This window comes from Salmo trutta, chromosome 25 (assembly GCF_901001165.1).
Source record: "Salmo trutta chromosome 25, fSalTru1.1, whole genome shotgun sequence".
Taxonomy (NCBI): Eukaryota; Metazoa; Chordata; class Actinopteri; order Salmoniformes; family Salmonidae; genus Salmo; species Salmo trutta.
Genome location: NC_042981.1, coordinates 9,957,744 through 10,077,127, shown reverse-complemented (window position 1 = coordinate 10,077,127; position 119,384 = coordinate 9,957,744). Strand labels below are relative to the sequence as shown.

Here is a 119,384-nt window from a genome sequence, read left to right as displayed (position 1 = left end):
GAAAGGGAAATATTCCTCGTTATTAAAATAGATACGACGAGCTGCTAATAACAATAAAAACGCAGGGATGTCGATACACGTGGCCAGTAATTAATTTTAGCTACAGCGCCAGCGGTACTATGGATAAGTGCGCTTTATGTTTTGTAATAGTGTCGAATAAAAACTTAATAATGAACTCACTCATAAAAGCAGCAGCGCATTGCTTTATTATTTGACAGTCTCACTCGGATCATGTTTTTTAATTTAATTTTAAATTATGACATTTCGTGTAGGCTACACTTCGCTTGAAGCTGTATGTCCTGGGATTTGGGATATTGGCCAGCGCAGTAGACGCCATAGATCCCCCGGTCCACCCGGTAGGCGGAGTTTTTTCTCTCCAGACAAATTAAAAAGTAAAAAACTTGAACCTTTATTTAACTAGGCATGTCAGTTAATAACAAATTCGTAATTACAATGACGGCCTACCCCGGGCACACCCTAACCCAGACAACGCTGGGCAAATTGTGCGTCGCCCTATAGGACTCCCAATCACGGCCGGTTTTAATACAGCCTGGAATCGAACCAGGGTCTGTAGTAACGCCTCTAGCACTGAGATGCAGTGCCTTGAACATGGTGCATTAGACCGCTGCGCCACTCGGGAGCCCGCCCGGTGCGCACGGCTTCTGGATTAAGTGCAAATACCGGCAACAGCTCAACACGAATTTTAAAAAAGGAGCGCAAGCCTTAATCGTTAGCTTTTCTACAGAAATGTTTGGTGATCGATTAGGAAAGGCGTGAAGATCGAACACTTGGTGACCACTGGCCTAGGGGTCTAGGCCCCTTATTTTATAACTCGTTCTCCAACCAATATGCATCAATTGAGGAGCATGAATTGAAGTGAATAGGAAATTGAGTTACTCTTGCGAGGACAGTGGAAGTTGATAAAATGTATTTTTTATAAACCCAGAGCAATGGCCTTCATCTGGATTTTACACACACACACCCACCCACACAAAAACAGGCTTTCTATGGGTTTAGGAACCAATCACAATTGAAAAGCAAAACAAAATCCGGATAAAGGCCAACACGCTGTCTTACCATTAACAATAAAGAAGCTCTGTTATCAACTTCCACTGTCCAAGACTTGCTGAATTTCCTCTTCATTGAAATAACACAATGAATGATACAGATCGGGGTTTTATTATTCACTAGATGCTTGGCCGTTATTTAGGACGACTTGTTTAACTGATCAATGGGGGTGCAATGATTCTCACAATGTGCCAAATATGTACTGAAACCCTGCATCATATTTAACCAATATTCTGGCAAATCGGTTAAATAAGTCTGTGAGAGGAGTACTGTGACTACTGGGCCTCCTGTGAATCTCTGGGTTCGAATCACGTGTTCGTTCACTCGTCAGAACGTTGCCGAGCAACTTGATACAGCAACTGCCAGTGCTTCCAAGCCAAGTCCACGGATCTCTTGTTCCACTTTGTTGATGAACAATAAGATAGCTAGCTAACCACTTGAACAGTTCATACAGAAAATGCTGCGAATTATTTGAGAATATCAACTTCTGACATTTTGATGTTGAGCCTGGCAGTTGATAATGGAGGTAAGTAAGCTAGCAAGAGCTGTCAGTTAGCTGCTTATGATGTTTTCATCCATGATGAATTACACATTTAGCTAGCAACTGCGTTACCCTTATACTTTCAGGGTTGGGTAGGTTACTTTGTAAATGTAATCCGTTACAATTACTAGTTACATGTGCAAAATTGTAATCAGTAACGTAACGTTTGGCATAGTGAAGACATCAAAACTATGAAATAACACATATGGAATCATGTAGTAAACCAAAAAGTGTTAAATCAAAATATATTTTATATTTGAGATTCTTCAAATAGCCACCCTTTACCTTGATGACAGCTTTGCACACTCTTGGCATTCTCTCAACCAGCTTCATGAGGTAGTCACCTGGAATGCATTTCAATTAACAGGTGTGCCTTGTTAAAAGTTAATTTGTGGAATTCCTTTCCTTCTTAATGCGTTTGAGCCAATAAGTTATGTTGTGACAAGGTAGGGGTAGTATACAGAAGATAGCCCTATTTGGTAAAATACCAAGTCCATATTAAGGCAAGAACAGCTCGAATAAGCAAAGAGAAATGACAGTTCATCATTACTTTAAGACATGAAGGTCAGTCAATCTGGAGTTCAAGAACTTTGAAAGTTTATTCAAGTGCAGTAGCAAAAACCATCGCTATGATGAAACTGGCTCTCATGAGGACCGCCACAGGAAAGGAAGACCCAGAGTTACCTCTGCTGAGGATAAGTTCATTAGAGTTACCAGCATCAGAAATTGCAGCCCAAATGCTTCACAGAGTTCAAGTAACAGACACATCTCAATATCAACCGCCGTGTCTTTGTGAGACGCAGAGTAGGTGAACGGATGATCTCCGCATGTGTGGTTTCCACCGTGAAGCATGGAGGAGGAGGTGTGAGGGTGCATTGCTGGTGACACTGTCAGTGATTTATTTTGAATTCAAGGCACACTTAACCAGCATTGCTACCACAGCATTCTGCAGCGATATTCCATCCCTTCTGGTTTGCGCTTAGTGGGACTATCATTTGTTTATCAACACGACAATGACCCAACACACCTCCAGGCTGTGTAAGGGCTATTTGACCAAGAAGGAGAGTGATGGAGTGCTGCATCAGTTGACCTGGCCTCCACAATCACCGACCTCAAACTATTGAGATGGTTTGGACCGCAGAGTGAAGGAAACGCAGCCAACAAGTGCTCAGCATATGTGGGAACTCCTTCAAGACTGTTGGAAAAGCATTCCAGGTGAAGGAGGTTGAGAGAATGCCAAGAGTGTGCAAAGCTGCCATCAAGGCAAAGGGTGGCTACTTTGAAGAATCTCAAATATAAAATATATTTTTATTTATTTAACACTTTTTTGGTGACACCGTGTGTTATTTCATAGTTTTGATGTCTTCACTATTATTCAACAATGTAGAAAATAGTAAAAATAAAGAAAAACCCTTGAATGAGTAGCTGTGCTAAAACTTTTGACTGGTAGTGTAGGTGTGTCCAAACTTTTGACCGGTACTGTATGTTACCAATTGCAGGATAAATCAATGTTAAAGTTTACATAGCTGGCCATATATAGAAGTTACATTTTACTTTATGGGTTGGTTATGTAGGCTTCTTCTAACCCATCGCTTTCTACTACATATAATTATACTATTAAGTGATATCTTTACATTAAAATCCAAAGTCTATTGGAATTCCAGTCATTCCAATAAATGTTATACCCCTTGATCTTCAAGAATAAGACTTGGAAATATGGAAGCACAGATTGCCCTTTTAAGTCTATCAAAACTGTGCGAGTTTGAGCATGTGTCCATTAGGCCTATGGATTTTTATTTTTATCAGCATGAATAGATTGAGAAATAAAAGCCCCACTTTTATTCCATAGGCTGGGATCCGCAATATGCAGCTGTTGCAAGAGTGCATTTTTCACTGGCTGTCCACAGGTTTCAAAAACAATGATTGATAGGCAGCTTAAACTTCTTGAATTCAACCATTATTGGGTTCAAATATACATTCAGATTTGTGAACAGCCATCCACAACAACCACAATCCGTAAGGCGCAAATAGCTAAATGAGAGAGCAGCAGTGTGATTGACATCAATGCGCTATGTAGATATCAATAGTAAAATGATATACGTATTGCTGTAGACTACACCACTGCTGTCATCCTTACCTCCAAGCGTTTATTCAAGTTGGATAATCTTTGGATGCCGACAGCAGTCTCAGACATAGCTTGGACTGTAGCCTACAAAAGCCCATTCCTGCTCTTTTCCCACGTTCCATCAAACACATTTGGTGTGCCATCATAGTGGTCTCTGACTTGCATCTTTTTTCAATTCTGATTTGCATGTCATTGAGAAAACAGAAGTGTCAAAGATTTTTTTTCCGCAAACATCCTTTCTGAATGTAAAAGTAATCCTCGAAGTAATCATCACATTTTTAAAAAGTATCTATAATCTGATTACAATATTTTTGCTGCTAACGTAAGGGATTACAGTTGCCGTTTTTTGTAATCCCTTACATGTAACGGATTACATGTAATCCATTACTCCCCAACCCTGATACTGTAACATGTATCCCATGGATCTGGCTAACTAATGACATAGTCTTCTAGTTTATGTCATTATAATGCTAGCTAATGTGAGATTTTCAGCATCTGACGGTTTCAAACTTCCAGCAGACTCCAGGCTCTTCTTCAGGAAAAGGATCCAATGAACTTCCACCAAGGATTGATACTTTACTTCACAGGAAGAATGTCAAGGAAAAAGAAGAGAGTTACATTTCTATGTAAGTTTGTCAATTATATAGCAAAGTGGTATTTTGAATTCAATAAGAAACTTAGCTACTTGTTAGTATGGATTTTAAATTTTTTGTCATTTTTACAGGTTACTAAAGAAAAACAAACATGTCAACAGATCATGCATAAAAGTTTGTCAATTATCAGGTGTGGGAGAATCTCCCCCTGAAAATGCACTATCATCAAATGTTTCCAGGTCTCCTTTACATGGAAGGAACATTAAGAAAAGTGAGTCTCATCCTCATTTGTTGTATTTTAATGGATTTTGTAAGCAAAATCATTGTGCGCGCAACATTTCTGTTTCTCTAGGTGGCTGCTTGTTCCAGCCCAGCAAGCAGGAGCCACTGTGTCTGAAAAGAGGGGTCATTGAACCAATTAAACACTTGTGTGAAGCCTCAATGATCCCCGACACATGGAACTACAAAGGAAAGAGAGTGAAAGACGTCCGCTTCGATGCAAAAGGTAGATTACCCCGAAACAGCTACACGGAACTGGTTGATTAAGCTTTTTTGCTGCACTTTTTTTTAATGTAGGCTATTCTGTACATAGCCTACATGTCAGGGTGAGGACATTAGACGTAGCATAATTATTGTACATTGTTGGTTCTCAACAGAGCCTGACAATGACTGTGTTGTGAGCCACATAATCAGATTGAGAGAAAAACTGGGCTGGTCCACTGAGATTCCTGACAGGAGAATAGCAAAAGCATGCCCACAAAATATACAGGTTGGTTTACACCATTTTAGCTACTAGCCTATATGATTAATTGATGTGAACTTTATCATTGAGTCTCTGCAGTCCACATTTTTTTATTTATATATATATATATATATATATATATATATATATATATATATATATATATATATATAAAAATAAAGGGAACACTTAAACAACACATCCTAGATCTGAATGAAAGAAATAATCTTATGAAATACTTTTTTCTTTACATAGTTGAATGTGCTGACAACAAAATCACACAAAAATAATCAATGGAAATCCAATTTATCAACCCATGGAGGTCTGGATTTGGAGTCACACTCAAAATTAAAGTGGAAAACCACACTACAGGCTGATCCAACTTTAATGTAATGTCCTTAAAACAAGTCAAAATGAGGCTCAGTAATGTGTGTGGCCTCCACGTGCCTGTATGACCTCCCTACAACGCCTGGGCATGCTCCTGATGAGGTGGCGGATGGTCTCCTGAGGGATCTCCTCCCAGACCTGGACTAAAGCATCCGCCAACTCCTGGACAGTCTGTGGTGCAACGTGGCGTTGGTGGATGGAGCGAGACATGATGTCCCAGATGTGCTCAATTGGATTCAGGTCTGGGGAACGGGCAGGCCAGTCCATAGCATCAATGCCTTCCTCTTGCAGCAACTGCTGACACACTCCAGCCACATGAGATCTAGCATTGTCTTGCATTAGGAGGAACCCAGGGCCAACCGCACCAGCATATGGTCTCACAAGGGGTCTGAGGATCTCATCTCGGTACCTAATGGCAGTCAGGCTACCTCTGGCGAGCACATGGAGGGCTGTGCGGCCCCCCAAAGAAATGCCACCCCACACCATGACTGACCCACCGCCAAACCGGTCATGCTGGAGGATGTTGCAGGCAGCAGAACGTTCTCCATGGCATCTCCAGACTCTGTCACGTCTGTCACGTGCTCAGTGTGAACCTGCTTGAATCTGTGAAGAGCACAGGGCACCAGTGGCGAATTTGCCAATCTTGGTGTTCTCTGGCAAATGCCAAACGTCCTGCACGGTGTTGGGCTGTAAGCACAACCCCCACCTGTGGACGTCGGGCCCTCATACCACCCTCATGGAGTCTGTTTCTAACCGTTTGAGCAGACACATGCACATTTGTGGCCTGCTGGAAGTCATTTTGCAGGGCTCTGGCAGTGCTTCTCCTGCTCCTCCTCGCACAAAGGCGGAGGTAGCGGTCCTGCTGCTGGGTTGTTGCCCTCCTATGGCCTCCTCCACGTCTCCTGATGTACTGGCCTGTCTCCTGGTAGCGCCTCCATGCTCTGGACACTACGCTGACAGACACAGCAAACCTTCTTGCCACAGCTCGCGTTGATGTGCCATCCTGGATGAGCTGCACTACCTGAGCCACTTGTGTGGGTTGTAGACTCCGTCTCATGCTACCACTCGAGTGAAAGCACCGCCAGCATTCAAAAGTGACCAAAACATCATCCAGGAAGCATTGGAACTGAGAAGTGGTCTGTGGTCCCCACCTGCAGAACCACTCCTTTGTTGGGGCTGTCTTGCTAATTGCCTATAATTTCCACCTGTTGTCTATTCCATTTGCACAACAGCATGTGAAATTTATTGTCAATCAGTGTTGCTTCCTAAGTGGACAGTTTGATTTCACAGAAGTGTGATTGACTTGGAGTTACATTGTGTTGTTTAAGTGTTCCCTTTATTTTTTTGAGCAGTGTATATATATATATATATATATATATATATATTGTATAACAGTTAAATTGTGTTATTTTTTTAAATACACTAGAGATATTTTGTCATCATTGGCATATGTCTTCATAATCAATACATAATATTTTAATCAATGCATATCTAACTTCCTTATGGATGTTGTGCAGGAAATCCCTGAGGAGACTAAAAAGGATCCTGGAGAGTATGTGTACTGTCTGATGAGGAACAGAGGTGACCTCAAGATCCAGCCCAACCCCTATGATCTTCAGGTGGTTTCTGTCCAGACAGCTAAACAGAGCTGTCAGTACTGGACCGTTAGCGCTTCATGCATATTCAAGGTCAGTTCAACTAGTTCACCGTTGAATTATTAAACGTTGGTTGAAAATACATAGGGTGCGTTAGTAAATTCACTCTGGCTATCTACTCTGATTTCAGAGCACTATCGTCTGAGTGTACCAGAGAGCAGAATAACGGATGAATTTACGAACACTCAACACCCGTTGAATATGGCCGGTGTCAGTAAACGTCGGCAAAAAAGTGTAATTAAAATGTTGCCAGCAGAACAGTTCCTGTCACCAACGCTCTGGATAACATGAAAATAGCTTAACCAGCTCTGCTAGGGCGAGTAAAATGGTCAGAGTGAGATTTTTCTCGCATTTGTGTCTGGAAGTAGCTAGCAAGCTAGCCAACGTTAGCCAGTTAGCTTGGGTGCTTGACTGCCGTTGTGAGGACAGAACGTTCGGATCAACCCTACTCCTCGGCCAGAGCTTCCAGTGTGCGCTCTGAACGATCGGAGAGCGAAACGCTCTGAATTTACCAACGGACAATCTGACAACGCTCTGAATTTGCGAAGGGACAATCTAACAAAGCTCTGAATTTACGAACGGACAATCTGACAACGCTCTGAATTTACGAAGGGACAATCTGACAACGCTCTGAATTCATGAACGCACAGAGCACACTCTGGCACTCCAGGTTGAATTAACGAACGCACAGAGCGCACTCTGACACTCCAGATTGAATTAACGAATGCACAGAGCACACTCTGACACTCCAGATTGAGTTAACGAATGCACAGAGCGCACTCTGACACTCCAGATTGAATTAACGAATGCACAGAGCACACTCTGACACTCCAGATTGAATTAACGAACGCACAGAGCGCACTCTGGCACTCCAGATTGAATTAACGAATGCACAGAGCGCACTCTGACACTCCAGATTGAATTAACGAATGCACAGAGCGCACTCTGGCACTCCAGATTTAATTAATGAACGCACAGAGCGCACTCTGGCACTCCAGATTGAATTTACGAACGCACCCATAGATTGCTATTCTCTGTATAGTGCACAACTTTTGACAAGGGACACAAGTAGTGTACTATATATGGCTTTTGTTACTATTTGGGACACACACATAATTTACTCCTATTTTATGGGCAGGTTTCCCAGAACACAAGTAAAGCCTAGTCCTGGGCCTGTATCCACAAAGCATCTCAAAGCAAAAGTGCAGATCTAGGATCTATCCATCTAATCCTATGATTTATAATCTAACCAATGAAAGTGATCCTAGATCAGCTCTCCTACGTTTTTTGGGGATATGAGCCCTGGCATGTTCAATGGAGATTCTTCAACATGTTTTTCATTTTAGTCCAAGACTAGGCTTAATCTGTGTCCAGGAAACCATCCCAAAGAGTCCACCTCACTCGGTTTTATTTTATAGGTGTCTGTTTTGGAGGACAGAAGTGGTGAAATCATGTCTGTGATAGACTGGCTTTCTGAACGAGAACTGTTTTTCAAAATCTTCAAGTTGCCATTGTTTGCAAAATTCAGGTTTGTATGGTTATTCATAAAAGAAGGATGATGAAAAGTGTGTATCTGATATGTGTATGTGGAAAGTATGATATAATACCGTAAAATACTGTAATCCAGTTTTACAATGAACTTTTTGCTCTCTGTAGAATTTGGAAGGCATTTACAATCTGGAAGGTCACAGTATGCCACTCAAAGACCAAAAAAGCTAAGTGAGTGTTAATCAAATATTACGTGTCACATGATATTTCATTTGTCTTATTATAAATCTCCGTACGGCCAGTGTTGCCTGTCTTCTTCTTGTTCTGCTTTTCTTTGTCTTCACACTATTAAATACCTTCCAAATAGAATTTAAGAGCTTTTGAAATACATTTTTTGTAATCTACTTTTTTTTTAGGGAAATATTATCCAAAGGTCTTTTTTTTACTGATGACATCTTCTTGAGATGTCTGGTTGAAATCAAAGGACTTTTTGAGATGGCCAGTGACAAGACAAGATATGGGGATTCTGACGGTGCCATTGTTTTAACAAAGGTAGGACCATGTCTTTTTGGATAACTATCTTGTTTTCAACTCCTTTCTAATAACATGGTTTTGTTTATTCTACCTAGTTGGATAAATCCACCACATACTCCTTGATAGGATTCTGTGAGGCCCAGACCCAACAATGTGCTGTAGCACTGAGACAACTTCACTGCCTTCACCACAAAGTTGCCACTTTGATTCGCGCAGCTTGTCTGAAGGTACACTGTATTAGTCCTTTAGATTGTTACGAGGACATGTCATTTAAGAGTCCTGAAAAAACATCTGTCACTATCCTCTGCTGATCTACCCTGGTTTTGATGTTTGGCATGACAACAACCATAGGTGTTGGCATGACAACACAAACAGATCTGAGCCCTAATTCATAAAGAACCTCAGAGGCGGAGTGCTGATATAGGATCAGATCCATGGAATATTTTATGCAATAAGGCACGAGGGGGTGTGGTATATGGCCAGTACACCACGTTCTAAAGGCTGTTCTTAGGCACAATGCAACGCGGAGTGCCTGGATACAGCCCTTAGCCGTGGTATATTGGCAATATACCGCAAATCCCAAGGTGCCTTATTGCTATTATAAACTGGTTACCAACTTAATTAGAGCAATAAAAATGAATGTTTTGTCATACCCATGGTATACGGTCTGATATACCACGGCTGTCAGCCAATCAGCATTCAGGGCTCGAACCACCCAGTTTATAATAGTCAATATGATCTAAAAGGCTAAACTAATCCCAGATCAGCACTCCTATTCTGAGACATTTTATATTGAATAAGATATATTCAGTATATCATTGTACTGTCTTTTTTCTTGTCAGGCAGCAGAGGTCCAGGGTGCAGAGAGACTGTTCCTTCCTCTGTCCTCTCAGTCGACCAACAGGCCGCTGTATGCTGAGGTGGCTGAGTGGAGGATGCTCCTGTGTCGCTTCAGCCACTTCCTCAACATGATAGACAGAATGTTTGAAGAGATGCTCTGTGTCTTGGTCAGATCTGCAGTTCAACTCCTTCTGTTGTTCCTCCGAGAGTCCTCTAACACTAATGGAGTGAACGAGAGAAGACAAAAGACAAAGTAAGTGGTTTTTAAGGGAAATATAGTAAGGTTATGGCATTTGTCAATGAGTTTAATTAGCATGCTTGCGATGTTGAAATATTTGCTTGTGTATTCGCTAGAAAAATGGCAAGGATGGATGCAAGTGGACCTTATATAAATATTATCAAAGAGCCAACAGTTCGTAATGCGGCGCATAAACTTTATTCACACAGCCAAGGCCAACCACAGCTTGTTAACAAGGTAGATCAGCTTTTATCTATTGTGCCAATGTGGTCAGAAACATGTAAACATGACTAAACAATGCTTCACTTGTAATACTAAATTGACTTGAAGTATCACATTTTCTAGTAATCTCTCATGGACAGACTTTAGTTCTGGGTTAACTAAGATTACATTTCTAGATGCTACCAGATTTTAAAAAGGAGGAGCCTAAAGAAGAGATCCAGGCTGTATTTGAAGTGAACGTCCTGCTTACAGTCACACCTGTGAACCAGCCAATGACAGATGATGTCTCAGCCAAAGGGACAGCCACAACAGAGCTCCACTCTGAAGGTGAATCCCATTTATAGTAAAAAAAACAGCTAAAATAGATATTAACTCTTTGAGCTAAGGTGTTCAACTTAAATGTCTGCTGAAGCTTAGTGTTTTCTCAACCTAGATACGGAGAAGGATAAAGAGGTTTCCCGTGAGGAGACTCCACGGCGGTATGACTTCACTTATATATTACAATAAACTGTATCGCTCCATGTTCCTCTATTAGAAAAATGTATGAATTTCACAAATATCAGCTAGTGTTTTTCTGCTAATCTGTCAGTCAGCTGTCAGTGAAGTGATTATATTACACAGATGTTGTTGTTTTCCTTGTCCTAGTTCGCCCAGCAGACGAGTGAAGCTAACCATCGATCCCTGCCTTGATGACTTCACACTGCACATTCAACAGGTGCTACAGGGATTTCAACAAGTCATTGGTAAGACATTCTCTAAAGATTTCAATTCACAGCCTTGTTGTCTTGTAAATACTGTAGGTTCATAAGTATTATGCTGTTTTAAAGTGCAGAGCTTTGCCAGACGGTAATGGACTGTGTCCCAGATGGCACACTATTCCCTACATGCAGCATACAGTGCCTTCGGAAAGTATTTAGACCCCTTGACTTTTTCCACATTTTGTTACGTTACAGTCTTATTCTAAAATGCTTTTTTTTACTCATCAATCTACACACAATACCCCATAATGACATCACAATACCCCATAAGGACAAAGCGAAAACAGTTTTTTAGAAATTTCTGCAAAGTTATAAAAAACTGAAATACCTTATTTACATACAGTACCAGTCAAAGTTTGGACACACCTACTCATTCCAGGGTTTTTCTTAATTTGTACTATTTTCTACATTGTAGAATAATAGTGAAGACATCAAAACTATGAAAAGTGTAGTAACCAAAAAAGTGTTAAACACATCAAAATATATTTTATATTTCACATTCTTCAAAGTAGCCACCCTTTGCCTTGACAGTTTTGCACACTCTTGGCATTCTCTCAACCAGCTTCACGAGGTAGTTACCAGGAATGCATTTCAATGAACAGTTAATGCCTTGTTAAACATTAATTTGTGGAATTTCTTTCCTTCTTAATGCGTTTGAGCCAATCAGTTGTGTTGTGACAAGGTACAGGAGGGGTGGTATACAGAAGATAGCCCTATTTGGTAAAAGACCAAGTCCATATTATGGCAAGAACAGCTCAAATAAGCAAAGAGAAATGACAGTCCATCATTACTTTAAGACATGAAGGTCAGTCAATCTGGAAAATTTCAAGAACTTTGAAAGTTCCTTCAAGTGCAGTCGCAAAAACCATCAAGCGCTATAATGCAACTGGCTCTCATGAGGGCCGCCACAGGAAAGGAAGACCCAGAGTTACCTCTGCTGCAGAGGATAAGCTCATTAGAGTTACCAGCCTCAGAAATTTCACCCCAAATAAATCCTTCACAGAGCTCAAGTAACACACACATCTCAACATCAACTGTTCCGAGGAGAATGCGTGAATCAGACCTTCGTGGTCGAATTGCTGCAAAGAAACCACTACTAAAGTATACCAATAAGAAGAAGAGACTTGCTTGGGCCAAGAAACACGAACAATGGACATTAGACCGGTGGAAATCTGTCCTTTGGCCTGATGAGTCCAAAGTTGCACATTTTTTGTTTCAACCACCGTGTCTTTGTGAAACACAGAGTAGGTGAACGGATGATCTCGGAATGTGTGGTTCCCACCGTGAAGCATGGAGGGGGAGGTGTGATGTGTGGGGGTGCTTTGCTGGTGACACTGTCAGTGATTTATTTATAATTCAAGGCACACTTAACCAGCATGGCTACCACAGCATTCTGCAGCGATACGCCATCCCATTTGGTTTGCGCTTAGTGGGACTATCATTTGTTTTTCAACAGGACAACGACCCAACACACCTCCAGGCTGTGTAAGGGCTATTTGACCAAGAAGGAGAGTGATGGAGTGATGCATCAGATGACCTGTCCTCCACAATTGAGATGTTTTGGGATGAGTTGTACCGCAGAGTGAAGGAAAAGGAGCCAACAAGTGCTCAGCATATTTGGGAACTCCTTCAAGACTGTTAGAAAAGCATTCCAGGTGAAGCTGGTTGAGAGAATGCCAAGAGTGTGCAAAGCTGTCATCAAGGCAAAGGGTGGCTACTTTGAAGAATCTCAAATATAAAATATAATTTGATTTGTTTAACACTGTATTTGGTGACACCATGATTCCATATGTGTTATTTCATAGTTTTGATGGCTTCACTATTGTTCTACAATGTAGAAAATAGTAAAAATAAAGAAAACCCTTGAATGAGTAGGTGTGTCCAAACTTTTGACTGGCACTGTATAGGGAATAAGGTGCCATTTGTGACACATCCATGAATAATTAGTAATCTACAGAAATGAAATAAGCACTGGATTGTAACAATTATCCCTCACTGTTTTACAGTTACACATTTGCCCTATATATTAATTACATTGATTTCACTCAGCCAAACAGACATCCTTCAACCAAGACCCTAACCTCCTGGATTTGCACTCGCCTCCTGTGTTTGATCTGAAACTGTCTGTTGACGAGGAGCTGGAGAAGGAAAGAGACCAACACCTCCGACCATGGCCTGAGCTGGAGCTGTTACTGGGGACAGATCCCGCTTTCCAATCTGATGTACGTAACTATACAGCACTCACAGTGACACGTATACACATCTCACACGTACACATCACCTGTATGGCATGTCACACTATCACACCAGCATCATCTAATCATGTGTTATACGCGTCGGAGGCGGAGCTGTTCTCAGTTACATGCTCTTAGCAGATGGTCTTATCCAGAGAGACTTACACAGTTAGTGTATTTAAGTAGGGTGACCATACGTCCTCTTTTTCCCGGACATGTCCTCTTTTTGGACCTGAAAAAATGCGTCCGGCCGGGATTTCTAAATCGCCCAAAATGTCCGGGATTCGGCTTTTGCTTTCTATAGTCGCCATTCATTGTGTGCGTTTTTGGGGTTTTGCATTGCTTTGACCTTTCTCTTTAGGTCCCGCCTTCTCACACGCCACCATTGGTGGGTCATGTAGGGCCTACGCAAACATTGGTCAAACTGCATCTCAATCATTACCCTCACCATGGCAACAGCCAAGAGACAGAGCAACAGCTTGCTTGTCAACAGTGGCACATGGCTCCAGAACAGCGTAAAAATGGCCAAACGCAAATGTAAATTCACAGACGATTTACAGAGATAATTCCCGTGTTTTCGTCTTGGTCGGGGTTCGTGTGAAGGAGAATGCATGACCTGCAAAGCTGGCACGTACGTGTCAGTGTCAAAAAAAGGTGCTAGCGACCTAGAAGCCCACATAAGCTCCGTAAAACACAAAATTGCAGCTAAAGGAGAGAGTTCGTCAGGTAAATTTAACTGACTATTTTGTGAGAGCAGGTAAAACAGAAGTTGCATTCCACAACACTAGGGTGACCATACGTCCTCTTTTTCCCGGACATGTCCTCTTTTTTGAAAACTAAAATATGGTCACCCTAATTTAAGGTAGCTAGGTACGACAACCACATATCACAGTTAGGTTTCCATCCAATTGGCAACAGATTTTCATTCCAAAAGAAATCATCTGCATAAAAACAATATGCACATTTTCCCACCAGAGATGTGTTTCCATCAAATTGACTTGTTGCGGATAAAAAGCTGTGCGTGATTACATAATATACATAAAAATAACACTTGCTGTTAAATTCCCATGTACCGAATAAAAAATACAAGTTAAATGGGTTTCCATCGCCTTTTCAACTTTACTGATGGTTTTGTCACAAAAACTGTTGCGTTATATAGCAAAAGTGCCCACTCTGGTCTTGGAACGTGCGCTCTATTTGTCAAACGGCAGCCAAGCATCGATCAGAATAAGACCCTCTATATTTATTGGAAAGCAGCATTAAGCTCATCAACTTTCACCACCCTGTGATGTTCATCGTAACTTATTTCATCTGTAGCCTAATAAACTGCATGTTTTCCCCAGTTGTAGTGGGAGGACCACAACATATGAAATCAAAATGTATTTGTCACATATTTTATAAATAACAGGTGTAGACTAACAGTGAAATGCATACTTACAGTGCCTTCAGAAAGTATTCACACCCCTTGACTTTTTCTAAATTTTGTTGAGTTACACCCTGAATTTAAAATGGATAATATTTAGACTTTGTGTAACCAGCCTACACACAATATCCCATCATGTCAAATTTGTGGCTGCAGGTAGCCTAGTGGTTAGAGCGTTGGACTAGTAACCGAGAGGTTGCAAGATCGAATCCCCGAGCTGATGCAAAATCTGACAAGGTGAAAATGTGATAGCCTGTTCCTAGGCCGTCATTGAAAATAAGAATTTGTTCTTAACTGACTTGCCTAGTTAAAAGGTACATTTTTTTTATTATAATAATAAAAAAAAGTAGAATTATATTTTTACAAATTAATTAAAAAAGAAAAGCTGAAAAGCTGAGTCAGTAAGTATTCAAACCATTAGTTATGGAACGCTTAAATAAATTCAGGATTAAAATGTGCTTAACAAGACACATAATAAATTGCATGGACTTGTGTGCAATAATACTACCTCATCTCTGTACCCCCACACATACAATTATCTGTAAGGTCCATCAGTCGAGCAGTGAATTTCAAACACAGATTCAACCACAAAGACCAGGGAGGTTTTCTAATGCCTCGCAAATAAGGGCATCGATTGGTAGATGGGTAAAAAAAAAGCAGACATTAAATGTCCCTATGAGCATGGGGAAGTTATTAATTACACATTGGATGGTGTATCAATACACCCGGTCACTACTAAGATACAGGCGTCCTTCCTAACTCAGTTGTCGGAGAGGAAAGAAACCGCTCAGGCCAATGACTTTAAAATAGTTAGAGTTTAATGGCTGTGATAGGAGAAAACTGAGGATGGATCAACAACATTGTAGTTACTCCATAATACTAACCTAATTGACAGAGTGAAGAGAAGGAAACCTCTACAGAATACAAAAAAAAAATCCAAAACATGCATCCTGTGTGCAATATGACCAAGAACCCGATGGTCACCCACAGAGCTCCAGAGTTCCTCTGTGGAGATGGGAGAACCTTCCAGAAGGACAACCATCTCTGCAGCACTCCACCAATCAGGCCTTTGTTAGAGTGGCCTGACGGAAGCCACTCCTCAGTAAAAGGCACATGACAGCCTGTTTGGAATTTGCCAAAAGGCACCTAAAGGACTCTCAGACCATGAAAAACAACATTCTCTGGTCTGATAAAATCAAAGATTAAACTCTTCGGCCTGAATGCCAAGTGTCACGTCTGGAGAAAAACTGGCACCATCCCTATGGTGAAGCATGGTGGTGGCAGCATCATGCTGTGGGGATGTTTTTCAGCGTCAGGGACTGGGAGACTAGTCAGTATCGAGGGAAAAATGAACGATGAAGTACAGAAAGATTCTTGAGGAAAACCTGCTCCAGAGCCCTCAGGACCTCAGACTGGAGCAAAGGTTCACCTTCCAGCAGGACAATGACCCTAAGCACACAGCCAAGACAACGCAGAAGTGGCTTCGGGACAAGTCTCTGAATGTCCTTGAGTGGCCCAGCCAGAGCCCGGACTTGAACCCGATTGAACATCTCCGGAGAGACCTGAAAATAGCTGTTCAGCGACACTCCCCATCCAACCTGACAGAGCTTGAGAGGATCTTCAGAGAAGAATGGGAGAAACTCCCCAAATACAGGTGTGCCAAGCTTGTAGCGTCATACCCAAGAAGACTCGAGGCTGTAATTGCTGCCAAAGGTGCTTCAACAATGTACTGAGTAAAGGGTCTAAACACTTGGAGTATGTAAATGTCATATTTCAGTTTTTTATTTGCAATAAATTTGCAAAAATGTATTATAAAAACCTGTTTTTGCTTTGTCATTATGTTGTATTGTGTGTAGATTGATTAAAAAAAAAATTTCCCCTCATCAATTTTAGAATAAGGCTGTAACGTAAGAAAATGTGTAAAAAGTCAAGGGGTCTGAATACTTTCCAAATGCACTGCATACTGTAGGTAGGTAGGGATAAAGTGGCTAGGCAACAGGATAGATAATAGATTGATCTGTAGCAGCAGCAGCGTATGTGGAGCAGTAACAGCAGTGTATATGGTGAGTGTGTGAGTGTCATCAGTAAGCATGTGTGCGCATGTTATGTGTGTGTGGATATATGTACAGTAGTGTGTATGTGTGTGTTGGGATGTCAGCGTGTAAGTATGTGCGAGTGTTTGGGTAGAGACCAGTGTGTGTGTGTGCATAGAGTCAGTGCAAGAGAGTTTGTTCAAAAAAGTGTCAATGCAGGTAGTCCCGGTAGCCATTTGATGAACTATTTAGCAGCCTGGTTTAGAAGTCTTATGGCTTGGGGGTGGAAGCTGTTCAGGGTCCTGTTGGTTCCCGACTTGGTGCACTGGTACAGTTTGGCTTGAGTGACTGGAGTCTTTGACAATTTGTTGGGCTCCTGAGTGGCGCAGTGGTCTAAGGCACTGCATCTCAGTGCTAGAGGCGTCATTACAGACCCTGGTTCGATTCCAAGCTGTATCACAACCGGCCGTGATAGGGCGGCACACTATTGGCCCAGCATCGTCCGGGTTTGGCCGTGGTAGGCCGGCTGTTGTAAATAACAATTTGTTCTTAACTGACTTGCCTAGTTAAATAAAGGTTCAATAAAATAAAATTCCTCTGACGCAGAGGTCCTGGATGGCAGGGAGCTCTGCCCCAGTGATGTACTGGGCCGTACTCACCATTCTCTGGAGAGCCTTACAGTCAGGTGCCTTGCGGCTGCTGTACCAAGCGGTGATGCAGCCAGTCAAAATGCTCTCAATGGTGCAGCTGTAGAACTTTTTGAGGATTTGACGGCCCATGCCAAATCTTTTTAGCCACCTGGAGGGGAAAGAGACACTGTCGTGTCCTCTTCACAACACCAAAAGTATTGGGATAAATTCACTTATGTTTATAAAAGTAGTAAAAAGTGAAGTATTTGGCCCCATATTCCTACGCAATGGCTTCGTTAAGCTTGTGACTGTACAACTTCTTGGATGCATTTGCTGTTTGTTTTTGGTTGCGTTTCAGATTATTTTGTGCCCGATAGAAATGAATGATACTATTTTATTGTGTAATTTTGGAGTAATTTTGGAGTTAACATTTCTACATTAATGTGGATGCTACCATGATTATGGATAGTCCTGAATGAATCGTGAATAATGATAAGAAAGTTACAGGCCAAATATCATAGCCCCAAGACATGCTAACCTCTCACCATTACAATAAAAGGGGAGGTTAGCATTTATGGGGGGTATGATCTTTGACCCTTTGTAATTTTCTCACAAGTCTTTGACTTTTACTTCATAGTTATTGTATAATTTAAAATAAAAAGTGCTGGGGGAGGGAGGGTCACTGTGGGGGTCACTGTGGGATTAATTGAGATTATTTTTGAAGAGGTATTTTCCATAGAAGTGTAGTTGTTTGTCACTTACCTATTACTAGTTTGACATGTTTTTCTATATTCTAAATATGGTTTGTTGACATATGACATAGACCTTGATACAGATGATACACATCTGATGTGTTTGTTGATTTCTAGCTGTCGGACATCCTCAGTACCGTCCAGCGAGGGATGCAGGAAGTGGAGAAGCACTGTCAGAGGCTAGACAAGTTCTGTGATATGGTGGAGACAGCCATGTTGACTGACATGGATGGGTTCTTGGCCGGGGAGAAATGGTCTCCCCAGGATATCAAGGCCATCTTGGCGGTGCACACAGAGAGCATCAGGCTGATGAAAAGGATAGAGACTGAGACCCGTGTCAACATGATCCTGGTCAGATGTCACCAGTACCAGTCAAACTGCCTGCTCTACCCAGAGGCTCTCATCTTTACCATTCACTCCATGCTCCCCTCCATTGTAAAGAAGAAGAACCTGGAACTGATGGAGGTTTGTTAAATAGTACATTAGTATACCATAGTTTTTGTTAGTGTTGATGTTTAAGCGCGTCTAAATACCAGATACTCTACCTACAGTCATGAAGTAAACTTTAGACTTCATGCATAATTCATGTTCAGGCTATTCATATTTTGAAGTTATTGTAAATGCGTTGAGGAGCGCTTTGACCGGTACTACTTTTCGGTTATACTTTCCTCTCCATCTGTTCAATCAGGTGATCAGAGGAGCGCTTAAAAAGCTGGATAAAGACATTTTTACAGTGGAAGAGTTTGTTGAGCATCTGACCTTCCTGAGTCGGATATCTGTGCAGATTCCAACTCTGGAAAGACAGTATCAGTTCCTCATCCAGCTCTATAGTATGGCTAAAGAGTACCAGATCACTATCTCTCCTGAGGAGCTGGCTTTGTACCAGCACCTCGTCCCCAGCTTCCAGCATCTCAAATCCGCTGTCATGATCTGTGAAACCAAGAGGGATGACAACATCTTCAAGTTCAGCGTTGATCTGGGCAAACACTTAAATCAACTCAGATTTGAGCTTGTTCTGGTTAAAATGAAGGTACGGTTGATCTTTTAGCGGTTGTTGTGCTTTTCTCCCTCCTTAATACTCAATAAGAGTCATTATTCTTGATTGTGTTTTAACATGTGTGTATCTATGATTTCCTCTTCCTGACAAAGCTGCCTAGCCTGGTCTCACACCTGTTCGTACTGCCAATGGCCGGACAACAGATGTAGGACCAGGCTTAAAGATGTCACAAATTTCTTATTTCTCAGGTGAACAATCCCATCCTGCTTTGCTCCTATACGTCTCCCAAAGTGGCCAATGAGATCCTCCAGGCTCTCTCAGAGGAGGTGGCCATCTACTCCAATAAGGCATACAGCTACACTTGCTATGGAGAGCTCCTGAGAAACTCTTTTTCAATGAAGAAGATCTCTACTGTGGTCCGCATGAAGCAGGGCCGTGGTTCTAACGCTGCCGAAGTGGAGGCAGAGCTGTCTGAGGTGGACTGTGCCCTGACGCTGAGGAAGATGCTCTGGGGGATGCAGAAGGAATGGGATAAACAGTACAGCCGTTGGAGAGCCACCACCTTCGAGCTGCTCAATGTGGATGATCTGCAAAATGATGTCAGCCGCTTTACACAGACCATCTACATGTTAGAGAAAGGTCTCAGAGTGATATTTTAGGATCATTATTGTTGGGATTCACCACCATGTCAGATGGTTCTCTGTTATCACAAGTGTTGGTGTGTTAAATGATGGTGTGAATGTAAAGGAATTAATTTATGTGAAACAACTGATAAACGTTGTTTTCTTTGTCATTCAGGTTTACCTGAAAACAACATAGTTCCCATTCTGAAGCAGAAGGTGATGGACTTCAAGCTTTGTCTACCCATCATCGTGGCTCTCAGAAACCCTTATCTCCGTCAGAGACACTGGGAAGACATCCAGAGCTATATCGGACGATTCTTCACCAAAGAGGATAACTTCACCCTTGGAAACCTATTAGACATAAAGGTAGGGCATGGTAGCAATGAAATATCTACCTTGCTTTTCTACGAATTTCTGGAAAAATGTTCAGAAATCACGTTCAGGGCCATTTCTAAGTTCTAACATTGCGATCGTTATATGTTTTTTTTTAACCTACTTTAGTTGAATCCACTATTTGTAAGTGGCTCAGGATAAGAGCATTTACTAAATTACTATAATCTGAACCTAAAATTAAATTCTAGATTTCCCTCTGTGACATGTATGCAGATTCTTCAGCAAAGTGGTTCAATAGGGGACATCTCCACTACTGCCACCAATGAGGCCACTTTAGAGAGCATCCTGTACAAAGTGATTGACCTGTGGAGGAGCACAGATTTCCGTCTGATCACCCACCAGTCTGACACATCCACGGTGAAAATCATCGCCTCGGCAGACGACGTCATGGCACAGCTGGAAGAGAGTCAGACCACTATCATGAGCATCAAGGCATCCCGCTACGCTGAGCCTATCAAGGTCAGGTGTCATTCAGATCTGACCGGAGAGACGTGATGATTCGTTAAAAATAACATGATTTGAATAAATATTGCCCCTTTTCATGTCATAGATTCTAGAAATGCGTCTTTCGCTTCAAACCCCGAATGGACTCCCAAGTGATGCACCGGTCTAAGGCACTGCATCTCAGTGCTAGAGGCTTCACTACAGACCTGGTTCAATTCCAGGCTGTATCACAACCGGCTGTGATTGGGAGTCCCATAGGGCGGCGCACAATTGGCCCAGCGTCGTCCGGGTTAGGGTTTGTCTGGGGTAGGCCGTCATTGTAAATATGAGTTTGTTCTTAACTGACTTGCCTAGTTAAATAAAGGTTAAATAATGGTTAAATAAAGATGAAATCAAAATATATAAATAAAACCCATTTATGCAGAATTTGAGAAATATAATATTTGTACATAATGGAATCACTCTGTTATTTCAAGAAGAGAAATAAGTTAAGTTCTCTGAATCTTGTAGTTTTGTCAGTTGTTGGGGGACAAGGTGGTATTTGTTAGCCTGGTCCCAGAACTGTGTGTTCTGTCTTGCCAACTCCTATGGACATTGTCATACCACACTGCGTAACAATGACCATAGGAGTTGGCAAGACAGAACAAACAGACCTGGGACCAGGCTTAGTATTATTGTGTGTGATGACAATGTGATCTCTCTCTTGTTTAGTATCTGATAGATGAATGGGAGAGGAAGCTGAACCAGTTCTCTCATACTCTGGAGGAGTGGGTCATGTGTCAGAAGAGATGGCTCTACCTGGAGCCTATCTTCTCTGCTGGAGGGATTCAGAGGCAAGGCAGCTATTTTAGTTTTACATTGTGTATGACGCTTATTAACCTGTGTGTGTTGTATTAACGGATGAGGTGTGTGTCATGGCACTTTGGTTTGTATTGTTTATTGTGTTGTCTTGTCTACGTGTTTCATCTGCTGCTGACAATTCATCTATACTGAACAAAAATATAAACACAACATGCAACAATTTCAACGATTTTACTGAGTTACAGTTCATATGAAGAAATCAGTGAAATATAAGTACATAAATTCATTAGGCCCTAATCTATGGATTTCACATGACTGAGCAGGGGCACAGCCATGGTTGGGCCTGGGGGGGCATAGGCCCATCCACTGGCCCAGCCAATCAGAGTTTTTCCCCACAAAAGGGTTTTATTATAGCCAGAAATACTCCTCAGTTTCATCAGCTGTCCTGGTGGTTGGCCTCAGGAGATACTACAGGTGACGAAGCTGGATGTGGAGGTCCTGGTCTGGCGTGATTACACATGGTCTATGGTCTGTGGTTGTGAAGGCGGTTGGACGTACTGCCAAATGATCTAAAACGATGTTGGAGGCGGCTTATGGTAGAGAAATTAACATTAAATTCTCTTGCAACAGCTCTGGTGGACATTCCTGCAGTTAGCATGTCAATTACACGCCCCATAAGAACTTGAGACATTGTGTTGTGTGACAAAACTGCACATCTTATTGGCCTTGTATTGTCCCCAGCACAAGGGGCACCTGTGTAATGATCATGCTGTTTAATCAGCTTGTTGTTATGCCACACCTGTCAGGTGGATGGATTATCTTGGCAAAGGAGAAATGCTCACTAACAGAGATGTAAACACATTTCTGCACAAAATTTGAGATCAATAATTTTTTTGTGCGTATGGAACATTTCACTGATCATTTATTTCAGCTCGTGAAACATGGGACCAACACTTTACATGTTGCATTTATATTTTTGTTCAGTATATTTTTAATTATTACATAGGCTTCTGGTTGATGATTTTGGGAATTGTTCTTTTGACAGCATTTTAAAGACAGACCTTGCACATGTAGTCATATCATCTGGTATAATATGGGGTAGATATCTACCTGGAGTAGGTTTATGGTCCAATGGAGCCGTTTTTATCTCAATATCTAATAATTTCTGGGTAACAATTAGGTACCTTACTGTGATTATTTTTAATTAAAATGGTCAAAAATAAACACAAATAGCTTCTTAGCAAAGGGCAATTTCTGTGAGTGGTCTGAGTGGGGGGTGGGGGGGGCTGGAACTCTTTCTTATTGGTCTATTAACTCATTTACTGCATGGTGATGTCAACAGGCAGGCAAAAACTCCAAGCCAACAAAACAGGCTGAAATTTCAGCCGGTCTTATCAAACAGCTTTTACAGGGCATTATCATTATTTCACAGTATTATTCCAACTTCATAGTGTGGAAATAGTGTATATATAAAACACGGAAAAATCACGTTTTTAAGAAGACTCACAGTACCAAAAAAGTGATTGAATGTAATCCAAAATATGTACTTTTCTGACTTGAAATGAATGAACCTCATCCTATTAGACAGCTCCCAGCGGAGGCCAAGGTGTTCTTGCAGGTGGATCAATCATGGAAGGAGATCATGAGGAGGACAAATGACAGGCCTAATGCCCTGAGAGCAGCTACCGCCCCTGGGGTCCTGGAGATGCTGCAGGCTGGCAACGTCCACATGGAAAAAATACAGAAATGTCTGGAGGTACTGGAGGGATTTAGCGTGCCTGGGTGCCAGACTGCTTCTGCTATCTGGAGGGATTTAGCGTGCCTGGGTGCCAGACTGTTTCTGCTATCTGGAGGGATTTAGGGTGCCTGGGTGCCAGACTGTTTCTGCTATCTGGAGGGATTTAGGGTGCCTGGGTGCCAGACTGTTTCTGCTATCTGGAGGGATTTAGCGTGCCTGGGTGCCAGACTGTTTCTGCTATCTGGAGGGATTTAGCGTGCCTGGGTGCCAGACTGTTTCTGCTATCTGGAGGGATTTAGGGTGCCTGGGTGCCAGACTGCTTCTGCTATCTGGAGGGATTTAGGGTGCCTGGGTGCCAGACTGTTTCTGCTATCTGGAGGGAGTTAGGGTGCCTGGGTGTCAGAATGTTTCTGCTATCTGGAGGGAGTTAGGGTGCCTGGGTGCCAGACTGTTTCTGCTATCTGGAGGGAGTTAGGGTGCCTGTGTGCCAGACTGTTTCTGCTATCTGGAGGGAGTTAGGGTGCCTGGGTGTCAGAATGTTTCTGCTATCTGGAGGGAGTTAGGGTGGCTGGGTGTCAGAATGTTTCTGCTATCTGGAGGGAGTTAGGGTGCCTGGGTGTCAGAATGTTTCTGCTATCTGGAGGGAGTTAGGGTGCCAGACTGTTTCTGCTATCTGGAGGGAGTTAGGGTGCCTGGGTGTCAGAATGTTTCTGCTATCTGGAGGGAGTTAGGGTGCCAGACTGTTTCTACTATCTGGAGGGAGTTAGGGTGCCTGGGTGTCAGAATGTTTCTGCTATCTGGAGGGAGTTAGGGTGCCAGACTGTTTCTGCTATCTGGAGGGAGTTAGGGTGCCTGGGTGTCAGAATGTTTCTGCTATCTGGAGGGAGTTAGGGTGCCTGGGTGTCAGAATGTTTCTGCTATCTGGAGGGAGTTAGGGTGCCTGGGTGTCAGAATGTTTCTGCTATCTGGAGGGAGTTAGGGTGGCTGGGTGTCAGAATGTTTCTGCTATCTGGAGGGAGTTAGGGTGCCTGGGTGTCAGAATGTTTCTGCTATCTGGAGGGAGTTAGGGTGCCTGGGTGTCAGAATGTTTCTGCTATCTGGAGGGAGTTAGGGTGCCTGGGTGTCAGAATGTTTCTGCTATCTGGAGGGAGTTAGGGTGCCAGACTGTTTCTGCTATCTGGAGGGAGTTAGGGTGCCTGGGTGTCAGAATGTTTCTGCTATCTTGTCAACTCCTTGTTATTCATTGTCATCTCAAACATGGCAATTCCATAATGAGTAGAAACAAACTGGAACCCAGGCTAGCATATCACAATATACAGCAGACTGGAACCCAGGCTAGCATACCACATGATACAGCCGACTGGCACCCAGGCTAGCATACCACATGATACAGCAGACTGGAACCCAGGCTAGCATACCCCATGATACAGCAGACTGGAACCCAGGCTAGCATACCCCATGATACAGCAGACTCTCAAAAGGACAATGCACTTAATTTCCTGTCTTTAGGGTCAGCTGGGCTGTAAAACCTTTGACATTTTCATTTGCAACTCTCACACAACATTTATCTTATCCTAGTTACTTTCAGAGTTGCTGTTTATTCAATACTTGACTGTTTGTTTCGTTTTCTGCAGGATTATTTTGAATCCAAAAGAACAGTTTTTGCAAGATTCTACTTCCTCAGCAATGAGGAACTGCTGGATGTTCTGTCACAGAGCAAAAATCCCAACGCCATTCAGGTTCCCATCTCATAGTATAGGCTAACCATCCAAGAAGAAATTACTTTCTTTAAAAAAATAAAAATAACATAAGCAGCTGCCTTGATGACAGCTTTGCACACTCTTTCGCATTCTCTCAACCAGCTTCATGTGGTAGTCACCTGGAATGCATTTCAATTAACAGGTGTGCCTTGTTGAAAGTTAATTTGTGGAATTTCTTTCCTTAATGCGTTTGAGCCAATCAGTTAAGTTGTGACAAGGTAGGGGTGGTATACAGGAGATAGCCCTATTTGGTAAAAGACCAAGTCCATATTATGGCAAGAACAGCATCAATAAGCAAAGAGAAATGACAGTCCATCATTCCTTTAAGACATGAATGTCAGTAAATCCGGACATTTTCAAGAACTTTGAACGTTTCTTCAAGTGCAGTCGCAAAAACCATCAAGCGCTATGATGAAACTGGCTCTCATGAGGACCGCCACAGGAAAGGAAGACCCAGAGTTACCTCTGCTGCAGAGGATATGTTCATTAGAGTTAACTGCACCTCAGATTGTAGTCCAAATAAAAGCTTCACGGAGTTCAAGTAACAGACACATCTCAACATCAACTGTTCAGAGGAGACTGTGTGAATCAGGCCTTCATGGTCGAATTGCTGCAAAGAAACCACAACTAAAGTACACCAATAAGAAGAAGAGACTTGCTTGGGAAAAGAAACATGAACAATGGACATTAGACCAGTGTAAATTGGTCCTTTGATCTGATGAGTCCAAATTTGCGATTTTTGGTTACAACCGCCGTGTCTTTGTGAGACGCAGAGTAGGTGAACAGATGATCTCCGCATGTGTGGTTCCCACCGTGAAGCATAGAGAAGGAGGTGTGATGGTGTGGGGGTTCTTTGCTGGTGACGCTGTCAATGATTTATTTAGAATTCAAGGCACACTTAACCAGCATGGCTACCACAGCATTCTGCAGCAATACTCCATCCCATCTGGTTTGTGCTTAGTGGGACTATCATTTGTTTTTCAACAGCTGGTTGAGAGAATGCCAAGAGTGTGCAAAGCTGTCATCAAGGCAAATCGTGGCGACTTTGAAGAATCTAAAATATATTTTGATTTTGAGCGAGCCGGGTGGTGGACGGATTAGCTGGGCTGTAAAAGCTTGTGAAAAATTCAGACATTTTCATTCACAACTTTCAAACAATATTTATGTTCATTCAATCAATTTAATTCAATCCATTCTCTACAACACTTTTAAGCCTCATCTTGTAAAATGCTTCAGCAACATCCGTCACCTGGACATCCAGGAACATGCTACGATTTACCATGTGGTGGCAAGCATACGTTCAGCCGAGGGTGAAACTGTGACCATGCCAAAGTAAATACTCTAATCATGATAATAAACCAAATGGAAACATTTACATTTAGGCTTAATTCATGTTTTTTTTCTGTTACCGAGAATCCCATCACAACTTTCTTCTCTTTTGATTCTTTAGAAATGTTCAAATACGTGGGCCAGTGGAGCAATGGATGGGAAATGTGGAAACAGCGATGTACAACACAGTGAAAAGGTACAGTAACCATTTTGCATGCAGCTTTTCCTTTCCTGTTCAAAAGGTGTTGATACAGTACAGTGAGAGAAAAAAGTATTTGATCCCCTGCTGATTTTGTACATTTGCCCACTGACAAAGAAATTATCAGTCTATAATTTTAATGGTAGGTTTATTTCAGTGAGAGACAGAATAACAACAAAAAAATCCAGAAAAACGCATGTCAAAAATGTTATAAATTGATTTGCATTTTAATGAGGGAAATAAGTATTTGACCCCTTTGCAAAACATGACTTAGTACTTGGTGGCAAAACCCTTGTTGGCAATCACAGAGGTCAGATGTTTCTTGTAGTTGGCCACCAGGTTTGCACACATCTCAGGAGGGATTTTGTCCCACTCCTCTTTGCAGATCTTCTCCAAGTCATTAAGGTTTCGAGGCTGACGTTTGGCAACTCGAACCTTCAGCTCCCTCCACAGATTTTCTATGGGATTAAGGTCTGGAGACTGGCTAGGCCACTCCAGGACCTTAATGTGCTTCTTCTTGAGCCACTCCTTTGTTGCCTTGGCCGTGTGTTTTGGGTCATTGGCATGCTGGAATACCCATCCACAACCCATTTTCAATACCCTGGCTGAGGGAAGGAGGTTCTCACCCAAGATTTGACGGTACATGGCCCCGTCCATCGTCCCTTTGATGCGGTGAAGTTGTCCTGTCCCCTTAGCAGAAAAACACCCCCAAAGCATAATGTTTCCACCTCCATGTTTGACGGTGGGGATGGTGTTCTTGGAGTCATAGGCAGCATTCCTCCTCCTCCAAACACGGTGAGTTGAGTTGATGCCAAAGAGCTCCATTTTGGTCTCATCTGACCACAACACTTTCACCCAGTTGTCCTCTGAATCATTCAGATGTTCATTGGCAAACTTCAGACGGGCATGTATATGTGCTTTCTTGAGCAGGGGGACCTTGCGGGCGCTGCAGGATTTCAGTCCTTCACACGGCGTAGTGTGTTACCAATTGTTTTCTTGGTGACTATGGTCCCAGCTGCCTTGAGATCATTGACAAGATCCTCCCGTGTAGTTCTGGGCTGATTCCTCTCTTTAAGAGTGTGCTCCTAATCTAAGCTCGTTACCTGTATAAAAGACACCTGTCCACAGAAGCAATCAATCAATCAGGGGTCAAATACTTATTTCCCTCATTAAATTGCAAATCAATTCATAACATTTTTGAGATGCGTTTTTCTGGATTTTTTTGTTGTTATTCTGTCTCTCACTGTTCAAATAAACCTACCATTAAAATGATAGACTGATCATTTCTTTGTCAGTGGGCAAACGTACAGAATCAGCAGGGGATCAAATACTTTTTTCCCCTCACTGTATATCCAAGGGAACTTTTACCCTGATACAATAATCATGTTTCAAATCATTTCAGGCGCTTGAAGTTAGGAGTGTCAGAATGGAATCCTCAGAACTTTAAGAAATGGGTCCTCTCTCACCCCGGACAGGTCGTTCTCACCGTGGTAAGTTACCATTGCGATGTATAGATTTAACAGGAATATGATTGGACTTATTACTATCCACCTACACAATTGGGAAAACCCCACCATGTGTTAAACAGTGTATCGTCTTCCTCTAGTTCCTGTTCACTAGGCTGATGAATGTAGTGACTGTTACCCTGTCAAAATTACATCAACAGCCAAGGAAAACTTAAGACCAAAGTAAATGTGAGACCATCAGACTTTTCACACCGTCTTCTTACATTGTGTCCAACGTGTTCTAAACACATGCCTGGTCTCAGATCTGTTGTCTCCTTCTATAGCCTGGTCCCAGATCTGTTGTCTCCTTCTATAGCCTGGTCCCAGATCTGTTGTCTCCTTCTATAGCCTGGTACCAGATCTGTTGTCTCCTTCTATAGCCTGGTACCAGATCTGTTGTCTCCTTCTTTAGCCTGGTACCAGATCTGTTGTCTCCTTCTTTAGCCTGGTCCCAGATCTGTTTGTGCTCTTGCCAACTCCGTTGCTGTCATTGTCAAACCAAACATTTTGGCATGACATTTCCATAAGGAGTTAGTAAGAGAGCAGAAACAGACTAGTACCCAGGCTACCAAAACCCCTCCGTCACCCTCTGTCCCCTAGACCCAGATCATGTTCACTAAGGACTGCCAGGAAAGCTTCAGCAGTGAGAGGCAGCTGGAGAGCATGGTGGTGGTGAAGCAGCAGGTGATCCACAATGTGGAGGAGCTGGCTGACCTGGTGTCCGAGCCCCTGCCCTGTCACCAGCAGGCCACCCTAGAGGCCCTGCTCACCATCCTGGTCCACTGCAGAGACGTCCTCAGCCATCTCCTCCAGAACCGCATCACCAGTGTGGACGACTTCGAGTGGGGAAGGTCACAGCTTTGATCATAGTTGCTACTGCTAGTATAGATTTTTCTTGAAATACCTGGCCTTATGTAGATTAGTTCCAGATCTTTTTGTGCTGTCTATGATCAGAATAACTCCTATTCTTAGGCCAAATATATCTAGGATCAGGCTAGGACTTCTGAGAATGTTTTGTCATATTCTCTGAGTTTGAGATGATTGTTGATCATTTAGGTAACCTTCAGAGCTGCACAAGACTTACCTACATGAACAACTTAATTTTATAGATTAAGCCAACCAAAACAGATCTCCAGATGCAACATTTGTACTTTTTATATATTTTTTTGTCATTGGTTCTGTTGGTTTCAGGCAGCTCCATTATGTCTGGTATGACAGCACCTCTCTGTGTTACGTGGTCCATGCCCAGGCTTCCTTCATGTATGGCTATGAGTACCTGGGCTGTTCTCCTCGACTGGTCATCACGCCGCTTACTGACCGATGCTGGCTGACCCTCACTGGGGCCTTGAGCCTCCATCTGGGGGGCGCGCCTGCCGGACCCTCTGGAACAGGCAAGACAGAGACGGTCAAGGACCTGGCCAAGGTAAGGACCTGGCCAAGGTAAGGACCTGGCCAAGGTAAGGACCTGTCACTGAAGTTAGGAGGAAAACCTGGGAAGTATTTAGTAAGTTAGTCGGTGTGTGGACCTGAAAATGCCAGTAGTAGAAAAAGAGAATGTCCACACTCTTGGGAAACCACTGTCGCTGGCATCCTTGTAGCTCTGTGTTCAAACTGATACTGTATTTACAGGAAGTAAAACCATGTTGGTGTTGTTTTCCTTTGCAGGCGCTTGGAAAGTTCTGTTTAGTACTGAACTGCTCTGACAGTCTGGACTATAAGGTAGCCATGGACATTTCTATTCTCATTAGAACTTTATAGCTATTGTACTTTTGATGCATTGAAATATGTTTGTTCAAGCTCATTGCATCTGTTGTAGAGACTGAAGAAGTGGAGGAGAAGTATGTATACATTATACTGTGAGTTAGTTGCACAAATGTAGAAATCAATAAAGTAGTCGTGTAATTTATCTCATACAGTTGTCTCTCTCTGTGACATTCCCTTACCAGATGATGGGGAAGCTGTTCTCTGGCATGGTGCAGTCTGGTTCCTGGTGTTGTTTTGATGAGTTTAACCGTATCAACGTAGAGGTGTTGTCAGTCATCGCTGCTCAGCTTCAGTCCATTAAGGCCGCCATGCATAGTCACAGTTTACGGTATGCCTCTGGAACTTACTGTATTCTTTAGACTGATTTGTATTTTTACGGCTTGAAAGTTTTTCATTTTACATTGGTTTAACTGAACAGGTGAATAGTTTAGGTTAATTAGTCAAATGTATTCGATATTTACTGTTTTTACCAAAGGTTTATGTTCGAGGGAAGAGATATCCGACTGAACGCCTCATGTGGATTCTTCATCACCATGAATCCAGGGTAACGTGATCTGTCATGTTTAGTTTAAGATCATACCCTTTTAATAACCTTTAATAAGCGTTAACAACCTGTTATCAAGGCAAAGGGTGACTACTTTGAAGAATCTAAAATCTAAAATATATGTTGATTTGTTTAACACTTTTGGTTACTACATGATTACATATGTGTTATTTCATAGTTTTGATGTCTTTACTATTATTCTACAATGTAGAAAATAGTAAAAATATAGAAAACCCCTGGAATGAGTAGGTGTATCCAAACGTTTGACTGGTACTGTACATACATACACATATAAATACATACAGATTACATATCAATACACACACACACACACATACATACACATATATATATATATATATATATATATATATATATATATATATATATACACACACACATCTTTAAAAAATATATATTTTCTTTATTACCCTCCAACCCTACCACCCCTAACCCAATTGGAGCAAACTAGTGAACAACAATGCTTAGGCCTGTATTTCCAGTTCATACATACTATGTACATTTTATGGACACAATTCTATTTTACAATAGTTCTATTTTGTTTGCTTTTACTCCCGTCTTTCCTCTACCCTCAACCATCTATTTCTTATGTCCATCCGGTTTGATTTTTATTTGCCATGTCTTTGAAGTTGACCTCTCTCTTTCAGTTGCAAAGGTCGAGTGGATCTCCCTGATAACCTAAAGTCCCTGTTCCGGCCCGTCTCTATGATGGTACCTGACTTTGACCTGATTGCTGAGATTATGTTGTTCTCTGAGGGCTTCAAATCAGCCAAATCACTGTCCAGGAAGATTGTCAACCTCTACCAGCTCGCCAGCAAGCAGCTGTCTCAGCAGGTTGGACTTACATACACTGTTAGAAAAAAAGGTGGTATCTTGAACATTAAAGGGTTCTTCGGCTGTCCCCATAGGAGAACACTTTGAATAACTATTTTTGTTTGCAGGTAGAACCCTTTTGGTTCCATGTAGAACCCTTTCTACAGAGGGTCTACCTGGAACCAAAAAACGTTCTCCTACAGGGACAGTCGAAGAACACTTTTGGAACCATTTTTTCTAAGAGCAACATTACAAACATTTCAGTTAAAACAGTTTAACATTTCAGTTAAAACAGTTGAAACAAACAGTTGAACATTTCAGTTAAAACCGTTGAATATTTCAGTTAAAACAGTTGAACATTTCAGTTAAATATCAAATACATACTGTAACTGTTCATGTTAATGTTTATAACTATGTTTATAGCTTTGACATTCTGAAAACTTTTGTTTTGCTTTTTTGTTGATGTCTTAAATTTTGTCTTTGTGTTTTTTTCCCCTTCGTTTCGTGGTTCTACTGTAATCTAGGACCATTATGATTTTGGAATGAGAGCCATAAAGTCAGTGCTAGTTCTCGCTGGTCAGAAGAGAAGATTCGCAGCGCTGTCGTAAGTATTGTGGCAAACCTCTTCAAAGTTAGGAGCGTTTGTCACAAATTAAGTGGGAAACTGTCACCAAAGTCAGCCCAGAATGAAAGTTCTTTCGAACATGACAGTACCTGTGTGTTTGTTTCTCTGTCCTGGTCCACCCAGGCCGCAGGTAAGGTCAAGGATAGCAGGGTTCGGTACACAAATCTGGTTCTCAGTAGGTCCAGGTCTAAACGCCAACAGGTAAGTCCAAAACAGTCCAGCTCGTACACGGTAAATCCAGCCAATGTAGATTGTCTCTTACTCTATGGTTCATAGATCCTTCCAGCCCTCTCTCTCTCTTCCTGGTTTTTCTTGACCCTTTATCTGTGGGTCAGCTCCACCTTCTGAGGGTTCCCCTTGCTTCTGGGAATTGTTTTGGCAGTCGGCCATTTTGCGATCTGTAGTTCTGATCGGGGTGGCCATTTTGGTGATCAGGCAGAGCCCGTTTATTAGTTCTGCCCTCACATATCTGCCATTTATCACTCGACCCCCTTCTTTGCCACAGTCTTAAAGAAACAAGAATCCTCTGCTTTCTTGAGGCCAAAAGGCATTCCCTTGAATTGGTACAACCAAAAGGCTGTGTCACTGGTCACTACCGTCTTCTCTTTGCTTCTCTCATTCATCTCAACTCGCCAGAGTTGTTGTAGTAAAAACATTGTGAGTAAATACTGTGTGATATTCCAGGTGTGGCCTGACACCAGAGGACGAATGCTGCGTTCTGATCTGTGCTTTACAAAACTCTAACTTACCCAAGCTGGTTCCTGAGGACGTTCCTCTGTTTAAAAGCATCATGGAGGATCTCTTCCCTGGCATCGTCAATCCCAAAACTATCCATCCTCAACTAGAGGTAATTCCTCGCCACGTGTACTCACACAGTCCGGTGTAGTCGGTGGTTGTTCTGGTAAAGTAAATAGAACTTGATTAGATCACTTGGCTGCATGTTTTTTTGGTTGTTGTGGTTAAAATGTATGTCATATGTATCTTCTCTAGATCGCCATAGCTAAGGCTACAGAGATGCTTGGATTACAACAATGGCCAAATCAAGCAGAGAAGGTTACACAGCTGTATAGCCAGATTTTGGTCAGTATTTGGTTTCTTAAACATCCCGGGTCCATACTTACGAACCCTTACTTAAACCTCAGATGGAACAAAAATGCTAGGTGTTAGCTTTTCCCATTGGAAAACATGTCAGAATTAGCTGCCTAGCTACCATGAGTTACTTGTATTTCCGGGAACAAAAACAAATCAACCAATGACTTCCGTTAAGGACTCTCATGAAAAAGTGTTAAATCACGTCCAACTATGTCTACTTCTTTAGTTGGTTGAAGAAGTATTTGTTAATGGAAATAATCACGCGGGCCAGCTGGTGGTGTTAGCATAGTGGCTAAGTGTAAAATGTTTTCCGATGGGAAAAGCTAACACCTAGCATTTTTTGTTCCAGAACGTCTACACCTGAGGTTTAAGCAAGCGTTGTCCTGTTGATATTGTGATTAATTCAATTCACAATATCATTCAACTTCAATATTGATGTTGCAGGCTCGAGGAGGGGTGATGTTGATTGGTCCTACCGGAGGAGGGAAGACAACAGCGAGACTCATCCTGCAGCACGCTCTACTCCTGCTGCCCTCTCTGTCTGAAGTCCACAGGAGGACCAGCGTCTTTATGCAGGTACTGCACATCTCTTTAGACACATCAAATCGTTTCCTGAAAACATCTGTCAGTGAATGTTTTTAAGTGTGTTTAAACATGCCGCTGCAGCTAAACTGGTGCAGATTTGATTCCTTTCAGATATGGTAGTGTTAGATATTATGTTTGTGTGTGTTGTTTAACGCTGCAATATGCCACTTTTTGTGGCGACGCGACCAAATTCATATAGAAATGTGAGTTATAGATCTGTCATTCTCATTGAAAGCAAGTCAAAGAAGCCGGGTAGATCTGTTCTATTTGCTCCATTTCTATGCTTCCCGTTCTTAAGTTTTGTTTTTGCGTCTTTTACTTTCGGTTTTGTACATCAGCTTAAAACAGTAGAAAATACAATGCAATGATTATCTATTGTTTGTTTTGTCACATAAACTGAAATTAGGCAAACTATTAGAATGTTAGCAACCAGGAAATGGTGTCGTGATTTCTGCATATAGCAGCCTGGTCCCAAATATGTTTGTGCTGTCTTGCCAACTCCTGTAATTGATTGCTGTGCTTGTTTCATTCTTTCTCTTAACTTCGATTGGGTAGTTGGCACCGAGTTCAGAGGTCCACGTGGAAAGCTTCACCATCAACCCCAAGTGTGTGAGCTTTGGAGAGTTGTACGGCCAGGTAGACCCCAACACTCTGGAGTGGTCAGACGGCCTGTTCGCCTCTGCAGTCAGAACCTACGCTAAAGAACTCTTCGAACAAGACAACAAGACTTCCAAAGACAGCGAGAGCAGGAACACCTCCTCTTCAGTCAGTGCTTATTGCATTTACATTTGAGTACTTCAGCAGATGCTCTTATCTAGACTAAACTACATTTCAGTCATGCATTCAACTGAAGTAGGTAAAACAACAATCACGATCCTTGCAAGTAAAATCTTTCTGAAAATAGCCGCCATCTATAAAATCATTGCTAGGAAGAGTTAAGCACCATTCTTTTTATTGCTATTCATTGTTTATGATCATTCATTCCAAGGATACTGTCATTTACACTGGTAACATTGGCCACACATGGGCTCTGTCTTCCCTTTCAGGATGTTTTGAGTGACTCCACTACACCCTTACCTCCCAGCAGTTATCAACGTATGTCTTAATGAACTCTGCTTGTGGTTATCACACAGTATAGTATCACACAATATTTGACAATGTTATCATTCAGAAATACATATATTTAAATGTGTCTCTTTCTTATTTCTTAGATAACTTCATGGTTGACAACTGGCGTTGGATCATAATGGATGGCCCAGTGGATATCCTGTGGGTCGAGAACCTGAACACCGCGTTGGACGACAACAAGACGCTGTGCCTGGTGAACGGAGAGAGGATCAGCCTGCCAGATGGCATTAGGTTCCTGTTTGAAGTGGATACTCTCAGCCAGGCCACCCCCGCTACCATCAGCCGCTGTGCCATGGTCTACATGGTACTGTGTCAAGATGCATTATGTTCAACCAGACCTACTCTTCAGAACGGTTCCCTGGACTCAGATTAATTCTCATCCTGGAGAATCTCCATTGCAAGTGTCCTCCGGTCCAAGATTAGGCTTAATCTGGGTCCGGGAAACTGGACCCCAATCTGTTATAGATTTTCATCTAATGTATTAAACTACAGTAGTTTGTTATACAAAGTTAGCATATTTGGATTATATATATTTTTTAATCGCCACTCCAGGATCCAGTTGACCTGGGCTGGAAGCCGTACGTGAGGCGCTGGCTGTCCCAGCTGCCCAGACAGCTGAGCAGAGAGGGAAGGAACCACATCCAGCAGCTCTTTGACCACAGCATCACCCAGGGGCTGAACTTTGTCAAGAAGCACCAGAAGCTGCTCAACTTCCAGATCCCGGAGATGTCCACAGTCATGACCGTCTGCAGCATCCTGGGGGCTCTCATTAACTTCATGCAGGGGAATGGTGGCCTGGGTAGGACAATCATCTGTAAAGCTAAGCATCATCTGTATTTCTTCTTCTTCTACTTCTACTACTTGTCTTTCTGTCCGTGTGGATGTTGTATTGTTTCCTATGTGGACTTTCAATAAGTTTGGTCCAAGTTTGATCAAATTTTCATTCCGTGGTGTCACAGGACTAAATCTTGAGACATTGTCAGAGGAAGACATTGGGAAGACCTCTGCAGACAATGAGTCCACAGGAAAAGGGTACGTATAAATGAAATCTATTGCTGTTTGTAGATACTATATTATCTTGGTTCAGCTTTAGTAAAGTTACTGTATATTTCTATTCTGTCACAGGGAGGATAACAAATGGTTTCTACAGAAAAACCCAGAAAAACTCAAGATTCTTCTTGGGAAGCTGTTTGTCTTTTCATACGCCTGGGGAGTGGGAGGAGTTCTAAACCATGTAGATGACTATGATGATTCCCCATCTGCTACTAAAGACAAAAGCTGTCACCTCCTCAATGTTTCACACGCATTCAAAAACCTGATCCACAGGTTGTTTGAAGGCGCACCTTGCGGTATGTGAATAGAATAATTAATCATGTCCAGGGACTGCAGAGGAAAATTAGCAATTTAGCTAAATCTGGTACAATGACATGTTGTACATGGTCTCTGACAAATGAACAAATAAGTAATGCTATAGTGTCCATTATATTTTCTTTTTTGTAGAACTTATCCCTCTTCATCAAACTTTATTTTGTCTCTGAATATTTCAGGTGTGTCTTTACCGGCAGGGAATCGTATGATCTTCAATTACTTTGTGGATCTACAGACAGGTGCCTTTGTTCCCTGGGATGAGTTGGTTCCTAGCACCGAGAGTCTGATACGCAAAGGTTTGCTCACACCTTTACCCTCTCTGGTGTGCAGGAAGCATCCATACATGCACTTTTCAATCGTACCGTTCAAGAGTGCTAAGATGAGTTTCAAATTTATTTTCCTTATGTAATTTCACTGGAAATCATTCTCACCAGAGCTCTCACGTTAAAACAACAGCATTAAAAACAGCAGCATTAAAACATACAGCATTAAAAACAGCAGCATTAAAACATACAGCATTAAAGGTTAGGGACTCACATTATACGTTCATTTCCTCAGGACTGAACACATCCTCAAGTTCTGAATCATTGCAGTTGGGAGGAGTCCTGGGAGAGTCTAACACAACAGATACCACCAGCTTTCTGAGATCAGGCCCCATCTGCAGCAATGATACTGTCCGCTACTCCTTTCTAATGAGCCTGCTGCTGCTCAACAAACAACCAGTACTTCTCACAGGTGATTCAGTCGAGATTTCACTCTGTATTATATAAGACTATAGGATCATTCTTTCCCCCAATTACATGCCTGTTGCTTACTATTCATGTTCTTGACAGAAAAAAATGGTTGTCTTTAACCAACTATTTTATCATTAAAGAGATTTAAGAGGTCTGATAATGAGGTTTGAATTGACTATTAGGGGATTTTGGAGTTAATGAGGTTTGTTTTGACTATTAGGGGATTCTGGAATTAATGAGGTTTGTTTTGACTATTAGGGGATTCTGGAATTAATGAGGTTTGTTTTGACTATTAGGGGATTCTGGAATTAATGAGGTTTGTTTTGACTATTAAGGGATTCTGGAGTTAATTAGGTTTGTTTTGACTATTAGGGGATTCTGGAGTTAATGAGGTTTGTTTTGACTATTAGGGGATTTTGAAGTTAATGATGTTTGTTTTGACTATTAAGGGATTCTGGAGTTAATTAGGTTTGTTTTGACTATTAAGGGATTCTGGAATGAAGGAGGTTTGTTTTGACTATTAGGGGATTCTGGAGTTGGAAAAACCATTCTCATCCAAAGTATTCTAAAGAAACTACAGAAAGACGGAGGAGAAATGGTGAATCAAGGGACTATACTGGGACAAGTCTTTCTACACAACCAAGCCAAGACAGCCAGGTAAAGCTAACGTAAAACACGATTCTCTTTTGTTGATCTTGTAAAAAATACATTATGTTGAGAAAGACAATGAGCTTCAGTATTATTGTGTAAGAAAGGCCCAGAGAGGCTGAGAGACTGATACGAATGAACAACCTAATGTACTGTATCTTTTCTCCAGCCTGTTGGAGGATGTTAACCTGCTGACAGCTGCTGTGTTTGGGGGAGATGCAGATAAGTCTACAGGCGATGATTCATTAAGTAAGGTTTAGTCAGGACTATCTAGTAGTCGTCAGTAGTAGTGAGCTTATCTAGTGAGTAAAGTTAGTAGTCTGACTAAAAGCCACATGTTCTCCTATTACCCTTCTCCTGAGAAAATGCTTTTTTCTTTAATGTGAACAATTTATTGTTGTCATAATAATTAAAACCATAAATATTTACAACTAAAACGTTGGTCTTTTCCAGGTGGCTTGTTAAGCAGCATGCCGTTTGGAGTGTTGCGCAGGATGCGTAGTCCCAGCCATACCTCAGAATCCTCAGGAATCCTGACCTGTACCCTCCAGTGCACTGCTCGTACAACCACTGCCTACATACAGGCACACATGTTACAAAACCTCGTCAAGAAAGGCAAAAATAACCTTGGTGCACCCAAAAATAAGTCGGTGAGTAAAATGTCATTACATAAACATGTCTGATAATAAACATTTTAAGTTTTGGATGCTCAAAGTACTCTAATGGATTTAAAATACACTAAAGATGGATGCATAATCAGCTTTGATGTTCTATGTTTCTCTCCTCAGGTCTTGGTGTTTGTAGATGATTTGAACATGCCAACACTTGATAGTTATGGCGCCCAGCCTTCCATGGAGTTGATTCGCCAGTTCATCGAGCTCCAGGGAGTATTCGATGCCAAGACTCTCACCTGGAAGGTACAGTACAATAACCATGGTGTTATTAGAGTTCGTGTCTACCATTTCCCTGTGATGCGTGATGCAAATCATAGCTATGTAAAACAGAACCCGTTGGAATTCCTGGGAGGCTTATTTTCTTCCTCGTTTGACATCAGATGTGATGAATAGGCCTAGTCTCTATACAGAACCGTGTTCTTGTGCTTTCTATTACTTTTATGCCAGCTCTCTATTTGTTTCTTTTCTTTAATTTAAAAAAATTAATTATTTTGTAATTTGTCCTCCTTTTTCCCCCAATTTTTTGATACCCAATTGCTCCGCAACGGGCTCGGGAGAGGCGAAGGTCGAGCCATGCGTCCTCCGAAACAAGACCCACCAAGCCGCGCTGTTTCTTAACACCTACTCGCTTAACCTGCTAGCCAGCCACACCAATGTATTGGAGGATACACTGACGACTGAAGTCAACTGATGACTGAAGTCAGCCTGCAGGCACCCGGCCCGCCACAAGGAGTCGCTAGAGTGCGATGAGCCAAGAAAAGCCCCCCGGCCAAACCCTCCCCTAACCCGGACGACGCTGGGCCAATTGTGCGCCGCCCTATGGGACTCCCGGTCACGGCCGGCTTTGACACAGCCTGGGATCAAACCCCAGGCTGCAGTGAAGCCTCAACACTGCGATGCAGTGCCTTAGACCGCTGCGCCACTCGAAAGCCCCCAGGTCTCTCTTAATAATGAATATATACTGTAACAATGATGTTTATATATCTGTTTCTACAGAGCATCCAGGATGTGACTCTGTGTGCAGCCTGTGCCCCTCCGGGTGGGGGCCGTCAGAACCTCAGCCCCCGTCTTCTCAGACACTTCTCTGTCCTGCTGCTGCCACACCCCTCTAGCAACACCATGCAACACATCTTCCAGGTCATTGCCACTCAGTCTTTAGTGGATTAGCTGCAGTACATCCTATACTAAGCCTACTGTATGTGTAAGTGGCAGCTGTGTCGCTATGTAATATCAAATTAGGGAAGTACCTGAAACCAATGCTTTCTGGTATATCAACCAGGTCCAACTCGGGAAGTTCTTTGGTATCAGAGATTTCTCCAAGGAGGTGCGTAAATGCAGGGAGGCCTTGGTGTCTGCCTCCATCACTGTCTACAATGAGATGTGTCAACGTATGATGCCCACTCCAGCCAAATACCACTACACATTTAACCTCCGAGACCTGTCCAAGGTAAGACACACACATTCTCATTGGTTTCTCTTCTTCCACTGTCTTTTACTATTGTGTGTGTTTAAGATCGTCTACATTACAGTCAGACTGCACAGAATCACTGATCTACAAGTCACCTTGCACTGCACCTAACTACTCAGTATGTGATCAACATGAGTGATTCTGCACCTCGCCTTACTCAAACTGATCCTCTTAAACACTGTGATTAGCTTAGGTATGGAGAGAGGCGCTTGACTAGCTGATATGCATTGGTAATCTCTCTATAGCTGGTCCAAGGCCTGATGCAGACCAGCGACTCTCAGCTGAACTCATTGGTAATCTCTCTATAGGTGGTCCAGAGCCTGATGCAGACCAGCGACTCTCAGCTGAACTCATTGGTAATCTCTCTATAGGTGGTCCAAGGCCTGATGCAGACCAGCGACTCTCAGCTGAACTCATTGGTAATCTCTCTATAGGTGGTCCAGGGCCTGATGCAGACCAGCGACTCTCAGCTGAACTCATTGGTAATCTCTCTATAGGTGGTCCAAGGCCTGATGCAGACCAGCGACTCTCAGCTGAACTCATTGGTAATCTCTCTATAGGTGGTCCAGGGCCTGATGCAGACCAGCGACTCTCAGCTGAACTCATTGGTAATCTCTCTATAGGTGGTCCAAGGCCTGATGCAGACCAGCGACTCTCAGCTGAACTCATTGGTAATCTCTCTATAGGTGGTCCAGGGCCTGATGCAGACCAGCGACTCTCAGCTGAACTCATTGGTAATCTCTCTATAGGTGGTCCAGGGCCTGATGCAGACCAGCGACTCTCAGCTGAACTCATTGGTAATTTCTCTATAGGTGGTTCAGGGCCTGATGCAGACCAGCGACTCTCAGCTGAACTCATTGGTAATCTCTCTATAGGTGGTCCAGGGCCTGATGCAGACCAGCGACTCTCAGCTGAACTCATTGGTAATCTCTCTATAGGTGGTTTAGGACCTGATGCAGACCAGCGACTCTCAGCTGAACTCATTGGTAATCTCTCTATAGGTGGTCCAGGGCCTGATGCAGACCAGCGACTATCACCTAAACTCATTGGTAATCTCTCTATAGGTGGTCCAGGGCCTGATGCAGGCCAGTGACTCTGAGCTAAACTCAGAGGAGGCTGCAGCCTACCTGTTTTCCCACGAGACCTCCAGAGTGTTCCACGACCGCCTGGTCAACGAGCAGGACAGAGAACTGTTCTTTCAGATACTGTCCAACGAGCTCCACAGTTACTTCAAGGTACTGGTAGCCAACGTGTCAAGAGAGGTCTCACGTGTACACAGTATCTCAACTGCTGAAATGTGTACTGCAGACGCACTTCAGGCCATTCAGAATGAGTTCTCTTTTCTTCTACTGTAATCCATTTATGCCAAGCTTATGCACATTTTGATTCCTGTGTTGCACTTATAAAAGGTTTTATTTGGGGACATTTTGCAGACGCTCTTTCCCAGAGCGACTTAAAGTTAGTGCATTCATCTTCAGATAGCTAGGTGAGACAACCAAATTCCTATGTGTTGAAAGTAGTTAAAAGTGCCTCCCGAATGGCGCAGCAGTCTTAAGGCACTGCATCGCAGTGCTTGAGGCGTCACTATAGACCCGGGTTCGATCCCAGGCTGTGTCGCAGCCGGCCGCGACCTGGAGACCCATGATGCAGCGCACAATTGGCCCAGCGTCGTCCGGGTTAGGGGAGGGTTTAGCCGACCGGGATGTTCATGCCCCTGGAGGCAAAGGGTGGTCCGACCCAATTTCGTGGTATCAAATTGGTAGTTACAGTCTTGTCCCATCGCTGCAACTCCCCTGCGGACTCGGGAAAGACAAAGGTCGGTACAACTGGTGACCGAAACACGGTACAACTGGTGACCGAAGTCAGCGTGCATGCGCCCGGCCTGCCACAAGGAGTCGCTAGAGCGCGATGGGACAAGACTGTAACTACCAATTTGATACCACGAAATTGGGTCGGACCACCCTTTGCCTCCAGGGGCATGGAAACGTTGCTCAGTTGGTATCAAGGGACCTAACGTGTGTCAGGAAAACATTCCCCACACCATTACACCACCGCTACCAGCCTGCTCTGTTATCACCAGGCAGGATGAGTCCATGGTCTCATGCTGCTTAACCCAAATCCTGACTTTGCTATCAGCATGACGCAACAGGAACTGGGATTCGTCAGACCGGGGAATGTTTTTCCACTCCTCAATTGTCCAGTGTTGGTGATGGCGTGCCCACTGGAGCTGCTTCTTCTTGTTTTTAGCTGATAGGAGTGGAACCCAGTCTGGTCGTCTGCTGCAATAGCCCATCGGTAACAAGGACCGACGAATTGTGCGTTCCGAGATTCCGTTCTGCACACCATTGTTGTACTTCGCCGTTATTTGTCTGTTTGTGGCCAGCCTGTTAGCTTGCGCCATTCTTGCCGTTCTCCTTCGACCTCTCATCAACGAGCTGTTTTCACCCACAGGACTGCTGCTGACTGGATGTATTTTGTTTGTCGCACCGTTCTCTGTAAACCCTAGACACTGTCGTGCGTGAAAGCCCAGGATGCCGGCCGTTTCTGAGATACTGGAACTGGCGCGTCTGGCACCAACGATCACACCATGCTCTAAGTCGCTTAGGTCACTAATTTTGCCCATTCTAACGTTCAGTCGAATAGTAACTGAATGCCTGTCTGCCTGCTTTATATAGCAAGCCACAGTCACGTGACTCAATGTCTGTAGGAGCGAACCATGAACTGGGTAGTGTACCTAATAAACTGGCCAGGCTGTCTTTGTCCAAACTGAGTGTATAATGACTTTCCAGTTACTTTTTCTTGTAACTTGTTTGTGCATGACTGTTAAGGTGTCCTGGCCACCAGAGGAGCTGATGAGAGAACCCATAGCATTCGGAGACTTCCTGGATATGAGCATCCCAACTGCTTCTAGGATCTATAAGCACCTGCCAGATTTTAAGAAGATCCAGGCTGTACTGGAGGAGTGTCACACTAGACATGGAAGGAAAGCCTCTCAGGTACAGTTCACCTTAGCCACACTGACTCACCCACAATAACATCTGCTAAACACGTGTATGTTACCAATACAATTTGATTTGATTTGACTACTTCTTTACAGTACAGTAAACTAGCAATGCGCAATCTCGATAAGATTAATATCTGCATGATAATAACAAATGTATTTTGTAAATCTGATGCGTGTGTGTGTGTGTGTGTGTGTGTGTGTGTGTGTGTGTGTAGTTCCCCATGGTGTTTTTCAGGGAGGCAGTGGAACACATCACTAGAGCCGCCCGGGTTTTCAGATTGAAGGGAGCACACATGATGCTGGTACCTGTCCTGGACACACCTTTTAGACCTCTGATGTCACTGAGACACATTCCCTGTATGCTCTCTTTTAGAGTGTGGACGGTAACTGTAACGATAAATTAGAAATAACTGTAAACGGACCGTTTATCGTTCTGCAGTACACCTGTCAGTCAACTGATCAAGACATCCTGTGGCAGCTGTAGGCCTAGTAATAACGTGTGTTCGTTGTCATAGTGACAACACAGACCATTCGGTGATTCAGGGTGTGTTCGTTGTCATAGTGACAACACAGACCATTCGGTGATTCAGGGTGTGTTCGTTGTCATAGTGACAATACAGACCATTCGGTGCTTCAGGGTGTGTTCGTTGTCATAGTGACAACACAGACCATTTGGTGATTCAGGGTGTGTTCGTTGTCATAGTGACAATACAGACCATTCGGTGATTCAGGGTGTGTTCGTTGTCATAGTGACAACACAGACCATTCGGTGATTCAGGGTGTGTTCGTTGTCATAGTGACAATACAGACCATTCGGTGCTTCAGGGTGTGTTCGTTGTCATAGTGACAACACAGACCATTCGGTGATTCAGAGTGTGTTCGTTGTCATAGTGACAACACAGACGATTCACCGCTTCAGGTTTGTTCGTGTGTTCGTTCGTCAGTGTGTGTTCGCAAATAACACTTCAATGTACATGTAATTATTGTGGCCACCAATATGCTCACACATGCCCAGTTATTCAGGCAAGCTTACCTTGCCCTCTGCCGTCTCGTCTCTCCGAGCAGCCTAGCACACCTACAAACAACAACGATTTAATATAACCTGTTTTTGATTGGTTGTCAATTTTTTATCGTCAGAGGGAAAGGGAAAAAAACCTCTCTTGTTCTCCACTCTTTGTGTAGTTATCGTTGTAGCGCTCCTGTTCACTTGAATTAGAACTGTTTTAATTGAACAATACTATACTAACTGAAGGATAAACCCTATAGCTCAATAATATGTTGTTCAGGTTCCCAATGGCTATTGCATCACTATTACACATTCATGGCTCCTTCCTGCTATTTGATTGATTGATTCATTGATTGAATGATTGATTGATTACTGATAATGACTGACCACTTTATTCCCTCTGTGTAGATTGGACTGGATGGCACAGGGAAGGAGGAGTGTGTGACTCTGGCCTGTCATGTGTCTGGAAGCCATCTCTACAGGCTGTCTGTCTGCCGGAACTGCAGCTACTCAGACTTCAGAGATGACTTGAAGAGGGTGTTCAGACAGGCCGGGATCCACCGTAAAAACACTGTGCTGCTCATCACTGACTCAGACATCGTCAAGGTCAGTTTAAAGTGTGAAAGACAGTAGGAAGATTAGCTAGCCTGGTCCATATCTGTTACGTACTATCGTTAGCTAGCCTGGTTCAGATGTTATGTACTATCATTAGCTAGCCTGGTTCAGATGTTATGTACTATCATTAGCTAGCCTGGTTCAGATGTTACGTACTATCATTAGCTAGCCTGGTTCAGATGTTACGTACTATCGTTAGCTAGCCTGGTTCAGATGTTATGTACTATCATTAGCTAGCCTGGTTCAGATGTTACGTACTATCGTTAGCTAGCCTGGTTCAGATGTTATGTACTATCATTAGCTAGCCTGGTTCAGATGTTATGTACTATCATTAGCTAGCCTGGTTCAGATGTTATGTACTATCATTAGCTAGCCTGGTTCAGATGTTATGTACTATCATTAGCTAGCCTGGTTCAGATGTTATGTACTATCATTAGCTAGCCTGGTCCCTAGATCGGTATCGTTCGTAAAAGTAGTCCATTCTATTGATCACCTGTGACATCTTCTCTGTTTTGTTCAAAGGAATCAGTCCTTGAGGATCTGAACTGCATTCTGAAATATGGAGATGTCCCTGGCCTGTTTGACAACGATGAGATTGATTCAATCACTGTGGATCTCAAGTCAACCATGGAGAGCTCTATTGGTGAAAATAGAGAGGAGATGTACTCTTATTTCATAGAGGTACAGTACGGTATAATATTCACTGTAGATTTGTTGATTTATGCCATGGTTTGAGAAGAAGCATTTGACTTCTTCTTCTTCTTTAGCAAGTTCATCAGAGACTACACATCGTCCTGGCCCTGAGCCCTGCTGGGATGCGTCTGAGACAGTACTGTTGGGCCCACCCGGCCCTGCTCTCCTGTTGTAACATAGACTGGTACTGTGAGTGGTCTAAAGACGCTCTGCTGCAGGTAGCCAGCAGCACCTACATCAACTCTGACGACTTTGACTGGCTCGGACAGGTACAGTAGTTCCCCATTCACCAGATAATAATGACAAGTGTTATTTGTATGTGTACTACAATTAAACTTCTATCTGCAAATGTGTACATGAAATAAACCAAAAACAAAACAAGGTTAATTGTACATATTGAATGAGGATTAGGTCCAGAATCTGGAACACCAGTTGTCTACCTTTCAGGTCCTGCAGAACAAGGTAGCCAGAGTGTGTGTGGATATCCACTACAGCTCAACCCAGATGGCTGCTCAGTACCTGCAGGAGATGAGAAGGCCCTACTACATAGTCCCGAGCACTTTCATCGAGTACATAGACACCTTCACCAAGATGTGTCGTTCAGAGGGGTCTAAGCTCCATAATGTCAGGTAAAGGCTGGAGGTTGATTTATTCATTGATTCATTTGTTGGTTGTGACTGTTTTCTTGGAAATGATGTTTGCTGAGCAGAGAGCAATATTAAATGGACTGTATATAATCTGTTTTTCCCACAGAGATCGCTTTAGTAACGGACTCTCTATATTATCTGAGGCAACATCTCTAGTCACTGTCATGCAAGATGAACTGCTAGCTCTGGGCCCACAGATAGAGGAGAAGTCAAAGGTAAATAACAGAGGATTCAATATCAAGATAGGGTGTTCAGATTTTGAGAGAGCGAGAGAGTGTAACTAATTGATTGTGTGTGTGTGACTGACTGATTGTGTGTGTGACTGACTGATTGTGTGTGTGACTGACTGACTAATTGTGTGTGTGTGACTGACTAATTGTGTGTGTGACTGACTGATTGTGTGTGTGTAACTGATTGTGTGTGTGTGACTGACTGACTGATTGTGTGTGTGACTGACTGACTGATTGTGTGTGTGACTGACTGATTGTGTGTGTGTGACTGACTCATTGTGTGTGTGTGTAACTGATTGTGTGTGTGTGCCTGACTGACTGATTGTGTGTGTGACTGACTGATTGTGTGTGACTGACTGACTGATTGTGTGTGTGACTGACTGATTGTGTGTGTGTGACTGACTGATTGTGTGTGTGACTGACTGATTGTGTGTGTGACTGACTGACTAATTGTGTGTGTGTGACTGACTAATTGTGTGTGTGTGACTGACTGATTGTGTGTGTGTAACTGATTGTGTGTGTGTGTGTGACTGACTGACTGATTGTGTGTGTGACTGACTGACTGATTGTGTGTGTGACTGACTGATTGTGTGTGTGTGACTGACTGATTGTGTGTGTGTGTAACTGATTGTGTGTGTGTGACTGACTGACTGATTGTGTGTGTGACTGACTGATTGTGTGTGACTGACTGACTGATTGTGTGTGTGTGTGTGACTGACTGATTGTGTGTATGTGACTGACTGATTGTGTGTGTGTGTGACTGACTGATTGTGTGTGTGTGACTGACTGATTGTGTGTGTGTGTGTGTGACTGACTGATTGTGTGTGTGACTGACTAATTGTGTGTGTGTCTAACTGACTGATTGTGTGTGTGTCTAACTGACTGATTGTGTGTGTGTGTCTAACTGACTGATTGTGTGTGTCTGACTGACTGACTGATTGTGTGTGTGTGACTGACTGATTGTGTGTGTGTGACTGACTGATTGTGTGTGTGTGACTGACTGATTGTGTTTTGGACAGGAAATAGAGATATTGATGGGTAAACTGAAAGAGGATTCTCAAGCTGTGGAACAAGTCCGAGCCATCGTCAAAATGGAAGAAGACATGATGGTGCAAGAAACACGGATCGTTCATGAATATGCAGAGGTGAGGTGAACATCAATATGAATATGCAGAGGTGAGGTGAACATCAATATGAATATGCAGAGGTGAGGTGAATATCAATATGAATATGCAGAGGTGAGGTGAACATCAATATGAATATGGTGAGGTGAACATCAATATGAATATGCAGAGGTGAGGTCGAACCTCAATATGAATATGCAGAGGTGAGGTGAATATCAATATGAATTTGCAGAGGTGAGGTGAACATCAATATGAATATGCAGAGGTGAGGTGAACATCAATATGAATATGCAGAGGTGAGGTGAACATCAATATGAATATGCAGAGGTGAGGTGAACATCAATATGAATATGCAGAGGTGAGGTGAATATCAATATGAATATGCAGAGGTGAGGTGAATATCAAAATGAATATGCAGAGGTGAGGTGAATATCAGTATGAATATGAATATGGTGAGGTGAACATCAATATGAATATGCTGAGGTGAGGTGAACATCAATATGAATATGCAGAGGTGAGGTGAACATCAATATGAATATGCTGAGGTGAGGTGAACATCAATATGAATATGCAGAGGTGAGGTGAATATCAATATGAATATGCAGAGGTGAGGTGAATTTGAATATGCAGAGGTGAGGAGAACATCAATATGTTTTTATGAGAGTGCTACGTACACCCACACTCACCCTTTGATAAATGTGTTCTCTGTTGACTGTGAGTAACATTTTGTTTATGTAAATCATTTGTTCCCATTGTGTGTTGTAAAATTGTAGGATGCTACGGCAGATTTGAATAAAGTTTTGCCTCTGCTGGAGAAAGCAGTTTCAGCTTTAGATGCTCTGGAAAAGAGCGACATTTCAGAAATAAGGCAAGTGCATAAAATCATACTTAATTCTTCACCGAAACATGACTTTTCCTTTCATAAACACTTGGGGTTACAATATTGTTGTCAAATTTACCTGATCAAAAACATTTTTCCAAGTAGAACTAATGTTTTGAGGCAACGAATCAATATGACACACTGTCAATATGTAATACTGAATTCATTCTGAATTGAATGAATTGATCTCCTGTTCATTATTTGGCTCCAGAGTTTACACCAAGCCTCCAGAACTGGTCCTGACAGTGATGCATGCAGTCTGCATCCTGCTACAGCAGAAGCCTGACTGGACTACAGCTAAACAGCTGCTAGGAGACCCTGGCTTCCTCAAGAGACTGGTCAGCCTGGACAAAGACAGCCTGCCAGAGAAGGTACAGTATTTAGGCTCCAATCATACCTTGAGATGTGCTTATCTTCTAGCTTTAGATTCTCTTGTTTATTATGCTTGTGTATAACTGTCTTGTGGTCCTGTGTGGCTCAGTCGGTAGAGCATGGCACTTGCAAGGGTTGTGGGTTCGATTCCTGCTAGGGAAAATGCACGCTTTAGATAAAAGTGTCTGCTAAATGTCATATATTATATTATAATACTGCATGATACTATGTTTGAATTGCTGTAGGTGTTTCTGAAGTTGAGGAGGTATTCTAAGTGTCCTGACTTTAACCCTGCCAAGGTGGGCATGGTGTCTATAGCCTGTCGTTCTATGTGCCTCTGGGTGCTGGCTTTGGAGCACTACCATGATGTCTACAAGGTACACTTTGACTGTTGTATGCCTTTAGTTCTCCAGAAGGAAATATGACCTTATTGTTATTCATGAATGCAGCAGTGTTATATTGATGTCCTATCTTCCCCAGATAATTGAGCCCAAACAGAACAAAGTTAACGTGGCTCAAGCAGCATTGGTGAAATCAGAATCTAATCTGATGAAAAAGCAGAAAAGACTATCGAAGGTAAGATATTTACTGTTTGGCAACGTGTTTGATAATTAATTCACACAAATGACAAGGGCTCATTTCTCCGCTCAATGTATGCTTTATCAATGAATTGATTGATTGATTAATTGGTTGATGATTGATTGTTCTGTGCTGTCTGTTTAGATCGAGGAGCATCAGAAAGCTTTGGAGGACCACTACAATGCCAGTGTGTCTGAGAGACAGGAGCTGGGGACACGTAAAGAGAGGACCACCAACAGAGTGCAGAGAGCTGCTTCACTCATATCAGCCCTGTCTAATGAAAAGGTCCTATAAACAGTTCCTATACAATAGTAAATATTGTTGAATTTCATAAAGCCAGACCGATATGGGACTTATGGATCTGATTTGATACCCGTCTTTGGGAGTCAGAATACACCGATTCCGATATTTCTGCCGATACATATGTTTTTTAGATGACAATGTCACTGTTTTAGGTACAAATTGATCTCCAAAAGAGATGCATCCCTACAATGACACTTTGAATGCTGATTTCTTCCATGCGTGCTTTCTGTTGATTTGACCTGCCTGTTGCCCTGTGTGTGTCTGTGTATATCTCTGTGTATCAGGATCGCTGGGAGAAAGCAGTGTGTGACCTGGACAACAAGCTGCAGCACATAGTGGGTGACGTCATGGTTTCCTCAGCGTTCATCACGTACTGTGGACCTCTGACGGCCGACTTCCGTAAAGCCATGGTGAAGAAGTGGCTGGACTTCTGCCACAACATGGAGATCCCTATCTCTCCTCAGTACACCTTCACCTCAGCTATGACTGAGAAGAACCAGGTGATGTGGTCATTTAGCAGGCGTTTTTATCCTAAGCAACTTACAAAACTGTTAGCATTGACAGACACATAAATGCACTGATCGACGTTCAGTGGTGCAAGTAATCTCTTAACATTAGTCTCATTTAATTCCGAGCTATAGCTCCACACGATAGTGGATTCAAAGCATTCTGGGGCGATATCCGCCTCAAAGGATCATAAAGCTCAATCTCATGTGAATGTTCACAAAATACTTTTAAGAAATTACAAACAACAACACACACATTTTGTTTTGGCATGTATTGCCATAATGCACCAGATTTAGCTATTTTCTCAACATTTTAATGATATCGAAAAATCTTATCTCCCTCAGGTGAGACACTGGCAGAACACAGGCCTGCCACCAGATCAGAACTCCACAGAGAATGCTTTGATTGTGAAGAACGGTCCCCACTGGCCCCTGCTGATCGACCCCCAGGGCCAGGCCACCAGGTGGATAAGCTCTATGGAGGGGGTCAGGCTCAGGAAGATACTGGCCTCAGACCCCAACTATATGAAGACAGTGGAGAGGGCCATTCGCATGGGGGACGCTGTCCTTATTCAGGTACTTGCTTAGGCTACTTAAACCCTTTAGTTCTTTGGGGAGAATAGATTATTTGACAAATTTCCTCCATGTTGATCCCTTATTCAGGTATTGCCATATAAAATATAACATTTGATTGATTTTAATTCTACAATATATACATGTGAATGGAAACAGCTAATTTGTCTGTAAACATTCCAAATGTCGACAAAACAAAATACGCTAGACAAGGTCTGTAAAAATAAGTATGCGAGAAATGGCAGTGGAAACTACTGATCTAATAACCATCAAATCGAAGTAAATGTGGAGTCATGCATACATATGTTGTGGTCCTCCCATACGACTCGGGGAAACATACAGTTTATTAGGCTACAGATGAAGTCAGTTGTGATGAACTTCACAGGGGGGTGAAAGTTCACAGTAATGAGCTTAATGCTGCTTTCCAATAAATATAGAGGGTCTTATTCTGATCGATGGTTCGCTGCCGTTTGACAAATAAAAATGATTGCGCTCTTTTGTCCATAATAATCCCATCAAGTAGGCCCATCAAATTCAACTCTAGACCGCAAAGCAAGTTTCACTGCCTTTTTTCATTGTTCCCCTCTAATCAGGGACTGATTTAGAACTTGGACAACAGGTGGGTGCAATTAATTACAGTGAGGGAAAAAAGTATTTGATCCCCTGCTGATTTTGTACTGTTTGCCCACTGATAAAGAAAGGATCGGTCTATAATTTTAATGGTAGGTTTATTTGAACAGTGAGAGACAGAATAACAACAAAAATATCCAGAAAAACACATGTCAAAAATGTTATAAATTGATTTGCATTTTAATGAGGGAAATAAGTATTTGACCCCCTCTCAATCAGAAAGATTTCTGGCTCCCAGGTGTCTTTTATACAGGTAACGAGCTGAGATTAGGAGCACACTCTCAAAGGGAGTGCTCCTAACCGCAGCTTGTTACCTGTAAAAAAGACACCTTTCTACAGAAGCAATCAATCAATCAGATTCCAAACTCTCCACCATGGCCAAGACCAAAGAGCTCTCCAAGGATGTCAGGGACAAGATTGTAGACCTACACAAGGCTGGAATGGGCTACAAGACCATCACCAAGCAGCTTGGTGAGAAGGTGACAACATTTGGTGCGATTATTCGCAAATGGAAGAAACACAAAAGAACTGTCAATATCCCTCAGCCTGGGGCTCCATGCAAGATCTCACCTCGTGGGGTTGCAATGATCATGAGAACGGTGAGGAATCAGCCCAGAACTACACGGGAGGATCTTGTCAATGATCTCAAGGCAGCTGGGACCATAGTCACCAAGAAAACAATTGGTAACACACTACGCCGTGAAGGACTGAAATCCTGCAGCGCCCGCAAGGTCCCCCTGCTCAAGAATACATATACATGCCCGTCTGAAGTTTGCCAATGAACATCTGGATGATTCAGAGGACAACTGGTGAAAGTGTTGTGGTCAGATGAGACCAAAATGGAGCTCTTTGGCATCAACTCAACGTGTTTGGAGGAGGAGGAGGAATGCTGCCTATGACCCCAAGAACACCATCTCCACCGTCAAACATGGAGGTGGAAACATTATGCTTTGGGGGTGTTTTTCTGCTAAGGGGACAGGACAACTTCACCGCATCAAAGGGACGATGGACGGGGTCATGTACCGTCAAATCTTGGGTGAGAACATCCTTCCTTCAGCCAGGGCATTGAAAATGGGTCGTGGATGGGTATTCCAGCATGACAATGACCCAAAACACACGGCCAAGGCAACAAAGGAGTGGCTCAAGAAGAAGCACATTAAGGTCCTGGAGTGGCCTAGCCAGTCTCCAGACTTTAATCCCATAGAAAATCTGTGGAGGGAGCTGAAGGTTTGAGTTGCCAAACGTCAGCCTCGAAACCTTAAGATCTGCAAAGAGGAGTGGGACAAAATCCCTCCTGAGATGTGTGCAAACCTGGTGGCCAACTACAAGAAACGTCTGACCTCTGTGATTGCCAACAAGGGTTTTGTACTAAGCCATGTTTTGCAGAGGGGTCAAATACTTATTTCCCTCATTAAAATGCAAATCATTTTATAAAATTTGACATGGATTTTTTTGTTGTTATTCTGTCTCTCACTGTTCAAATAAACCTACCATTAAAATTATAGACTGACCATTTCTTTGTAAGTGGGCAAACGTACAAAATCAGCAAGGGATCAAATACTTTTCCCCCCCACTGTATCGGGTAGAACAGAAAACCAGCAGGCTCCGGACCTCGTAAGGTAAGAGTTGAATACCCCTGATGTAGGCTATACCTACACTGTATCTGCCAGCAGTTGGCTAGAGCGCGCATGCCAACACTGGAGTGGGCACATTCGTTATATAACGCAACAGTTTTAGTGACAAAACCATCAGTAGAGTTGAAAATGTGATGGACTGGGTATTTAATAACAAAAGGTATTTTTATGTATTCTACGTCATCACGCACAGCCTTTTATCCACAAGAAGTCAATTTGATGGAAACATCTCTTGTGGGAAAATGTGGATTTTTTTTCATGCAGATTTTACAAATCTGTTCCCAATTGAATGGAAACTTAGCTAGTGGTTTTCTTAAATGAAATTAGATTATTAGTCCTTATCGATCCTTACCTTTGATCATTCTTCTGTTTTCAGGATGTTCTTGAGAACATAGATCCCTGTCTTCAGCCAATCCTGATCAAGAACCTTACAATACGTGAGGGTCAATCATTCATCAATATTGGAGACACTGAAATTGAGTACAATCCCAACTTTAGGTATATTTACTCATTCAATTGAGCCCTTATTTTCATCAAATTACCCTTCATTAAAAAATATAAATGTTCGTATTTGAAGCAATAGGAATAGATCTTATAAGTTGTCACAACTCCTCTCCTCCTCATCTCCTGCCTTCTCCTCCTCCTCCTCTCCCCTCTCCTCTCTTTCTCACCGAAGGCTCTACCTGGCCACCTGTCTGCCCAACCCCCACTTCCTCCCGGCAGTGTGTGTCCTGGTGAAGCTGATCAACTTCTCGGTAGAGTACGAGTGTCTGCAGGAGCAGCTGCTGTCCAGCGCGGTGTCTCTGCATCAGGCGGAGCTGGAGCTGCACCACAACCAGCTCCTCCACACTATTACTGCTGACCTGTTCAGCCTTCACGAGCTGGAGAACAGGTCCCTGCTGCTGCTGCAGGACACCCAGGGTGAGGGAGGGAGGGAGGTGGACAGGTGGATGGATTTTGTGCCGTTTCACCTGTCCCTAAATGTAACGTGAAAATGTTGATCAAGATCGACTGTTGGCTTTGCTTCTAGCACTCTTTCACTATTGTTTTTACTAAGAGGACAGAGAAAGGATAGAGATGAGCACATTGTCTCCCTTCACCTAAAATGTGACATATTAAAACACTAATACTTTGTCTTGCTTTAGGACACATATTGGACGACCAGGACCTCGTTGATAACCTGAAAAAGTCCAAAGTCACCTCCAATGAGATCTCCGTGCGAGTTGAGACAGCTAAGGACAAGGAGAAGGAGATCGACGAGGTCCGCAAGAAGTACCTCCCTATCGCTAACCGTGGTGCAGACCTGTACTTTGTCCTGGCCGACCTCACCCAGATCAACTACATGTACCAGTTCTCCCTGGACTGGTTCAATGACATGTATGTGAAAGCTTTGCAGGTGGCTACGGAAGGCCAGGAGTGGCCCACCCTGGACGTGTCCATGCCTGTGACGGGCACCCTGCGCCCGGCTGGAGCTAAAAGCCTGAGGAGGGCTGTGGTGGTGCCTGGAACATGTGCTCCCAACATGGGGGACTTTAACCTTCGTCTCCTCAAGATGATGAACGCCATCACTGAGAGTATATACAAGGTAACAGTATTGATAATGATGAATGCCATCACTCAGAGTATATACAAGGTAACAGTATTGATAATGATGAATGCCATCACTGAGAGTATATACAAGGTAACAGTATTGATGATGATGAACGCCATCACTGAGAGTATATACAAGGTAACAGTATTGATGATGATGAATGCCATCACTGAGAGTATATACAAGGTAACAGTATTGATGATGATGTATATACTCTCAGTGACGGCATTCATCATCATCAATACTGTTACCTTGTATATGCTCTCAGTGATGGCATTCAAGGTAACAGTATTGATGATGATGAATGCCGTCACTGAGAGTATATACAAGGTAACAGTATTGATGATGATGAATGCCATCCCTCAGAGTATATACAAGGTAACAGTATTGATAATGATGAATGCCATCACTCAGAGTATATACAAGGTGACAGTATTGATGATGATGAATGCCATCACTGAGAGTATATACAAGGTAACAGTATTGATGATGATGAATGCCATCACTGAGAGTATATAGAAGGTGACAGTATTGATAATGATGAATGCCATCACTCAGAGTATATACAAGGTGACAGTATTGATGATGATGAATGCCATCACTGAGAGTATATACAAGGTAACAGTATTGATGATGATGAATGCCATCACTGAGAGTATATAGAAGGTGACAGTATTGATAATGATGAATGCCATCACTCAGAGTATATACAAGGTGACAGTATTGATGATGATGAATGCCATCACTCAGAGTATATACAAGGTGACAGTATTGATGATGATGAATGCCATCACTCAGAGTATATACAAGGTAACAGTATTGATAATGATGAATGCCATCACTCAGAGTATATACAAGGTAACAGTATTGATAATGATGAATGCCATCACTCAGAGTATATACAAGGTAACAGTAATGAGAGTAACAATCATGGACAGGTAACATGCTATTTTCTTCTGGGTTTTATGCATCTTAAGTGGAGCTTGATTGAGTTTTTCTATTTAGTTTTGTGGCAAGCATCCACCCAGCCAGTTAATTAACAGGTTTATAGGACAAGAACACCTACCACTTTTAGAAATATTTGTTGTAAAATCCATTACTGGTGTTTGTTCGTTCTAAAAACAGTGTGAAAATGGAACTTGGAAGTTTTCAAATGCGAGACTAGTGAAATACTCAATATTATCTAGTCTTTCTGCTGTGGATCTCCTCTTCTTAATGTCTCCCCCCCACTCTCTCGCTCTCCCTCTCGCTCTCCCTCTCTCTCTCCCCCCTCTTTTTCTCTTTCTCTCTCTCTCTCCCTCTCCCCCCTCTTTCTCTCTCTCTCTCTCTCCTTACTCTCTCTCTCTCCCCCTTCCCCCTCCAGGAAGTGTCCCTGGCCCTGTTTGTGGACCACCAGGTGGTTTTCTCCTTCCTAATGTGTTGTAACATCATGAAGACCAACAAGAACAACATGATAGTAGGCAGCACTGAGTTCCTGCCTGCTGAAGAGTGGAAGATATTCCTACACTCTGCTGTGCTGGCCAGCATGATGGACTCAAAGAGAGCCGAGCAGGAGGAAGGTCAAAAATACCTGCTGTGTCAGGCATTTGTCAGTAACATGAGGCCGCATATTGAATCAGAGATTGTCTTTTAAAAGGCTCCAAACTATCATTCAACTGGAAAATAAGTAGACCATGAATGAGTGAGCATTTTAGTAATTAAGTGGGGTGGGGGGGTGACCACAGTAAAATGGCTGAGTGCATCTGTGTGTGATTGTCTCACTAGGGGAGCTCCTGGGAGAGCGTCCGGACTACCCGTGGCTGACAGACAGCATGTGGGCACAGTGCCAGTACCTGTGTGCCCACCTGCCCTGCTTCGCCACCCTCTACAAGTCCATCCAGACCAACCGTGTGCAGTGGGAACTGTTCCAGCAGGCTAGAAACCTTTATGAGTTCCTCAGTGAGCCCTACGCTGGACACGCTGCTTCTGATACTGAAGGTCGGTGTTGCTGCGCTGGAACATGAAGCTTCCCTGGTGAACATTGGGTTGCTTGACTTATTCCTTGAAGCTCTTGTGCAGAAAAGAGCCTCGACTATAGCATCTCCAGTGAGCCTTGCTCTGGGAAGTTTTCTGTCCTGTGTTCCCTGATGCACGTTGTGTTTGAATTCACCACAGAGTATAATTTCCTTGACTTCTTTCACAGAACCTCTTCATGGTAATGACAAGCCATACTCGTTCCCCCTCACCAATAGAATCTCATTCTAGCTCGTTCCCCCTCACCAATAGAATCTCATTCTAGCTCGTTCCCCCTCACCAATAGAATCTCATTCTAGCTCGTTCCCCCTCACCAATAGAATCTCATTCTAGCTCGTTCCCCCTCACCGATAGAATCTCACTCTAGCTCGTTCCCCCTCACCAATAGAATCTCATTCTAGCTCGTTCCCCCTCACCAATAGAATCTCATTCTAGCTCGTTCCCCCTCACCAATAGAATCTCACTCTAGCTCGTTCCCCTCACCAATAGAATCTCACTCTAGCTCGTTCCCCCTCACCAATAGAATCTCACTCTAGCTCGTTCCCCCTCACCAATAGAATCTCATTCTAGCTCGTTCCCCCTCACCGATAGAATCTCACTCTAGCTCGTTCCCCTCACCAATAGAATCTCACTCTAGCTCGTTCCCCCTCACCAATAGAATCTCATTCTAGCTCGTTCCCCCTCACCAATAGAATCTCATTCTAGCTCGTTCCCCCTCACCAATAGAATCTCATTCTAGCTCGTTCCCCCTCACCAATAGAATCTCATTCTAGCTCGTTCCCCCTCACCAATAGAATCTCATTCTAGCTCGTTCCCCCTCACCAATAGAATCTCATTCTAGCTCGTTCCCCCACACTGATAGAATCTCATTCTAGCTCGTTCCCCCTCACCGATAGAATCTCATTCTAGCTCGTTCCCCCTCACCAATAGAATCTCATTCTAGCTCGTTCCCCCTCACCAATAGAATCTCATTCTAGCTCGTTCCCCCTCACCAATAGAATCTCACTCTAGCTCGTTCCCCTCACCAATAGAATCTCACTCTAGCTCGTTCCCCCTCACCAATAGAATCTCACTCTAGCTCGTTCCCCCTCACCAATAGAATCTCATTCTAGCTCGTTCCCCCTCACCGATAGAATCTCACTCTAGCTCGTTCCCCTCACCAATAGAATCTCACTCTAGCTCGTTCCCCCTCACCGATAGAATCTCACTCTAGCTCGTTCCCCCTCACCGATAGAATCTCATTCTAGCTCGTTCCCCCTCACCGATAGAATCTCACTCTAGCTCGTTCCCCCTCACCGATAGAATCTCATTCTAGCTCGTTCACCCTCACCAATAGAATCTCACCTTAGCTCACCTCTTGTGTCATGAATGAATGTGTGTGTGACATCATGATGTGGTTTGTCTGTCTATCTGTCCAGGAGAGTCATCCCAGTCAGCAGCAGCCTCGAAGGACAGGCATCTCACCAAGTGTGTCCACATCTTCCCCTGGGAGAGCCTCTCAGGCTTCCAGAAGATCATTCTGGTGTGTGTGTGTGTGTGTGTGTGTGTGCGCGCGTGCATGTGGGTTACAGCTTTGTGAGAACTCAAAATATTCTCCTTGATAAATATGATGAACTCTGTTGAGGCTGTCTTTATCTCCCAGGTGAAGATCCTGAGGCCTGAGTGTCTGAACACAGCAGTGAAAGCTTTTGTCATAGAGAAGATGGGTTCTAAGTACCTGGAGGTTGGAAAGATCTCCCTGAGAGAGGTGTATGAGCGCTGCTCTGCCAACGTGCCTATCGTATTCCTCCTCTCCCCTGGTAAGACTACTGCTACTCTTGTGTACTAGACATCCTCCCTAAACTGGTGTGTAATAACCTTGGTGTTAGGCTGCTCGTTCCACCCTCTTTCTCACCAGTAGGATTTGGGACAAAACACTGGGACACTCAAAGCTTCTTTTACACCTTTGAAATTCCTGGACAATATGGTGTAGTGTACAAGCAGCTTTAGGTCATGTCTGATGTCCTTATTCTTCCCCTGTCTGTTCAGGCATGGACCCAGCCTCCCTCCTGGTGCGTCTGGCCCAGGAGCTGAGGGGTAGCAGCCTGCACCTGGACATGGTGTCTCTGGGTCAGGGCCAGGGCCCCAGCGCAGAGGAGCTCATTTACAAGGCCCAGGTCCTCAAGGGCCGCTGGGTCTTCCTGCAGAACTGCCACCTGGCCGCCTCCTTCATGCCCAGACTGCAGACTGTCGTCAACTCGTGAGTGGATAACAGCACCTATCGGTGCACTGTTTTGAGCTTTTATTTTGCATGTTTTTATGTCTTAATATAGTTTTTATGCTGATGGGTAATGTCGTGTGAGACAATATGATGTAGTAGTACGTTGGTTTGAAACCACGTTGAAACATAGAGGGTCCTGTGAGATGCCTTTAGGTGTGGTCCTGTTAGGGGCTTCTACCCCACAGGACCCAGCTGTAGACAGATGCCTCTCCACAGACCTGAGTATTTTTCATCCCTTCTGCTCAGGTTGAAGTGGAAAGGATCAGACCTGGACCCTCACTTCCGTCTGTGGCTGTCCTCTAAACCAGACCCAGTGTTCCCTGCCTCCATCCTGCAGAGAGCCGTTAAGGTCAGCCAGGCCTTCATTACCACAGCTTCCCATTAGAGGGCCATACACCTATAGAAGTATAATTAGGGAGTTTATTTCTATGGTGCACCCATGAGTGAACCAGTCAAATTGCCATCGTCTGAGGGGCTTTGTCTCTTCTAGACATTCTATTGCACACCCCTCAGATACACAGAACACAACAATGTCTGTTGTTGTTACAAATTCATTGCCAATGATTCTGTTCCTTTAGATAGCGGTAGAGCCTCAGTTACTAATACAGCAATTCAACTTCCTGTCCTGTAGATAGCAGTAGAGCCTCAGTTACTAATACAGCAATTCAATTTCCTGTCCTGTAGATAGCGGTAGAGCCTCAGTTACTAATACAGCAATTCAACTTCCTGTCCTGTAGATAGCGGTAGAGCCTCAGTTACTAATACAGTAATTCAACTTCCTGTCCTGTAGATAGCTGTGGAGCCTCCTCGGGGTCTGAAGGAGAAACTCCTCCACACCTTCAGTCCCAGTGGAGAGGTGACCGAGAGGAGCTTCTGTAAGATGGACTGCAGCCCAGCCTGGAAGACTTTGCTCTTCAGCCTCTGCTTCTTCAACGCCATCGTGCAGGAGAGGAAGAAGTACGGCCCTCTGGGGTGGAACATACCCTATACCTTTACATCTTCTGACCTGGAGGTACATTATGATGTAACACGTGCTGTTTCCAACTCAACAGAGCTCCTCAGCTTACAAGGCAATGACACAGATCCATCTAGATTGAGAGAGAGCGTCGTCATTGTCTCTTGTCTTGTCTCTGTGTCTTAGGTGTCCATGCTGAACCAGGAGAGTCTCCTGCGGGCTGCGGAAGGTTCCGAGCTGCCATGGGCGGCCCTACGCTACCTGACAGGTGAGGTGATCTACGGAGGGCGTGTCACCGACCCCTGGGACCGCCGCTGCCTGCTTACCATTCTCCACCGCTGCTATACCCCATCGGTCCTGCAGGACGGACACAGCTTCTGTCAGGCTCAGGTAGGAGTCAGACACACCCCTCCACTTAACACTGGCATCACAAAGCACAGTCACAGGAACCATGTCAACATACTGATAAAGCAATGAAAAAGGTAATTGTGATGTCATATGGTTGTTTACCTACTTTACAGCCGTCTGCTAGATAACAAAAATGTAATTTAAAAAAAACAAAGTACTCACACAGATTTGAACACAATTTTGTTGTAGAACATTTTAGAAATTAATAAAAAATATAAATCTGAAATGTCTTTAGTCAATAAGTATTCAACCCCTTTGTTATGGCAAGCATAAAATAGTTCAGGAGTAAAAATGTACTTTTAAAAATAAGTTGCATGAACTCATTCCGGGTTAAATAATAGTTGTTAACATGATTTTTGAATAACTACCCCATCTCTGTATCTCACACATACCTCAATGGAGTAGTACATTTCATGCACAGATTCAACCACAAAGACCAGGGAGGTTTTTCAATGCCTCGCAAAGAAGGGCACATTTTTACCCATCTGCCAATCGGTATTGGCAGATGGGTAAAAATGTTAAAAAAGCAGACTTAGTATCCCTTTGAGCATGGTGAAGTTACTAATTAGGCTTTGGACGGTGTATCAATACACCCAGTCGTTACAAAGATACAGGCGTCCTTCCTAACTCAGTTGCCAGAGAGGAAGGAAACTGCTCAGGGGTTTCATCATGAGGCCAATGGTGACTTTAAAACAGTTACAGAGCTTAATGGTTGTGATATGAGAACTGATCAACAACGTTGTAGTTACCCCACAATACTAACCTAAATGACAGAGTGAAAAGAAGGAAGCCTGTACAGAATAAAATATTCTAAAACATGCATCCTGTTTGCAACAAGACACTTAAGTAAAACTGCAAAAAAGGTGGCAAAGAATGAACTTTTGTGCTGAATACAAAGGGGCAAACACAACATCACTGAGTACCACTCCTCATATTTTCAAGCACGGTGGTGGCTGCATCACGTTATGGGTATGCTTGTCATTGTTAAGGACTAGGGAGGTTTTTTTTTTAGGATACAAATAAACGGAATACAGCTATAAGCACAGGCAAAACCCTAGAGGAAAACCTGGTTCATTCTGCTTTCCAACAGACACTGGGAGACAAATTCACCTTTCAGCAGGACAATAATCTGAAACACAATGCCAAATCTACACTGGTTGCTTACCAAGATGACATTGAATGTTATTGAGTGGCCTAGTTACAGTTTTGCCTTAAATCGTATTGAAAATCTATGGCAAGACTTGAAAATAGCTGTCTAGCAATGATCAACAATCAACTTGACAGAGCTTAAAGAATTTTAAAAAGAATAATTGGCAAATATTGAACAATTCAGGTGTGGAAAGTTCTTAGAGACTTACCCAGAAAGACTCACAGCTGTAATCGCTGCCAAATGTGCTTTCATTTTCACTACATTTGCAAAAATTTCTAAAAACATGTTTTCACTTTGTTATTATGGGGTGTATTGTGTGTAGATGGGTGAGTAAAAAACATAGTTAATCCGTTTTGAATTCAGGCTGTAACACAACAAAAAAATTGAATAAGTGAAGGGGTATGAATACTTTCTGAAGGCACTGTATATTACATAATGAAATATAACAGACAATACTTAAGCGTAATCCTAAAGCAAAATTGTATGTTTCTGTTATTCTCTGTCTTCATTGAGAGCATTATATTGTATTTCTCTTGGCAGGGCTACCCTCCCTTCCCTAAAGACGCCAGCTGGCCCCAGTGTAGAGCCTACATAGAGAACATGCCAGACCAGGACCTGGCGGAGGTTTTTGGCATCGACAGCAGTGCAGAGATGGTGATACTGCAGAACCAGACCCAGCAGCTGCTGCACACTATCGTCAACCTGCAGCCCAGGCTCTCTGATAGCAACCTGCTGGTCAGGTGGGTCTCCCAGGGGAAATATAGCCCACCAATAGATGTATTACTTATATCCTTTTGACAATACTGAGCCAAGCGGAGCTGTACAGAGCTGGCATGGTTAAGCATCCACTACAGTGTGCTGGAAAGGACAAGGTGAATATAAAATATCCAAAGCAGCACAATATGGTTCAGTTCCGCGCGTGAATTGGAAAAACGGCTGTGTTATGTAGTGTACATTTTTTTAATGAAATGCTGAATTCTTCTCTTTTGTTTGTGTGGAGCAGAGACAGACAGTGCCAAGATAGTGTAGTTCTGAGGATGGCCATGAAGATCCTGAAGAAACTACCAGAGACAGTGGAGGTTGACCATGTCACAGAGAAAACACTGTTCCTCAGGGACATCATCACCAAAGTCAACTTTGCGGAATCATCATCTTCTGACCAGGGTAACTTCCATACCCAACCCTTTACACTTGTTGGGATTGGCCTATATGGATAGGGCTTACAGAAGAAACATAATGCATACATACACATGGTAACAATGGAAAGGGAACAGTTTGGATATTATGGGGAAATTATTAGACCAAAGTTGAGGACACAACAGTTCACCTGACACAAGACTGAATCCAAACATTACACTGTTGATTTTATGTGCATTTTACATTTACTGTACTTTTCACCGCACTTGTTGATTACGAAATCAGAAAATACTCTGGATATATTCAGTAACAATATTCCTAGAAAATGTGGGGTAGGAGAACCATAAGACAAAAAAATGACAAGGGCTTGAGTGAGAACTGGTCTACAAGTGGCCAATCAACTCTCGAAGTGTACACGGTTCCTAAGTCATTTCAATGCACTTTTATGACTCAAAGAAGAGTCTTCAAGCCGTTGAGGAACTAGAGCAAGTACACTTGTAGTTTTTGTTTCGAACACAACCCTGCATCCCTGAGTTTTATGATGTGGAAATGTGAAATGCACGTTTGGACTCACAGGTGTTTGGCTCGTATGACAACAAAACGGTATTTATGATAATCCTCAACGTCTCATCTTTCAAAATACATAGTCATTTTAATTTACAGCATTTCTATCACCCAGACAACAAAAAATTGTCAAAAGTTACCCAATTAGCTGGAGGGATGGGGGCAACTTCTAGTCACGTGTGGTGCTCAAGTTCAGAATGTCTGTCAGTCAAAACCCATACAGAGCTATGAAGTGCATAGCCAGAGCTCTGACGTCATTTATAGCATGTTACTGTACAGCCACTGCGTTCCAATTTAGGCACTTAGCAGCCATTTCTTTCAACCTGTGTATGGGTACAAGTGTAAAGATTAGATTCTAATTAAATAGAATAGATTTATTGTCCTCTGAAAAGGAAACATTTTTTCACAGGTTGTACCTTTTCTTATTTTGAGTCCTCTAAGAGTGAGAGAGTGAGAGTTAGTGAGAGGGACATTGAGAGATTCTATATATCTATCTCTGTCCATTTTTGTTCATAGTTCTTACTGAAAGCCGCCTTGTATGTCTGTATGCGTGCGTGTTGGTGCATGTGTATGTACTCTGAAGGTGAGAGACGCACAGCCTCGGCCTCCTCTGCCCTGCTGGTGATCCTGCGACAGGAGATTGACCGGTTTAACAACCTCCTCTGTGTGGTTCGCTCCAGCCTCCTCTCCTTCTCTGCCTCCATCAGAGGAGAGGTGCTGATGAGTGAGGCTCTGGCGGAGGTCTACACTGCCCTGCTCACCATGATCGTACCATCAGACTGGAAGGTAGGTCTCCACTGCCCTGCTCACCATGATCGTACCATCAGACTGGAAGGTAGGTCCACACTGCCCTGCTCACCATGATCGTACCATCAGACTGGAAGGTAGGTCCACACTGCCCTGCTCACCATGATCGTACCATCAGACTGGAAGGTAGGTCTACACTGCCCTGCTCACCATGATCGTACCATCAGACTGGAAGGTAGGTCTCCACTGCCCTGCTCACCATGATAGTACCATCAGACTGGAAGGTAGGTCCACACTGCCCTGCTCACCATGATCGTACCATCAGACTGGAAGGTAGGTCCACACTGCCCTGCTCACCATGATCGTACCATCAGACTGGAAGGTAGGTCTACACTCCCTGCTCACCATGATAGTACCATCAGACTGGAAGGTAGGTCTCCACTGCCCTGCTCACCATGATCGTACCATCAGACTGGAAGGTAGGTCTCCACTGCCCTGCTCATCATGATCGTACCATCAGACTGGAAGGTAGGTCTTCACTGCCCTGCTCACCATGATAGTACCATCAGACTGGAAGGTAGGTCCACACTGCCCTGCTCACCATGATCGTACCATCAGACTGGAAGGTAGGTCCACACTGCCCTGCTCACCATGATCGTACCATCAGACTGGAAGGTAGGTCTACACTGCCCTGCTCACCATGATAGTACCATCAGACTGGAAGGTAGGTCTCCACTGCCCTACTCACCATGATCGTACCATCAGACTGGAAGGTAGGTCTCCACTGCCCTGCTCACCATGATCGTACCATCAGACTGGAAGGTAGGTCTCCACTGCCCTGCTCATCATGATCGTACCATCAGACTGGAAGGTAGGTCTCCACTGCCCTGCTCACCATGATAGTACTATCAGACTGTAAGGTACAGTATATTAGTAAACCAGGGGTGGGCAAACTTTTTGGCTTAAGGGCCACATCAGGATTTTGAAATTCAATGGAGGGCCGCACAGATTTGTTTTTTGTGGGCCCTCCGTTTCTTTCTTATTTTTACTCAAACCTCCCGCGTCCTGGATTGAATGGGCTCTAGTTTGCTCAACCCTGAAGTAAACACTCTCCACAGCTCAGCTCTCACTGCACACAACCTACCCTGATGTTTTAACCCAATTCCATGCTTCACATCAGTTTTGACATTTTGAAATGCTCCTCCAAGCCCAAGGCGTCATTATCCTCTAGAGTCTAAATAAACAAAGCAATGAAAAGCAATTGATTCAACTTGGACAAGAAGTAATCTTTCTGTCTTTTGTTGTTGCCTTGGTAGCACTGCTCGTACGAGTCGTGCATGGCTCTGGGTTCCTGGATCCAGGACCTGGAACAGAGAGTGTGGTTCTTCAGAGCCTGGGCAGACAACATCAAGATCAACCTTATAGAAAAGTAGAAAACATTAACTAAGTTGACATACATATACTTAAAGCTTGTATTGTTTAAACTTTAATCAATGTAAACCTTAATGATTATGTCATGGGCATCTTCATTTTCTTTTGAACACAGTATTGTATATTCATGGTGAATGGAAAAAAGAAGTTATTAAATTACTTATGTTCCTAACCCCTAATTTTCCTTGTAATATTCTATGTATTCAGGATACCTATGATCAGTGGAGAAATCTTCTCTCTGAACCGTCCACCTAAGACTGACCTGCAGCAGAGCCTCAAGAACAGGAAGCCGCGCTCCTACTGGCTCTCTGGGTTCTTCTTTCCACAAGGTACTGTACATAACAGCCAGAATAAACATACCTATAATAGAGACACTGCTTCAAGTTCAAAACTTCATTGTCAATCTTTAGTGAAAGGGAAATTTGTCTTTGGCTTACAATTGTATCGCCTTTACAAATTTGAGTTTAGAAATTCAAATAATAACATTTTCTGTAATATTCTGAAAGATAGTTCATGAATCTTCCCTATAGGTTTTCTGACAGCTGTTCTCCAGAACAGTGCTCGACAGAAGAACGTGCCTGTAGACTCTCTGTCTTTCACCTATCATGTTCAACCTGTGGATGAGAACTCCAGCAATTGGAGCAAAGTGGCAGACAAAACTAAACTCCTTTTTGAGGTAACTACACTAGCTAAATGTTTCCCTAGGTATATAACTTAGTAAAAGGGATAGCGCACCCAAAAGACAATATTAATCAGATGGCCTGCTGCTATTTCCAGGGTCAGGAACCATCTGACATTGTAATCCGGGTGAACTATCCCTCTAACATTATACGTTAGATCCACGGTGTGAATTGTTACACCATCTTTCTCCCAGGGCCCAGCTCCACCAGATGAGGGCGTGTTGGTGTATGGGCTGTACCTTGACGGAGCCAGCTGGGACCCGGTCTCCCACACCCTGCAGGAGCTCCAGCACAACATCAAACACTGCCCTGTGCCCGAGATACACTTCCTACCCTGCCAGGTAGAGGGCTCACCTTCTCATTTAACCATCCGATCCACTGAGCATCACTTCAGCGTCTTACCCACCGTTCTTCATACAGTGGTTATAGCATTGTCCGCATATTTGTCTTGGACTGTCTTCCTGTTTTTATTTTGAGAACTCATATCACATCCCTGTTGTCTTTGGTTGGCCAGGTCTCTGAGGATGCTGTGGCCGTGCCTACTACAGAGTCTCCTGGGGACCTCCAGTTCTATGACTGTCCCCTGTACCGTACCTTCAAGCGGGCAGGCTTCCTCTCCTCCTCAGGTATCTCTACCAACTTCATCACAGTCGTGTCTCTACCCACCTCGGAGTGTCCTACTCACTGGGTCTTCAGGGGCACTGCCCTCCTCTGCCAACCTAATGAATGAAACAAACTCAATACTAACTGTTTACACTAAAGCTATGAGTGAACTCTTTACCAACTAATAAAGACTGTTTCAAAGTAAAGACTGAAACCTGAAATACTATGAAAAATGTTTATTTTCTCATTTTCGAAAAACAATGAAAATGTCTCAAGTATCGTTTGAACATATTTTGTTGCCATACCTACTTAGACACACCAGGCCAACATGACAAAGTCGCCCACTGGAACACATTATTGAAAGAACAAGTACTCAGCTCCACAAATAACAGAAAGATATTTTCTCATTGACTGGCGCACAGCAATAACCAGCAGTAAGTAGTTCTCTGTGTTTCCTCAGGAGTTATGCCCCTTGATATGTCTTCGTTTTATACCTTGCAGCAAAACAAATGGTCCATTCAAATTTGATTGTCTCCGGAAGTATACATTAACATGGCCTTGGGTTTATCGTTGATTTCAGTAATACTGTAGGTTTCTTTGGTCTTGTTCAGGCGTCATGCACACTAGACATGTACAGTATCAGTGCATTTTTAATCCACAGTCATTTGGATTACAGAAAAATATTTTATATTTATACACCGGATAGGTGCAGTGATATGTGTTGTTTTACAGGGTCAGCCATAGTAGTGCCTTGCTTAATCTGGAGCAATACCTCCCAACAACACTTCTCCTCTCAGAACAGAACCTCTGTGAAAAACACTGGCATGATACATTACCCAGAGGACCATGATATAACGTGGTAGTGGAAGAGTCTGTCCGTCACAGAGCTGTCTCATGTTCCACAACAGGTGTGTGGGAGGTAAGAAGACAGCTTTGCCTCTCCTCCTCTTCTACCAAGCCCTCCTCGGTGTAGACGGCCTGACCATTTCTCTCGTGTTGAGGTGGACATTCCTGGATGGTTGGCTACACACAAAAAAACCTTGATACGATAGCACATAGCTTTGTTAAAATGACCCTCACAGACAGTGTTGCTAGCCATAATATAAGAGTTCAATCATTGAAGAAGGTGGGTTTTATTAGCTGCTTTACACACTTCCTGAAAGTGCATTGTGGGAATCTTAATATCTGCAATCAATGATTGAAATCCATCCTGAGTATGTGGACAGGGCCCCCTTTAGTGGTGTGTTATAGGAATACATCAGCTCAGGAAGAAAACATTGTGGAACGTTGCCGACAGAAATGTCCTGGATGGAACTGATTCCTTATTCTACATTTTACATTTTAGTCATTTAGCAGACGCTCTTATCCAGAGCGACTTACAGTAGTGAATGCATACATTTCATTTCATGCATTTTATTATTATTATTATTTTTTTTTTTGTACTGGCCCCCCGTGGGAATCGAACCCACAACCCTGGCATTGCAAACACCATGCTCTACCAACTGAGCCACAGGGAGATTTTTCTACATTTCTACGTTTTGCTATGGTTTGCACTAACGAATCCAATCCTGAACTGTGAGTGTGCTGAGCCCCTGTGCTCTGTTGTCTTACCCCATGCCCCAGTGGGGTGACGCAGCACAGCTTCTGTTTGAGTTTATCTGGTACGAAGAACAGCATGTTGCCCAACAGGGGATACAAAGTGCCTGGGGTCACCTCCTCCGCTTTCATTGGTCCTTAAATTAAAGATAAAAGCCAACCAATTAGATTAACTTCACTTCTTCCTGTAGGATAATCTGTGGAAGTTTGAGCGATCTGAATGCATGTTTTGCTCTGGACTGCTTAATGACAAATGTTAATGAATCTGTACCTGTGAGAAAGCTAACAACCAACCCTGTGATCACCACAGTGAAGGAGTTGAGAGCACTGTACCACATGAAGGACAAGGAGTAGAACCTCTGCAGACCCATTGGTCGGCTAAAGAAAAATTGAAAGACCGTTATTATAAAAATCACTAATTGTATTCACAAATTTGCATCTATGAGTAAACTAAGTCAAATACTTTCTGATTGGTCTCCGGGGAGTTTGGGAATTAAATACGAACAGACCGCAAAAATACAAATTTCCGTTACGATGGATTAATAGTTACGGTATTGGTTCTGTTGATCTTTGTTCCATACCTGTGTGTAGCGGTGGGCATTGCAGTACTGATGAGTGCTGTCCCCATGTCTGTGGTGATGTTCCCTGAGAGTTGTACAGCAGTACAGTTGAACTGAGACACAGCAGCAAGACCCCCAGAGGTACTGGTTACGATGCTCCCGATGCCCACCCAGAAGGCCATCGCCAGGCCTGACCACAACCCTACCAGGGCACCCTGGAGAAACAGTACATCAATCAAATGGATTTATTAAGCCTTTTTTACACCAGCAGCATTCACTAAGTGGTTTTACCGTAACCCGGCCTAGCAAAACAAAAGCAGAGGCAAAGTAATGCATTCTACTGGGTCCTGTGTGGTTCAGTTGGTAAGAGCGTGACACTAGGTTTGATTCCCGCAGGGATGACATTAACACATCAGTACTTACGGTAGAGTTAGCCCAAGGAAAGAACAACCCGAGAGAGAAGACGCCCAGAAGAGGACCACCAACCATTCCAAATATTTTGAAAGCAGTCTTGAATTGAAATAAACACAAACATGTCAGAATATTTTAATTTGAACCATTTGACAATTAAATCCGCAAAGGGACGAGGCAGATGCATTTGTGTGCTTACCTGCAAAACGGAATCACTCATCAAGTGGGTGAGATAGGCCATGGCCAGACACAGCAGTCCATATGAACATGCTGGATCAGAAACAGAACACGTTACTCTTTAGAATGAGATGAGTGCTGTATCCTGTTAGGAAGCATGCTCTCACAGGTAAAGTGAGAAACGCATGATGTAGAACTTATAAATAAGTTAAAAGATGCACTCAACAGTAAGCAGGGCCCGTTCAGAAACAACTCCTAGGACCTAACCCCGAGACTGGATCTGATCTACTCAACCTCTGGCCCCTACTCCCCATCCACTTAATCGGATCTACACAACCACTACCCCCTAGGCACTTGATCTGATCGACATGAAGTGCCTAGGACCTAGAGGGTATGAGCTATGGACCTAGAAGGTAGGGGCTATGGACCTAGAGGGTAGGGGCTATGGACCTAGAGGGTAGGGGCTATGGACCTAGAGGGTAGGGGCTATGGACCTAGAGGGTAGGGGCTATGGACCTAGAGGGTAGGGGCTATGGACCTAGAAGGTAGGGGCTATGGACCTAGAGGGTAGGGGCTATGGACCTAGAGGGTAGGGGCTATGGACCTAGAGGGTAGGTTAGGGGCTAGAGAGTAGGACCTAGAGGGTAGGGGCTAGAGAGTAGGACCTAGAGGGTAAGGGCTATGAACCTAGAGGGTAGGGGGAGGGGAGGGGGGTAGAGAGTAGGACCTAGAGGGGAGGGGCTAGAGGGTAGGACCTAGAGGATAGGGGATAGGATGTAGAGGATAGAGGGTAGGACCAAGAGGGTAAGGGCTATGAACCTAGAGGGTAGGGGCTATGAACCTAGAGGGTAGGGGCTATGAACCTAGAGGGTAGGGGCTATGGACCTAGAGGGTAGGGGCTATGGACCTAGAGGGTAGGGGCTATGGCCCTAGAGGGTAGGGGCTATGGACCTAGAGGGTAGGGGCTATGGACCTAGAGGGTAGGGGCTATGGCCCTAGAGGGTAGGGGCTATGGACCTAGAGGGTAGGGGCTATGGACTGGGCCCAGGATATCTCAACGTACCCAGTCCCTTGGAGAGCAGGGTGGCCCTGGCCTCTGTCATGGAGGGGCAGTGTGGTTTGATCAGATCCTCCATGGTCACTGTGGCCAGAGAGTTAAAGGCTGATGAGATGGTGCTGTGGAGACAGACATGAAACTCAGTCACAACACCAAACCACCCCTCTGATACTGTGCTTCTGCTTGTTCTGGAGGTCTAGGCTGGGTTACTGTAAAGCCTTTTGTCACATCTGTTGGAAAAAGGGTATAAGAAATATTGATATACCTGAGAGCTGCACTAAACAGGCAGGAGATAAACAGTCCAGACAGGCCAGGTAGACCCTGCAGCATGTCCATCACAAAGTACAACACCATCTGTGAAGAAAGCACATACTGGTTGGTGTACTGTCGATTAGATTATGGCAATAGCAACACCAGGGTTGTTGGTTCAATTCCCACTGGGGATCATATACATAATACAAAGGTATGCACTCACTGTACTGCAGGTCAATTTGGATAAAAGCATCTGCTGCTGACTGCTAAGTGGCATATTACTTCATCCACAAACTATAATACTGTAATGATGCACTCCAGATTACAATAATAACTAACACACACACACATACACTCCTACTAACCTCATTTTTTGATAAGACACCTAGATTGTGGAAATGGTCCTCCCCACAGTAGCGTGCAAACATGACAAGCCCCATGACACAGCTCAGAGCTAGAGCTAACTGTAGAGAGGGAAACACCATGTAGCAAGACCTGCAGAAAACACAGGAATCACAATCCACCAGAGAAGGAAAATAACACTTATTCTAACACATTTTGTTTGAGCAGAACTGTAAAGTAACTTGCATGCTTAAAATAAAGTGCTAATAACATGGTAATAGTATAATAACAAGTTATAGAACACAATACATGAACCTTATCTGTCTCTCAATCTCTAACTGATGTATCTCTGTGGTCTTACATGACGGCGTCCCTCTCGGTCTTGGCGCTGAGGTATCTCTGGACCTGGGCCTGGTTGACTCCGTACAGAGACAACATCAGGAAGACCCCCCCCACCCCCAAGGTCCAGAACGTGTACTCCACCGTAGGGTCAGGGTTCAGGCTGGAGAACAGACATGTCAAGAGGGGGAACATCTAACTGTAATATTAGAACTGGAACATGGGATTTAAGATGTCCTCAAAACCCAAGTTTAAACTAGGTTGCCAGTCATCGCTTGAATACGTGAATATAGTGACCAGTCCACTCACTCTATGCCGGAGATGCGGTTCCCCTCTGAGACCTTCCTCCAGACCTCTGCCACCCCCCCAGTCTGCTGGACCCCCACCACGATGACCGCTAGCTGGCCAGCAAACATCACTATGGTCTGGAAGACATCTGTCCAGATCACTGCCTTCAGGCCTCCCTGTCAGGACCAGGCACAACACAGAGACCCAATCACAGAGCCTATTATCGAATGTGACCGACCGGCTGGAATCGGTCTTATGTTGCAAAAATTGAAATTGGGATTTTTACATTGGATAAAAGTTGAGAGTCTGAAATAGAAAATGGTATATCATACACTACAGTTAGGGAACAATGGGAAAGTAATTCTGCTTTGAAAGTTGATAAACTTGTAACCTCACTTTTGAGAAAATGTCCCTTGAATGTTTTGGTAAACCTACTGGAGAGCTCTTTGCCTGCACCCATTCTGCATCGTTCACACCCTCTAAAGCCTCAGCCCCACCCATCTCTTTAAGGATTCACATGTGAGGCCATGTACTAAACAACCAAAGATTTCAAGACTAATAGCTGATATATACTACGGGTGTGTTCGTAAATTTAATCTGGAGTGCCAGAGTGCGCTCTGGGTGTTGGTAAACTCAGAGAGTTGTCAGTTTATAAGAAATCTCGCTATACCCTCAGACGAACCATCAAACAGGCAAAGCGTCAATACAGGACAAATATTGAATCCTACTACACTGGCTCTGACGCTCGTTGGATGTGGTAGGGCTGAAAAATATTACGAACTACAAAGAGAAACCCAGCTGCGAGCTGCCCAGTGACGCGAGTGTACCAGACAAGCGAAATGCCTTTTATGCTCGCTTCGAGGCAAGCAACACTGAAGCATGCATGAGAGCACCAGTTGTACCGGACGACTGTGTGATCACGCTCTCCATAGCCGATGTGAGCAAGACCTTTAAACAGGTCAACATTCACAAAGCCGCGGGGCTAGACGGATTACCAGGAAGTGTACCGTAACTTCCGGACTATTAAGCGCACCTGAATATAAGCCGCACCCACTGAATTTAAAAAAATATATTATTTTGAACATAAATAAGCCGCACATGTCTATAAGCCGCAGGTGCCTACCGGTACATTGAAACAAATTAACTTTACACAGGCTTTAACGAAACACGGCTTGTAACAAAAATAAATAGGCTTTAACAAAACACGGCTTGTAACAAAAAATACAAAATTTGCAGTAAGCTTTAGTTGTCTTTTTGCACTGAGTCAATTCCTCACGCTGCTGTTTCCAACGTCATATCATTGACTCATTAAGACCAAGCTCCCATGCAGCAGCTCTATTTCCGTTTCCAACAGCCAGATCAATCGCCTTCAACTTGAAAGCTGCATCATATGCATTTCTCCGTGTCTTTGCCATGATGAGGGTGACAAAATGACTACCCTAATCAGGATGGGAAGTTTGAGAGCGCTCGATTTAATCAAAACAGTAAACAAAAAAGTTGTTTGACGTAACCCGTTCAGCAATTTCATTGGTCTAATGAAAGCTTCATGCCTCCAAAAAACTGAGCACGTCACAGAATGTGTTTTTTGGGGGAAAAAAATTGAAAGCGGGAAAAATCTATATATTAGCCGCGTCATTGTTTAAGCCGCGAGGTTCAGAGCCTGGGAAAAAAGTTGCGGCTTATAGTCCGGAATTTACGGTACTCAAAGCATGCGCGGACCAACTGGTAAGTGTCTTCACTGACATTTTCAACCTCTCCCTGTCTGAGTCTGGAATACCAACATGTTTCAGGTGCCCAAGAAAGTGAATGTAACTTGCCTAAATGATTACCGTGCTTTGAAAGGCTGGTCATGGCTCACATCAACACCATCATGCCGGAAACCCTAGACCCACTCCAATTCACATACCGCCCCAACAGAGCCACAGATGACGCAATCTCTATTGCACTCAACACTGCCCTTTCCCACCTGGACGAAAGGAACACCTATGTGAGAATGCTGTTCATTGACTACAGCTCAGCGTTCAACACCATAGTGCCCACAAAGCTCATCACTAAGCTGACCCTGGGACTTAACACCTTCCTCTGCAACTGGATCCTGGACTTCCTGACAGGCCGCCCCCAGGTTGTAAGGGTAGGCAACAACACATCTGCTACACTGATCTTCAACACTGGGGTCCCTCAGGGGTCCACTCCTGTCCACTCCTGTACTCCCTGTTCACCCATGACTGCGTGGCCAAGCACGACTCCAACACCATCATTAAGTTTGCTGATGACACAACAGTGGTAGGCCTGATCATCAACAACGATGAGACAGCCTATAGGGAGGAGGTCAGAGAACTGGCAGTGTGGTACAAGTAGGGTTGCAAACGGTCGGAAACTTTCCGGGAAATTTTCAAATGGAAGTTAAGCCCGGGAATTTTGTGAATTTTGCTTAAGTTCATCAAAAAAGTTAGCTTATAACAGTGAACCTTTTTTGTGGGATACACATAAGGTCTTGTGGCATATTTTGGTTAAACGATCCCCAATTCAACGGAATTACAACCCTCTGCATGCACAGTGCATTCTTCCATCACATGTATAGGTGATTCTCAAGATCTTGCACGCTAATGAGATGCTATTGAGCCCACACTACTACACTGTCTGAGCCAAGGACTACATGCTTTCTGGTACGTTTTGATTACAATACTGGGTGGGTTGAATATATCATATATGACAAACATGATTTTTTGTTAACTAGTAAATAGTAGCCAACAGCAAAGTGTGTTTAAATAATTTCTAACTTGTTAACAATTTCTGCTAGTTCGTTTTTGCAACCATGTGGGTTTTAGCTTGCTATTTTTTAATCTTTACAAGAAAATGCCACGGGCACCATCTGATGTGTGGAGACATTTCACTGCAGCTAATATAGAAGGAAAAGCTGTGTACATTTGCAAATACTGTGCCAAATCATGTGAAGAATGCAACAAAGATGCAGAATCATCTGGCCAAGTTCCTAAATTTCCCTCAGCGCTCACAAGCAACCTCTGACAAAAGTCCCTCTACTTCTATTCGAGGTGAAAATGATGAATCAGACACCTTATCGATAGCAACGGCTCATGGTCTTCCTGGAATCAGACAGGTTTTTTTACTCAATGGAGGAACGTAGTCAGAGAAATACTGATGAATGTCTTGCTCGAGCTGTGTATGCAACTGGTTCACCTCTGATGCTCACAGGCAATGTGTATTGGAAGAGATTTCTGAATGTTCTTCGCCCAACATACACCCCTCCAACCAGACATGCTTTATGTACTCAATTGCTGGATGCAGAGTTCAACAGAGTTCAAGTGAAGGTCAAGCAAATCATAGAGAAAGCAGACTGTATTGCAAGCATCTCTGATGGGTGGTCGAATGTTCGTGGGCAAGGAATAATTAACTACAACATCTTCACCCCTCAACCAGTATTCAACAAGAGCACAGACACAAGGGACAACAGACACACCCGTCTCTACATTGCAGATGAGCAGAAGGTAGTCATCTATGACCTTGGACCACAGAAGGTATTTGCACTGGTGACAGACAATGCTGTGAACATGAAGGCTGCTTGGTCTAACGTGGAGGAGTCCTACCCTCACATCACACCCATTGGCTGTGCTGCTCATGCATTGAATCTGCTCCTCAAGGACATCATGGCACTGACAACAATGGATACACTCTACAAGAGAGCCAAGGAAATGGTTAGGGATGTGAGGGGTCATCAAATTATAGCAGCAATTTACCTCACCAAGCAAAGTGAGAAGAATAAGAGCACCACATTGAAGCTGCCCAGCAACACCCGTTGGTGTGGTGTTGTCATCATGTTTGACAGTCTCCTGGAGTGGAAGGAGTCTCTCCAAGAAAAGGCCATATCACAGTCTGCCGATATGGACAGCCCCATCAAGAGGATCCTCCTGGATGATGAATTTTGGGAGAGAGTGGTAAGCAGCCTGAAACCTATAGCAGTAGCCATTGTACGGATTGAGGGAGACAATGCCATCCTGTCTGATGTTCAGACTCTGCTTGCAGATGTAAGAGAAGAAATCCGTACTGCCCTGCCCACTTCACTGTTGCTCCAAGCAGAGGAAACTGCAGTTCTGAAATACATCAAAAAGCGTGAAGACTTCTGCCTGAAGCTCATACACGCCGAAGCGTACATGTTGGACCCCAAGTATGCTGGTAAGAGCTTCCTGTCTGGTGCAGAGATCAACAAGGCCTATGGTGTCATCACTACCGTGTCTCGGCACCTTGGCCTGGATGAGGGCAAGGTTCTTGGCAGTCTGGTGAAGTACACTTCCAAGCAAGGGCTTTGGGATGGAGATGCAATATGGCAGTCGTGCCAACATTTCTCATCAGCCACCTGGTGGAAGGGACTTTGTGGAGGCTCTTTCCCCTGTTTCCTCCATCATCCTCCAAATCCCACCAACATCAGCCGCCTCAGAGTGCAACTGGTCTTTGTTTGGGAACACACACACCAAAGCATGCAACAGGCTGACCAATACAAGGCTTGGAAAATTGGTGGCCATCCGAGCAAATTTGAGGCTTTTTGAGCCTGACGACAAGCCATCCTCAACAAGGTTGGAAAGTGACAGTGAAGATGAGGCCTCAGAGTCTGATGTTCAAGAGGTGGACATTGGTGGAGGTCCATGGAGAAGACATGGAAGCCTGAGAGGAAGACAACCAAAGCTTTAGTTTACATAATTTACAGATGTATGTTGAAAACGTTTTTGGGAGATGCGATGGATCATTGGGGATCATTCAATATTCCCTTTCTTTTGTTGTTCAGTGAAATCATCCCATGTTAAGAATCAACTAATTTAATTAAAGTTCAATTCGTAACTAAATTGTTTTTTTTATTTCTATTGAAACAATATAATCGTTTGCAATTATGTCTACTTATGATAAGGTAAAAGGTTTAGGTTTCTGTCTCCATATGAAATGGTAAATATATCCTAGGCAAAAAAACATCTACATTTAAATGGTATTAATATTAATTAGCATATATTTCCGTTAATTCCCATATATTCCCGTTAATTCCCACGGAAAGTTTCCACCTCTGAATATTTCCCAAAATGTACAACCCTAGGTGCAAGAACAACAACCTTATTATTATTTGGGGCGGGGCGGGGGCTGGGCTAGGGGCGGGGCTGGGGGCGGGGCTGGGCTAGGGCTGGGCTAGGGGCGGGGCTGGGCTAGGGGCGGGTCTAGGGGGTACAATATCACATTACACAAGGACCTTAAGGGACATACAGACATTTATAATTCTAACAGCTTTTTTGTTGGCAGAGTATTTAATTGTCTTAAAATATAGTTCAATTTCTTTTTGCATGGTAATAAAATGTGGTGTTTTGTTTGTAAATGTACATTTGTGAATATGACATTTGGCCAAAAGAATGATGAAATGAACATCATAAGATTGTTTCAACTTATTTCTATCATAAGTAAAGAATTCAAGCAGCACATCTCTCCATAATAGTGTAAAATCTTCATAAATGTGTTCAATTATAAATCTACTGATGTCTTGCCACAGATTCCTTACATGAATACAATGCTATATGAAGAATGAATACTATTCTTCATATCGTGGTTGGCAGGATAATATTTATGAATAATTAAAAAAAAAGAAACTTCCTTAATTTTGTTAATAAGTAGGTATGTGTGTGACAACATCCTAACTTTTTCCCAACAGATATTATCATTAAAACAATTCCAATAAGGCATGACATAAGGTATAGATCCAACATCCTGTTGAAACAAGGCTCGTAAAGCTCTATTGTTGTTGGACCAAAAGAAAAACAAATCTTTCCTACTGATGAGTCAACAGGGGTAATCGTCGGTATGTTCTGAGGGTCAGGTCTTGACACGTTCCTGAATAATGAAGAAACACCTGAGGGAATTGCATCTAAAACAATTGCAAAATCTTTAGGTGTTACAGGGATTTTGTAAAGCGATAATTCCTTATAACTAAGTAAAAGACCCTTTGCATTAACCAGTTGGCTCACCAATAGGATATTATTTTGGAACCAATATTCTATTTTTATACAATATGTCCCGATAATTCCATATATAATATTTGTGTGGAGAAAAATTATGCTTATAAATTAAGGACCGTGACAAGAAAACCTGTCGATGAAAATGCAGAGTATCACTGGAACTTTGTCAATATTATGATTGCGAACCAACATGAAGTTAAGGCTACCAAAAGTAGAGAAACAAGGTTCACATTCAACTGCCTCTCCTGTGAAGTAGTGATGCGTGACATACGTCTAGTTTCCTGAAACGAGTCACAGATAGGCTTCAAGCTAATAATGGCTAATGTGATATCAAACATTTTAAAGAATGATTTTACTTCGGAATGACATTTCATAATGTCAACATTAAACAAAAAGCTTTTCATGGGTAAATGTTAGCATCTCTCAAGTCTCTCTAAAAGACTTGAGCATCTCTCAAGTCTTTTAATGATGTAATATTTTCAGATTTTTTTCACCCCATTGTGTAATAACAGCTTCATTACAAACTCAGAAAATGACTATGAACAACTTACCAGAGTAGTATACAGTGTACACACCAGGCCAGTGGCCAGCACGGCTCCCCATAAATCAAAGCCAGTAACTATGGGGAAGCATGAAACAAAATGAAGCAACCTTTACTCCAACATGTTGCATAATGCTAAATAACATACTCACGGCACAAAACACAGTAGAATTTCTGGAGCTGAAATGGTGTAGTCACAAAACATTATTATTATTTTATTTTTTCCCCCAAGAGTGTTAGACCCTGTAGGGACAGTTTCCCAGACACAGATTAAGCCTAGGAGTCCGGGACTAAAAGCTATTTTAATGGAGAATGTCCATCGAGAATGCTTTTTAGTCCTGTACTACTTAATCTTTGTCTGGGAAACCAGCCATAAACCGCCCATAAAGTCTCATCACTGTCTGTAAATCCTGAGTTACTGACCTGTGTACACACAAACAGCCTGAGTTACTGACCTGCATTGAGTGCTAGGGCTGGAGTGTACACACAAACAGCCATATATATGACCTGCAAGAGATAGCAGTAGTCATCAGAGGAAAAACTGATATTCAACAATCTTCTCCTTGTATTGCATCTGGTATGGACCTTACCGTCTGAAAGATGAAGGTAACTGTTCCACAGATACGCACTGGTTTGCTGAACCGCAGTTCCAGATACTGAAAAGAAAAATACCATCACTAAGTGATATACACAGCAGTATTTTCAGCACTTATTTCCCTGACAGAAACCAAAACTATGGAAACGACTTAGCAGGGTTTAACAGCTAGGCCTATACATTTCAACTGGTATTAGCCTACATATTCTCATTCCAAACATTTCTCTCCATCTGGAGCTAAGCTTGCAGAGAGAATAGCCTAGAATACATACCTGGTAAGCGCTGGTAAGACGCAGCCTGTAGAACACAGGAATGAAAATGTGTGCTGGAATGAATAGCCCCAGAATGTAAGCACAGCCTATGAACCAGTACTGAGTGCCATGGGTATAGATCTCCGCTGGCACGCCCACTATAGCCACCGCTGATTGAAATGTAGCGATTAGTGACAGAGACACAGGGAGGCAGCTCATGCTCCGGTCCGCCAGCAGGAACTCCTGAGTGGTGCGTTGCCGACCCCCTGACAGGGCGTAGTACAGCCCTATGCCCATGGACGACGCCAACAAAAGGGCAAATATGACATAGTCGATAGTGGTGAAGTGCATTTGTGCCAAAGCATCCATCTTGGTGCCAGGAATCAGGATATGGTTACTATGGCTGAATGGGATGGAGGTGGAGGGGCTCATCCGTAAGGGTGTCCACACCCATCCGCAAGGAGATCCCAAGAGCCTTGAACAGACTTCAGACACACTAGAATGAAATATGGGGGGGGGGGAAGTTGTTGATTAACTCGTAATGAAACCTTTATTGGTAGCTACCTACAGTTGAAGTCGGAAGTTTACATACACCTTAGTCAAATACGTTTAAACTCCATTTTTCACAATTCCTGACATTTAATCCTAGTAAGAATTCCCTGTCTTGGGTCAGTTAGGATCACCACCTTATTTTAAGAATGTGAAATGTCAGAATAATAGTAGAGAGAATTATTTATTTCAGCTTTTATTTCTTTCATCACATTCCCAGTGGGTCAGAAGTTTACATACACTCAATTAGTATTTTGTAGCATTGCCTTTAAATTGCTTAACTTGGGCCAAATGTTTCGGGTAGCCTTCCACAAGCTTCCCACAATAAGTTGGCCACAATAAGTTGGCCACTCCAATACCTTGACTTTGTTGTCCTTAAGCCATTTTGCCACAACTTTGGAAGTATGCTTGGGGTCATTGTCCATTTGGAAGACCCATTTGCAACCAAGCTTTAAATTCCTGACTGATGTCTTGAGATTGCTTCAATATACGCACATCATTTTCCTTCCTCATGATGTCATCTATTTTGTGAAGTGCACCAGTCCCTCCTGCAGCAAAGCACCCCCACAACATGATGCTGCCACCCCCGTGCTTCACGGTTGGGACGGTGTTCTTCGGCTTGCAAGCCTCCCCCTTTTTCCTCCAAACATAATGATGGTCATTATGGCCAAACAGTTATATTTTTGTTTCATCAGACGAGAGAACATTTATCCAAAAAGTACGATCTTTGTCCCCATGTGCAGTTGCAAACCGTAGTCTGGCTTTTTTATGACAGTTGTGGTGCAGTGGCTTCTTCTTTGCTGAGCGCCCTTTCAAGTTATGTCGATATAGGACTCGTTTTACTGTGGATATAGATACTTTTGTACCTGTTTCCTCCAGAATCTTCACACGGTCCTTTGCTGTTGTTCTGGGATTGATTTGCACTTTTCGCACCAAAGTACGTTCATCTCTAGGAGACAGAACGCGTCTCCTTCCTGAGCGGTATAACGGCTGTGTGGTCCCACGGTGTTTATACTTGCGTACTATTGTTTGTACAGATGAATGTGGTACCTTTGAGGCATTTGAAAATTGCTCCACAAGGATGAGCCAGACTTGTGGAGGTCTACAACTTTTTTTCTGAGGTCTTGACTGATTTTTTTTATTTTCCCATGATGTCAAGCAAAGATGCACTCAGTTTGAAGGTAAGCCTTGAAATACATCCACAGGTACACCTCCAATTGACTCAAACGATGTAAATTAGTCTATCAGAAGCTTCTAAAGCCATGACATCATTTTCTGGAATTTTCCAAGCTGTTTAAAGGCACAGTCAACTTAGTGTATGTAAACTTCTGACCCACTGGAATTGTGATACAGTAAATTATAAGTGAAATAATCTGTCTGTAAACAATTATTGGAAAAATGACTTGTGTCATGCACAAAGTAGATGTCCTAACCGACTTGCCAAAACTATAGTTTGTTAACAAGAAATTTGTGGAGTGGTTGAAAAACAAGTTAATGACTCCAACCTAAGTGTATGTAAACTTCCAACTTGAACTGTACCTAGATACCCAAACCATGTTCTGTTTTCTTGAGGGAGTATGATAAACTAGGTTATTGTTTGCCACAATAGATCTAGATGACATACAGCACACACACAATCAAAGCAAGAAGCTTCACATACCTCTCTTTCAGGTCCAGACATCCTTCTGGAAAAGACACTCAACTTGACAAGCAGGCAAAGTTGCCCCCATAAGAGTTCAGAAGTGATTTTCCATTACTGCCATTGCATCGCCCTTTTCATCTTCATATCTCGGTGCCTGTGAGTGAAATTCTGAGACAAAGTGCATGTCATGACTCCCACTGAAAATACATTTGACCTTCAAGTTTAAAACAAGGGGGCAACAGAGAAAACATCAATGACCTTTGATAATGTTGTCAAAACGACTTTAAAAATAACAATAATGAATCAAAATATAGACAACACATTCTTCTTAGTAGACCTTTCCTGCAGTTAAAAGACCTAGTGGCCTCATTGGTGGAATATTATAAATATTTTTCATAATTAATCAACATTTTTTTTAACTGCAGAAAATCAGGTGTTTCTATGTCAAACGGTTTTGTTACAATTCAGGCTTCTGTGATATATATGAATGTAATATTGTAATGCAAACTCAAAATGTAATACATTTAAACTCTATATCTGACATGGTACAGGTGTCTTCTTTTTTTACGCTCATAACCATGTGTGTGAGTTGTATATTTTTGTTTGAGACTACCAAGAAACACTGTGTGGCCCTGATTTAGCCCACTGCAGTAACAGGATAAGAGATAGTCTGATAACATGCTGAGCACAGCACAACCTCTGTGAACTTTACCCTGCATACCAGTTTGGTAAAATCCAAACATATATAGCCTCACGCTTACAATAGGACAACATGCACAACTGTCCCTTTTGTTACCTAGAAATATGAAATAGTCACAGTAATGACAAATTCCATACCTTTTGCTGTCTTTTTAATAAAACAAATGATAATTAAGTTGGTTTTAGCTCAAATTAGACATAGACCCACTGACTGTACACCCTTACCCGGATAAGGTGTGGTGCAGAGTAGTTCCACTTCCAATCCAACACTTATTATCTGTGTCTTTACTTGGCAACGGTGTGGTGCAGAGTAGTCCAACTTCCAATCCAGCACTTTTATTTGTCTGTCTTGCATCATCCATGGCGACAATGATTGCTTAATTTAGTTATGCGCTCAAAACGTGGTTTGCTTAAGACCAGGCATCATCTCTGAATCTGACGATAATTGCCACATAAGTGATCAGCGGAAATCAAAAGCCTGTCTCAAGCTTCTGATACTCAAGCTATGTTTGTAAAGCTATAGCTAATAAAGACGATTATCTGGAAAAACTACACAAGAGGATGACTTCTTCTTCTTCTCGGTACCATGACGTTCGCACATTTCGTTTGTGCCTGCCGCCACCTACTGTACGGCAGTGTGTGTTTCAATCACGTTACATTTGTGATACAAAAAAAGAAAAAGGGGGGAAAATATGAAAACTGCATCACAAACCAACGCTACATCTATATGTCACCATTTAAAAAACAATACCAAATCTCAAAACATCTCATAAATCTTCTGCAGCAAAATCTCATACACCCAGGTACTTCTTTGCAGCTGCCACTTACATTCATGAAAAAACTCACTACCCCATTTCACTACATTGACCCAATCTGTTCCTGCACCATGCCAACGGCCTGGGAGGAGGGGAACTACCCCTCAACACACACTGTAACTCTTCTGACTCCGATCTCATATGCCCAAATACTTCTCTGCAGCTGCCACCACAACATCTATACTGCTCAAAAAAATAAAGGGAACACTTAAACAACACAATGTAACTCCAAGTCAATCACACTTCTGTGAAATCAAACTGTCCACTTAGGAAGCAACACTGATTGACAATAAATTTCACATGCTGTTGTGCAAATGGAATAGACAACAGGTGGAAATTATAGGCAATTAGCAAGACACCCCCAATAAAGGAGTGGTTCTGCAGGTGGTAACCACAGACCACTTCTCAGTTCCTATGCTTCCTGGCTGATGTTTTGGTCACTTTTGAATGCTGGCGGTGCTTTCACTCTAGTGGTAGCATGAGACGGAGTCTACAACCCACAGAAGTGGCTCAGGTAGTGCAGCTCATCCAGGATGGCACATCAATGCGAGCTGTGGCAAGAAGGTTTGCTGTGTCTGTCAGCGTAGTGTCCAGAGCATGGAAGCGCTACCAGGAGACAGGCCAGTACATCAGGAGACGTGGAGGAGGCCGTAGGAGGGCAACAACCCAGCAGCAGGACCGCTACCTCCGCCTTTGTGCAAGGAGGAGCAGGAGGAGCACTGCAAGAGCCCTGCAAAATGACCTCCAGCAGGCCACAAATGTGCATGTGTCTGCTCAAACGGTCAGAAACAGACTCCATGAGGGTGGTATGAGGGCCCGACGTCCACAGGTGGGGGTTGTGCTTACAGCCCAACACCGTGCAGGACGTTTGGCATTTGCCAGAGAACACCAAGATTGGCAAATTCGCCACTGGCGCCCTGTGCTCTTCACAGATGAAAGCAGGTTCACACTGAGCACATGTGACAGACGTGACAGAGTCTGGAGACGCCGTGGAGAACGTTCTGCTGCCTGCAACATCCTCCAGCATGACCGGTTTGGAGGTGGGTCAGTCATGGTGTGGGGTGGCATTTCTTTGGGGGGCCGCACAGCCCTCCATGTGCTCGCCAGAGGTAGCCTGACTGCCATTAGGTACAGAGATGAGATCCTCAGACCCCTTGTGAGACCATATGCTGGTGCGGTTGGCCCTGGGTTCCTCCTAATGCAAGACAATGCTAGACCTCATGTGGCTGGAGTGTGTCAGCAGTTGCTGCAAGAGGAAGGCATTGATGCTATGGACTGGCCCGCCCATTCCCCAGACCTGAATCCAATTGAGCACATCTGGGACATCATGTCTTGCTCCATCCACCAACGCCACGTTGCACCACAGACTGTCCAGGAGTTGGCGGATGCTTTAGTCCAGGTCTGGGAGGAGATCCCTCAGGAGACCATCCGCCACCTCATCAGGAGCATGTCCAGGCATTGTAGGGAGGTCATACAGGCACGTGGAGGCCACACACACTACTTAGCCTCATTTTGACTTGTTTTAAGGACATTACATCAAAGTTGGATCAGCCTGTAGTGTGGTTTTCCACTTTCATTTTGAGTGTGACTCCAAATCCAGACCTCCATGGGTTGATAAATTGGATTTCCATTGATTATTTTTGTGTGATTTTGTTGTCAGCACATTCAACTATGTTAAGATAAAAGTATTTAATAAGATTATTTCATTTATTCAGATCTAGGATGTGTTATTTTAGTGTTCCCTTTATTTTTTTGAGCAGTGTATTTTCTGTGATTTACTACATTCCATTTCTGTGGTACAGTTGATAACCATTGCTATGAACGCTAAGAAGCCAACCTTACGAAGCATGAATCACTCGTCGGCCTATCCCTCTGTGCTGGCACAGATCTACTACTCACAGCAACATGGAAATCCCTACAGTAGACACACACAACTTTATCCACCAAAACTACACAATCTTCTATCCCATGCCCTCGTGCACACTTCCCACATCTTGGGATCTCCTTCCTACAAACTGCTATGACATGACCATAAATGTTGCACCTGAAACAGAGCAGTGGATTCAGCACAAAAGGCTCTAACAGGATAACTGATGTATCCTAACATGACTTTGTCTGGTGGAGACTCTGACTCACCGAGTGCCTGCTCCCTCTGATCAGAAGAAACCCCCAAAAACATCACAAGTCCACAAACGTTACAGGTTACCTTCACTGATTCAACTGCACCCAACTCCTTTTCTCACCCACCCTGAAACCACAAATAGATCTGTCAAAAGGCAAGAGTCCACCTTCTCCGGGAAAAATTTCACTCCTACTGGTCCAGATTCTTTTTTATCATGTCCATTGACGCCAGGCTCTGGTTCTGAACTCTTCACCACACCTTCCACCTCACATAACTCGCCCTCATTCCCTTCCATTTCACCTCCAGAACTCGGTCAGCTGCACAGCTCACTCTATTTGCACTCAAGACGAATCTTCTTCGACACCCCATCTCCATGTTTATGGTCATCTTCCTCAGATTGAAATCCAACCTCTCCTTTCGTCATTCTCTTCAACCTCCTCTTCCTCTTTTTCCACCTCCATTCCTCCTCAGAAACCCACCTTTCTGTGTTCCTGTCCCAATATTCCTGTTCTGTTCCATGATTCCTCTTACCCACATGGAGGATGACTGTCAACCAAAGATTTATATATATACTAGATGATTTTATCGCTTGCACCGGTCAGTAAAGGAAGAGTTTGGGAGTATGGGAGAAGAAATTGTGTGGAGTAAAGTATAGTTTGGGTGGACATTGTGGATGATAAGAAGACATGAAACAGGTCTGTGTGTTTAGTGGAGGAAACAGTGGAGCATGTGTTGATATTTTGTTAACTGTATTTTTATTTAACCTTTTATTTAACTAGGTAAGTCAGTTTAAAACAAATTCTTATTTACAATGATGGCCTACCCCGGACACAAAAGAAGAAGGAAAAAAGAAAGAAAAAGAAAGGAAGGAAAAAAGACAGACCGACAGTTTGTTTTGATTTTCTTCCGGGTTGGAAATCAAGCCGCCAAATTGAAGTGACCTAATGTGCATATGTTATTAAGAGTTACTAGAGATCTCTAATTTACTTAATAACTCCATGCACGCGTCATTAGTTTTATTTTGGCATTCACTTACGCGTTTCAAACATTGTTCAATCTTTGCTGACAACTTTCAAAACTACACTAGCAAGTTAGCTAGCTAGCTCACACGGAGGACACAATGGAAGAAGCGAGAAAAGGTAGCGTCAAATAACGTTTTAACTGTTTTTGCATTACCAAGAGTTTGTACAAATGTCATGTTTGAGTAGATTGGTCTTAAATGTGTGTAATTTACCATGCTGGTTTATTATCATTTTATATCCCCAGGTGTTTTGGGGCACTTGAACATGTTGGAAATGGAGGCGAACAACTTTGAATTGAAGCAGCAGGAACTTCGACAGAGAGGTCGAGAGGAAGAGCTGAATGCAACCCTACAGGCACTCCTCAGCAAAAGAGACCAGTTAAAAGTTGAAATAAAGGCAAATACGGTAAACTAGCTAGATCATCACTTATACTAATGTCACATTACCTGGCAGTAGCTATAATTTATTATCAGAATAAATGGATGCTTACTAATAAGTGGAGGTGTTGTTATAGAATGTTTACAAATGTACATTCCTTGGTTTTAAATAGTATCAAACAGTTAACACAGGTTGCAGGTGTATCTGAGAAGTCATTGTATGGTCGTAGGCTGCTGCTCAGAGCTTACAGTAGTTCAGTGTATCTGAGAAGTCATTGTATGGTCGTAGGCTGCTGCTCAGAGCTTACAGTAGTTCAGTGTATCTGAGAAGTCGTGTGGTCGTAGGCTGCTGCTCAGAGCTTACAGTAGTTCAGTGTATCTGAGAAGTCATTGTGTGGTCGTAGGCTGCTGCTCAGAGCTTACAGTAGTTCAGTGTATCTGAGAAGTCATTGTATGGTCGTAGGCTGCTGCTCAGAGCTTACAGTAGTTCAGTGTATCTGAGAAGTCATTGTATGGTCGTAGGCTGCTGCTCAGAGCTTACAGTAGTTCAGTGTATCTGAGAAGTCATTGTGTGGTCGTAGGCTGCTGCTCAGAGCTTACAGTAGTTCAGTGAATCTGAGAAGTCATTGTGTGGTCGTAGGCTGCTGCTCAGAGCTTACAGTAGTTCAGTGTATCTGAGAAGTCATTGTATGGTCGTAGGCTGCTGCTCAGAGCTTACAGTAGTTCAGTGAATCTGAGAAGTCATTGTATGGTCGTAGGCTGCTGCTCAGAGCTTACAGTAGTTCAGTGAATCTGAGAAGTCATTGTGTGGTCGTAGGCTGCTGCTCAGAGCTTACAGTAATTCAGTGTATCTGAGAAGTCATTGTATGGTCGTAGGCTGCTGCTCAGAGCTTACAGTAGTTCAGTGAATCTGAGAAGTCATTGTGTGGTCGTATTCCTTTCTAGTCTCTCCAGAAGATGAGAACTCTACTGGACCGAACAGATGTTCCATATGAGAGGAATGAGGATGTTGATGACCTGGAAGATGGCTCAGATAACTCACAACTTCTGCTGATGATGGCCAGACACACACAACTGAAGGACCTGCTTCATGCTCACCATCTTATAGGTAGTTACTTATAACCCAAATATGATCAATGATGTGTCTGTCTGTCTGTCTGTCTGTCTGTCGTATAGCAACTCTTTAGACAATATCACCAACCATCCATCCACGCCTCTTTCCCCTTCGTCGTCTTTCTCAGGTGGGTATGATGTCCTCCAGACTCGTAAAGGTAAAGGAGTGTGTGTCTCGTTGGCCACTGCATACGAAGGCGTCTACCTTGAGACATATAACCTGGAGATGGATCTGGGATCTAATCTGAGGATCTGCCGGCATAACATCCCTCCGTTCATCCCCTTGGAGAGGCTTGTTACGCAGGGCAACATGCAGACAGACATCAGGGACTTCCTGGACACCCTCAGCCAGTATCTCAATGCCTACGCTGGCCGCAAGCAGCAGCTACACCTCACCAAGGTACCAGCTTATTAGTGTACCAGGGTACCAGCCATTCACATTGATATCTGAAATTGAATATTAATCCATTTTCATATATTGTGCATCTTATGCAGATCTAAAAATACACTGTTATTGTCTGCTCAAAGTAAATAGAGGTGTAAGAACATAGTACCAGAAACCTTTGTTGTGATAGCTGTACACAGTATGTTAGATGACTACGTTATGTTTGCTCTGAAGGCTCCTACTATAGACAAAATGCCTAGACCAGTCTTCTGCCCTGTTCTCTGTCTGCTTCCAGGAGATCCATAGCTCTGTTCGGGTGGCGGAAAGTAATGCTCTCTGCACTATACTGGTGCTGATGTTCACTATACCAGGAGAGAAGGCCGAGGCTACACTGTGTACACTGCAGTATGCTGACCACACACAACGCCTGCCCACCCGGGTTAACATAGAGTCTGAAGGTACAACTCATAAACACCAACTGGATACATAATATGAACCTTTCAGTGTAAATGAGTGTACCAGAGCGTTGATCATATTAAAGCTGCAAAATGTATTTAGAATTTTTGCAACCAGGAAATGGCAGAGCCATTTCTGCATAGTGCATCTTTAACCTTGAAATGACCGGAGTGTCGATAATATTAACCTTTGAGCGTACCGGAGCGTACCGAGCAATACTTATGTTTTCTAATCTATGGCTGTTTTAAAGGATGTAAAAAATATATATACAGCGCCTTCAGAAAGTATTCATACCCCTTGACTTATTCTACATTTTGTTCTGTTCTAGCCTGAATTCGAAATTAAATGGATTTAAAAAAATCTCACCCATATACCCACTATACCCACTATACCCACTATACCCACTATACCCACTATACCCATATACCCACTATACCCACTATACCCATATACCCACTATACCCACTATACCCCATAATGACAAAGTTGTCCATTATTCTTCAAGCTCTGTCATATTGGTTGTTGATCATTGTTAGACAACCTTTTCAGGTCTTTTCAAGTAGATTTAAGTCAAAACTGTAACTCGGCCACTCAGGAACATTCACTATCTTCATGACAAGCAACTCCCGTGTAGATTTGGCCTTGTGTTTTGTTATTGTCCTGCTGAAAGGTGAATTCATTTCCCAGTGTCTGGTGGAAAGCAGACTGAACCAGGTTTTCCTCTAGGATTTAGCCTGTAATTAGCTCCATTACGTTTTTTTTTTTTTATCCTGAAAGACTCCCCAGTCCTTAACGATTACAAGCATACCCATAACATGATCCAGCCACCACTATGCTTGAAAATATGGAGAGTTGTACTCTCAGCACACCAAGTCTCCCAGCCTCGGCTGCAAAGTGGGCAGGTGTCCATCTGCTATCAGTTCTCAGGCAGGCTCTGGCTCCGTGCTGGATTTGCCCCAAACATAACACTTTATATTCAGGACAAAAGGTTAATTGCTTTGCCAATTATTTTGCAGTATTAGTTTAGTGCCTTGTTGCGAACAGGATGCATGTCTTGAAATATTTGTATTCTGTACAGGATCCTTCTTTTCCTTTCTTTCAATTAGGTTGGTATTGTGGAGTAACTACAATGTTGATCCATCCTCAGTTTTCTCCTATCACAGCCATTAAACTCAAACTGTTTTAAAGTCACCATTGGCCTCATGGTGAAATCCCTGAGCGGTTTCCTTCCTCTCCGGCAACTGAGTTAGGAAGGACGCCTGTATCTTTGTAGTGACTATATGTATTGATATACCATCTAAAGTGTAATTAATAACTTCACCATGCTCAAATGGATATTCAATTTCAGCTTTTACATTTTTTTTTACTAATCTACCAATAGGTGCCCTTCTTTGTGAGGCATTGGAAAACCTCAATGGTCTTTGTGGTTAAATCTGTGTTTTGACATTCACTGCTCGACTGAGGGACCTTACAATTATTTGTATGTGTGGGGGTACAAAGATGAGGTAGTCCAGGCAACATATTATGTGACTTTTTAAGCACATTTTTTCCTCCTGAATTTATTTAAGTTTGCCATAACAAAGGGGTTGAATACTTATTGACATTTCAGCTTTTCATTTTTAAATAATTTGTAAACATTCTGAAAAACATCATTTCACTTTGATATTGGGTGTAGGCTAGTAACAAAACTTCTCCATTTAATCAATTTTAAACGCAGGCTGTAACACCAAAATGTGGAAAAAGTCGAGGTGTGTGTGTGTGTGTGTGTGTGTGTGTGTGTGTGTGTGTGTGTTATATACAGTTTAAGTCGGAAGTTTACATACACCTTAGCCAAATACATTTCAACTCAGTTTTTCACAATTCCTGACATTTAATCCTAGTAAAAATTCCCTGTCTTGGGTCAGTTAGGATCACCACTTTATTTTTATGTGAAATGTCAGAATAATAGAAGAGAGAATGATTTATTTCAGCTTTTATTTCTTTCATCACATTCCCAGTGGGTCAGAATGTTACATATACTCAATTAGTATTTGGTAGCATTGCCTTTAAATTGTTTAATTTGGGTCAAATGTTTTGGGTAGCCTTCCACAAGCTTCCCACAATAAATTGGGTGAATTTTGGCCTAATCCTCTTGACAGAGCTGGTGTAACTGAGTCAGGTTTGTAGGCCTCCTTGCTCCCACACGTTTTCTTTTGGATTGAGGTCAGGACTTTGTGATGGCCACTCCAATACCTTGACTTTGTTGTCCTTAAACCATTTTGCCACAACTTTGGAAGTATGCTTGGGGTCATTGTCCATTTGGAAGACCCATTTCTGACCAAGCTTTAACTTCCTGCGCAAACTGGCTCTAACCAGAATAGAAAGGAGTAGTGGGAGGCCCTCTTGCACAACTGAGCAAGAGGACAAGTACATTAGTGTCTAGTTTGAGAAACAGACTCCTCACAAGTCCTCAACTGGCAGCTTCATTAAATAGTACCCGCAAAACACCAGTCTCAATGTCAACAGTAAAGAGGGATGCTGGCCTTCTAGGCAGAGTTGCAAAGAAAAAGCTATATCTCAGATTGGCCAATAAAAATAAAAGATTAAGATGGGCAAAAGAACACACATTGGACAGAGGAACTCTACCTAGAAGGCCAGCATCCCAGAGTCACCTCTTCATTGTTGACGTTGAGACTGGTGTTTTGCGGGAACTATTTAATGAAGCTGCTAGTTAAGGGCTCATGAAGGTGTCTGTTTCTCAAACTAGACACTAATGTACTTGTCCTCTTGCTCAGTTGTGCACCGGGGCCTCCCACTCTTTCTATTCTGGTTAAAGCCAGTTTGCGCTGTTCTGTGAAGGGAGTAGTACACAGCGTTGTACGAGATCTTCAGTTTCTGGGCAATTTTTCACATGGAATAGCCATCATTTCTTAGAACAAGAATAGTCTGACGAGTTTCTGAAGAAAGGTATTTGTTTCTGGCCATTTTAAGCCTGTAATCGAACCCACAAATGCTGATGCTCCAGATATTCAACTAGTCTAAATAAGGCCAGTTTTATTGCTTCTTTAATCAGGACAACAGTTTTCAGCTGTGCTAAAATAATTGCAAAAGGGTTTTCTAATGATCAATTAGCCTTTTAAAATGGTAAACTTGGATTAGCCATCACAACGTGCCATTGGAATACAGGAGTGATGGTTGCTGATAATGGGCCTCTACACCTATGTAGATATTCCATAAAAAATCAGCAGTTTCCAGCTACAATAGACATTTACAACATTTACAATGTCTACACTGTATTTCTGATCAATTTGATGTTATTTTAAATGGACAATTTTTTGTTGTTGCTTTTCTTTCAAAAACAAGGACATTTCTAAGTGACCCCAAACGTGTGTGTGTGTGTGTGTGTGTGTGTGTATAGACACTGCGCTGGTGAGTTCTCCACAATGGAAGAAGAACCAAGCCCTACTCCTGGGGACTCCATTACACACAGCCTTGGTGACCATGAAGAAGAATGGCAGTATCGCTTAATCTGATCACAGTATGCTGTAAATACGCTCATGACTGAATAATTGTTTATGTCAATGTATTTCATTTATTTAACGTATCTTTTTATACTCATTTCATTGTCAGTCTTCCCTGTGGCTCAGTTGGTAGAGCATGGTGTTTGCAACGCCAGCATGGTGTGTGCAACACCAGGGTTGTGGGTTCGATTCCCACGGGGGGCCAGTACAAAAAAATAAAATAAAGAAAATGTATGCATTCACTACTGTAAGTCGCTCTGGAAAAGAGCGTCTGCTAAATGACTAAAATGTAAATGTACTATCTAGTAGTTGTCTGTTATGAGTATACCAAACATTAGGAAGTAATATTGAGTTGCACACCCCCTTTTGCCCCCAGAACATGTTGACTCCAGTGCTTTCCACAGTTGTCAATTTGGCTGGATCTACTTTGGGTGGTGGACTGGTGCACCTGGCACCTACTACCATACCCCGTTCAAAGGCGCTTAAATATTTTGTCTTGCCCATTCACCCTCTAAATGGCACACATACACAATCCATGTCTCAACTGTCTCAAAGCTTAAACATCCTTCTTTAACCTGTCTCCTCCCCTTCATCTACACTGATTGATGTGGACTTAACAAGTGACATCAAACAAGAGATCATAGCTTTTACCTGGATTCACCTGGTCAGTCTATGTCGTGGAAAGAGCAGGTGTTCTTAATGTTTTGTACACTCAGTGTATATCTTATTGAGTTCATGTAAGAGTTAATGTACTTGCTATTCCCTTTCACTTATTCAACATTGTTTGCACATGTATATATTTTTGTTACTTTTTTATTAAAGTACCCATTTTACTCAAGTTTGACAACCCTGTTTGCAATATAATTACAACAATACAGTATGTTTTGCTAAGCTAAATTTGGGTTGTCTTGATTTATTTGACTGCATCAGTTAACTAAAAGCAGTGGCACTATTCCCTTAAGCTACCTGAGATTTACCTCACAGAGGAAACCTGATGGTGTGCATTTACAGTCTTTCAAAAGTGGATAATTACTTCACAAAGGTTACTAGGAAACAAAATAGTCTACATGAAACACGATATGAAGATCAGGTTTCTCAAAAAAAGTGGTATAACGTGTTTTCATCTGACCGGTGAAAGCAATACCTCTGTCATGTTTCTATCTGCTCATTACAAGCGTTGTCAAGTTTTTTCAGAAAGTTGTTTATTTTCTGGCTCAGCATATCCTGCTGACATTGTTTCAGTCTTTCCTTCTCTCCTCTAGCATGTTGCTGTTGGCTGGCCAGCTCCTTTTCTGAGATACTGTCGATAGTGGATATTTGCCTCAGCTGCATGATAGAAAACACCCCTGCCCCTACCTCTGTCTCTCTGTGTTTGGCAGAGTGTCCTGCCTCTCTGTGTTTGGCAGAGTGTCCTGCCTCTGTCTTTCTGTGTTTGGCAGAGTGTCCTGCCTCTGTCTCTCTGTGCTTGGCAGAGTGCCCTGCCCTTGCTTGTGTCTCTCTGTGCTTGGCAGAGTGCCCTGCCCTTGCTTGTGTCTTTCTGTGATTGGCAGAGTGTCCTGTCTCTGTCTCTCTGTGATTGGCAGAGTGTACGGTTTTGGGCTGTGCTGACTGAGATCTCCTCAAGCTCAGCATTGATGTTCCTCTAGCCTCAACCCCAACCATTGTAGGTTTCTCTACAATGACATTACTGTTTGATGTCTGCCAACATGAGACTAGTTTTCCTCTGTCGATGGAAAGGGATTTACTGGAGTACAACCGTCTGTTGTCAGAGGCAGAGACGGCACGATCCATCCTTGCCTTTTTAGTTTCGGATATCTCTTTCATGGTTTTGTTGATAGTGGCACAAGGTTCACAGACTTTGAGAAGTAGTAGTTTCCTGTGTTCCATCATCAGCGAGTTTCTATCCTGACCCAGAACTCTGAGGGTGTACCTGTGCCTCATGTCTAACAGGGTCAGTTTGTGTTGAAGAATAATGTCCTCCTGGTGATTCAGAAACCTCACATCCAGAACAGACTTTGGTCTCTTGCGGTCGACCACCTCGGTCATATCCAGATCATGCCTTATCATGGTGCTTGGGAATAAAAGGAATATTTGTTTTTGACTTCTCTATTTGTTCCTGTTTTCATCACATTAACAATACTCACCCAGACATTACCATAACTAAATATATTCTTATTCAATATAGCCATGAAGTTTCACTTGCAAATCAAGGTTTCATCAAATTGTCTTACCTGGTCGATGAACGACGACCTGTATCACAAGCATGTGTCTACAGTTTTCCCACGATGTTGCTCTGTTACCTTTTTGAGGTGTGGATGCGAGCAGATCAGTAGGCTACTCTGGATAGGCTACACGGGAGTGTTGGCTGCTATGACATCTAAGCAAGCATTGTTGTAGGGTTATTGTATTTCTCCCAGGGCTGGTAGGGAATTGAATGTGTGTTACTGTTCTTCTCTAATGATGTGTTGAGGATTATCAGTGTTGTGTAATAACCCAGTCCATACATGGTAATTAGTCTGCTGGCTGTCACAATTTCATTAAATTGGCGTATTTCAGAGTGTAGCCTATAATCTTTGGTTCATGTTTAATTTCAAAGCGTTTTGAAAGGTAATTCTTTAGCTTGATCTTGTTCCCTCACTACAACTATGAAGTGGGGGGCAGCGGGTAGGAGGAATTACAATCAGGCAACTCATAAACCCACTACAAGCACATTCTCTGGGAATTGTTGAGCTCTTTTGGTAAGTAGCCTAAAAACAAGCTTTCAAGATTATTATAATGCTTTATTTGCAGCACCTCTTGTGCAATGTTCATTTTTCTTAGCTTACATAACATATTTTTGTAATTCAATAAGTTCATTGCCCTCTCCTGTTGTATGGCAGAATGAGCTCGAGAGATGTTCGATAGTTCTGACAACTTTCTGCCCACATTGGCGAGGTGATAGGAAGTGTAAACAATGTTGCCAAAACTCGCAACAAATTATCTGGCGATTTTACTACGTTGTCAATGGCTACATTGTTGCACTACCTCAATCAACACTGCGTAAACTTTGCGCAAGTAGGCCTGTCTTCAACGCATTTATTGTATCAACGGGCTGCAGATGTTTTGTTTGTAAGTCAGTTCCCGAACTTATTTTTCCATTCAAGCTTCTTGAAGACATGTCACAACATCAGAGACCACCAGAAAACAATGCAAGTACCTTATTAATAAAGTCTTTATTACGCTTTTATTATGCAATATTTCCCCAAAGGAACAGATGTAGTCAGATGCAGAAGTATGCTGAAATTGGCTTGTCATACAACACACGTAGAGCAAAGCTTTGTCGTTATGTATTTTTATTTATTTATTTAACCTTTATTTAACCAGGCAAGTCAGTTAAGAACAAATTCTTATTTACAATGACGGCCTAGGAACAGTGGGTTAACTGCCTTGTTCAGGGGCAGAACGACAGATTTTTACCTTGTCAGCTCTAACCACTAGGCTACTTGCCGCCCCATAATTGGATCGCTATTGAATGATTGATTTTATTCCTCTGTGGAATAAAATTGATTTGAACCTGAACTTGATTTTTATGTACTCTCAATGTAATGTGGCTTTGAGTGTCCTGAAAGGCGTCTGCCAAATACAATTATTTATGAATGGTTATCAGATGATGACGGCAGTGTGTGTGGACACACCAGGGGGACCAGAGAGTATGTTGTTGAGGAATGTCCCCAGACCTCAACCTGAGCATGGAGAAGTCCTCATCAGAGTCCATGCAACCGCTCTGAACAGGGCTGACACATTGCAGGTATACCCCTATAGACCGTATGAATATTAATCTATGGCTCTATGATCAACAACAAAGTCTTTGTCACTTCTTTCACCTCCTATTGGACAGTCACATGATCACTCCAAGCATATGCCTATATAGCCTCACCTATAGCAAGCTATTGGACAGTCACAGGATCACTCTAAGCATATGCCTATATAGCGTCACCTATAGCAAGCTATTGGACAGTCACAGAGGTGAATGTTCAGAAGGCTCAATTGCAAACTGAACACTGAAGTGGATTGCAAATATTATGTTAACTATTGTCATGCTAAGACACTAAAGTTGTTGTTTCTATTTTTGACAGAGGAAAGGACTGTACCCCGCTCCACCTGGTGAGAGTGAGGTCCTGGGTTTGGAGGCGGCTGGTACAGTGGCCAGCGTTGGCCCAGGGGTTAGGCTGTCCTGGGGGCTAGGGGACTGGGTCATGACCCTACTCTCTGGAGGAGGGTATGCCGAGTATGTGGCTGTTCCAGAGGAGCTTCTCATGTCTATCCCCACTCATCTCACTGTCTACCAGGCTGCTGCCATACCTGAGGCCTGGCTCACTGCATTTCAGCTCCTGCACTTCGTAGGTAGGCCCCTATAGCAAGTTTTATTTTACTTTAACCTTTATTTAACCAGGAAGTCCTATTGAGGTCAGAGGACCTCTTTTCCAAAAGAGACCTGCATAGCCAAGAAAGGCTATTTCATATTTGCATTCAGGCATTTAATCAAAGCACCAATCAGGAAACCCAGACTTGTAGATGTATGTTCAATCTCTTCTTTTGTAGCTCAGGTGAAGGAAGGAGAGATAGTGTTGGTGCATGCTGGGGCCAGTGGGGTGGGGACTGCCGCTGTCCAGCTGGTCCGATTGGCTGGGGCTATTCCCATAGTTACTGCAGGAAGCTCTGAGAAACTACAGATGGCAGAGACACTGGGAGCCGCTGCTGGTTTCAACTACAAACATGAGGACTTTGCAGAGAAAGTTAGTGATTTTACAGCAGGTGAGTTAATAATCAGATCAATGAGAACATAAATGCCATTTCACATAATAATGAATCTAGGGTGTTGTGAACTGCTACAACATTGAGTGAGTTCATTTGATAATTGTATCATATGCATACAAATCAGTGTGTGTGGATACAAATCTTAGCCATACAGAGAGAGAGAGATGTATCCAGAGAAACCATTGGATCAAACTAGACTGAACAGGCAAGCTTTGTGCAGGTAGAGGAGCAAACGTCATCTTGGACTGCATTGGTGGGTCCAACTGGGAGAGGAACGTGGCCTGTCTGGCCACAGATGGACGATGGGTGCTGTATGGCTGCATGGGAGGAAAGAACGTGACAGGAGACATACTGGGCAAGCTGCTGTCCAAACGAGGACAGCTCCTCTGTAGTCTCCTCAGGTCACGCAGTCTGCAGGTGATGTATGGATGATTGATTGATTGATCAGTTGCTTGTCCTACGAGAGGAAATTATTTCCACAGTAGAAACTAATATTATAATGTAAATTAAAAAGTAAAAAATACGTCAGTGAAAGGCAGCGCCGACAACACAAATTTTCTGTGTGCAATAATGCCCAAAGTAAAACTTTCAATATGTGTTGGATATGGACCTCTTACTCAAATGCCATGCAATTAAAAACTTTAGCCTTACCCCAGCCTAGAACACTGTCTTTGTTACTACTTTCTAAATGTGAAATGTGTGGTCCTGTGTTTTCTCCTGTCAGTATAAAGCAGATCTGGTGAGAGCCTTCTCAGAAAGGGCCCTACCTCACTTCTCAGACCCGACTAGCTCCCCCTGCGGCCTGAGGCCTGTAATCGACAGCATGTTCAGTCTGGACCAGGTAGCTGATGCTCACAGACACATGGAAGCCAATAGAAACATGGGAAAGATTGTAATCAATGTCATGAACCCACAATGATGGGACCTCTAGTGACGGTGTCATCTTTCCATTTAGTTCCAAACTCAACATTTTGGTTGAACAACTTGGTTTATGACCATTCACCTCTATAACATATATCAAAATAAAATGTTATTTGTCACATGCGCCGTACATAAAGTGTAGACTTTACCATTAAATGCTTACTTACAGGCCTTTAACCAACAATGCAGAGCTAGAAAGTAAGAACAAGGGAAATAGTAACACAGTAAAATAATCAATGTGCAGAGGTACGAGGTAGTTGAATGCATATGTCCTGAATTTTATCAGGTGACCGAGTTGATAAATACTGTGTTGAAAGCTAGATATAAAGCTTTCGTGTTTCCTACTACAGTAACTATGGTGTCAGTGTCTCATCACTCTCCTCATCTTAACAGTATTTGAATCACCTTCTGTTTATTGTTCAATCAAATTATGCATATTATTTTTTACTTAGTCTAAAACAAAAACGGTGTTACTGGTAATAGTGCAATTTGTTTGCCCCATCTGTGATTTCATTATAAACAAGAATAAACTTCTTTTTTTTCAACAAGAACAATCAATATTGTTTGTAATAATGTATTTTCTGTTCATAACTAATCATTACCACACATTAAATCGTTATAGTTGACATGTTCTATAGCCTATGTAATACTATGTGTTGAATTTCCATGTTCAGTCGGCCCACAAAGAATGTCTGAAAGAAACATATTGCAAATATGCTATGCACATGGCCACAGTACCCGGAGAGCGCCTGGGTGGGTTTATGCGCACCATGCCACAAATTGACCCGTGACTAGAAACCGGAATTGGCACGCTGAAATGAAATGTTCGACTTCCTGAGGTCACCGTCAAGTTTTGTTTTGGGAGGGAGGTCATTTTATGTGAGTCTACACTTTGTTTGTTTTTAAACTGGCAAATGCGTCAAATTAAGTGTGCGGTCGTGGACAAAGATTCTAGGGACACTAAAAAAGAACATCGACCCCCGTCGAAAGAAAGTGGGTAGAATGTAGCGGTGTGATTTTTCGCCTTATGCATTTTAACGGCACCTTCTTTTCATGCTTAGTATATCTAAGTTTGAAGGTACCTTTCCTACAGTCTGTTTCAGGCTCAGTCTTAAAAGGCGAATTATTTCTTTACTTTTTTCTCAACAATGTTTGTATTGCCTCAAATGAATAAGCTACAGATGTTCATTCAACGTCCGGAGCATGTTTGATTGAATGTGAATGGCTTTGTGGTGTAGGTAGTGGTTGAAAAAATACCCAATTGTCATACTTGAGTAAAAGTAAAGATACCTTTACGGAAAATGTCTCAAGTACAAGTCTAAAAGCATTCGGTTTTAAATATACGTATGTATCAAAAGTTAATGTAATTTGCTAAAATACTGTATACTTAAGTATAAAAAGTTAAATTGTAGGTCATTTCACATTCCTTATTTTTATTTACGAATAGTCAGTTGCACACTCCAACACAGACATCATTTACAAACGAAACATGTGTTTAGTGAGTTTGCTAGATCAGAGGCAGTAGGGATGACCAAGGATGTTCTCTTGATAAGTGTGTGCATTGGACCATTTTCCTGCCCTGCTAAGCATAAAAACATTTACTTTGGGTGCCAGGGAAAATATATGGAGTAAAAAATATGAATAGTATAGATACCCCAAAAACTACTGAAGTAAAAATACTTGAAAGTACTTAAGTACTTTACACCACTGGGGAAAGGTAAGTGAATGGGGGTATGACTCATTATTGGAAGATGAATACATACAGTAACATAATGTAGCACATTTTTTGCGTCCTTGTCTCATATGCTAAAACTCAAAATACAAGCAAAATCTTTCTCAATGTCCTCATAGCATACCTGTCATGCCTGTTGTATTTATCACTGTTGCAGATCTAAAACATGGCGGAAGCAAACCAAAGGCCTCAACGTAAGATGTCCACCGCAGGAGACAGTCTGTACAAGGTACTCGGACTGGAGAAGGGGGCATCGCAAGAAGAAATAAAGAAGGCATACAGGTATAAAGCTCTCAACCACAGACGGAAGCTTAGTGAACGACTACAGTTCAAAACGTGTTGGCTTTCTTAATAAAAGCACCATGAACTAAAGCTGTAGAATAGGCTGTCCTGATGCTGCTGTTCTTTCCTCTTTTTGGAAGATTTCTAGTAAAAATCTACATATTTGCCTTCTTCTCCCAGGAAACTAGCACTGAGGCATCACCCTGACAAGAACCCAGACAACCCTGAGGCAGCTGAGAAGTTTAAGGAGATCAACAATGCCAACTCCATCCTCAACGACGAAACCAAGCGGAAGGTCTATGATGAGTACGGCTCCATGGGCCTCTATGTCGCAGAGCAGTTTGGAGAGGAGAGTGTTAAATATTACTTCCTCATGCACAAGTGCTGGTTCAAGGCAAGAACTCTTTAAGATCCTATACACAGTTTCATACATATACACTTTGCAGACACCTATACCCAAAAGAGACTTATTGTACCCACTTAATGAGTGCATACTGTACATTTTTTGTTGTTATAAGCATTTGATTCCTGTTGGAAATGAACTCACGACCTTGGCGTTGCTAAATTGTTCTGTATGTTAATCATTACTCATTATTAGTGTTGAAAGAAAGCAGAACTCTGTATTATTGTTTAACAGTTAGATGTGTATGCATGAAAACTTATGCCCTGTGTGACAAAAATCCCCTGTGTATTTCCCAGACCCTGATGGTGTTCTGTGGGATCTTCACCTGCTGCTGCTGCTGCTGTTTCTGCTGCTTCTGCTGTGGGAAGTGCAAGCCACCGGCGGACGAGGAGCACACATACGTAGACCCAGAGGACCTTGAGGCCCAGATCAGAGCTGAGCAGGACAGGGGTGAGTGGGGAAGGGGCAGTGGTATAGGTATTGTGTATATTTCTTCATCCCCACTGATGCGTATCAGAGTAGTGTAGTGGCGGTATACGCCGTTTCAATGAATGGAACAGATCACAATGTTTAGCTTAAAATGTTGATAAACTATTATTTCTTTACATTTTAGGCACAGCAATGTACTGATGACGATAGGCCTTCGCGTGAATGTTCCTAAATGCAATTTGCGGAAAAAACGCTGTTCTAAAATGTGCACCCCACATGCGAGCGGTTTCATGGACAGAGATGAAAATATCTGTTAGAAATTTAGAAGGGGTGATTTTAAATATGCAAAAACTATCATGTGTTGCTAATATGACTAGGATAATGCCTTTGGCTGCTAGACAATGAGAGAGAACCAGTAGAACAGGAGAACACACATGTAAGTCTATATAAAAATGATTGCTTTCGTGTTTCTATGGTGGGATTTTGGCTATAGGCTACTTTCAAGTAAGGTAAGATGTGCCTCCATGAAGTAAAACGTCCAAGTTTAAAAGAATTAACAAATAGAAAAAAATATGGCGACGCTAATGATAGGCCTAACCGTCTTCTGGTAGATGGAAAGGTTTTCTTAAACACCTTCTCTATTAAATGTTAACTACAGTAGCTACAAAGTAGCCTACCTGTCAGAATGATATCATGATTTTTTCACATCAATCCAGTAGCCTTTTCTTTTGCAAACTCCAACTTGTGCTACAGGAACACTGCTAAGCAAACAACGGTGCTAGGTGCCTGCACGCAGGGTAAGCACGCAGGGTAAGCACGCAGGGTAAGCACGCAGGGTAAGCACGCAGGGTAAGCACGCAGGGTAAGCACGCAGGGTAAGCACGCAGGGTAAGCACGCAGGGTAAGCACGCAGGGTAAGCACGCAGGGTAACTGCACTAGACCTCAAATTGTCTCCTGATGTGGTTTAAGCATTGTTATGTACTTAGTGCGTTCCAAATTTTGTTTCACTTTTCACTATAGATTTATTTTTTTATCTACACACAATGGCAAAGCGAAAACAGGTTTTTAGACATTTTTGCCAATTTATAGAAAATAAAAACAGATACCTTATTTACCTGTGGTAAATTCAATTGATTGGACATGATTTGGAAAGGCACACACCTGTCTATATAAGGTCCCACAGTTGACAGTGCATGTCAGAGCAAAAACGAAGCCATGAGGTTGAAGGAATTGTCCATAGAGCTCCGAGACAGGATTGTGTCGAGGCACAGATCTGGGGAAGGGTATCAACAAATGTCTGCAGCATTGAAGGTCACCAAGAACACAGTGGCCTCCATCATTCTTAAATGGAAGAAGTTTGGGAGGTGACCAAGACCCAATGGTCACTCTGACAGAGCTTCAGAGTTTCTCTGTGGAGATGGGAGACCCTTCCAGAAGGACAACCAGCTCTCCACCAATCAGGCCTTTTCTAGTAGATTGGCCAGATGGAAGTCACTCCTCATTAAAAGGCACATGACAGCCCGTTTGGAGTTTGCCTAAAGGACCAAGGTTGAACTCTTTGGCCTGAATGCCAAGCGTCATGTCTGGAGGAAACCTGGCACCATCCCTACGGTGAAACATGGTGGTGGCAGCATCATGCTGTCTGGATGTTTTTCAGCGGCAGGGACTGGGAGGCTGTCAGGATAGAGGGAAAGATGAACGGAGCAAAGTGCAGAGAGATCCTTGATGAAAACCTGCTGAAAATAGCTGTACAGCGACGCTCCCCATCCAACATGACAGAGCTTGAGAAGAATGTGAGAAACTCCCCAAATACAGGTGTCAAGCTTGTAGCGTCATACCCAAGAAGACTCAAGGCTGTAATCGCTGCCAAAAGTGCTTCAACAAAGTACTGAGTAGAAGGTCTGAATACTTATGTAAATGTGATATTTAAGCTTTTTATTTTCAATACATTTGCAGACTTTTCTGAACCTGTTTTTTGCTTGGTCATTATGGGGTTGTTGTGTGTAGATTGATTGGGGGGGGGGGGGGGGGGGGGGAATTGAATCAAATTCACAATAAGGCTATAATGTGGGAAAAAGTCAAGGGGTCTGAATACTTTCCGAATGCACTGTATGTGATGGTATACAATTCAGCCCCTCTCTTTGTTTAGATGAACAAGCACATCACTGAAATGGTTCCGGTGCACTATAACATGCTGTGAGGGTTCCGGTGCACTATAACGTGCTGCGAGGGTTCCGGTGCACTATAACATGCTGTGAGGGTTCCGGTGCACTATAACGTGCTGTGAGGGTTCCGGTGCACTATAACGTGCTGTGAGGGTTCCGGTGCACTATAACATGCTGTGAGGGTTCCGGTGCACTATAACGTGCTGTGAGGGTTCCGGTGCACTATAACGTGCTGTGAGGGTTCCGGTGCACTATAACGTGCTGCCAGGCTTCCGGTGCACTATAACATGCTGTGAGGGTTCCGGTGCACTATAACATGCTGCCAGGGTTCCGTCCGGTGCACTTTAACGTGCTGCCAGGGTTCCGGTGCACTATAAGGTGCTGCCAGGGTTCCGGTGCACTATAACGTGCTGCCAGGGTTCCGGTGCACTATAACGTGCTGCCAGGGTTCCGGTGCACTATAACGTGCTTCCGGTGCACTATAACGTGCTGCCAGGCTTCCGGTGCACTATAACGTGCATCCAGTGCACTATAACGTGCTGCCAGGGTTCCGGTGCACTATAACGTGCTGCCAGGCTTCCGGTGCACTATAACGTGCTGCCAGGCTTCCGGTGCACTATAACGTGCTGCGAGGGAGGAAGTAGAAGTAGTCTGAAAATGTTTTTTTCATTTTACAACCAGTGGTGAGATTATAATTATGTCTCAGCCAGGCCCAAGTTCAGCCTCTGGCAACTCAGGTGAAACTCCAAACTGGGGCGGCTTTAACTCATTTTGTATACTGTATTACGTACTTACTGTTTACACCTATTGGATTTTGTACTGTAGCAGCTTGTCTGGGTGGGTTACTTTGAAAATGTAATCCATTACTAGTTACCTGTCAAATTGTAATCCGTAACAACTTTTGGATTACCCAAACTCAGTAATGTAATCTAATTACATTGTTACTTTTAGATTACTTTCCCCTTAAGAGGCATGGAAGAAGACAAATGTATGTTACCAATTGAACGACATCTATTGCAGGATAAATCAATGTTAAAGTTTACATATCTGGCCATATATGGATGTAACATTTTACTTTATGGGTTGGTTATGTAGGCTTCTTCTAACCCATCGCTTTCTACTACATATAATAGAACGATTAAATTATATCTTTGCATTAAAAACCAAAGTCTCATGGGATGCTTTGAGCACTACTGAAAAGTGTTATTTACATATGAAAATGATTGCTATATGCTGCATTTGCTATAGGCCTATTGTTGACCTTTTTTGTTGGTGCCGCTGATATCTTGATAAAATGCAGCTGTTTAAATGGCAAATCCACAGATGAAACAATAACAAAATGAACACCCCTCAGCTTTTTACCAAAACAGAGGAGGGATGGGCCTGGAGAAATGTAAACACTCTCAGGTTAATAGACAGAGCTATGGATGCAAGGACTGAACATCCATGATATAACAATTATTGTTTTAACCATGTTCTGAGGCTATGTATGCAGTGTTTATTTACATTTACAATGTTTACAAACATTAGAATAAAACAAGCATATATTTTGGGTTCTGATGGAATGTGACAGTTGAACTAAACTCATGAGTCATTTCTAAGTTATATTCTTCAAGAATGTGTGCATGCATATATATATATAAAATAAATGAAAGTTTGGACGCACCTACTCATCAAATAAAGATGCCCAAACTTTTGACTGTCTAGAAATCCAGAAATGGATGTAGCATTGCCTTTTTAAGTGTGCAAGTTTGCGCATGTCTCCATTAGGCCTAGGGATTGGCATGAATTAGATTGAGCAATAAAAGCCCCACTTTTATTCCATTCACTGGCTGTCCACTGGTTTCAAAAACAGTGATTTGATAGGCAGCTTAAACTTCTTGAATTCAACCATTATTGAGTTCAAAATAAATCAAATCAAATGTATTTGTCACATACACATGGTTAGCAGATGTTAATGCAAGTGTAGCGAAATGCTTGTGCTTCTAGTTGCGACCATGCAGTAATATCCAACGAGTAATCTAACTATTCCACAACAACTACCTTATACACACAAGTGTAAAGGAATGAATACGAATATGTACATATAAATATATGGATGAGTGATGGCCGAACGGCATAGGCAAGATGCAGTAGATGGTATAGAGTACAGTATATACATATGAGATGAGTAATGTAGGGTATGAAACATATTTAGATTTGTGAACAGCCATCCACAACAACCACAATCTGTAAGGCGCAAATGGCTAAATGAGAGAGCAGCAGTGTGATTCACATCAATGTGCTATGTAGATATCAATAATAAGTGATATCCGTGTCACCGTAGACTACACCACTGCTGTCATCCTTACCTCCAAGCGTTTATTCAAGTTGGATAATCTTTGGATGCCGACAGCAGTCTCAGACATAGCTTGGACTGTAGCCTACAAAAGCCCATTCCTGCTCTTTTCCCGCAATCCATCAAAGACATTTGGGGTGTCATCATAGTGGTCTCTGACTTGTGGTCAGACTCACTCAGGTGGAACTAACTTAAACTTGCACCTTTTCTATGCTGGTTTGAAAGTCATTGAGAAAACAGAGGTGGCAAAAGAAATGACGCCAACATCCTTTCTGAATTTTAAAAGCAATCATCTAGTTTTTCAAACGTATCTGTAATCTGATTTCAATATTTTTGTAGGAACGGATTACAGTCAATTTTTAGTTGTTGTAATCTGTTACTCCCCAACACTAAAGATAAGGCCCTGCAGTTTATTAACCTATATGCTTCTTGTTTTGGCTTCTTTTACCAATTTGGTATTTTAGCTCTGAATGTGCTAGCTGAACTAATGTCATTCCTTTCTTCCATTGCAAGCCTGCTTCCTTGTTTGATTGCGATGATGATTGCATAATTAAGGCAATGTTTTTGTTACTGCCTGTTAATCTACATGGTAAACATGGTTTGTAATTGTGGATAATGATGATCATTACTAATAGAAGTGGGTGTGTAAAACAAAACCAAGAAGAGCACAAACGTCCATATGAGCTAATATAAGTATATGTCTAGATCTAGTCATCTAATAGGAAACCGCTGCCTGCTCGAGAAGAGCTCAGTGAATTAACAGTACATCTCTGTTCTCCCTACAGGTGAACATCAACCCGTTGTGGTCCAACCTCATACTGCTGCTGTTGAGAAGGCAGAGTCCGACCACGACCAGTCTGCATCCAACCACTCTGACCAGTAAGAACCTGTTAGCGAGGTGTCTTCCCATAGCCTGGTCCCAGATCTGTTAGTGCTGTTTTGCTAACTCCTATGGTCATAAGGACTTGGCAAGACTGCACAGACATGGGACCAGTCTAGTCTTCCCAGTCTGCTACTGCCAACCAAGATGGTCCACTCCACTGAAAATACTGTGATCAGTTTCTGGGGTTCAGTGGCAGGTGCTTAAATGCTACAGTCAACCCTCTGTACTATATGTGGCCAAAGCCATATACAGCTCCTTCAGAAAGTATTCATACCCCTTGACTTATTCCACATTTTGTGTTACAGCCTGAATTTTTCTTACCCATCAACACAGAATAACATGTTTTTTTTTAAATGTTGCTAATTAAATGTAGAATATCACCTTTGGCTGTGATTTACAGCTGAGTCTTTCTGGGTAAGTCTCTAAGAGCTTTGCACACCTGGATTGTACAATATTTGCATATTATTCTTTAAAAAATTATTCAAGCTCTGTTAAGTTGGTTGTCGATCATTTCTAGACAGCCATTTTCAAGTCTTGCCGTAGGTTTCTAAGCCGATTTAGGTCAAAACTGTAACTAGGTCACTCAGGAACATTCAATGTCGTCTTGGTAAACAACTCCAGTGTAGATTTGGCCTGTTTTAGGTTATTGTCCTGCTGAAAGGTGAATTTGTCTCCGTGTCTGTTGGAAAGCAGAATGAACCAGGTTTTCCTCTTGGATTTTACCTGTGCTTAGCTCTATTCCGTTTCTTTTTATCAACCACTGCCTAGTTCTTGCCGATGACAAGCATACCCATAACATGATGCAGCCACCACCATGCTTGAAAATATGAGGAGTGGTATTCTGTAATGTGTTGTGTTGGATTTGCTCCCAACATATCACTTTCTATTCAGGACATTAAGTTCATTTCTTTGCCACAGTTTTTGCAGTTTTACTTCGGTGCCTGTTTTGGAATATTCTGTACAGACTTTCTTCTTTTGACTTTGTCGTTTAAGTTTGTATTGTGGAGTAACTACAATGTTGTTGATCCATCCTCAGTTTTATCCTATCACAACTGTTAAAGTCTGTAACTGTTTTCAAGTTACCATTGGCCTCATGGTGAAATCCCTGAGCAGTTTCCTTCCTCTCTGGCAACTGAGTTAGGAAGGACTATCGTTGTAGTGACTGGGTGTATTGATACACCATCCAAAGTGTAATTAATAACTTCCCCATGCTCAAAGGGATATTCAATGTGTGCTTTAAAAAAATAAAATAAAAAGTCACATAAGTCTATGCAACTTATGTGACTTGATAAGCGAATTGTTACTCCTCAACTTTATTTAGGCTTGCCAAAACAAAGGGGTTGAATACTTATTGACTCAAGACATTTCAGCTTTTCATTTTTTATTAATTTGTAAAAATGTCAAAAAACATAATTACACTTTGACATTATGGGTTATTGTGTGTAGACCAGTGACACAATCTAAATGTAATCCATTTTAAATTCTGGGGGTAACATCAAAATGTGGAAAAAGTCAAGTAGTGTGAATACTTAAGGCACTGTATGTGGATGTATATTTTCATATCTTCATAATAAGACTGTATATGTCTCATTTTCAATTGCCAGTTGTGGTCTATGTTTACAAGAATCGTACATTCTTATGATTGTGCCAACTGTCAAGTTTACCTTAATGTTTAGGGGATCTTTTTGTAGATTGAAAAATTAGAATTTTTAAATAGTATGAAACAGTATGTACAGGGTAACGGCTTCTATGTATACTTAATGGACCATGTAGAGAGGGTGATTAAATCGAAACTGATGTCTCCCAAATGGCTTCTTGTCTTGTGCACTACCTTTTGACCTCAGCTATGTAGTGCACTACTTTTCACCAGGGCCCATAAGTCTCTAGTCAAAAGTAGTGCACTATATAGGGAATAGTGTGCCATTTTGAGACGTAGCCTGAGTCTGAATTCGTAAATGTGCACTTTAAGCGCCTTAGCATAATGAACCACTGTCATAGTAAGGGCTGCTGTGAACTGCCACTCCCCCTTACGTGGGAGACCAATAACTGCAACTTTAACCTATGTGAAGAAATGCCCAAAGTTTAAATGTGTTGTTTATATGTTTGTTTGTAGGCTACAGAGCAATATTTGTTCAGGCTTTATTTTCAGTTTTCCAAAGCTTGTGATTCCAATTTGTAGGATTCTGTACGCCAACCCCAGTCCTGAACTCACATATGTGCTCACTGCTTTTATTTTGTCACATCTCTCTCTCATACCTCCCAGTTTTTTTTTCTCTGTGTGTAATAATATAGGAGATGTTGTCATTTAAAACTCTCTCTGTATTCCTGAACCAAATGATTCTCTATTTCTTTTGATGATCTAATCTTGTGTGATCTGGATACCCTGTCAAATTCCCTTTCTGTACACGATATTTTTTATATTGATCGCTTCCTACGCACGCCCGCTAGACTTTTTAAACACTTGGACACCAAGTAATGACAGTTGTTGAAAGCCATTGTCTCACACACTAGCAATCCGCATATTTTAAAGTGGGTTTCTGATGTAGTTCACCAGTTTCAGTGAATACTGCCAAAATTCCAATGCAGGTAAAAAATCTTTCTGTAATTGTTCACCCGACCTAATATGGATAGAACAAAGGCCTTCCTTTTAATAAAAACATTTTTTATCCAACTTTTTTTTTATATACTGTTGATACTGTAAAATATATTTATGTGTGTATATGATTAATAAATTGGGGATTCTGATATTGTTTGCCTATTCATGTCTTCTGCATAACTTATTTTTCATGACAATACCGTACTTCTACAGAAAACAAATGTGACTAAAGGTGCTTGTAGTCCAGAAAAACATGAGACTTGATACCTAATTTATTTACTATCAATGCTTGATACACAATGAGTAGCAGTAGCCACAATAGGCAACTGACTTGGAGTGACTTGGCCTGTTATGATAGGTTGTTTGTGTAATCATGGCCCCTAGTCAGTTATCTCCCAGTGTCCATGCAAACACCACACCTGATTAACAGGTGTCAGGTTTTCAGCAGGTGCAGGCAGGAACCAGGTCAATGTTGAGAGGCTGACGGAATTAGGTCGGAGAGGCAGCGATATCATAAGGACTGTGGCGTTTTCCTTTTGGTTGTATATCCACTGTTTAAGCCTATGTTTTGATTCTTACTAAACTTTCAGGAGCTGTTTTGAAGGAGATGATGGATTCTGAGAAACACCATCTCATCGAGGATGATACTACAACATACTCCATGGCATTACTGGGGCATGTAGCTCTTCTTTGCAACCTTTAAGGCCTATGTTAGGAAAAGTTACTATTTTAATGTTGCATTATCTTAATCTCAGTTAACAGCTGCTCAGTCCAAATTGCACTAATCGATAAATGGACAACTCCGTTATCAGTGTATAGTTGATAGAATGATGTGTGTTTCTGTGTGAAAGAAATACAGCCTAGACAGAACATGTATACCAAGTGCTTAGTTATCATTAAATGTACCCAAGTTGATGATTTTCATGCATATTTGTGTGTTTTGTCCCAAACCTTCTTGCTGTTTTTAATATGAGAGCTCTAGTGAGTAAGATTTCCATTGTATGTATTATTCCATGACCCACTCTATATGACAAATCAACTTGATCTTGGGACGTTTTCTCTCAGGTCATTCCCTGGGTCTGATCAAGACAAATGTCCCAGTCCAACAACAGAGACTGGAGACAGAACTGCTGCAGCTGACCGGTGGGAACCTGTTACTGCTACTGGTCACTGCCATGAGAACGACAGGGTTTTGTGGACAGAGAGTCGTGAGAAGCAGCTGGCCAAGAGGAAACTCATCATCGCTTCTGTTGTCAGCCTGGTCTTCATGGTTGGAGAGGTGATCGGTAAGATTCTGATAAATAATGACACATGAAGAAGATAATGGAGACAGAAAACAGAAAGAAACTAATACATTTTGGAGCACAGATTTTCCTTTTTACTCAACTTGTAAAATAATCAATCTGGTGGATAAATTATATTTCTGAAACGTGTGTGTGTTTCATTTTCTCTATCCTGACAGGTGGCTACGCGGCACACAGTCTGGCCATCATGACCGACGCTGCTCATCTCCTCACAGACTTCGGTAGCATCATGGTCAGCCTCTTCTCTCTATGGGTCTCCTCCAGACCTCCCACCAAAACCATGAATTTTGGCTGGCATCGCTCAGGTTGGTTTGACTTTATAAGAACTCAGACTGGCACCATATGTCAATATGACTAGTTTTAGTCAGATGAACTCAGACTGGCACCATGTGTCAATATGCCTTGAGAGAAGAGGCTGACCATGATGCTACCGAAGTCTGTGAGGAGATGAGCAGCATCGGTCATGATGGCCAGACTGTGTGCCGTGTAGCCACCTGTGAGGATAGAGAAAATCAAACACACACACACACACGTTTCAGAAAAGTGTTCTGAGGCTAAATATAATTTATCCACAAGTCAGATTAACTTTCCTGAACATGTTTCAGTGAGCTTCAGTACATTCAAAAGATGTAACTTTCCATAATGTATATTTTAATAACAATTACCACTCTCGGTGTGTATTTGGATAGGGAAGCAAAAAAATGATCCTTTGTAGTTGAATAACAGTCTATGAGTCAGTGATTCAGTGTGGGAGATTCAGTGATTCAGTGTGGGAGATTCAGTGTGGGAGATTCAGTGATTCAGTGTGGGAGATTCAGTGATTCAGTGTGGGAGATTCAGTGATTCAGTGTGGGTGATTCAGTGATTCAGTGTGGGAGATTCAGTGATTCAGTGTGGGAGATTCAGTGTGGGAGATTCAGTGATTCAGTGTGGGAGATTCAGTGATTCAGTGTGGGAGATTCAGTGATTCAGTGTGGGAGAGTTTGCTCTTGTAGATTTTGATGTGTTTTTTTGTACAGGGGGTGTGAATAGGGAGTAAATTAGTTGACACCTTAAGTAAATGTTTCTCTAATTTCCTGGGAACATCAATGTGTCAGCATTGATATGACCAGATATCATTCCCAATAAGTCTTTCATGGTCACGTGTGTTCTGAAAGTGGTCATTGTGGTTAAAAGACACTAAGGAAGTTAAGTTGCTAATTGTTTACTTCTATTGTGGCTTAAATGTTGGCTGTATCACATATACATGATATAATATGAATCCTTTTCTTATCGTCCCTATAATGTTCTGCAGAAATCCTGGGTGCCTGTCTGTCAGTGCTGTCCATCTGGGCTGTGACAGGAGTGCTGGTGTTCATCGCCGTTCAGAGGATCCTTAACGATGACTTTGAGATCCACAGCCACATCATGCTCATTACCTCTGGCTGTGCTGTGGGGGTCAATGTCTTGTGAGTAAAGCTAAGAATGTCTGTTCTGTCAATATATATTTTTACATTTTTTATTGGCCTTTATGGGATTGGTTGTGAAGGTGAGAGAGACATAGACTGGTCCCAGATCTGTTTGTGCTCTCTTGTCCACTACTATGGTAATTGCCAAACAATAGGACTTGGCAATACAGCATGAAAAGATCTGGACGAGACCTGGTCAGTTGTAGATAATTGGCTGCTCATCTAACAATAGTCTTTGTTTGTTTGTGAAGAATGGCCCTAATCCTCCATCAGTCCAATCACAGCCACGGTCCCTCCTACCATCGACCCCATGACAATACAGTCAACCTATCACACGGCCACTCTCACGGACTCCCTGGTGGCCATGGCAACACCAGCGTGAGAGCGGCTTTTATCCATGCAGTAGGGGATCTGTTGCAGAGTCTGGGGGTACTGCTGGCTGCTACCATTATACACTTCTGGGTCAGTGATGCTGTCGACTTCACTTGCCTTATTCCTTTTAGCTCATAGTGGCGCCAAATGCCTTAACAGTTATTCTTCAGCAAACCCCAGCCATCAACAGGCAAACGGTAGGATGAGATATTTATGCAGCAGAACATGTTAACCATACTTACTGTAGGCTATACCTGCAACTCTGGCTAATATTTAGAGGAAAACGTCAGCTTTATTATTTATCTCTTTTTATCCCCAACAGCCTGAGTATAAAATAGCAGATCCCATTTGTACCTTCATGTTCTCTGTATTTGTGCTGGGAACAACTGTCACTATCCTGAAGGATGTCTTCAGGATACTCATGGAAGGTGAGTACACAGGTTATCATCCAAACCTTGAAGTAAATTCTGTGGCCTGTGTATTTATCGTTCTGGACCTTGAAAGTGTGTGACCAAGTTAAACAAAAAAAATCATTAAAGGCTATTGTATAACATGGCTATTGGATGTAATAGTCTCACTGCATAGAATGTTATCATAAGCATCCTTAGTGTTTTTTTGTGGGACTCTACAGGGGTTCCTAAAGGTATCGACTTCAATACTGTGAGAGAAATGCTGCTGTCGCTGAGAGGAGTCAAGACCACACACAACCTCCACATGTGGGCCCTCACATTGAGCCAGTCACAGCTCTCTGTACACGTGACTATAGGTACCCACATGCCTGCACAGACTAACACTACAATACTATGTCTGTCCAATACACTCATGGTCATACGGACACACACACACACACACACACACAAACACAAACACAAACATCTGAATATTCTGTCAGTTGTTAATCAGGAACACCTCAGTATTGGTGGTTTGTGTTGATGTGACTTTGTTGATCTCACCAAAAATAATAGAATCCATATCCCTTTTTCTTTTGTTCTGAAGAGGAAGATGCCAGTCCCCAACTGGTACTCGTGGAGGCTACCAAGCTGCTCCAGTCAGAGTTTGGTTTCTCCAGCATCACCATCCAGGTTGAGCAGTATGCAGAGGAGATGATCTATTGCATGCAGTGCCAGGACCCCACGGACTGACATCACCACCACCACGGGGTTGAGACTGAACTATAGGGACCACTATGGGAGATTGACTGACTGACTGACTGACTGACTGACTGACCACTATGGGAGACTGACTGACTGACTGACCACTATGGGAGACTGACTGACTGACTGACTGACTGACTGACTGACTGACTGACTGACTGACTGACTGACTGACCGACCGACCGACCGACCGACCACTATGGGAGATTGACCGACCGACCGACCACTATGGGAGATTGACCGACCGACCGACCGACCACTATGGGAGATTGACCGACCGACCACTATGGGAGATTGACCGACCGACCACTATGGGAGATTGACCGACCGACCACTATGGGAGATTGACCGACCGACCACTATGGGAGATTGACCGACCGACCACTATGGGAGATTGACCGACCGACCACTATGGGAGATTGACTGACTGAATCCATGGGGGTTATTTGAGAACCCTGCACAAAATCTAACATGTGCTGGCTAGCTACTCGATTGAGATTTGTTAAGTCTGTCATGACAGACCACTATGGGGCTAAAGACTCTACGGACAAGAGAGCCTTCTCTACCCTATGAGAGGGAAGAGTTGTACCCAGCCGATGTCTGTACTGTATGCCTGTTACAGTATGCCGTGTGAGATCACACGACTTTACTTCAACAGGGTGTACTGTAGATTATACACCGGGACATGAGGTGCTATCACTTCATTTTCCTTCATGTAGCACTTCTGTAGCTCCTGTTTCGATCAATATTGGTTTTTCTAGTAAGATAACAGACAGACAAGGTCAACAGAAAGTATCATTGTCACACATAATGTTTTATGTAAAAGATCGGATCATATTTAGATAATTACATGTATCATATTTATTTAGTTTATGTTACATAACAGGTGTGGTATATTAACATAAATACTGAAACATTTCAATCTCGAACATAGTTTTTTAAACCTTTCAGTTGGTAGACCTTTCAGTTGCCTTATTTCCCTCTACATTCTTACTGATTTACTACCAAGGTGAGACCATGGTGATTGAGGGACTTCACAGACAGGGTGAGATTCAATCCAAGGCGTTTTATAGACCAGCACACTGGAAAGCCAACAATGCGCCTTTTGAAAGGAAATTTCCCTGACGTCCGTGGAGATCACATTCAATGTAAACATTGTGCATGTCAACTCAAGCATAAATGACCTTTAAAAGACGAGCCATGCGCTGCTCTGTAAACGTGCCTTGGATTGAATCCAGGACTTGGTTGTTCAGGATCTGAGTAATGTGTTGAGCCTGGGGAACAGACTCATGCCGTTCTGTGTCATCACCTCCATCTCCAAGGGAACCCCTTCTATCTTACTGATGTACTCAGCACAGACAGATGTTCTCCGGCTCATTTCTCACCTACAGTATGTTTAAGACACAAAAGCAGAGAGAGTAGTGTTAGTAATACCATCGCTATAAAATATTCTTAGATGTATAAATTATTTTCCAACATTATTTGATGTACGACCACTTTCAAACCAGGATAAAGTAAATTGTATATGGATGTCAATATATACTCTATACTTTGTTTTTCTCTGACAGTGTGTTTTACTTTGTTTTTCTCTGACGGTGTGTTTTACTTTGTTTTACTCTGACGGTGTGTTTTACTTTGTTTTACTCTGATGGTGTGTTTTTACTTTGTTTTTCTCTGACGGTGTGTTTTTCTCTGACGGTGTGTTTTTCTCTGACGGTGTGTTTTACTCTGACGGTGTGTTTTACTTTGTTTTTCTCTGACGGTGTGTTTTACTTTGTTTTTCTCTGACGGTGTGTTTTTCTCTGATGGTGTGTTTTACTTTGTTTTTCTCTGATGGTGTGTTTTACTTTGTTTTACTCTGATGGTGTGTTTTACTTTGTTTTACTCTGATGGTGTGTTTTTCTCTGACGGTGTGTTTTACTCTGACGGTGTGTTTTACTCTGACGGTGTGTTTTTCTCTGACGGTGTGTTTTTCTCTGACGGTGTGTTTTTCTCTGACGGTGTGTTTTACTTTGTGTGTTTTTCTCTGACGGTGTGTTTTACTTTGTGTTTTTCTCTGACGGTGTGTTTTACTTTGTGTGTTTTTCTCTGACGGTGTGTTTTTCTCTGACGGTGTGTTTTACTTTGTGTGTTTTTCTCTGACGGTGTGTTTTACTTTGTTTTTCTCTGACGGTGTGTCAGTAAATAAATGAACACATAAACACCCCTGTCTGTTTCTCTGGCCCCAAGGCAGTAAACCAGTTTCTAGACACACGCTGTCCAACGGCAGCTGTTTCACCAGGTTCTGCTTCTTGTTAGAAAACACATAAAGAAAGGAAGAAGAAATGCACTTTGTCTGTTCAGATAAAATGCATCAAACAATGATTCTTTTTGAAACAATAAAGTGAACAAGTCCTGTGTTGTTACACCTACTCAGTGTGAGAAAACAAAACAAATCAAATCACAATTTATTTAAAGTGTACTTATCAAAAGCCTCGATACAGAAAATTATAACAATCATTTTTGTAAAAAGAAAGTGCATTATGCTCTGAATACATTTCTCGTGTAAAGAACAATACTAGTTCCCTTTTGAAGGCAACAATAGTGTTCCCATCAGTCATACAACAAGGTATTGTTCTTTACCTGCTCTTCGCTTTAGATGGAGGAAGGGAGAAGTACTCAGCTCTCACGCCCTCCATGGCAACTGTCAATAACACTCCGAGATTTGACTACAACACAGTATATAAATGAGTAAAACAGTATGTGAACATTGTTAAAGTGACTAGCATTTCATTATTAAAGTGACAAGTGATTCCATGTCTTTGTACATAGGACAGCCGCCTGTAAGGCACAGTGTTGACTAACCGGGTGGTAGCCGGCTAGTGACACTGACTAAGTTCAGTACTGGGTGGAGGCCGACTAGTGATGGCTATTTAACAGTCTGATGGCCTTGAAATTGAAGCTGTTTTTCAGTCTCTCGGTACCAGCTTTGATGGACCTGTACTGACCTCGCCTTCTGGATGGTAGCAGGGTGAATGTCCTTGATGATCTTCTTGGCCTTCCTGTGAGATTGCCTGCCCTCCAGGACATCTACAGCACTTGATGTGCCCCTGGTGATGCGTTGTGAAGACTGCACCACCCTACGGTTGCGCACAGTGCAGTTGCCATACCAGGCGGTGATACAGCCCGACAGGGTGCTCTCAATGGTGCATCTGTAAAAGTTTGTGAGGGTCTTAGCGGCCTAGCAGAATTTCTTCAGCCTCCTGAGGTTGTGTACTAATCATACTACCTTATACACTGAACAAAAATATACACGAAACATGAAAAGTGTTTGTTCCATGTTTCATGAGCTGAAAAATAAGATCCCTGAAATGTTCCATATGCACAAAAAGCTTATTTCTCTCCAATTCTGTGCACAAATTTGTTTACACATCCTTTGCCAAGATAATCTAGCCACCTGACATGTGTGGCATATCAAGAAGCTGATTAAACAGTATGATTATTACACCGGTGCACCTTGTGCTGGGGACAATAAAAGGCCACTCTAAAATGTGCAGTTTTGTCACACAACACAATGCCACAGATGTCTGAAGTTTTGAGAGAGCCATGCAATTGGCATGCTGACTGCAGGAATGTCCACCAGAGCTGTTGCCAGAGAATTGAATGTTCATTTCTCTAGCATAAGCCACCTCCAACATCATTTTAGAGAATTTGGCAGTATGTCCAACTAGCCTAACAACCGCAGGCCACGTGTAACCACGCCAGCCCAGGACCTCCACATCCAGCTTCTTCTCCTCCGGGATCGTCTGAGACCAGCCACCTGGACAGCTGATGAAATTGAGTATTCTGTCTGTAATAAACCCCTTTTGTGGGGAAAAACTCATTCTGATTGGCTGGGCCAGCTCCCCAGTGGATGGGCCTGCCTCCCAAGTGGGTGGGCCTATGTCCTCCCAGTCCCACCCATGGCTGCGCCCCGGCCCAGTCATGTGAATTCTATAGATTAGGGCCTAATTAATTTATTTCATTTGACTGATTTGCTTATATGAATTGTACCTCAGTAAAATCGTTGAAATTGTTGCATGTTGCGTTTATATTTTTGTTCTGTATATTTACAACCTACTGTTTAGTAAAAATGTGATTGGCCAGAGCTCCAGAACGTTGTGTTTAGTCTTTAAAGACATCGTGTTCTGAGAGAGAGGTTTAAACAAACTAGACCGGTGGTTCCCCAACTTTTTATAGTCCCGTACCTCTTCAAACATTCAACCTCCAGCTGCGTACCCCCTCTAGCACCAGGGTCAGCACACTCTCAAATGTTGTTTTTTGCCATCATTGTAAGCCTGCCACACATACACTATACAATACATTTATTAAACATAAGAATGAGTGTGAGTTTTTGTCACAACCTGGCTCGTGGGAAGTGGCAAAGAGCTCTTATAGGACCAGGGCACAAATAATAATATAATAATAATCAATCATTTTTCTCTTTATTTAACCATCTTACATATAAAACCTTATTTGTTAATATAAAATTGTGAATAACTCACCACAGGTTAACTCACCACAAATACATTTAAACTCAGGTTTTCACAATTCCTGACATTTAATGCCAGCAAAAATTCCCTGTCTTAGGTCAGTTATGACCACCACTTTATTTTAAGAATGTGAAATGTCAGAATAATAGTAGAGAGAATTGTTTATTTCAGCTTTTATTTCTTTCATCACATTCCCAGAGGGTCAGAAGTTGACATACATTCGATTAGTATTTGGTAGCATTGCCTTTAAATTGTTTAACTTGGGTCAAACGTTTCGGGTAGCCTTCCACAAGTTTCCCACAATAAGTTGGGTGAATTTTGGCCCATTCCTCCTGACAGAGCTGGTGTAACTGAGTCAGGTTTGTAGGCCATTAGTGGAATGTACTGACCATTAGTGGAATGTACTGACCTCGCCTTCTGGATGGTAGCAGGGTGAATGTCCTTGATGATCTTCTTGGCCTTCCTGTGAGATTGCCTGCCCTCCAGGACATCTACAGCACTCAATGTGCCCCTGGTGATGCGTTGTGAAGACTGCACCACCCTACGGTTGCGCACAGTGCAGTTGCCATACCAGGCGGTGATACAGCCCGACAGGGTGCTCTCAATGGTGCATCTGTAAAAGTTTGTGAGGGTCTTAGCGGCCTAGCAGAATTTCTTCAGCCTCCTGAGGTTGAAGAGGCGCTGTTGCGCCTTTTTCACCACACTGTCTGTGCGGGTGGACCATTTCAGATTGTCAGTGATGTGTACGCTGAGGAACTTAAAGCTTTTCACCTTCACTGCGGTCCCGTCAATGTGGATGAGGGCGTCTCCTGAAGTCCATGATCGGCTACTTTGTTTTGTTGAGGTAGAGGTTATTTTCCTGGCATCACTCCGCCAGGTCCCTCACCTCCTCCATGTAAGCTGTCTCATCATTGTTGGTAATCAGGCCTACTACTGTTATGTCGTCTGCAAACTTGATTGAGTTGGAAGTGTGTGTGGCTACGCAGTCAAAGGTGAGTCATTGTTTCCTACTGTCAGGAGAATTTTCAATCCCAATGATAACTAACAATCAATAAGCTTTGACCAATCCCCAAGGTTTGTAAGACACTGGGTTAATAATAATTAGTCAAAGACTCAGCTTCTGCAAAAGGTTCGTACAGTTTATTCACGAGAACGTTCTGAAGTCCATAATACAAAGACATCCATTTTATAGTTTACTCCTTACTTACGCACATACATCCACACAAACAGTAGCTATCCTACGCACATACATACATACACACGAACAGTAGCTATCCTACGCACATACATACACACGAACAGTAGCTATCCTACGCACATACATACACACGAACAGTAGGTGAGTTGTATCCCTCCCCAGAGTTCTCACCACTGTTTATCACTACCCAGCGTTGTCCGTTCCATTCCCTCGAGATTAGAGGAATCTTGAAAATGACTCCCTGTCCAGTCATAAGTTTCTCAGAGTTCTAACCAGGTCGGGTCAAACACAGTTGAATTGTTCTCGGTATTTTCTTAGACACACACACATTTCTATCCCTCACATCTCTACCAAACCTTATTGGACTTACGTTTAGTACTTTAATCATTCATTATACATGCCACACAAACTTAGAATTACTAATTAGTTACGTTTCAGGGTAGGATTCTTTAATCATTACCTTTAAGCATATAATTCCCTTATCACCTACCTTCACCACCTGGTGGCGGCCCGTCAGGAAGTCCAGGACCTGGTTTGCATCGTCTGTGGATCTATTGGGGTGGTATGCAAATTGAATTGGGTCTAGGGTTTCAGGTAAGGTGGAGGTGATATGATCCTTAAATAGCCTCAAAACACTTCATGGGAGTAATTTAGTTCAGTTATCTTTGCTTTCTTGGGTGCAGGAACAATGGTGGACATCTTGAAGAAAGTGGGGACAGCAGACTGGGAAAGGGAGAGATTGAATATGTCCGTAAACACTCCAGCCAGCTGGTCTCCGCATGCTCTGAGGATGCCATCGCCATTTCTCGCATAATTCATTTTAGACTCAAAAAGATCCCACCATGTTGAACGAATAAATAATCTGTCGGCATTTAAAAAACACTAACTTCCTGTTTCAATCACAGCTGTCATAAATTTTTGGATGGAAACAGGATTAGTTAGTGTCGTGTAGTATGCTGTATGCACCAACAGTATAAACATCCCACGCTTGATCATTTTCATTAGCAAGAATCACTGACTGGTACAATATTGACAAAATGTGATTTAATTTAAGCCAGTGCTTGCTTTCATTCTTCTTTCCTGGACTGAATAATTGTAGGGATGTAATCTATCAGGAATGTATTTGGCTGGGGCATTTGTAGAAATCCCCCCTCAGTTTTATAATTGGAATGTGATAGAAAACGAGGCAACGGTGTGCTTTAGGACCATTCGGATGTCTCCGAGCTGTCGGATAGGCTGTTTGGAGTGTTTATTCGACTGGATAAAAAAATAAAAAAAGTCATGTCCCCCCCACTTCTAAAACCAAAGTTGTGCCACTGATATTTGGTATGGGAGAGGAATGTGTTCATTTTACTGTCACTAAATGTAGCTTGGCTCAGTGCAGGGTCTGCTCTATGAGTTCATACATAGGAGATCTACAGCAAAGTGTTACCAGTTTTCTGTTGTGTCCTGTGTCAGTGGAGAAGTCTGTCTATGACAGATGTTATTATACCTCATATAGCTGTTATAAAAGCTTTATGAATGCATACTTGTGTCCTGTGTGATTTAGATGTTGGTGGAGACAGTCTCCTGTGGAGTGAATCTACTGATGAACATCAGACCGACGGACGCATCGTCCCCATCTTTGAGGAGCGTCTGAGACACATGGGTCAGTGGCTGGGGTTCATCTACAACACCACCACATGGAAGGCCCATAACAACAGCATCACACCTGACATCAGTTCATCATCATAATAATTATCGTGAAGAAACATTTTGACTTGTTTCAGATGTCCAGAAGGATTGTTATGGTAGTAGAAGAAGTTTAGAAGTTTAAATAGTTAGAGGCTAATGTTGTAAAAATGTGAGCTAATATAGATATGACTGTACTTTAAATAGTAGTGGGACAGTAGCCTTTAGTGACTGT

The 119,384-nt window shown here is 42.7% G+C and overlaps 6 protein-coding genes and 1 long non-coding RNA gene across 12 annotated transcripts; 5 read left to right on the top strand and 2 right to left on the bottom strand.

The window, feature by feature from the left end:
* The first annotated feature begins 1,151 nt into the window (after positions 1 to 1,151).
* On the top strand, positions 1,152 to 66,052 carry LOC115161975 (dynein heavy chain 6, axonemal). Of its 3 annotated transcripts, XM_029712835.1 has the most exons (86): positions 1,152 to 1,594; positions 4,251 to 4,360; positions 4,459 to 4,598; positions 4,680 to 4,832; positions 4,984 to 5,096; positions 6,974 to 7,144; positions 8,530 to 8,639; positions 8,768 to 8,830; positions 9,016 to 9,151; positions 9,229 to 9,360; positions 9,976 to 10,226; positions 10,328 to 10,448; positions 10,610 to 10,760; positions 10,867 to 10,912; positions 11,079 to 11,176; positions 13,241 to 13,413; positions 18,380 to 18,727; positions 18,951 to 19,292; positions 19,508 to 19,898; positions 20,058 to 20,248; positions 20,489 to 20,734; positions 21,431 to 21,552; positions 23,105 to 23,276; positions 24,893 to 24,997; positions 26,232 to 26,350; positions 26,469 to 26,543; positions 27,949 to 28,036; positions 28,652 to 28,902; positions 29,243 to 29,474; positions 29,717 to 29,770; positions 29,998 to 30,143; positions 30,291 to 30,359; positions 31,028 to 31,214; positions 31,718 to 31,797; positions 32,503 to 32,665; positions 32,809 to 32,898; positions 33,355 to 33,486; positions 34,051 to 34,260; positions 34,542 to 34,590; positions 34,707 to 34,927; positions 35,176 to 35,422; positions 35,583 to 35,655; positions 35,749 to 35,972; positions 36,171 to 36,287; positions 36,550 to 36,726; positions 37,250 to 37,382; positions 37,543 to 37,622; positions 37,827 to 38,023; positions 38,162 to 38,290; positions 39,044 to 39,184; positions 39,327 to 39,494; positions 40,580 to 40,750; positions 42,344 to 42,511; positions 42,735 to 42,821; positions 43,934 to 44,131; positions 44,663 to 44,821; positions 44,908 to 45,102; positions 45,281 to 45,462; positions 45,587 to 45,695; positions 46,730 to 46,855; positions 47,608 to 47,702; positions 47,926 to 48,085; positions 48,332 to 48,463; positions 48,567 to 48,662; positions 48,810 to 48,950; positions 49,253 to 49,468; positions 49,820 to 50,050; positions 52,688 to 52,809; positions 52,988 to 53,232; positions 53,457 to 53,896; positions 55,266 to 55,461; positions 55,667 to 55,879; positions 57,334 to 57,437; positions 57,558 to 57,714; positions 57,944 to 58,154; positions 58,422 to 58,524; positions 58,966 to 59,187; positions 59,317 to 59,520; positions 61,229 to 61,428; positions 61,692 to 61,852; positions 62,973 to 63,175; positions 64,453 to 64,565; positions 64,775 to 64,896; positions 65,098 to 65,243; positions 65,442 to 65,588; positions 65,762 to 66,052. In XM_029712835.1, exons 1-86 carry the CDS (start codon positions 1,589 to 1,591, stop codon positions 65,975 to 65,977), a joined length of 13,734 nt encoding a protein of 4,577 aa, XP_029568695.1. In that variant the 5' UTR covers positions 1,152 to 1,588; the 3' UTR covers positions 65,978 to 66,052. The 3 variants fall into 3 exon arrangements, with proteins under 3 accessions (XP_029568695.1, XP_029568696.1, XP_029568697.1); XM_029712836.1 differs by lacking the exons at positions 1,152 to 1,594; positions 4,251 to 4,360; positions 4,459 to 4,598; ... (6 more) ...; positions 9,229 to 9,360; positions 10,328 to 10,448 and having other exon boundaries at positions 10,138 to 10,226; XM_029712837.1 differs by lacking the exons at positions 1,152 to 1,594; positions 4,251 to 4,360; positions 4,459 to 4,598; ... (13 more) ...; positions 18,951 to 19,292; positions 19,508 to 19,898 and having other exon boundaries at positions 18,542 to 18,727.
* On the bottom strand, positions 64,185 to 65,102 carry LOC115161977 (uncharacterized). Its single transcript, XR_003869464.1, has 2 exons — positions 64,830 to 65,102; positions 64,185 to 64,500 (listed from the first exon to the last, which is right to left on the bottom strand). It is a non-coding gene; the product is annotated as an uncharacterized LOC115161977 (long non-coding RNA).
* A 21-nt stretch (positions 66,053 to 66,073) lies between the features above and the next one.
* Positions 66,074 to 81,741, bottom strand: slc5a6b (solute carrier family 5 member 6). The gene is made up of 17 exons (XM_029712839.1): positions 81,380 to 81,741; positions 80,474 to 80,623; positions 78,286 to 78,760; positions 78,009 to 78,074; positions 77,874 to 77,925; positions 77,429 to 77,496; positions 70,894 to 71,048; positions 70,607 to 70,747; positions 70,269 to 70,398; positions 69,917 to 70,005; positions 69,658 to 69,770; positions 68,617 to 68,687; positions 68,430 to 68,516; positions 68,028 to 68,221; positions 67,718 to 67,824; positions 67,462 to 67,583; positions 66,074 to 66,873 (listed from the first exon to the last, which is right to left on the bottom strand). The coding sequence occupies exons 3-17, from the start codon at positions 78,694 to 78,696 to the stop codon at positions 66,730 to 66,732; spliced, it is 1,950 nt and encodes a 649-aa protein (XP_029568699.1). The 5' UTR covers positions 78,697 to 78,760; positions 80,474 to 80,623; positions 81,380 to 81,741; the 3' UTR covers positions 66,074 to 66,729.
* A 3,237-nt stretch (positions 81,742 to 84,978) lies between these two features.
* On the top strand, positions 84,979 to 91,124 carry cenpo (centromere protein O). The gene is made up of 6 exons (XM_029712834.1): positions 84,979 to 85,230; positions 85,358 to 85,518; positions 86,436 to 86,598; positions 86,732 to 87,003; positions 87,284 to 87,446; positions 90,842 to 91,124. The coding sequence occupies exons 1-6, from the start codon at positions 85,212 to 85,214 to the stop codon at positions 90,949 to 90,951; spliced, it is 888 nt and encodes a 295-aa protein (XP_029568694.1). The 5' UTR covers positions 84,979 to 85,211; the 3' UTR covers positions 90,952 to 91,124.
* A 2,536-nt stretch (positions 91,125 to 93,660) lies between these two features.
* Positions 93,661 to 97,220, top strand: tp53i3 (tumor protein p53 inducible protein 3). Of its 2 annotated transcripts, XM_029712831.1 has the most exons (7): positions 93,661 to 93,682; positions 94,088 to 94,132; positions 94,591 to 94,731; positions 95,060 to 95,327; positions 95,526 to 95,738; positions 95,962 to 96,158; positions 96,466 to 97,220. In XM_029712831.1, the coding sequence occupies exons 2-7, from the start codon at positions 94,100 to 94,102 to the stop codon at positions 96,658 to 96,660; spliced, it is 1,047 nt and encodes a 348-aa protein (XP_029568691.1). In that variant the 5' UTR covers positions 93,661 to 93,682; positions 94,088 to 94,099; the 3' UTR covers positions 96,661 to 97,220. The 2 variants fall into 2 exon arrangements, with proteins under 2 accessions (XP_029568691.1, XP_029568690.1); XM_029712830.1 differs by lacking the exon at positions 93,661 to 93,682 and having other exon boundaries at positions 93,813 to 94,132.
* A 212-nt stretch (positions 97,221 to 97,432) lies between these two features.
* Positions 97,433 to 105,555, top strand: LOC115161972 (dnaJ homolog subfamily C member 5). 2 transcript variants are annotated; one of them, XM_029712832.1, is made up of 5 exons: positions 97,433 to 97,541; positions 98,552 to 98,676; positions 98,857 to 99,070; positions 99,376 to 99,529; positions 104,798 to 105,555. In XM_029712832.1, exons 2-5 carry the CDS (start codon positions 98,561 to 98,563, stop codon positions 104,893 to 104,895), a joined length of 582 nt encoding a protein of 193 aa, XP_029568692.1. In that variant the 5' UTR covers positions 97,433 to 97,541; positions 98,552 to 98,560; the 3' UTR covers positions 104,896 to 105,555. The 2 variants fall into 2 exon arrangements, with proteins under 2 accessions (XP_029568692.1, XP_029568693.1); XM_029712833.1 differs by having other exon boundaries at positions 97,481 to 97,655.
* A 207-nt stretch (positions 105,556 to 105,762) lies between these two features.
* LOC115161970 (zinc transporter 2) lies at positions 105,763 to 111,836 on the top strand. Of its 2 annotated transcripts, XM_029712828.1 has the most exons (8): positions 105,763 to 108,166; positions 108,557 to 108,777; positions 108,954 to 109,100; positions 110,090 to 110,243; positions 110,495 to 110,705; positions 110,938 to 111,043; positions 111,247 to 111,381; positions 111,612 to 111,836. In XM_029712828.1, the coding sequence occupies exons 1-8, from the start codon at positions 108,099 to 108,101 to the stop codon at positions 111,755 to 111,757; spliced, it is 1,188 nt and encodes a 395-aa protein (XP_029568688.1). In that variant the 5' UTR covers positions 105,763 to 108,098; the 3' UTR covers positions 111,758 to 111,836. The 2 variants fall into 2 exon arrangements, with proteins under 2 accessions (XP_029568688.1, XP_029568689.1); XM_029712829.1 differs by lacking the exon at positions 108,954 to 109,100.
* The last annotated feature ends 7,548 nt before the right edge of the window (positions 111,837 to 119,384 follow it).

Bases quoted from the DNA above. Each gene is read 5' to 3' on its own strand.
- tp53i3 (XM_029712831.1), top strand. From the start codon at position 94,100: ATGTCACAACATCAGAGACCACCAGAAAACAAT. The intron at 95,739-95,961 runs GTGAGTTAATAA...AGCTTTGTGCAG, and splicing joins AGTTAGTGATTTTACAGCAG to GTAGAGGAGCAAACGTCATC. The intron at 96,159-96,465 runs GTGATGTATGGA...TTCTCCTGTCAG, and splicing joins TCAGGTCACGCAGTCTGCAG to TATAAAGCAGATCTGGTGAG.
- LOC115161975 (XM_029712835.1), top strand. The intron at 34,591-34,706 runs GTATGTCTTAAT...CTTATTTCTTAG, and splicing joins ACCTCCCAGCAGTTATCAAC to ATAACTTCATGGTTGACAAC. The intron at 42,512-42,734 runs GTACAGTTCACC...GTGTGTGTGTAG, and splicing joins ATGGAAGGAAAGCCTCTCAG to TTCCCCATGGTGTTTTTCAG.
- LOC115161972 (XM_029712832.1), top strand. From the start codon at position 98,561: ATGGCGGAAGCAAACCAAAGGCCTCAACGTAAGATGTCCACCGCAGGA. The intron at 99,071-99,375 runs GCAAGAACTCTT...TGTATTTCCCAG, and splicing joins TGCACAAGTGCTGGTTCAAG to ACCCTGATGGTGTTCTGTGG. The intron at 99,530-104,797 runs GTGAGTGGGGAA...TTCTCCCTACAG, and splicing joins CAGAGCTGAGCAGGACAGGG to GTGAACATCAACCCGTTGTG.
- slc5a6b (XM_029712839.1), bottom strand. From the start codon at position 78,696: ATGAGCCCCTCCACCTCCATCCCATTCAGCCATAGTAACCATATCCTG. The intron at 78,075-78,285 runs GTATGTATTCTA...TTTTCTTTTCAG, and splicing joins GTCTTACCAGCGCTTACCAG to TATCTGGAACTGCGGTTCAG. The intron at 70,399-70,606 runs GTAAGACCACAG...TGTTTTCTGCAG, and splicing joins ACCGAGAGGGACGCCGTCAT to GTCTTGCTACATGGTGTTTC.
- cenpo (XM_029712834.1), top strand. The intron at 86,599-86,731 runs GTAGTTACTTAT...CGTCTTTCTCAG, and splicing joins TCATGCTCACCATCTTATAG to GTGGGTATGATGTCCTCCAG. The intron at 87,004-87,283 runs GTACCAGCTTAT...GTCTGCTTCCAG, and splicing joins AGCAGCTACACCTCACCAAG to GAGATCCATAGCTCTGTTCG.
- LOC115161970 (XM_029712828.1), top strand. From the start codon at position 108,099: ATGATGGATTCTGAGAAACACCATCTCATCGAGGATGATACTACAACA. The intron at 110,244-110,494 runs GTGAGTAAAGCT...TTGTTTGTGAAG, and splicing joins GCTGTGGGGGTCAATGTCTT to AATGGCCCTAATCCTCCATC. The intron at 111,044-111,246 runs GTGAGTACACAG...GGGACTCTACAG, and splicing joins CTTCAGGATACTCATGGAAG to GGGTTCCTAAAGGTATCGAC.